The following is a 144,179-nucleotide window of genomic DNA, read 5'->3' as shown; positions in this document are numbered from 1 at the left end:
TAGACATTTTCTCGACTGTCTATGATATATCATGATATTATATTTCATGTTATGGTATTAATTGATATAATATTTCTGCTGTGTTTAATTCATAATTGAGAATTAAGATTTATGAGAATGCAGTTGAGGCGAATCATTTAAGTTCAGGTTTCACAAAGCTTGAAATCTAAGATTCAAAAACATCAACTTTTCGAACTTTGTCCGTCATCTTGTAAATGAAGTAAAGTACAACATATTCATGAGGATAAATGATACTTCAGTCGCATAACATATTACATTATGTAAGATTAATAAGGGATGGACCATTAGACCTTGGGAGGGGGGAGTGGTCACAATGAAATTGTGAAATTTTTTTTTTTACTATTGTAAATTTCTGAATTTTTTTTCCAATTGAGATTAGCTGTGCAAATTTTTTTTTTCAGAGTAAATTTTCAGATTTATAATTTTTTTTAGTTCGTCGCTGTCTGAAGATAAAGAGGGCAAAGATGTGGTGCCAAGCACCACAAGCGGCCACGCAAGCGGTCACGGGGGGGGGGGAGGTCAGGAGAGGGGTGTCCCCCTGCTGCTGTTGGAGCTTTTGAAAAATAGAGATTAAAATGGTGTTATTTGGTGGCACTTGGGGAGTATTTTTTGCGGGGGGAGGTCTGGAGGGGGTGTCCCCCTCCTGCCGTTGGAGCTTTTGAAAAATAGAGATTAAAATGGTGTTATTTGGTGGCACTTGGGGAGTATTTTTGCGGGGGGTGGTCAGGAGGGGGTTTCCCCTCCTGCCGTTGGAGCTTTTGAAAAATAGAGATAAAAATGGTGTTATTTGGTGGCACTTGGGAGTATTTTTGCGGGGGGTGGTCAGGAGGGGGTTTCCCCCTCCTGCCGTGGAGCTTTTGAAAAATAGAGATTAAAATGGTGTTATTTGGTGGCACTTGGAGAGTATTTTTGCGGGGGCAGGTCAGGAGGGGGGTGTCCCCCCTCCTGCTGTTGGAGCTTTTGAAAAATAGAGATAAAAATGGTGTTATTTGGTGGCACTTTGGGAGCATTTTTTTCGGATAACACATCTTCCTCTGAAACATGGTCTTCTTGCTCCTCAGTAGCTTCCTATAAGTTTTGAAAATTGACTATTTTGGTTTCCTGGCTTCCCTTTCTACTGCGTGGTGAAATGCCTACATTCACCCCACCAAACATCATGCATATCTCATGATTTACAATTGATTTTGACAAGCTGAGAAGCTAAAATAAGCTAAATAATATAGTTAAATTTGCATATTTGTGTTTTTAGAGCAATTGATGCACTTTTTTGATCAAAACATCTATTTCGCTGTAGCAGCATGTCTAAATTGATTGGATGTGTATAGATGTGTTGAAATTTCAATATTTGTCTTTTTAGGGCAACTTATGCCATTCATGGTAAAAAAATCTGTATTCTCTGAAAGGGCTTGTCCAATTTCTTTGAAATTTGCTACACAAAAACGATTATTCATGCAGATTTATTCAGTATTTGCTATCGAGAAACTTTCAAAGTTCAACCCTTTTGTGTGTTTTTGTGTTGGGATTTGTTGGATAGATGGCATTCTACGTAGTGTATTGTTGAATGTTAAAACATGTGTTGCTGTTGTTTTTTGAGGCTGTTTTTTGAGAAAAAAGAATTGAAATGCCTTTTTAAAAGCAAAATAATACATAATGACTTGATATGTTGTTTTTACTATTGACGTGTTTCTACTTGTTCACCCATTCTTGCACACATCATTGCAATAAAATGCTGTGAAAAAAATGAAACTGATGTAGCCTGCATCTGTTTACCTTGATCTTAAAAGGCAAATACAACTTTCTGTCTTGACAACCATACCATAGTTTCAATGTTTTACCTAGTGTACCTGCTTGGTTTGTACGCAGGAAACAAGTAGAAAACAGGCTCTATAATTTCATAATTTTCAAGTGATCAGAATACAAAAGTCCTGAAAAGCTAAGATAATCACAACTTCCAGTATAAGGGATACAGTCACTCTAAATGTATAATTAAATTAAAATTAAAAATGTGCCTGGAGGATGTACTAAAAAATACAGAAAGTTGCTTTCTGTCGGTAAAATCTAAAAAAAATTCAAAATTTTAAAGACTTTTGCAGATTTTTTTTTTACGCCTTTGTCTTCTGATTTATTTTTTTTTATTTGCAAACTAGTTTGAAGATTTTTTTCCCTAACTTTTTGCTCTGAAATTTTTTTTTTTCTGTTTTTGACCACCCCCCCAAAGATCTAATGGTCCGTCCCTAAGTGTTGCGAGTGGCTTGCACTACACATTTTCCATGAGCATATATCCATAAATGCTGGTCATAGAGGATATAATGTTGCTTAATTTCTGTATTTCCGTATTTTTCGTGTAATGTTTGCCTTTGTTAATAAATTAGACTTGGTTCAAGTCTGTGATTTGTGAATGTTTGAGTGGAGTGAACGCAATGATTTGTGTTTCATTTCCATGTGAAACGTATGAGTGGGTTGAACGAGATGAGTAAGTTGTACGCGATATAGGAGAGTTTCACCGGAATCCAGCAGAAACTACCTCACGACTGCGCAGACTCAAAGGTAACGCGTTCGATCGCTAGGAAAATCTGACATGGGCTGCCAAATTTCAAATAGTCTTGTTTGAAATCGGAGAGACACAAGGAAAACTTTAGCAAATGATTTTGTCTTTTTGAAACTTCAGCGACTTGAACCAAGTTTATTACTAAATTGGTGAATCCAGAAACATATCGCATTATATCGTGATCCGACTGCTGCGGATCGTTGGTGTTGTCTCTGTGTCTGATTTTAGCTTTGGCCGGGACGTTCGTATATTTTCATTCCGTCCGATATGCTATGCCATTGATTTGGAAACACAGGTGTTGACGTTGTTCGCTTTCTATTATTCTATTTCTATTCTATGTATTTTCTATATTTTATTATTTATAATGGCACACACAGACAAGCCGTTTTAATAGATTTACGAAAGGCATTTTGACATGATGTAAGTGAGTAGAACAAGAGACTGTATTGGAGCAGAACAAAAACACTTGAAAATGTATCAACGCTTGCAGTTAATGAAATACATAATTGGTTGTCTTTTTGACAATTGTTTTATGACATTCCTAGAAATTCCGGTACTGTATATGCCAGTTTGGTAAATATTTCTGCGGTTAAACTCCAGTGAACTCCTCAGTGAACTGATAACGTTTTGCCAGCCTAGGGCACAGTTTAACTTTATGTTAGCTTGCAAGCTCCTTGATGTTGTCGTAGACTTGAGAAAACGTTTCAAAGTCTCTCAATCTCAGTCTGTCAAGTGATGGTATTTAATGATAACACCGAGGGCGCCAGTTCGTACACTTTGCCTTTCACATACTACGTCATGTTACACTATACCATCTTACTGCCCGTAAATTACACCAGTAGTACATATCTATAAACTGTATCAGCAGTGACGACACGTCCACCAAACACAGATATATTGTGATGTAGAAAACAATATTTAAATTTATTAAATTTATTTTTCCAACATTAATAATATGGAACATCAAATCTAAAAATCTGTAAATATGTGAAGCAAATATAAATTCAAATCCATTTGACATTTGAACAGCGCCCTCATCACTGCACTCAATAAATATCAGCCTGTCATTACAGAATAGCTTCCCGAAAGTCACTGCGATGCATTATTGCATTATTGATAAATAAATACCGAAGGGCCAGGTTATCACATCAACTTTGTATTATTGTCACTAGGCATTTTCAAATTTTCATAAGGCCACATTTAATAACACCCCAGGGAGGGAGGATAGGGGAAAATCCAAGAAAATTCTCTGCTTTTTTCAAATGCCTCCCCAATGTCAACAAGTCCAAAACTGGCTAATAATGCTGACTGTGGATATTTTTATTCTGTGTATCAACATCATTTTGTTGAACTTAGAATTTAAAATGCTTTAAGCTTGTAACACAGCCAGAGTGTGGATATTATAGCTTATGCAGCGCCAGCAATATGAGGCTGTGTTGATACGCTGAATACTGAATACTTTAATGTATTAGGGTGTAAAACAGGAGATTGGCATTGATACAAAGAGCAAAGATGGTTTCATTTTTTATTTCTTATGCATAAAGTATACTAAACTGCATTTCAAGACTGTGTGTCCTTGGATCCATAGATTATAAGTACTTTCAGAGATGGAAATTTATTTTCGTGGACTTCTTGAGTGGATTCAGACTTTGGACTAAACATCTAATAAGCTTAAAGTATTCACAGCCAATCACATCGAGTTTGTGATGTTTGGTTTCCCACCAAAAATTGGATACTTTCTTCATAGATCAAGGTGTTATTGTTCGGTAGTTTAGTGTTGTAAAGTTCTTGTTAATAAAGTGGTTGAACTCTGATTTCGATTGGCAATCCCATTACTTACATCGACTCAGAACCTGCAATAAATCCCCACCCAGTACAAGTACCATGTTGGTACAACAGATAGTTGCAGCGGTGGACTCTGGAGATACACCAGTACTATTCATGCGAAAACACAGATGTTGTCTAACTACTAAATAACAGAATTCTGCACAAAACCTTGTCCTGGAGCAACACACACAACAAAATCACATTTTTCAAATTTTTCATTTTTTTAATTTTTTTATTATTGCTTTTTGCAGACTGGAAAATCAAATACATGGAAATAGAAGTATTTTCAATCAACAAGCAGAGCTTAACTCAGTGGAGAGTGTGCAATGGTTTATGAACTGAAAACACTTCATGGAACAGAAATGGTAGGATGCTGCCATTGTATGAAATGTGAATACATCTTGGGAATAGTATCCTTGACATGTTACATGGCCACAATCAAAAACATTCTACTTATTGTCACAAAAGAATACAAAAACATTCATAGTTGTGAAAGTTGCTTATCAAATACCAGAAATAGCAAAAAATGAAAACAAAATTGCTAGTTTGAATGGTTGTATTTGTTTTCTCAGCATTGCTTTGGTTTTTATTGCTCTCGTTTGAGCCATTGTCTATCTCTATAATGGACATCATAAAAGATTGATTCTCTCAATTTAGTGTCCTGCCATCCCTTTAGTAAATGGACACATAATGATGACGGACCAGTCTTTGTAAAGACGGTCAAATTCTCAGAGTTTCTTGAAACACTCTGTAAAATACATTTCTAAATAGACTTACACATGTAATTTGAAGAGCAAAGGTTTAGCTTTGTGTCTGCCAGTATATCTACATTTACCTATATATATATTTTATATTTACATGCATAGTGGAGAGTGTCCATCATCAATCAGAAATTCAAATCAATTTGACACATTTTATTCTTGGGAATTCCTTCTCCATTCAAAATTTACCTACCACATCACCCAAACCATGCAGCAGTTATCTCCTTACACTGCAGTATTATGAAGTAATTCAGTCACCACTTGAGCTATTTCTTTAAACTGCATTATTTTGAAGAATTTCAGTCACCTTTCTAAAAGAAAACTATTCAGAAGTCTCCAGCTCCAAAGCCATTGTACACTTTCGACCTTCCAATGCTACCAACTAAATCACACAGTTGAAGAAATCCATGCAAGTATCTGAATAAGAAAAGTTATTGAAGACCGGAAGTTATCCTTCAATGTTCCAGTCATTCAACCAAAAAACAATCTCTTCTGATAGGATATACAGTATTTTTGTTTGAAATGGCACCACTTGATATGATTAACATCAAAGAAAAGATGAGTCAAAAGGTTACATCAACAAATCGTACCTGGCTGCATGCATTACAGGACATGTTTTGATCAGGGTTGCATTTATTTTACAAGCATGACTTGCAATGGCGACGAGTTCATCTATGTGTGTGAGTATTGGCACTCATAGTCTACATCAATAGATTGAACATTTCATACTTTCTCTCCTTTGTAGAGTCAAATGAGCAAAATACATGTAGTTATGACACTTGTTGATCCTAATCACTCATTATATCCGGTTCTACTATCTTTGATGACAAAACCCCACATTCAAAGTCAGATGTACTGTACAATGCATTCAAAGTCAGATGTACTGTACAATGCATTCAAAGTCAGATGTACTGTCATCTATGACAACACCATGCATTCAAAGTCAATTGAAATTACCCTAAAACATACATTGAACTTGGCCATTCCTCTATTGTTTAACAAAATTCTATTATTTTACCATTTGTTTTTAAATCAAAGAATTTGTTGTTCTCTGTAATAACCTGCATCAAGTCTGTTGATAAGTTAGACATATCCACATCTTTATATAGACAATTAAGTTTTGGTGGAGTGGTATGTGCCTTCAAAACAATCTTACAGATTCTTGCAAACTACACAATCATATGAAAAAGCTATTTGTTAGCGACAAAGTTTCCACTGGTTATGTTCTTTTCATCCATGACAGATTATGATATTGAAACCATGGTTTCCATTCTTTATAATGAACTTGATCAGAACGCCAGAAGATGAATATGTTAGGTACACATAGAGGTGCATTTGCATAAGTATGTCATTCTGGTCTGTCCACAGGAAGTTTGAAAAGTGATTTAGCCAATAGTCTGGGGTATGCAGTAGTGAGCTTGCAAAAACTTCAAATCATATCATTCTCAGTAATAGCCAAGGTTAGAATAAAGACAGGAGAAATGTGGTAGCTGCTATGCATCATCACATAAAACACAAAATAAACTCACATTTCTGTTTAAGAATTGTCTCCTTGTGTAAATTTTTAGATTAGTTTTTAGATTAGTTCGATTAGTTTGAAGTCTAAACAGTACAATGTTGAGTGTAGCTTACATGTATGAATGCAACTGACAGAAATACAAAAACAAACCAAAACTATCTCATTTTTTGACAATTCTTCGTACTCCATACATACATGTTGCTAACAAAGTAACAACAGCTATGATACCTAGTGCATAAACCATGGACTGGGAGGAGAATATTCCAGAAGATTCTGCCTCTATGCTTTCTTCTGTTTTTTCACTATCTTGGACTTCAGATAATTCAGGTTTTGTTTCACTATCTGCGATGGTCTCTTCATTTCCTGGACCTTCAGCTTGCAAGCTTTGCTCTGAAGATACTTCCTCAACTGTGCCTTCATTTGTGACCTCACCCAGTGTCTCTGGACCCTCGCTTTCAATCGGGTCTATGTTGTCCTCCTTTTCTTCATCCTCTACAGTCACATTCAATTCTGGCTCTGGGTTTTGTTCACCTATGATATCAGAACGCATGTTTTCTGCATTTGAGACTTCACCTGCCAAATCATTAAGAGAAACTTCCGTCTTCTCATCTTCTTCATCATTTTCCACTCTCTTTCCATCTCCTTTCTCATCAGTCTCAGCTTCTGATGGATTCACTTCCTCATCTTCCTTGGGGAGAGCACTTTCTGGTTCACTCTGTTTATTTCCCCTGGTCAGCATCTGCTGGTCATCTTGTTGGTTTCTTTCATCGATGTACACTTCAGCCACAATCTTCTCTGGAGGAAGGATGACTATATCTTGGTCTTCATCCACCACATCACTGGGATTTTCCATCACTTCAGAGGATGTCTGGGTCTCATCTCTGTTTGCTTCCTCAATCGGCGGAATATCAAATTCCTGGTTCATGTTTGATAGTTCCTCCTCATTTGTGATGCTTTCCTCCACAGGGAGCGTCAGAGAGTCCTCTGGCTGATCTGGCTCTGCTTGACTTTGTGATTCCTCCAACTGCTTTGCTGTCTCCTCTGCGGGGTGAACTTCAGATTCAAGTTCAACTTCTTCCTTCCCATTGCTCGCTGACTTCAGACTTTCTATAGGCTGTGTGTCTGATTCACTAACAGAGTGAGATATTGACTCAATACCGTCTTGGTTTTCTTCCTTGTCATCTCCGCTTTTGGTTACGTCAAATTCTGATCTTATGTAAGGCTGTGAGGGGATTTCTGCTTCACTGATTCCAATTGCCGCTGATGACTCTTCATCTCCATTTTTGGTGGATTCAGCATCCAGTCGTACATATTCCTGTGGAGGGACTTCAGTTGCACTGATTCCAAAGGCTGCTGACGACTCTTGATGGTTGTCAACTTCTTGGTTAACGCCTTGCTCCTGGCTTTCATCAGGGAAAGTGGGGACTGGCAAATCCTATAAACATTGAAAAATAATATTATGTAATATTATGTCACATTTAAGGGAGATGGATAATCTTTCAGTGTGACTTGGCGTAATTTAAATCACAAAATCTGATTGTCAGAAGTTTGAGGCTGAAATAGACTTTTATCAAATATTTTGAGGAATATATGAAAAACCTACATATATTACAGGAAAGGCCTGTAAATTCATTTTAGTGGTCACTACAACTTTACATTGCAAAAACAATAGGAGGATATTAAAATTCTGCTTCAGGTAAACTAGTGAGTTGTCAAGAAAACTGAAAACATTAGTTCTATATTGTGGCAACAATCTGTAGTATGATCATTGAAGTCTAACATTTGGGAAGTTGAGGTTGGTGATTGGTTAGACTGTCTTTATGCCAAATGCAAATATTTCACAACTCTCAAAAACACCCTAACAGTTTCTTCTCCAACGAGCTGTCTGAACCCCTCCCCAAGTTAATCCCTACACAACAAATACCCGTCATCATCATGTTATGTTATGTTTTTTCACTCAAGCATGCACTGGACAAAATCTACCAGCAACGTTTCTCATGCCAAAGTAATTGATATTACCAACATAGTTGATTAGTTGAAGTCTGCATGTGACTACTGTCTATAAAGCTGATTGGTCTACATGTATGTCATGATACAGTAAATGCAAATACCACACAATGTAGGCAGTAACTTATGGCCATTCAAAACAGAACACAACATATGTTGATCTTTACCTCTTCATTGATAGCATTATTGCTGTCACCCTGGGCACCACTGTCTCCACTGCCTGTCACAGGTTTTGGGACAACGTACCCTGTTACCCGTTCAACATTATTTAGCACATCTTGTCTATCCAAGTTTTGTAACTGGTCAACCAAGTCTCCAAGAGTACATCCCTTTGACATGAGATCACGATACAGATTTTCAAGAGGATTACTGGTCAACTCAAGCTGGGCTACGTCTTCTACTGAGTAGTCTGAAATACATGAGTCAAATGAAAGGAAGCGATAAGAAAAAGCTTCAAGGCAAAGAAACAGCTTGATAAAATGTCTAGTGTACCGGTACTTATGTTGTAGAGTATCCATGGGTTGTACCTATTCAACTAAATCTCCATTAGCTGTCACTTCTGCTGCATTTTCTATTGCATTTTGTTTTGTTTGTGATTGCAGTTTCTTGTTCTACCCCTAAGGCCTGTCAATAATGTCTGGTGTTCAGCTAGATTGTAAGCACTGCCAGTATGTGTTAATGTCTTATGTTGTTATTGACGACTGAATTTCAGTCAGGACAAGAATTAATTTGTCAACAACATGCTTTATAGAGAATAGGAAGAAGAATTAATTTGTCCACAAAAACAAAAATTCTGAATCTATTATTAAAGGGACAAAGTTGCCCATATTTCATGAATTTTGTTTGATATGAGATACTATTCATATTGTTTGACATGTTGAAAGATACTGAACGAATGGGTGACCATGCATATATTCGACCCAGGTTGTAGACAAATTAAATGAAACCACCACGAGAATGAATTAATGGTTGTTGACTGGGAAGTTGTAAATGCTGTCTGCACGTGCATTCTAGAACATGTACAGAAGTATCATCTGTGACTGACTTGAGTGACGATAGATGAGGAACTTCTCAATATTTTGCCGAGAAAATTAGATCAGATATGTAACAAAATACATAATATTGACTGGCCATATTCGGGTGACACCTTACGTTTGTTTTCCCTCAGGCTTGAGAGTCGTCCAGAAACAGCCTGTGTACCTCATGAAACAAAATGTTTTTGGGCTAATTTTGGACCATTCACGGTTGATTAATATGTGTATACTATAGCCCACAGTGGCCGGGTGATTATTGTTTTGTGTATACCTATATATCACTGTAAGATGACAAAATGTGAAGATCTACTCACAAACATACATGAAACAAGGGACTTTGGATAATCAATGTGCATGTATGCGTATGTTGTATAGAAATTCTTACCAAATTTACCAGCAAGCTTCTTCCAATCTCCACCTACTGGGCTAGGTACATTTAGTGGTTTTAGTGCCTCTATGATATCATTTCCAATGTGTCCTAGCAAGGTTGACTTGTTGTAGGGCCTAGCGGCACCTCCATTGATCACTGCACCATTTTGGGTGTCTGTAGCCATGGCCTGTCTTGGTGAAGCTGGTGGTGATGGCGTGGGTAGCTGAGCTGGTTCTAGTGGCGCTTGCGCAGAAACAGCTGGATGTCTTGTCGGTCTACTGAATGGATGATCAGTTGGCACTGGGGGAGTTTGTGCTGCTCCTGCAGCCTGATGTTGAAGCTGAGGCTGAGGTGATGTTTGATAGATTGTTTGAGGGGGTGATGTTCTTGGATCTGTTGACACCAGAGGCTGATGCTGAATCTGTTGCTGTTGTGATGACGCAGGAGCTGGTATGAGAGGATAGTGCGGCTGTTGATGATCAGCTGCCTCCCGATACGGAGGTTGGTTTCCAAATGCTGATTGTGGACTTTGGAGGTGCTGAGGGAAAGACTGCGGCTGATAAGGAGGAGGACTTTGACCTGGCACAGGCTGGTAATATTGCTGCTGCTGCTGCTGCTGCTGCTGATAGGCTGGATTATGACCAGGTGCACCTCGGTAATATTCACTGTGGTTCAGATTTTGATGTGATACTACTGGAGGTTGAGGAGGTTGTGCTATAGGTTGTTGAGGACCTAATCGCGTTGATTGTGAACCTGAAAGAGAATAATTGATAGTGAAGAGTGTTTATTACATACAGTGTACATGAACTTGATCATTCCAAACTCCTTAAGGAAGTGTACTATAAATCATCTCCTGACTTGAATTGTGAGTGAAATTATTGTAATATGTGCACAATGAAGTGTTGTAGTTCCAATCCCTGAACAGTGAGAAAATAACTGTATCACCTAAATGAAAATATATAAATCCCAAAGCAAAAAGGCACACATATTTTTACTTGAGAATGCCAAAAAATTCATGACCTCTTCTGTCATTTTTTAAATCAAATAAGATCAAATTTGTCGGCAACTCTCTCGCTAGCCCTGCGTACGTACGCAGTGTACGCTGTGCATTCCCTATGTGCGTTCCTAACACACAGCGTACACTGCGTACGTACGCAGGGCTAGCGAGAGAGTTGCCGACATCGACGGTTATTTACGAAAAAGAATAAAAGACTGGCATTTTTGGAAGCGATCGAGTAGCTGAGGTAGGCAGGGATACGACTTGGGTCCAAGAACGCTGAATTTCGGCTGTAATTTGGCTTTTTACGTCAAGTCCAAAAATGGATTTGAAGTCACCAACTCTACGTACGGGTCTTTGCAGGGCTGTGGTGAGCGGGGCTATTAGCTGTAGCGGAACACACAGCATCGTACGCAGGGCTATGGAAACGTAAGCAGTGACATTGTATTATCTTCAAATGAAACAATACATGTTTGCAACATACAGAGTTGTACAGTAAGCTATCACGAAAATACATTTCATCTGTTAATCAATAACCTTGGAGAGGTAGTTTCATATTAAAGAAGTATTATGTGTCGTTGTTGTGTGAGGGAAGGTTATGCAAATATATTCCCTGGTCCTGTTTAGAAATCACTTCTGAAGCCAGTACTTTGTATGTACAAAGTACTGAGAGCAATGTGACATTAAATAGTGACAGTGTTTGCCTTGCAAATATACTGATTACCTTGGAATACTTCACTGAAAGAAATCTATTTTTGACAGGGCACTAGCACAGCTGAAATTGATCAGTCTGCCAGTCTGTCTACGCTATCAGGTCAGTGACCCAACACAGACTGTCCTTGATGTTGTTGATTCAATACACACAGGGCCTATACATGCAAATGTAGAATGTCACAGGAGAGCTACAACACGTGAAACCTTGTTCAGTGTTTATCCAGAGGGAAAGAAGGTGTGCATACAGTGAAAGTGAGAGTGGTTGAGGGACACAGTGTGCATATATAATTATAAGTCTGAGAGCATAGAGAAATCTCTTTTTTATGAGTTTTCTTTACAACAAGACAACAAAAAACATCTATTACATAACCTAACAGATCACAATAGCTCAGTTTTACCTGTGTGGTTCAGTGAGTTATAGTAACCAGATTCCAACCCTATTTAAATTATGACCTATTGTTGTAACAAATGTGGCTATTTTGATACATGTTATTTTCACTGGGCTATTGATTTAACCATACAAAACATTTCTACCTGCCTGGTTAAGAGCATTGCATGATATATTGTATATGTGGCTTTAAATGGTTCCTCTGGGTATCATTTTACACAGAAAAAAACACACAAAAACATATTTTGCAGGGGGTTATTTATAGTAAATATTTTCCTTTTTGTACTCAAACTGTTGTTTGTTCGCATTTTTATCAATTTTATGCTATAGTGTCTGTTGAAATTCCGTGGAAGGTCACTCTCAATCACAGGTCATCAATTTCAATTCTAAATCCAACAGAGATTCACAGTAAATTTCCACTTAATTTCTTCACAAAAACTTCAAATTGTAAATTTTCTATGAGCAGTGGATGGGTTTAGGGAGGAGAACTGTAAAAATGAACCTGGATGTTTGAGAGAAATAGTTTCAAACAAACAATAATACTTCTCAAGGTTTTTCCTTTCAAAACCTGTTTCACACTACTGTGTTTGCAAATTATGTAACATAGTACAGGGTTTGCATATACACTCTTCATGAAGAATGACTGCAGTGTTGCAACACAAAATTTTGAACCCTACCTACTAGGAAGGGCTTGTATACCAGGATTTTTTTAACAAACATGGGCAAATGGTAAATCAACAGCAGGTATAGCTTAATTGCTGGTACCACGGTCAAAGGATAAGACTTGTACTGTAGTCAGCTACACCATAAAAAGGTTTCCTCATATAACAACTTTGTAGAAGTAAACAATTTCTTCATACAGACTGTGAAAACTGCTGAATTGACTGCGTGGAGCTTAAAATTGTTCCCGGGTAGTACAGTGAAATTATAACAAATTTATGAAAATTGAAAAGAAAAAATATACGCATCACACAACAATGGAAGCAGAAATTTCAATGCCAACTTAAACATAGTTCTTTTTTTCCTTGGCCAGCTAAGCAGAACTAGATTTTATCAGTATTATTACAGCAAAGCAGACTAGGATAAGAACTGTGTGATGATCATGGCAATGGAAGATGTCTATTTAGGGAAACATTCCTGGGTTACTCTTAAACTTTTGAAAAATTTCAAAATTGCAAATTTCTGATCCATGTGCACTGAGTGCATAACACTGAAGATATCACCAAAAAATCCCCAAGACACTAAAATTACACAAAGAATGGCAATAACAGCATGCAAGTAAATAAGAAGTGAAGAAGTGGGTCTTACCAGGGTACAGGCCCTGAGATTTCGTCCCGTCAAAAAACTGGCTATATACCCAAGTCTAGAATGAGCTGGGGACACTTTCTGAGTCAGCCATGATATGACTCATGCCTGGCATGTCTGCATGCTAATTGAGTGTTTCAACTTTGACCTCTACCAATCAAAAACCTTACATTCCCCTTTGGCTGACAAACAAACATCATTACTTGTGACCCAAGTATAAAGAGTCAGAATTGAAAATCATTTATGTCTGTATTCTTTTAAAAACTCGTTTGCAATGCAGGAATTTGCCTTTCTGTGCATGTTAATTGGAAGAATGCCAAAGACTGTCAGGGTTTAACATCTGCTATATTTATCGACCTTTCACCTTTCCCATCTACATGATGTCATGGAGACAAGTATGCCTATTTATTTATGAGCTTTTGTCTACAAGGAACCAAGGACTTAACTGATGCCAAAACACATATATAAATTGCATGCACCAAACTTAGTCCCTTAACTTTTTATATTATTGTCAATTTTCGGAAATTTTTACAACCGAAAATTATGCCACATAAACTGACGACTATTTTTTATTTTCTGCATCCAGACAGCATCTTTACTGAAGCAACATGTATAATGAATGCCTGACCGATACTTGTACATTACCTAATTCTGAAACTATATGCTACGCAGATAGATAGCAACAATTCACATCCATTTGGTAACATATGTTTTGGTAATCAATCAATCAATCAATCAGCAAGAGTTTATATAGCACCAAAATCCAAAACAGAAGTTTTGCTCTGTGACGTTCAATGGTTAAGCCACACTGTATGCTCTGGTGAACATGTGAGTTTTCAGCTTTCTTTTGAAAGTTTCTAGGTTTGTAGATTCTCTGATGTCAAGTGGTAGTGCATTCCATAGTTTAGGGCCAGCGTGAGAGAAGGCACGGCCACCATAGGTTATGTTTTTGTAAGTTGTGCAAGTTAAAAGTTTCTTGGCAGAGGAGCGCAGTGTGCGTGTGGGAATATAAGGCTGGAGTAGATCACTGATGTATGCAGGCGTTTGGTTGTGGATAGCTTTGAACGTTAACAACAAAATCTTGTAGTCAATCCTGAGACGAACTGGTAACCAATGGAGACGGGCCAGAACTGGAGTGATTGGTGTGAATTTCCTGGTGCGTGTGATTATCCTGGCTGCAGTATTTTGCGCTCGTTGTAGTAAAGAAATAGTGTTGGTTGGTAATTATTATTATTAATGATAAAAGAATACATAGAATTATGAAAAATAGAATATGAGATCTGATTACACTGAAAATTTATGTCCTTCCATCACTCAATGTTTGTACAAAGCTACTGTTTATTGTTGCAAGGTTAGCCCTGCATTGAGGGATACGCGGAACCTGGAAGTGTAAAACAAAAGCAAAACTGCACTCGTGAATGTTCCACTAAAAGTTTTTCAGATTAAACATTAACCTAAGTCAACTAAAATGTAACTTCTGAAGCAAACATACATCATACTAAAGTCATAAACCGATGATTTATTGAGATTTAATGGTTGTAGATGTAATAAAGCCAACAAGATATATTTTTGCCGACTATGATTTTCCATGAAGATAGTGAAGCTTCTGAATTAGCAGAAGATGGACTTCCCCTTTCAAACAAGTGTGTATTGATAGGAAATTACATGGAAAAACAATCATGAAATATGTTAATTTAGATGTTCATGAATTTTCAGTAAAAATAACAAATTCAAAATTAATATCACACTAAATACACAGACAGGAAAAATTTTAAATATGTGACTCTTGCAAAATACTCCCAATAAAACTGCATATATTGGTCGATCTGTACTTTACGATGTTATACCATATTACCAGATCAGTAGACTGCTAATTCATGGATAAAAATGTTGTACTTTGGTGCAGCAACAATGGCAATGTGGCAGATTGCTATTCATGATAGAATGAATGATATCAGATATCTCTGTGCAGGCAGTGACCTCATGTCTGATATCACCTGGTACACCAATGCATGACCTTTGAACTAGGAACTCATATCAGTGACCTAACCGTTGCTTCTACTGACCTTATACAGCAAACTCAAGTTGATATAGCTTCAAAGAATGTAAGATGAATTTTGAAATAAATATTGCATCTACAACTACAAGGCAATCAACAAAGTTAGCAATTATGAAACACCCAACACCCCAGGCCCTACACCAATCAGTCTATTCCAATATAGTAACCAAGCAAGCTCTGCTTCAGGAAAGTGAAATTATTAATGCATATGTACTTAAATTTCTGTTCCATTGCTTCAGACATAAATATATTGGAATCATGAAATAAATCATTGTCCTTAGAAGAATAATTTTGGAGATTAATTTATGAATAAATAGTAATGGCCATTTATAAACATTGAAGCGTGATTAAGTATGTGTATGCATGACTGGGCACGTCCTTTGTATACTGTATCTATCTTGATACACAATTGGTGCAGGTATCTGCCAACATTTTTAAGCTTGAACTAACTTTACTGAGAATAAGAGACAAGAGTAGCCCCATCTTTTTTATTTTCAATTTCCTTCTAATCCTTAATTTATCCAATTCCAAGCTAGCTACATGTACAATTACATGATTGAACATGGTACCAGGTACATTATGATATACAAAACTCTGGCATGAAACTGTGCACATACCAATCTAAAGCAGCCCACTCAGATAGTGGACAAAATTGGCCTGCCTGCCTTCAAAGAAATTTACTTGAACACATTTGTTGGTTGCTCCTGTCTTTGATACATCAAACTTGTACATCTTACACATACTGGCGGTGGGCCTAGGCAAAAGAAATTTCAAGAAATTCCTAAATTTACTCAGAGAGTTCAGAAAGGCAATTAGGCACACCCAGGTTTCCATATTAGATTGTTGACATCAGATAGATTGTGCCAATTTTGTGTTGTCAATGCATTTATCAACACAAATTATGGTAACTTCATATCGCTGATACTGCACTTGTGGTCACTGCATGGGTCAGCCAGTGTATTGGGTTGATGGTTTGCATATCCACATGATTTTTGGCTTAATTCTCATCAATGTTTCATGTGTGCTAGCTACATACATGTAACTCTTTCAACCAACATGTGATAAATAATTATTCAAAGAGACAAAAGAACATGTTACCTGTATAATATATATTGCATGATTGAATAACAAAACAATCTTTTGTGTTTTAAATTTAAGCATTACTTTTACAAAGGAGAATATGTGAGATTTTGGACTTGCCACTGTTACAGAATGTTGAGTACGACTATACATAGTCCTAAATCTAAGAGCATTTGATGGCATTTGACAGCTTGACCTCACCTGTCATAAATTTGCACAAAGCATTACTTGGTATTAAGGTAGAACCTTGAACATAAAAATGTTAAACTTTTGTGCACAAATGGCTCAAGAGAATTTAAATCACAGCTTCGGAATCAATTTGTTATTTAGCTATCTGTGATATATTGTGAACTAGACAAGCAAATCACCTCAACTTTACTGGTATTTGACAATTAAATAACTGTTGCCATTCTCTGTGAGTTAACTCTATGCAGTAAAATTAAATCTTTCTTTGCCATAAAACAAGGCACTGAAAACATGATTTACTGCAAAGTTTTCAATTGAGTCCAGACAATCACTGGACCTGAAAAGAATTGTCAAAAAATCAATCTTTCTCCTTAGTGAAACACTATAATATTACGCATACCGTAGAAGTATCCAGTTAGATTTAATTTGTCTGTCATTGCAACCAAATCATTTACCAATTTTACTGGTATTGAAAAGAATGCTAACATTATACTGTTTAAGTTAGATCTGAAACAATTTAAATAAAAAAATTCCGGTTTGGTAGTTATTAGCGGCATGATAACAGGAAGATATTACTTATAGCGTCCACACTTATGACATCATGCAAGGAGAGGTCAAAGTTCAAGAGTTAGTCACCCTCTAAAAAGGCTAATGGTTTCAGGACTAGTATTGACATGGAGCTATCTTATTGTCAAGTCAACCAATCCCATGAAAGTCATGAAAGTAAAGCCGAGTTCATATGAAGTACACCAGCATCTGTATAAGTTGCATCCTCTGATGACAGATTCATCTATTGTAGATTATAATCTGAACCATCAATGTATACAGAGTGGCTGAATCTGAACCATCAATGTATACAGAGTGGCTGAATTAAGTGTTAAACACTTTGAATCAAAGGATGTCAATTTCCAAACACTGATGAAGTCATGACAACTCTCACAAGTTAAAAAGTGTAAAACACCAATATTAACGACCAATTAGCTGTATCATTTTGCATTTTGCTTACCAACAAAATACAATACAATCTTGGGAGGGTGTTTTTGATCCCCAGTTATTAAGCCATATTGTCTTTAAAAATATCACTATTCCAATTCTTGGAGATTAATTTGGTTCATTAACTTCAGGCAGTAACATGAACATTTTAGGCCATATGTGAGTTGCCACTCGAAAATTATTTAGTTGTTAAAATCTTGATTGTTGGTTTGTCACCAATGTTTGAAAAACATTCTATGGTCACACTTCGGTAAGCATTTTTATGTAAGATTCGTTTGATTTCAAAAAATGTTATCAAAAATGCAAAAAGATACAGCTAATGGAACTTTAATGCATCTACCTCTGTGTATTTTTCTAATTCTGCTGATTCAAGGAGGTTGTGTAGTAAATCAACTCCCAATTTTACAATTTGATTGTCTATGATGAAAGCCTCTGAATCATACACTATATAAAAGGAATGATCAACAAAAATATTTCTTTTGTATAACATATGGCATCATCAGATCAAAAAGGTTCTTGGCTTTGTGTAGACCAAAAAGGTAAATTCTTGGTTTTGTGTATGCATGCATAGGTTTTCAGAGTTCTTTAGGAAATAAAAAAACTCTCTTGCAGAACTTCCATTGTTGAAGATTTTCTAATCCACGACACTTTTACATTGTAAAGTAATACTTCCTCACAGCAGTCATATTACAACCATTGGACCATGTCATGAAGTAACATTTTATGCTCTAAAAGCATTTAGTTACAGCAATGAGCACACTGCATGAAAACGTTTTCAAATCGTGGCATATTGATTTTGTGTTAAATTTTTGTGGTTTTTTTTTAACTGCTTATTCACCTTTCTTTGGGAATTTCTAGAGGACACCAAAATATAGGATTTAATTACCCTGGCCTTATAGTACAGGCATGTCTCTTTCTGATGGGCATCTAATACAGGCATGTCTCTTTCTGATGGGCACCTAATATGGGACGACTTGGTGTCCTTTTTCAAAATTTGCTTTGAATCAAAATTTGCTTTGACTATGACATTTGGAGGATGTCTTGAATATGACTGACAAGTATATTTATTTGTAGATTAAACACGGGTAAAAACCCAGTTCTTTACAATTTCTAACTTCTTTATGTGGGAACCTGCTTAATTATTATCACTTTATGTTTTTTTTCAATATATTAAAATGTTATTGTAACTTTGATATATGCTACAATTCTTTATTCAAAGCATTCTACACATTCAAGCATTTATACTCTACAGTGACAGACAGTCAATGCCATCAAGAATCAGAACATTGATTCAATATACTTACTAGGAAAGAATCACTTTCCCTTCATTGGTGGATAATGCCAAGTGTAGGACTTTTGTTGATGCTGTGTGTTTTGTGACTAGAAGTACCCTCACAGTATATAAGGGTGCTGCAGGGACAGATAATTCTATATTGCAGAGATAATATCTGTGTGCTATGAGCTTTTATCAAAGAACAAGATCAGCTGTGCATTTCCTTTTCATGTTACTGATATACCAATACATGTGGATGAAAGTTACTGGTAAACCACTCAATAAAATATATTGGAAGTAATCACTAAAAATGAGTTCAGACCTGGGTTATGTTACCTGTGTTCTGTTCACAGTCTAAACTAGGTCTCTGTTCAGGAGAGATGCTGTCCCTAATTCAGAGTGCTGTAGCACTGTCCTAACTACGGCTAAACTGATTATGGCAGACATGGTTTTGGACATACTCCATGCCCACTCTGTGCTGGATATTCTTATTGAACCCTTTCACCCCTATTTCCCTGTCTAGAGGTCCAACTTTACCATTAAAAACAATAGGATTGGTTCAAACCACAGTGGTGAAAGGGTTAAACAGTACCAATATGTATTAATATGCTATGAAGACTTAACACATCATATCATATCATATCATACAAGAATTGTAACTATTCAGCGATATCTACTCACTGTGCTGTAATCTAGCAACTTCTCCTTCAAGTTCACTAGCCAGATGATCAATTTCTTCATGTCTTAACGCTTCAAGAAGACATGGGTACCATCTTGGACCTTTCTTTTTCAATCTATCTAAGAGAGCATCAGCACCCCTCCTTGGACCGCCATTGTTTGTTTCACACTTAATTTCTTCCTGTGAATTGGGAAATCAGACGACATTTCATTATAAAATTATAACATCAAAAACTCCCCAGATTTAAAAATCAACACAATGTTGATATAACTTCATTTTGTATTTCCCAAGACACAGAAAATGCATTATTATACACCTACTGCCGTAACCTATGGGAGTTTGACCGTCCAATAACTTTCCGTATTTTGTATAGTACGCGGAGTCCCGAATACGGGAGACGCGCGATGCGCCTGTTTGACCTTTGACCTAGCGATTATCGGATGTAAACAAACTATTTTACGGTGAGTTATAGACATAATAACAACTTCCACCGAAATGTATTCGTAGTATAAGGTTTAAAACACGCTAAACACAAAACTGAGTCTAAATGCAATTGATTTTTATTTTAAAAACTAATTAAATTGAAAACATTCAGCGAAGTTTGCTTGTACTGCACTGAAAATTAATTGGCTTCGTGCAAAATTAATTGGCTTCGTGCAATGCAAGGGACTTGTACCGCGGAGCAGTAGATCGCGCGCGTTCCACTCATATCGCGCTTGCCGCATCCCTCAAAATTTACCATAGAATTAGTTTATACGGACGATTAATGGAGGGAGGTGTATAATAATAGGGTTATACACAAAATACGGCCCTGTATGGACTCGGGCTCAGTGAGTGACGTATTGGACTCGCCTTCGGCTCGTCCAATACGTCACTCACTGAGCCCTCGTCCATACAGGGCCGTATTTTGTGAATAACCCTATAGTATAGTCTGGAAACAATCTGTTCAAGGTTCTTCTACAATAACTATACAACTTTCATGATATTGGTGTTAAAGCAACAATTTTCAATCCCAGGTCCTCGCATTAGTGCAGTTCTCCTCCCAGTCAAACACTTGGCCAGTACAATGTTTGATTTCTGTAACATTAATAACACAAACTGATCTCAACCTTTGTCACCTTTTGCTAATCCTGCAAACAGAGTTTACACAAGCATTTGATTGGCGGTCGGTTCAAATTGCCAACTGTCACTGATTCCCGTCCACCAACGCTCAAATTTCCTACAAATCGTCTTCCAGTCGCCTTAGAATTTGAATATAACCACAGAATTTGATCGGCAGTAACTTCGCGCTGACCACTTGGCAGTCTGTCTGCATTTTTGTGGCCGGAAGAAAAACTTAAAAATGGCATTTTCTGGAGCATGTGCCCACATGTTGCCTGTTTGGTGTCCACTTACACAATGAACGCCGCCATAGCTTCGCGCCCTTTTAAAGGGAGGCTCTGCCTTTAAAAGGACAGTAGATGTAACTTTTAATGTTTTTTTTCAACGTCTTAATTTTGTGTCAACTACTTTTCTTCTTTCACTCCCAAAGGCATGTTGAAACACGGGCATTCTGTTGTTCTTAAATGATGGTGTACAGCGCGTATTTACCGCAATTATGAAGCGCGTATTCGAAGTGCGGCGGAGAATGACGATGTACGTTGCTATGACTGCCGTGTACATGAGCGCGGTGGCTGGAATGGAACGTGCACGCGACGACAGCTATGCACGCGAGCGCCTCTGAACTGTCGTCTGCTGCGCTGTCCCGCCCACAGAAATGTATATATATATACAAGGGTATGCTCATATGAACATGGAACCTGACGATGTGCGTTACAAAAAAGGGGGGACAGGGGGGACAGATACTATTACCCTCTAAAACGTCCGCAAAAGGTAAACAATTTTTTTATTTTTAAAATGTAACTCACTGACGATAGAAAGTAAAATATAGAATGAAAACAAAGAAAAAAATGTGAAATGTAACCCTTGACCTGCCAGGCTTGTTCACGCTCCGTACGACCACAACAGACTGAGTAAAAAGAAATGCACATTTGAAATAATCTTTCGGGTTCTATTGAAAGGCATTCACTAAAACTGAAGAAAAAATAAATGTTCTTCTTTGGAATATTATATTGGAAGGTTTTTACTACGAAGAGAAATAAAAAATATGTCCTTTCTTCTGCGCATGACGAAACCACAGAACGGCATTTGCTATATTAGCGTATTTTGCGACGTTCGAACATCCAAAGTCGCTACCGGATAACGGCAATTTGTAACGCACATAGTCAGGATTAGCGATGCATTTATTCTCTGTCATATTTCGAATATCTACTACATGTCTGTCATTTTCATAACTTGATGTGTGCTACGACGCCATTTCAAATTTCATACGTCGTTTTCGCGACGGAATTCGACTCACTTCATCGGTAAAAAATATCATCCAGAAATGATTTGCATACCCTTGTGTATATATATCATTATGTGAAACGACACAGCGCAGGTCGCGCGAGCGTACCTATAGGACGCGTATATATGCGTGCGTCGTTCCGCCGCGGCGTTTAGCATCGAAAGAATGCGGTCGATGTGGTCGCTTGTGACGTTCACGTAGACACGTCCGACCTTGATCTGGTTTTGTAGCTAAGTCGGCATTTCAATCTGAACGGCATTGTGTCATAAATTTCTTACACAGTTATCATCAAAGTTATCATCAAAGTTCGTATTTACATATAAGCTGCTTAGTTTATTCAGACTATCAATTCAGAACAACAGAGTGCCCGTGGTTGAAATGCCTAATATCCAGCTTGTCTATACAGTATGTATATGTGTAAAACACATAGTTATGTTGACAATTGAATTCTACTCCAAACTGTGGGATTCACTTGTCAACATTAACAATGCAGTCAACAAACGTAGACTGAGACTCAATTGACACGTTGAATGCCACAATGTATCTCACTATGCTTTGGGGAGTAGATTAAGAAGCTGTGGTTGCCATGAAAAACAAGAATTACTAAACAAATTAAATCATAAAAAGTTACTGCTAATGTCACTTTAAATGCCTGTTGAATGTATATCCTTTGTTCATTTTTCAGTTTTCCACCATTTTCATTCTGTATATCAGCTGCATCCTTAAAACGGATAACGTTCAAATATTCAGAATCAGACCTTAGACTATTTATCTCCTACCAGTACAGTGGTCATGTTGAAGAGGATATGGTAACAATTGTTGCAGCAAATTACAAAGATACATGACTGAAATACTGAAGTTACAATCACTTGGACAAAAACTTTGTATTACTGATACGACTAAAAAGCTGTAAGTCTTCACTCACCTGTCCCACTCTGTTAATAATTATGTAAATGTGGCAAAATTTGCCGTGGCTGGATGGCTGCAACCAGGTGTGACCTAAGGTTACGCTCCGCTCTTGATCTGATTTGATCTTCTCCCATTCCTCTCTGCCTCAGTAGCACCAGCCTTTCCTAAAAATATATATAATTTCATGAGATTTGAGGCTGAAAAGAGTTATGAATTGTTCAAATAAAGCTTTAACATGTTTTTTTTTTTTTGGGGGGGGGGTTTAACTGCATATATGTAGAAATAATGCAAAAAGCTCAGACACTGATGTGGATATATAACACTGATTAGAATCATGGTGCTTCATAAAGCCTATATAGTAACATTAATTTCTGCATAGTGTTATAATTACATGACCTGGTACCAATATATTCATGTCTGGCACAGGTTACATTTGAAATTCAAGTCTTGATCTTTTAACCTATATCTCCCTCAGCATGAATTCTGCCATTGTGCTACGACAGGGTCAAAGGGTAAAACTACATTGGCATTGTCTAATTAGACGTATACCATTTAGGACATAAGTTTGTTTCCTAAACCCCAGCGTCGCTCACGTTGATTGGTAGGTCTTATGTCCCTATGTCCCATCTGCGTTCATTCATTGGCTGCCTATATGTCCTCAAGTCTCATTAATATTTACTGTTCCGAATCCAGTTCATTCATTGGCTGCCTTATGTTCTTGTCCCTGCCTCACTTTCGAGTGTTACTTGTCTCGTTCTACCATGTGCTCGCCACTCTAATGAACAACTGTATCTGCGCGCTTAGCAAAGCAGTCCCAGACTCCATTCATCACTTTCAGAACAATGACTGACAGTAACCTTTGTGAAGCCGCCAATTATGATGGATTCAAACACAACGTATCGCCATGACACTCTTAGGTCAAATACGCACCTCTTTACGATTTCTAAATGGTCATATAATCCACCACCCCCCCCACCCCCCTGTCTATGTTTGTCTCTGTGGTTACCGCAGCTCCTCCACCAAAAGCATAGCCAACATAACGAAAAAAAAGAAAATCGTATTACTGCATAACCTCTATAATACCATTTTTGTGTGTGCTAAGCGCGCAGATACATTTGTACATTACAGTGGTGAGCACATGGCAGAGCGAGACAAGTGACACTCGAAAGTGAGGCAGGGACAAGAACATAAGGCAGCCAATGAATGAACTGGATTCAGAACAGTAAATATTAATGAGACTTGAGGACATATAGGCAGCCATGAATGAACGCAGATGGACATAGGGACATAAGACCTACCAATCAACATGAACGACGCTGGGTTTAGGACACAAACTTATGTCCTAAATGGTATACGTCTAAATGAGACAGTATTTTTAATGTGCTTGTAAGAGAAAATATTGAATATAAGTTCCAGCAAAAAGACAATTACTGGATTATGGGCAAATTTTCCATCACATGCTATAAAATCAGCAAACTTACTGTTAACAGGATGAATGCAATGACTAAATAATACACAAATTTCAATCTTATAGGATTCTTGGATGATCATAATAAAACATAAATTTAAAAGTTAGATTCATATTAAGTAAAACATATTACCGATAAGAGTTATTTTCTATACGGCAGAAATTATTTTCAACATCAGTTTTTTTTCTATAATAGGCCACTCGGTTCTAAAATTATAGAGTTAATAGGCTTCAGAGAATGATACCTTCTCTGTCTTATATCATACCTTTTACTTTCAAATGAGATTTATGAGTGTCTGTATGTGTGTATGCATGCATGTATGTATACTTCATCCAGCCAGCCACAACAGTAAACCGTGGAACTTTATATATGCTGACAGTACACAAATAAATGTGAAGCATAAATGTCATCAGGGATGATGTAAAAGTAATGGGTACGACCAATCACAAGAGAAAGTGTATACACTTTCACTAGATCGGCCCCATCGGTGAAGTCCCATGAAAGAATCACTCTTACTATTTTTAGCAAGAAACTTTGGGTGCTTATATACATGTACATACATCTAAACAACCAACGTACGTATTAGCAGTGCATGTATTTCATAAAAAGGGTGAAAACGGTTTCTTCTTTTTTTAATACGACTGTTTTTGAAAATGTTCATTGAATTTGAAGTCATGGAGATAAACTGATTCGTGCCACTAGCGAGTCGCGCCCCTGTCTCACATTTGAGGGTTGCGTAGTAATCCGGAACCTTTACTTCCGGTGTGTACAGCGATGGTGTTCTGTTCAAAGAGTGGAAGAATGCTGTAGGATACTTGCTTGCCATCCTTTGTACTAGTGCATATATACAATTTGTATCGTCCTTGTCACAATATCGGCGCAACACCTGAAGTCCGTCTACTTGTACTTCCCAAAGTTTCCGAAGGTCGTTGATCACTGAACCGATCTGAAATGGACTGTGATGTACGCAAATAATGCATCTCTAACGAGGAGATGTTTTGAATCACATCATCACCTGTGTCGGCAAATATCTTAATTTTCTAAAATCGGACGATACCTGCGAGAAATGAACTTTGAAGTGACAAACCTTGTATGTAATCGGCAGTTCGTCGACAGCTGTTTTTTGATTCAGCGTTCTGCAAAACGTACATGTACTCTTCGATTGTAGTGTTGTAGTGAGTTGAACTCTAGATTCTCCGGGCCAGCCGGAACTAGTCCTTCCTAGATTCCTTGTTAATAAAAAACTCCTATCGGAAAGCGTTCGTTAATTTTTACTAGTGGTTGAATGGGGAATTCAACCCATCCAGTCCACTCAGTGGGTTTGTCCGATGTCTAAATATGTCTGCGGGGTCAGCGTAATTCTTCAGGTCACAACTCAGTCACTGATGACGTAAAGAGGATTCCCCCTCCACAAGTGCTGACGTGTAAGGACTCTGGCTGCTAGGTCTTTGCTGGTTCCTTTATTCTCCTCTTATTACGTATATCTTCTGTCATGACAACTAAACTCGTACCAAAAGCTGAAGAAGAGAATGGTGAGAGCATAGACGTAGAAGCGAGTGAACCACACATGCACACGGTGTATCCGTTTAACATTATTTATCATTACCTGAGGGCGCTACACTGAGGATGCGGATTTATGTCCCGATTTTTGTCCTACTCCCAACAGTCCACGATGTTAAGAAAATTGGGTGAGGTCCAAAGTCATCTCGCCAGTAACTCCAAATTTAGAAAAGTGCGATGGCAGGCCTACTTCGAGAAGTTACCTAAATAACATAAGCTTAACTTTTTTGTCTTTTCCATCTACTATCACAAGGGTTCGTGAAGTTCACATCACTTGTAGGGATGCAATATGTTAGTTTAGGCCTATAGTCTATCAAAATATCCTCTTCATTGTCAGTTTGACCCTACCAACAGTTTTTGTCCTGATTGTGACAACATACCTGACTGAGTAATATTAGGCCAAAAAATAAATAAATTGTGCTGTTCCGATAACATGGTTTTCAAAAATAGGGTAGGCCTAGGTAGGTCGGCAGGGATTTTTTTCCAAATATTTTTATTTTTAAATATGCATTTTCAGGGTTCACTGGTCACAACATTTCCAGAAAACTGTATCATACATATAAGAGGGAAAAAACATAAAGACATCCTCGGTCAAGCAAAATCAAATGCCAAGTAAGGAATGCGGGATTTTACGGGATTTTTCTTTCTTTTACGTAGCTCTAAACTTTAGGGTCGCAGGAAAAAATAGGTAGTCGGGTTATCGGAGCAGCAAAATTTTTTGTGCGGCCTTATTATACAAAGATTCTGTTCCATAATGCGTGTTTCTCGTTCAAGGTTTTACTTCAGTAACGATGGCAATTTCCTACAAACGGTGATGCAATATCGCATATGTATTTGGAAAAGCGCGCTACAAACCTTTCCAATCAACAAGCTAACGCATCACTTATTTTGGAAAAGTTTTCCCTGGGAAGACTAATTTATGTTCTCAATTTATACAAATGAAAAATAAACAAGAAAAATCTCAACGTAATTTGACAAACTCTCGTTTGTTTGGAAAGGGAACTCGAGTCGAGGAAACTCGAAAGTTTCTCAACGGTCCTACTAACCACAACAACATCGACACAGAAAATGATAGTGGTAGGCCTGTTACAACCGATAACGTAGTAACTAACCGATAACGTAGTAAACCGGATAACGTAGTAAAAATTTACCGATAACGTAGTAAATCAACCGATAACGTAGTAACGAACCGATAATGTAGTAATTTTTTCTAACCGATAACGTAGTGAAAATTTACCGATAACGTAGTAATTTTTCCTAACAATAACGTATCAACAAATTAACCGATAACGTATCAAAGAACCAATAACTTGTCAAATCAACTGATAACGTATTGATCAAGTGATTCATTTGGTCGATAGATCAATCAATCAATCAATCCATCGATCGATCGATCGACAGATTGACTGATTGATCGATCGATCGATCGATGCATTGATCTATCTTTCTTTGTTTCTCTCTTTGCCTGCCCGTCTGTCTGTATGTCTGTCTGATAGTCCGTTTGCCTGTCTCTATCTCCGTCTAAATGTGTCTCTATTTCCCTTCGTTTGTCTATCAGGCTGTGTTTGTCTGTCTGTCCCTCTGTCTGTCTCTCTGTCTCTCTTTATGTATGCCCTTGTCTATCTCTGCCTTTAAAGTAAAATAAAAAAATATTGGCGAGAAATAATTAAAATGTACCGTTTTTATTCAATAGCAACACAAACTGGACAGGTTTTAAAGACAAACTTAAAAAAAAATTAAAAGTCCAAACTAATTATCTAATGTCAAACAGATTTCTACTCCTTGATGTTTCGTAATAACTGCGACTGTAAGTGATCGATCGAAACCAAAGGTGGCTTGATGTGTCAAAAGCATCGATTAAGAACTAAAGATCAGAGAACTTTTAAGAGAACAACGTCGATTTTAACTAATATGGTTATATTATATGATATGGAATATAAAACATACTTGCCATTTATTTGATAATTGGTTCTAAACGATCCCATAGCATGGATTTAAACTCGAAAGCTAGTAAAGTAATTAAAACAAATGCCATGGCCAGTAAACTCGCTATGACCTAACATTGAAATACCTGTCTACAACAACACGATATAAACAAGGTAAATGTCGTCAGAGCGTTGTTATAAATAAACTAATCATCATAACCAATAACAACTCAAATAGACCAGATATTAAATGTCTATCTCCAATATATATCGTTGATAATGTATCGGGAATAAGCAGAAGCAGTCAATATCAACCAGGCATTTATCCAACCTGGATGATTTGCGAAAAGTTGTCGAATACGTATTCCAATAGTTTGACAACATTTGGATCAACTTAGATGTTCGTACTTCCATGAAATCAGTCGAAAACATGATTAATTTGCAGTAGAAATTTGAAATTTGTAAAAAACAAAACAAAACAAAAACATATTGATCTATCGATCGATTTATAAATCTATCGATATTTATCAAATCGATCGATCTATCGATCTATCGATCGCTTGATCGTCCTGTTGATTGGTCTATCTTTTATCGAATTGATAGCGCCATCGTTCTATCAACTAATCTACCCATCAGTTTATCTATCGATCGATTGGTCGATCTAGCTATTTATCCATCAATTTACCTATTGATCGATCTATCGAGATATAAACATAGGTCTATCAACCGATCCATAAATCGGTAAATCGATCGATTCATTCAATAATTCAGTCATTCGATCATTCAAGCATTCAATCGATCACTTGGTCATTGGTCATTGGTCATTGGTCATTCGATCTATAAATCGATCGATTCATTCAATAATTCAATCGAGAGTTCATTCGAGCATTCAATCGATCACTTAGTCATTCAATCGATAGATTGGTCGATTGATTGATTGATAAAATGCATCGATCGATTGATGAATCAGTCCATCTATCAATCGAGCAATAGATTGCTCGATAGATCTATCCCCATGAATCTATCCCCATAACTTGATCCAGTACATTGTCGGTTGAGTTGATACGTTATCGGTAAATTTGTTGATACGTTATCGGTTAGGAAAAATTACTACGTTATCGGTAAATTTTTACTACGTTATCAGTTAGAAAAAAATACTACGTTATCGGTTCGTTACTACGTTATCGGTTGATCTACTTCGTTATCGGTAATTTTTTACTACGTTATCCGGTTTACTACGTTATCGGTTAGTTACTACGTTATCGGTTGTAACATGGCCTAGCCTGTTAAAGCGTGACGCGTAGCAACGGTGTCTTTGCCAGTGCGCCCTACATAGCAATATACGGATACAGCTCCTCCGGGACTGTGGTACGGACAAACACTGTTTTTTTTTAAAATGAGATTTTTTAATTCTCATTGATCAACTGTTGTTGTTCCTGTCACAGGTTTTCAAATGGAAGGTAAAATGATAGTTAACAAAAAAAACAAACAGTTTTTGTCATTATTAGCTGTGCTTTAACGGTTTCAGACACAGTGCACATCAGATTTGGCTACAACTTAAGAAAATAGCTCTCTAGGGCTTCCCATGAGATTTAATTGGAACCAAGCAAAAAGTCCGTTTTTCATTGCTCCTGTGCATTGTTTTGGTATATGCGTGACTGTACTTTGTTAATACTACTGGTAGTGACAGTTTCCTTCGTAAAGTTTCTGAACTTGTCATTAAAGAGGTAACAGGAAAAACCCAAATTCATAGTCAACACCTTGAAAGTGAGTGCAAGGACAACTATTAAAAGGATAATTTCAGAGAACTGAAATAAAGTCTTGTCAGAGAAAGTAAACTTCTATGTGTCCCTTAAAGGAGCAGTTCAACTCTGTGTTTTCTTGATAATGTAGGTACCTACATTATAATGTATACCTACATTATATGTAGACCTACATTATAATGTAGACCTACATTATAATGTAGACCTACATTATAATGTAGACCTACATTATCAAGAAAACACAGAGTTGAACTTCTCCTTTAAGGGACAGGAGCTATAATTTATGACAATACAACTTTTTGTTATTTTTTGTTCTGTAACATGTCCAGTGTTAAGTACTCTCTGAACCTTTTCACTCCTATTTTCCTCAGCTCTGTAGACGTCTACTATGATGGTGAGTAGTAAAGAAAACGTGGTCAACTGGGATTAATAAGAATTTTACACCCCATTTTATTCATTTATCTACATGAAGCGAAGGAAAAATTAACCATCCATGTAACTAAAGTGTGACCCTGACCTATATACGAACTCACGCGCAGCAGTGCATTGTCCTGAACTAAGCGGGGAAATTCCCTGCTGAGTCACACACAACATGTTTATACATGTACGGGAAATTCTGTGTGAGTCATCACCATCAAACTAGCCTATATAAAGGAGCTTTTTTTTTACCCGTGTTGTCAGTCAGTCGCGGAGTCCAGCTGATGTGAATTTTTTCTACTGCATGACTGAGGTCTGAATTTCCGGTAGGTTTTTTTTTCTGAACTCGGAGTTCCTATCGGTGCGAACTTGTTCACCTGATAGATAAAATTTTAGTAATTTCCTCTGAACTTAAAATGTGACGGAAGACCATTACTTCAAATAATATGAGACGTTTCAGATGAATGGTACTGATATCTAAAGTGTTCACTCTTTTATCTCTACGTACAAATGTAGTTCCTAAGTCGTTCTCTATTCTATTCCCACCAACAAAACATTCAATACTCATTTCCCCTCCCCGATCTTTATCGATACTTATGATAATATCACAAGTTGTTCTGTTATCTGTTTTCATAGCATAATATCCAACCAAATCGTCAAATTCATCTCCAGTAGCTAACTTTACACATCTAATGAGAACTGTACCATGTTGAAGTATTTTCATATTATCAGTCATCTGTTGATTTACAGTCTGTAAAGTTAATTCAGCTGCCTCATCACCGACACTTTTAAGACCCAGTTTCTTTAAAGTTGTGTCCCAAAATAATCTAACTGGAACTCCGCTAGCTGTATACGAGCAATAATTCTCCCCCTCGTTTATCCACCCTTCTTAGTGTATTATCTGCCTTCATTATTGTATTAAGAGGACTAATTTTAAGATGAATTGGTATACCAAGAAGTGCAATGTATGGATTGTAGGAGTAAAGCCAACTACGAAAATCTAACAATTTATATTTGTTTACATTGCTATCAAAATAAATCACATTTGGAATTCCTGGTGGTTCAGCAACACCTCCTGCAATTTCACTATCCAATATATCTAAGATGTTACGCGGCACATTATAAGGCATGAATTTCTGACTAGCCGAATCCCATGTCAGAGCAAAAGGAGTAGGATCATTCGAAGCCTTTGTGGCGTCAATTACAGTTTCATCAATGTCTTTAAGTTCGGAAAATTCTACAGCATGTTCGTGGGGTGGCGCCACGGCATTGGCTAAAACGAAATATTTTTCGCGGTCTTTATAACGAAGGACGTAATCCTTATTATGATTAGCAGCCATTTTAGTATTATTGTTAACTTTAACATCACTCAGATCTTCAAGCTCAAGATTTTGCATACGAATTGTACCTAGACCGAAGCCACTTGGATCAGACATAATTATGTTATATACAGTGAAAATTAAAATAATACCTTGTAATATACACAACCATGGCTTCAGCAATAGGAATGACAGTTCTCGGTGCTGTATTAAATGCAACGGCATTCACAGGAGGAAATATTATCGGACAAAAGCTTTCTGGGAATGGTGACGCTCTTATTGAAGAGAAGGTCCGACATGATAAAGCATTAGAAAAATTTGAACATGATCGCAACGTCTGGTCAGAAAAAAGATTACTACAGGCTGATTGGGAAAGAGAAAATCAAGCAAAGGACGCACATGCTGCAGCTGAGTTAAGAGATACAGATGCAGAAATCCTTGAAGAAGCAGCGGCGCAAGCCAACTATGCATCAGGTCGTTCCGAAGGCGAAGCAGTTCAATTCTCAGATTATTATCACCCAGTCCTGAGCAAAAGAAATATGAAATGATATACATTGCTGGAGGATTGGTCGTGGGATGGTTTATCTTCCGATAGGGTTACACCGGCCCCGCTTCGGGACTACAATAATTCAATACAAAAGCTAATTGGCCAGTTATTGAAATCGATCATGTTCCCATCCTGATCTGTTATCCAGATACGCATTGAATTCATGTAATCTCCCCCTTTTCTCAATGGCATAGAAATTGCTCCGTTTTTAAATCGTAAGTAACCTTTTCACTTATTTCTCTCGTATCCCGGATGGGAAGTATTTGTAAACAGTTCGATACTTTCCCCTGTATGTATCCTCCGGAGGCACCCGAACCAAATGAAACATAATTTCCAGTAACATCGACTACATCTGAATGAACTATATATTTAGTGACTGTTAAGAAATCCACTTTCTTCGGACTCATAGTACTTTTTATAACTGGGTTGTTCTCAGGTTTATCTGAAAAGCCGACGACGTTGGCAAAGCTACCTGTGGCATTGAAATAAACTTTAACATCTTTAGCCAAAGTTAGAAGAACGTGGTTTGTCGGCAGATTTTTTTCAAAATTAATTTTTTGCTTCAACCCGATTGCTTTGTTTAACGTATCGATATTGTAGTTACCTGGACGTATTGATTTAGTCTTCTTCGGTTGGTCACCTTCTTGATATTTTATTACATTATTCGTCGATGTTATGTTATGCCATGAATTATATAGTCCACACTCTAGCAGTCTTATCTTCGTAAACTGTGTCGTGTCAATACAAGGGTAAAAATTAACAGTAACAGGTTCACCTGTTTTGCTTTCAATCCAAATGATCATCGTTGTACGTTGTATGTATATATTACTAAGTATAAATGTTCGATGAATATTATTATTATTCCGAAGGTGCCCATTACGAAGTATAAGGTTCTGCAGGAATAATATTTTTCTGTTCAAGGAGATCTTTGGTCGCAACCGCGGCAGCAGTCGCACCGCCTAATTTTGCCAAGCGAGTTAAATTTGGTCGACTTGGATCGCCAACCTCTATTTTCAGAAATTTGCTGGAGATCATAAGATATCCCATCGCAAGTCCTGCGATTACAATACCATCGTACATTGTGTTTACAACTGTTTTAATATCCATGATTGCTGACTAGTATATAAAATAAAAATAAAAATAAAAAATATGGGGAGTTAATCCATCTCATACAATGTAGAGGAGCTGGGTCCTCCCTCTCCCTCCCCCTCCCCCTCCCCTGTCGGAACTGTTCCGGAGGGAGCTGCTACGTGCTCTGTTTTTTTCGCTTTCTGTGGAGGCCGAACGGAACAATAATGTCGAGCACGCCCCAACCCTAATATAGCCCTAATGCAGTCAATGAAACTCCCACAATTCCTAAAACAAGATAACATTTATTATACCAGCGTGAATTATTATCACACTGTTCTTTCATTGTAGGCGGTAGGTCTGCTACCGCATCGCTCCCCCCATTCCCCTCCATTGCTTTTAGTTTCTTCTCCCTGTTTTGCCTGTTCCATTCCGCTAGTCGCTTCCCTGAAGCAACTCTCCCTGGATGCTTCGGCGGTAACGTCACTTTCTCTATGTTGCGCTGTGTCGGAGTCGTTTCCGTTTGCGGTGTGGGGGTCGTCGGCGGGGCTTCTGACGGAGTCGTTTGCTGAGTCGGCGAAGTTGAATCCATTTATTTCAGGTACTATATTAAACCCGATTTTTTTAAAATTTAAATGTTTACCCGTAATTAAACCGGTGGAAATTAGAGCAATCAGGGGCCCCCATGTGTACGCTATCCGTCCTGATAATCGTTTTATTTCACTGTTTAGAATAAAATCCTTTTTAAGATCAGTGGCATAGTTATCTCGATCATCGATTGGAACTACCTGACTGATTGCGCGGGCTCCTAGATCTATGAAACTTTGAGTGATGGTATCACTTATAAGAGAACTGTATTTCGCTTCATAGACTTTAAAGGCTCGTGTTATGAATTCATCTTTCCACGTTTCCACTTCTCTAACTGTAAACTCCTTACCAAAAAATAACTTACTTTGACCACTTGCGATGACACAGAGTATTTTTTCACGTTTTGTCTCTATTATGGATTGATTATTGTCCGAAGGCACCGAAGGCGCCGAAGCCCCTTCGGAATGCGCTGCCATATTTGCCGCTGCTGATGACTTTATTAAATTCTCCATTGTTTGCAGTATGTTATCTATTCTTACTAAAAATAAAAAATTCGTTTAAACCTGAATCCGAAATAAAGTATTAACATAGTCTGGAATGTTAGTACCCCTAACAGAACCGTACCGACAGGGATTCCGACAGGGATTCCGGGAAAATTCTCCTCCATTTAAATCTATATGTATATAGAAACATGAATAATGAGTACAGACTTATTCCCAGTTGCTTTTCAATTGAATAAGACGAGCGTACCGACAGTACAGCATGCTGATACCCCCCCTTCCAAACCGAACGGGGGAGTAAAACCTATTCTCATGGACTTAGAAATATATGTAACGCCGACAGAAAAATTTACTTTTCATCCTCGGGATGTGTTCAAAGATAACGTAATCACTCATCGATCAGCTAAAGAAAGTAATGTCTGGCTGGGCGGACCAAACATGAAATACTGGGACCAGCAACTGAATTTCGCTGTATGGTGCAGCACTACTGGTTGTGGTATATCATTCGCCCATCTCTTTGATAAGAAATTTCCGCCCCAAATACGATCATTCTGCCGTTTCCATGTATATTTTACAATACGTAGGATCCTTCACGAAATGGGCGTTGCACTTCCAGACGATACCCCCACCTTCAAAGCGGGGGACAATCCGTACAATCTCGTCCAATATGAACTTCTATGTACAGAATTTGGAAATATAAGTCCAACGAAGTCCGACTTTCGTTATCGAAAAGGTCAAATAAAGGTCTTGGTTATGGTTATGAATATTACACTAATCGTGGTCCCGTTCGACAGCCAAAAGCGATATACAACGGTCATGACTTTTTCCTCTCCGCCGACGGAGGCGTTTTCTATACACATACCATTTTTGGAAAGAAAAAACATGTACTGTCCGACAAAGACAGACCACACTATTATTTCTTCCGAAATGATGGATCGGAGGGACAATACAATAGTTTCATTCCTCTGACAGGAGACTCGGGACTAACAAAGGCCGGTCTCGCTCGCCTCAACGAAAGTCTTGAAGCCTACGTATATTGCATACTCGGTGCACAAGCTAATATTCGCAGTACCATAGTGGGCAATACTGGCAGCGCAGAGCAAGTCCGAAAAGAATTCGGTGTTCTCCTCGAAGATGAAATTCGTAATACCGACAAAGTAATTAGTTATAGACGATACCAAGACACAATAATGAATACTGGTGTCAAACTTGATATGGCAGTCTCACCAAATTTACTTCTCTTACCGTCTGAGATGGTCATCCTTTCGGGCCCGGCAATCTCAGGTTATAATAATGAATTGCAATACGCACAGAATCTATGGTCTTCGGGGTGAACGGTGATATAAACACGGAAGTTCGAGAAAGTGCTGTACACGAGATGGAAGGAGGGGAGGAGGGAGGGATCCTGTGAAGTGGCAGGACGAGCCCGGAGAGTCACCTCACAATGACACGACTCGGATTCGGTCCCCTCCCCTCCCCTCCCGGAACGGGCAGCATCTGCAGACCCTATTCACGAATATGGTAAAATTGGTTTGTTATCTTTAGCAATATTCATTACTATTGTAGGTACTGGAATAAAGTCACTAACTATATAGTTCATTCAGATGCTGTTGATGTGACTACCCGTACGAAAGCTACCAGGTTGTGACAAGATAATGGTGCAAGTTTGCAACATTATTTGTCTTACAACTATGTTACAAGGAGGTTACTAGAATGGTATTCAAGGTTGGTATTCATTGTTGACATGGGAATGGCTAGAACTGGTGCCAACTTTGTCAGAAGCTTGTAGACTTTACCCTGTCTGAACCTTGGAGACTCCCCATATCGCTTACGGCAATCTTTGTACACAGATTGGATAATGTTACATAACAGCTTTACATATCCTACCCCCCCCCGCACCCTTTCCATTAATTTGGGGATAATACCAATATTCCAGCAGGCATTCTAGCAATATATTGAACCATCACAAGTGCATCCTCATCTTCTTTCCTTTACCAAACTGTAGTGATGGTTATACCGGGGTACTTGCACATTAATACTGCACAGGTGTATGCATAACTATGTTTGAAAAGTCTTACCACTTAGGGTCAGTGTCACTCATACATTCCACAACAGTCAAGCACAAGTTCTTTATCATGAACCAGATAAGACCTAATGTAGGATGAAAGAACTTATTTATTGCTAAAATGAAAAGGAATAGCAGTGTACGTGAATAACACTACAAAAATGAGAGACAAAGCTTATATTGAGAGTTGAAATAACTTTTGTAAATTGTCCAGCCTTACAATACACTCAAAAATAAAGGATATTCCGGTCCAACTTGTCAATACATTAAAAAAACCTGACATACTTTCCTTTTACACATGATAAATATATAATGTATGAATGCAGTACATTATAAAGTGAAGGATAGGTTTATATTGATTACATCATGGAAATGTAAAAATTATTGTTAATAGGAAAGGTTACTTATAATCATACTTGTCTCGTTTTTGAAACACGAGTTTGGTAACAGCAATTACATTTTGTGAATGTAAAACGCCCAATGTATAAAAATTATGAAGCCTTCTTCATCATAAAAATTACTATCATTTAGGTATTTGTTGCATGCACTTGTTTCTATGTTCCTGGTAAAATTTGAGATGCCTCTATTTCATAATTATATAAATTTTAGAAATTAAACTCAGAATTCTAACTATCAATGTCATACAGTTCTCAACATTAGGCTGAAGTAATTATATCAGGTTGGTATTTGAATCAGATTCTTTGAAGTTAACATCTTACTATCATATCATTGTCAGCTATAAAAATATTTCTTCATGTTAACTATGCAACTGCAATATCAAAAATTTGGCAGTATGACTTGTAATGTCCTTTGCAAATAAAAAAATGAATACAAAGCATAAAACAGTGCTTTTCTCGTTAGTTAAAAAAACCTATCATTACAAAGCAACTCATTTAAGTCTAAGTAAGCTAGAAGTTATAATGACAGCACAAAATTGTAGACAAAAACAGTGAATTACGCAAAGCACATATTTGTGCCAGTGATGTAGCTTGTCATGATTGAAGTCAAATTGACTGAAATAAAACACACGGTACAGTAGAGTCAAAAGTCCCATACATCTACAAATTACTGAAGTTTTTCCTCAGTGGAATTATGGCTCACCAATTTATCTGTTTTTCTCTTTCTGCATTGTCTTGCTGGAGCACATTAATTGTTGATGACATCGTTGAAATTTGGTACACTGAGTCTGTCAGTTTGATATTTTTTGTGGATGAAAGCTGAAATGACAGAAATTTGGAACGTAAATGATGAGTAATAAAACCTTTGTCCAGTGCAGGAGTACGAGGAACAACCTCTGCTTTTTCATCTTGACTACAGCCAACGTTTGTTTAAATTTGAAAAAAGTTGAACTTACTATGCCTATTAATATTCATACATTGCATTAGAACCCCACGAAATTGGTCCCCCGTCTAGATCTACATGTACAATGACACTGATTGATACAAAATTTTGTTTGATCAATAAAGCAGCTGTTATTGACAGCATAAATTAAAAGTTGCATATTAATATACATACCCTTTATCGATCCTGTTATTTCAACTTCTACCAGTATTAAACCATGATATCCAGAATTCTGCCACTGCCTATCCTTAGTGGTGGCTGCAGTTTTTCTTTCAAAGGTGTTTGCGATGTGGTGATTTGCACTGCTTGATTTTACTTTGGCCTTTTGCACTCCATTTCTTACCAGTTCACAGGCAGTGTGATTCCTTGATTGGTGTATTACTGGTTTGGTTTTGGTGACCTTCGACCTCTGCCCATGTGTGACATTTATTCATTGCTGTTTGAGGTACCTCATTCAGAGTTTTCCTGTCTCCTGAAAAAAATTGAAATCATGCATGAAACATAAAACCTTGATAATTTAAAAAAATTAGTCTTCAAGTGTCAGAGTCCTAAAATTTTATGCAGTGGAAAGAATTTACAATACAATTAGCAGTCCCCATGGTAATTAAATGAGCACAATTTTTTTGGTCAGGTTAATTTTCACAAACAACCACGCATATTTGAACCAACCTTCCCTCTAGGTCTTCATAGTGTTGCAATAATATACACAGTCTGAAAGATTCTTAATTACTACCAAGATTATTTATTTTCAAAATTCATCATGGCTCAATTGGTTTTTTATTAAAAAATAAAGACAGAGCATTTTTCACAAGTTAACAAAAATGATAAATAGAAATCTTTTTTCTTTGAAGTTTACAATAGTAAGCTGACAGTCATTTCACTTCAGAACTGTACACGAGCAGTCAGAACCAAATGCAAGGTTAGTTTGTAGGTGAATGTTACATAATACCGGGTGGATATGCGTTCTTAGATTTGGAAGGAGATAATATTCCTCAGCTCACAAAGTACAATGGTATAAATTACGTTGAGAAATACATAATTCACTCATGACATGCAGAAAGTTTTCTGCATAATGAACTTTTGGAAGACACACAGTATGAATTCTCAACCATACTACTTAATGCAACATTCAGAAAATATGAATGAAATGATCATGCTTGAAATGTGGAGAATTGTAAGCTGACTTTCTCAATGATCTGATGTTTGAAGCCCTACAACCACTGTCAATAGGTGAAAATGTACATGGGATTTTATTCCAGTTCATTATCGAGTGTAATGTATTTTACACAAGACTGCACTGCTCTTGCACTGCCAACCTGACGTTTTCGGAAATACTGGGCACAGAATATGATTATAGAGACACTCAGATCACTGATGGGGTCAATTGTTGTTTCATTTGATTAAATGTGTAAACAGTTCTCCAAAACCCAGCCGATACTGCAACCTTAAAGCTGTCTCTATAAAGGGAAATTGCAGAAGACAACACTTACCTAATTTCTTTGCTATGGCGCGAAAATAACGCTGTTTAAATTACCACCAAACTTCCATGGGATGCTGTATCAGTATTTTTCCCCGACCTTTATACATTTGTCCTCAATGACAACGATGAAAGAAACAGTCTGACCATGTTTCTTCAATTCACCAATACACGAGAGCAAACTTGTTCGAAGCCAAATAAATATCAGTCAACGAGAAATAATATCAAATTATAACAATGAAGTAGTATTTAACGCAGCAGAACCTAGAAGCAGATATAGTATATTTCAACGGTAACTTTGTTCAGTTATTTGATTTGCCACCAAAGATAACAGAGCACATCACGTGTTTCATTTGGACCAATCAGTACTTAACATTCATATGATTGCTGATGTCATCCAGATTGATCAGGTTGATTGTAGTTGTTTTGTTCAGGTAGTTGATTTGGCACCAGAGATAACAGGCATATCACATGTTTCATTCGGGCCAATCAGTAAGAAACATTCACATGATGTATGACATCATCAGACCACTGGACTTATAGTCTTAGATTTGATGTAAACAATAATGGCAGTCTGCAGGTCTCATGTGGTAGAAGTTGCTTTGGTCAGGTGTGGTGTTTTTCTTCCAGTATCTTCAAATTACTGTGACAAGTGTAACATTGATGAAAGTAGCTGTAAAATGTAAACTTTGCTGTGGTTGAAACACATTTGTTATTCCCGTCAGTGGTATAGGATAAAAGTGTATGTTTATGTAAACAGGTGCAGATGAGCCCCTGGCTTAGAAGTAAATTTCCAAATACATGTGAAAGAGACTAGGACAGCCAAGTTTTGTAAAACTTATGAATCTGTATTGTAGGTGGCAATGCACCTACCATTCACATTTATAATCTGAATGGAGTTTAAATGCCTTAAAATATGGTTCAGTATTAGAATACCCCTGTTCAAAATATAACAAAAAGATCTCAAAATATTTCTGTAGCATGACAGTCAATTTTATGTTTCTGAAAAAAATACATTTCTTTATAAAAATAATTTGCTGCAACTATAGGTCCATGAATATCACTGGATGAAAGTGAACTGTTACTTCGTAATAAGTATTTTTTTTTTGCTTAAAATGTAATTGTGTTTGTTACAAAAGACAGAATATTTCAAGAAATTAGAAAAAACTACAAACAATTGTTTTCCAACTGAAATATCTCAGTATCAATGTTGTCATGATTAACATTTTGCCAGCTCACTGGTAATCTTATACATTGGACTAATACTACAAGGCTCACACATCCTTATGTAATCTTTATACGCCCTGCCTGAATATCATACAAGCAAGATGGACTTGGTACAAGGATTGCACAAGGTAGCCAGATTCTTGTAGATATCATGTGAGGGTTGTTACAAAGATGGGCAACTTCTAAGTCAGTATCAGGCAGGTTTATCAAGGATGTCACAAAGTCTACACTATGTTGCAGTTTGTTGGGCAACCTTGTAACTTTCGTACGGGCGGGTTTCATCTAACTCGAACCAGTAACTTAAAAGAACTAGAAGAGATTCATTAATTTACAGTATATAGATCCAGAGGAAATGTCAATATACGTAACCCCACCATTCAACATGATTATAATGGACCGACATATTCTGGCAAGACAGAATTTATGTTGGACCTCCTCACCGGTCCGTACTTAAGGAAATTCGAATATGTGATATTCATTTGCCCAACATTCATGAATAATAAAGCGTATAATAGAAGATTCATTTTCACCGATGATAATGTGTTTATATTTCCAGTCGGACTCGATGCAGTGGATGATACATTAACCTACGTGCATAAAGAATGGGCCGGCACGAACACTTTAATAATCCTCGACGACTGCGCCTCGTCCAAAGATATGAAGAAGCGCAGTAACGTTTTAGTCCAACTTGGTTCAGCGCAAGGCACGACGGATTATCTGTCTGGGTTCTGACTCAACAATATACTAGTATTAGTAAACCATTTAGGGAAAACATACAGATGTTAGTACTATTTTACACACCGAACAAGATAGACACAAAACTATTATAAAAGAATATGGAATGGAGGTGTCAGAACGGAAGCCGTGGGCCTAATCAAGCAATTGAAAAGTAGACCATTCAGTAAACTAGTATTTCGTTTACGGCAACCGTACGACATAAAATTATTCGTATAATATAACAATTATGGAAGCTGAAGCCGAAGGCTCCACCGAAGGTACTCTTAGAGAATTATATTACAACCCGAAAACTGGTTTTGGAGGTGTACAAAAATTGTATGACGCAGCACGGGCCAGCGGACTCCACGTCACTAAGAAAGAGGTGAAGGACTGGTTAAAAACTCAGCTAACTTATAATCTACATAAACCGGTACCTCGTTCTCATGCTACGGGCGGCCGACGCGTTTTTGTAACATCGATAGACTCTCAATGGCAAGCGGATCTCGTGGAATTCCCTCCCCCATTCGCAAAAGAGAACCGTAACATTCGATACATGCTAACAGTAATCGATGTGCTCAGTAAATACGCATGGGCCAGGCCGATACAGTCAAAAACGGCTGATGATACGTTAGAGGCGCTACAAGACGTGATTAAGAAATCCGGGAGAAGGCCCGACAAACTTCAGACAGATGAGGGGCGGGAATTTACAAACCGAAAAATGCAGGGGTGGTTGGAGGAGGTGGGAATTCACTGGTTTCACACCTACAGTGACAAAAAAGCTAGCGTCGTTGAACGTTTTAATCGGACTCTTAAGACGATGATGTGGAAATACTTCACATATAAACAGACACGTGAATGGCTTTCTATTCTACCCCACCTTCTTGAGAATTACAATAACACCGTTCACGGAAGTATCAAAATGAAACCCAGGGACGTAACAGAGGAGAACGATTGGCAGGCATTTTATACACTATTCGGTCCTGAGTTGGCAGCTGGGGGAGCCAACCCTGAATTCAAGCCGGGAGAACGTGTCCGAATTACAAAATACAAGACCACTTTTAAGAAAGGATATTTGCCAAATTGGACAGAGGAGATTTTCGTAGTTTCAAAAGTTGTGTACGCAGCTGGCTTGGGAACACCACCAGTTTACAAAATAAAAGATCTGAATGGAGAGGAATACTCGGCACTTTCTATTCTGATGAACTTCAGAGCGCACCTTCAGAACGCGACGAGCTGTACAGAGTAGAACGAATTTTGAAGACGAAAAAAATTAGAGGAAAGAAATATTATCTGATAAAATGGAAAGGTTATCCAGAAAGTTTCAATAGTTGGGAGCCGGAGGAAAATGTTATTAGAACTTCGTAAGTTCCTGTGCTGGTACTACGTAAGTACTTCGTAAGTTCCTGTCCATGGTACTTGTCAAGTACTAACGTAAGTATTTACGAAAGTTATTCAATAAGTACCATGGAAAAGTCTTAATTTCTTGAAAGCCGAAAGTGTCAGTTTACCACCCACTTCCACCCCCCACCTGGCCAAGTATTTATCATGTACTGTCGTAAGTAATGTTCACTTACTGCATCTTTTTCGGCCGTATGTGGATGAGGTGGTACCCCCTCGGTTCCTGAACATATTAAGTTTGCAAGATCTTCAAAACGACTTCTCATGTTGCCATAGTCCGTTCTTTCGAGTCCCCCTTTTTCAGCTTTATATATAAGTTCTGGTTGAAGTATAATGTACACAACTGACATGAGCCATAGACAAGTAACTTCAAAGTCCGGTGTTACAGAACCGTAGGGTTTCATAATGTCAAGTGCTCGTAGGTCAAACGAAGCATTATAAGCACACACAGATTCACAAGCATTAAGAAGTTTGTGTAGGTTCTTTAGTGAGACTCGAGGTTGTTCTAGTTGTTCTTGACCAGGTGGGAAGTACGCTTTTTCAAGTTCCTCCTCCTTGAAACCGTCTATTAAAAATCCCTGGCTGCCGCCGCTCCATGCAATTCCAAAGTCAAAAGCTCGTGGATATTCTACTGGTCCGACTGTCTCGGTATCAATTGTTGGATTAAGTATATTCTTGAGAACGAGGGGGGTAAGAGCGTTCCGAATTACCAAACATGGAAGCCTATAGTCGTGGCAAATTTCTAAGAAAGTCTGTTTGAACTTGTTGTGAATCTCTTCTAGTTCTTCTAAGGCGGCTATTTCGTACGACCTGGCTCGAGTCAACACATTCCGCCTGCAATAATCCCAAGGCATATCTTTGAATATGATAATGAAACTGGGTAAATGGTCAAATGCTCTAGAAACAATCTTTTTTTCTTCCGACTCCGTGGAAACGCCCCGGATTCGAGAAAAAGTCAGATGTTGAATTATGGAAGAGTCACAAATAATGTATTGTTCTGAAGGGAGGGGGGTTTCCTCCCTCCTCCTCCCAGCCTGACATTGTAAACTAAGCGTATGTTCTATAAACTGTTTCTGAAAATCGGCAATCGAAACGGGGGAGCGCCCATTATAAAAGTCGGCAATGTTGCTGGAAAAACTAGTGTCAAATTCTGGTACGTGATACGGATCCAAATTTACTGCATCGTAACTCTTACCACTTCCAGTTGGTCCATTTATGAATATGTATGACATTTTGGGATACTATATCATAGAAATTTTTTTAAATTTTTTTTTATTAAGATATATACGATAAGACAATGACAATCCTTTCTATTTCAGATGCAATAAAAATACTTGAAACCGGAGAAACATCAAAATTGATGATGGAGGCAAATTAGTATTTGGTGAATATGTAGATCCTTTCATATACGTAGACAGTGAGCTAGAAGTAGTTTTCAACATCGGACCTAAATATGGTTCTAAAGATCCAGCTACATGTGATGGGGTGTGTGTCCGTTGGCAACCGAGTCTTCAAAAGTTTACTGATTTAATAATATTCCGTACCCTAGGTGAAAGTTTCGATGCAAGCACTGCTAAAAGTTATGCTGCAAGCCTGGCCGCTCACTCCAAGAATAATTCCTGCGGATTTTACAATCCATCTAAAGTGTATCAGAAGCGAGGGAGCGAGGGGCCTCAGCCAGTGGCGTATTTTAAATTTCAGTTTAAAAGAGGGAGAGGGAGAGGGGCTCACGATTTCGCTACATGTATTGATATGGTTCAAGAAATTGACTGCGGTTTTAAAACAGTGAGCCCGTTACTACCAGTCCGAGAAAATCCTGCTATTGTACCTCGTAATATCAGGAAAGGTAGTAAGATAGAATTCTTAGCATTTAAACCGCGCTTAAATAAACGTGCTCTTTCTTTCACTGTTGAGAGGTTATTTTGTGCTGCGCCTAATAAACCAGAAATTCAAGATGCGGAAGAACTAGTCGACTTAGAAAGATTAGGTGAGATATATAAACGAATAAATGCTGACAAAAATATTATAGTGGATTTTGATGACCTATCATAGAATAATTATTTTTTCATTTTAAAAATTTTTAGGATAGTATATATCATAAAGATGGCCAGTTTACATACAGCATTCAAGGGAGCAGTTTTACAAAAAAAATTTCCTGAAGTCAAGCGAGTCAAGGATATCGGGGAGCTGGTGGATATTGAAGGTATGGTTAAAGGGGCCCGAAAGATGTACTCTGTTTATACCGAAATGGAAGTCAAATTATCGGATCCGAAAACTGGTAATACACAACCGCGTTCATTGTATGTTAAATTAAATGATACATACACAAAAGATGTAAGAGGGGCGGATGTGGGGCAACAATTAATAGATCGCTACGATCGTATGCTTGATACAATTGAAAATGTTGAGGGTTCTGGTCTCGTTCTCGAGGAGATACTTAATTTTGAAGTAATTCTAGTAGAAGTTTTACTCGGGGCTGGGGCTGGCGCAGTCCAACTTCCCGGATGGTTAAAAAATAAGCATTGTGTGAGCGATCTGGTGCTACCTTCGGGCAGCGAGAACTGTTTTCAATACGCCATCGTAGCAAGTTTAAAGTTGGCGACCCCGAGTTTCGTGAAAAGAAATGTGGTCAGGTAAGGAGAAAATGGAATACGTACGCCCCATTTATGCTGACTACTGTTGGGAGGGAATACCCACGCCCACGCCCGCCGATATGACTGTATTCAGGCGCTTCGAGCAGCAAAATCCAAGCGTCAAACTTCAAGTATTTCAGATCTACGAGAATGATCCCGATCCGTCCGGCATAAATGTGTTATATAGTAGCTGTAGCGGAGCCCCTGACGGAACGGAAGGCGGAGCCCGTTCCGAAGGTGATAGGAATCAAATAGCAAATATCTTACTGATAGTTGGCGAAGCCTGAAGGTGCCACTTCATACCAATTACTGCGTTAAATCGCCTTCGTAATTCTCGTACTAATCGAAAGAATGAGCGCAGAAGGAAGTGTATTTGCCTGGTTTGTAAAAGAGGTTTTAAGTCAACAGAAGAATTAGAAATACATCAGGTGTACTGTGGAACAGACGACGCCCAGCCAGTTTTTCCTAAGGAAGTATGTCAATTCGAAGGACATCGAAGAAGGTTCCTTCTCCCTACGTCGTCTATGCAGATACTGAGGCAATTATTGAGAAGGGGACCGGCCGGCACATTCCAATTTGTCTTTCGTATGTTATGGTGGAACGGGGGTGGGGAAGTTCCTCTTCGGAACGAGGCCGACCCACTGTTTATGGTAAAAGAACATTCACAGGTCTCTCCTGTGTTACAGACTTTCTAAAGGATATGAAAGAACGGGCCGAGTATTATTCTAAATCGTATTATTGGAAAATAATACCGATGAGGGATCCTTCTAATTACCGGCGCGACGGATGTGATCCAGTCTGTATTGCATGTGGAGAGCCGGCAGGATATCGAGTAGTGAAGGAGGAGGCGACTTTTTATTGCGAGGGATGTCGACCGTCGAGAACCATTCCTATCTACTTTCACAACCTCAAGGGATACGATGGTTCTTTTATTTTGAAAAAGTTACATGAAATAGATGATGGTCCCGGACAAGAGCCAAATTTAATAGCTAAGACGAGCAATGGTGGAATTATGGGTCTCTCGAAAACATTTATTTTTAGTGGCTCAATTGTGTTGCCGGAGGGAAGAGGGAGATAAAGAGACGTTTATTTTCTATAAAGTTTATGGACAGTGCTCAGTTGATGATGGGGTCATTGGCGAAGTTGGCAAAAACTGTGCCGGAGACCCACGGGTGGACGGCGGCCCCACTTTCGTACCCGGACATTCAAAGGGCGAAAGGTTTCTTCCCCTACGAATATTTAGACTCGGTTGACAGATTAGAAGAGGGTGAGCTCCCGGAGAGGGAGGAATTTTATAGCGAATTGACGGAAGAGGGGATTTCGGAGTCTGATTACGAACATGCATTAAGAGTATGGGACGAAGTTGGATGTAAGACGATTCGTGATTATATGGAATTCTATTGTGAGACTGACGTTCTACTTCTTGCAAATATATTTGAAAATTTTCGTGACACATGTTTAGAAGCGTACAAGTTAGATCCAGCCCACTATATGTCAGCGCCTGGCTTGACATGGGATGCTATGTTACTTTACACGGGTAATAAGTTTAAACTCATTCAAGATGCTGAGCAGATGACTTTCGTACAACGGGGAATTCGAGGCGGCATCAGCCAGTGTAATATTCATTATTTACAGACAAATCATCCTGCTTACGCTGGCCCCGCCGGCGGGAATTACGATCCAGAGAAGCCGGTGACCGAAATAAAATATCTCGATGCAAACAATCTCTACGGCTGGGCAATGAGTCAGGCAATGCCCACGGGCGGACTTCATTGGATGACGATGGAAGAGTGGGAGGAATGGGCCGCCGAGGGGGGAGCGGGGGGCGGAGCCGGAGCGTGGGGACCTGGCGCCACCTTTCCACCAAGTTTTCTAGAAGTAGACTTAGAATACCCAGCCGAATTACATGAAGAACACAGCGATTTGCCATTAGCACCGCATCACTATGAATTTCCGAGGCAGGGCGGTCGACTGATTACAAGTGTGATGGATAGAGAGTCCTATGTCTTACACTACAAGTTGCTGGAATTCTATCTTCGGATGGGAATGAGATTGAAAAAGATTTATCGGGTGCTTGCTTTCGATGAAGCTCCATGTCTCGCGAAATATATTGACTTTAACACTAAAATGAGGGCAAAGGGGAGGACAGAGTTTGAAAAGAATTTCTATAAGCTGATGAATAATGCAATGTTCGGTAAGACAATAGAAGATGTTCGAAAGTACAGAGACTTTAAATTTGTTTCGGACTGGAACGGCACGGATAGTGGACGTAAAAAGATTCAGAAGTATAATCCAAAGATGAAACATATAACTTTCATAACTTCCGAAGAGGATGGCGATTCCTGCGACAGTGCCCTACTGGAACTGAAAACGGATGAGCATAGATATGTAAAACCAGTTTTCATTGGCGCCGCAGTACTGGAACTTTCTAAGCTGCTTATGTATGAGACGCATTACAATTACTTTCGGGCCCAGTTCCCTGGAATACGATTAGCCTACATGGATACTGACAGTTTTGTTTACAGTGTACCGATACCGGACCCGGACGTAACTTTCAATGATATAGTCCGAGAAGATGTTGAAAAGAATGGTGAGAAGTCTATATATGATACTAGTGGGATGAGTGGACCCATGGTGGCCCCCAACTTTCCGAAGATTAATAAAAAAGTGATAGGTAAATTTAAAGATGAGTTGAATGGTGAACCTATTCTTGATTTTGTCGGCATACGCTCGAAAGTGTATGCTTTTCGAACTCCCGTTTCGGAGACGAAAAAAAATAAATGGGTTAAAGATGTTTGTGTTGAAAACATTTGAACTTTGAAGATTATAAAGATCTATTTGAAACTGGGAAGGAGCCGGAGCCGGCACAATTTGTACAGTTTGTACGGAAAAAGGCTGGAGAAATCCGTAGTGAAAAGCGCAGTAAAATCATGATGGCGCCAAATGATATCAAACGTGTGCAGTTATACAATCCAGACACGGGCGAATGGCTGGCAGAAACATGGCCGATAGGACGGACGACGGGTCATGGTTACGGTTTAAAATTGTAAAGACATTAATCTACTATTTTCAACAGTGACCTGGGCATCACTGATAACATAAATGTGGGCAAATATATTATCATTGTGAGCGTCATCGCCAACCCACGCGGTATCTTTCTTCAGGATCTCAAGTTGAATTCCGTCCTTTGTGTTCATTACTTTTAAACCATTTCCATGAAACTCAATATCTTTAAAACTACGCAGATCGATAAACAGACAGAATTTATTCTTCAAATAATCGGCCTCATCTATATCAATTTCACACCAATCTTTATCTTCGCAAAATACCGTCGCACCTCTCGCCAAAATTGTCTTGGTATCATCTTCTGAGCGTACACTTTATTTGCAATGCCTTCAATCATTACAGACACAGATTCAATGGATGGGTTAAAGAAAAGTTCACTGTTCAGTTCTGACTGATTCTGATTTTTAGTGAAGAGTATTGCGATACCTCTAATGCTACGTCGTGGTACATTTATATTTTCATTGATAACTGTGTCCGATTCTTTGAATGGTATTGTTCTAAAATAATGTATATGCTCGTAAAGGTAACTTTTTCCACCGTTGTAATAACCAGCAGTTGACCTCGCGAGATCGAGGTCAGAAATTGTCTCGTATTCCATTTGAATGTTTTTTAATTTATAATTGGTTGTAAAAACTGATTACTGACAAGTAATTGGGGGGCGGGTGCCAACGTAATTTCCCATTCAATATGACTCCCTAACGCTTTTGGATATGCAACTCCATGGCCTGTCACGAGGGGATGAGTGAGACGAATAGCATATTTTGTTTTATATGTGTCAAAAAGTAAATTATCGCCCACGACGGCGGCATCTGCATCGGTCAAACCGCTTCTTAATTTTCTTAGATTTCGTTCTGAATTCCATACAGTGTCATGTTCGTTCTCTCCTTTTTATGTTTGAAGAGATCGCGATAACATTCAATAAGGTTATATTTATTCAAATCGAAAGTGTCTGACCCTCAAATGTGAGTTTCATACGCTCAACCAAATTTTTTGCAACATTTTGTACTACTCGGGTAGTTCCACCTCCCATTACTTCGAGATCAAAAACCAGGTCGAAAGTATCTGGAACTAAGAGTACTCCGCTTTCTAACTTCGGACATCGTATGATAAAGTGTCTGGCCTGGATCTGCCTCACTTGGATTATGAGCAATCACATGATGAGTTCTTTCTGACTTCGTTCCATTCGGTATTCGGTTGGTGAAAGTCGGTGATAATGTTCTATCGTACCCCATTTTCGTGTAATGTATATAGTAGAAGAAAAAAAGAAAATAAATCACATCTTTACATAAATATTTCCGTCTGCCTGAAAGATAAATCGATTGCCTGTGTCGCGAATCAATCGAAGAACCCAATATTCTTGGAGATGATGAGCTCTTGGTCATCCTCAGTATCCTGGAATACAGCTATGAATTCTAGTCGCTTAAAGAAGTTAGTCTTCTGACATTCCTTCACGAAAGCTAAAATGTTATGATATAGATTATCATCTTTGAGTCGGACACCTGGATTTGCTCGAAGTATATGTCAATTTACTCGTCGGAGTTTGCACCATTCCAATTCGACAGAGAAACCAAACAGGTCTTTATTTTGGAAAGAAACTTTGCAATATTCTTTTCACCAAACATGTTGATGTCGTATTAATACATAATTTTATTTATAATGACTAATGTTAATCCAGTTAAAATATCCATAGCTGTTCTCCGACAAATCCGACCACCGATCCTGCTGTTTTTAATAGAAAACTGACAAGGGAGCCGATTAAACCTGGTATTGCGGCAGCACTTTTTGCAGCCAATGTTTTTAACCATTCGCCAAATTGCTTTACAATTTCTTTCGCTTTTGTATATACTTTGGGTGGACCTGAACCTCCTGCGTTTGCTCCTCCTCCCCCTGCTCCCGCTCCTCCTCCTCCTTTAGTCACAGCTAGGGTAATTGTTGATATTGTCATTCCAAGGGCAGTCAGTATTGCAGCGATTGTAATACCATTTCGTTTAAATAATTCTGTCAGCTTCAGTCTCAGTGATAATTCTGGATCAGAAATTACATCACGAAGAGACCTAGTCGTAGCCAGACTTTCACGTGCCTCACTGATCTTACCATGTTCGTATTCAATTCGATTGTCAACTTTAGCTTCTCTTGTTATGAGTTCAGCTAGTAGTTTTTCAGCTTTTACTTTTGCTTGGGTGTGTTCTACAGGAATTTCCTTTAATTGTTTTTCAACTTCTCTTTTCTCTAGTCCTTATTTTAACTTTTTCATTGTTAAGCTCGCCAAGACGCATATTCGCAATCCTTAATTCATCATTAATAGCTTTATATTCAGGGTTTAGATTGTTCCATTGTTCGATTTTATTTTCAAAAGCTTGTATTTTATCTGCATTACCAGAAGCATCTTGCCGTAACTCTGTCAGTTCATCTCTGTATACACCCATGTCTTCTGGCGTCATCTTCTCAGCTGGTATTTTATCATTTTTCACATCTTCAGAATACAATGTACGACTCACATATTCGGGCTCTGCGCTGTCCCCCGTCTTACTGTATACTTTAGTTACAAATTCATATCCTCCTGCTTCTTTTTTTACTGTCTTGAGCGATTTAAAAATCCACCTCCTCTATCTTTAGACAGCTTGAGGTTTTTTATAATACAGCTTTCCACCCTTAATCTCAGATTCCATAACCAATACATTTAGTGCATCCGGATCAGTAATTTTATTCTCCTTTAAGAATTTATTAACCATTCTTAATTTTTCATCTGCTCTAAGTTCAGTCAAACGACCCACCTGCGGGCCAGCCTGAAAAGGATCGGCTTCCGCAAGAGCATTATCATCTTCTATAAAGAATGTTCCAGCAGTAGCGTCATCATCATCATTTAAATTTGCATCATCGAAATCCTGGAGTGGTATATCTTCTCCTCCTTCTGCCATATTGTATTTCTATATTACTACAATTATTTTTTATCATCCCTTACATATACAGTAAAAAAAATGCACATCTCAGTTGTTGAAAGCGTTGAACAATTGGCCGACTATATTGAAAGAACAAGTGCTGCATATCGACGAAGTTATAAATTAATGGGTCGAATTGATATGGCTCTTAATATTACTAAGGGAATTCTTGTAAGCTCTGCTGTAATAGCAGCAATTCCAACAGTTCCGGTACTGTTAGCCTTAACTCCTATACCAGGTGTTATTATTGATGTGGTACAAGGAAAAACGGGTGTAGCAAAGAGACGAGAGAAGTATAAACATTATTATGTTCAATATAAACAGCTGCTTACACAAATACAAGAAAAAGGCGCAACCCTTCGGAACGAGGAGGCTCCGGAGTCAGAACTTATTCAGGATATATTTCATCAGGCGCTAGAAATACAAAAACAAGAAGGATTTAGTCCGCCGCTGGAGCGATATCTACGATATTATGGATTGAATGGATATGAAAGTTAGTTAACTTCAGCTAGACTCCGCGACCGGCCGGCCGGACTGACAACGGGGCTCCTTTATATAGGCTAGTTTGATGGTGATGACTCACACGGAATTTCCCGTACACCTTCGGAACGTGTATAAACATGCTCAGCAGGGAATTTCCCCGCTTAGTTCAGGACAATGCACTGCTGCGCGTGAGTTCATATATAGGTCAGGGTCACACTTTAGTTACATGGATGGTTAATTTTTCCTTCGCTTCATGTAGATAAATGAATAAAATGGGGTGTAAAATTCTTATTAATCCCAGTTGACCACGTTTTCTTTACTACTATGGTGAAAGGGTTAAAGGTACATTGCAAAGCCTGTTGTATACTTGTTGAAAAGCCTGCGAAAGGGGACTTTCCAGTCTAAACCAGAATTTGTGTGTTTGTAATTCATTTACCTTGAATGAGACTGATTATTTGACCTGTATGTCTATGCTAGTATGTCTATGCTATGTTGACAAACTGAAGTCTGGGCAAGTCTGTTGTTAATATACAGAATAAAAATAATTAATTGTCAAAAGATACAGCTAACTGTCCCTTAAATATGTTAAGCTTTACCCACAAATGAGGAAAAACAGACTTTCAGGGAGCCAAGCACGGTACGGGTTCATAAACACTTAACATGATTGCCGGCAACCATCTTATTACCCACTGGAGTTTTTGACTAATTTTTCACTACCCTGTTTCAATGTATCAACTACAGAATTTTACTATAATCCGATCATCATGACCAATGCCCGGTGTCCTGCTTGCCAACACAGCCTGTGTATGTGAAATGACCATTGTTATTGTTGATAAATGTATTCTAGTCCGGACCTGAATACAAAATTTAAACAATCAAAAAATGCAGATTATACTCATATACGGTATATTTATGAGCTAAATATTAGGAATTTCTCCATGGTTCAGGGATTCAAACCAGAAACTGCAGATGATACACAGAACAAACAAAATTTTAAAAATGACGAAAGTTACAGCTAATGGATCTTTAATTGCTGTTCTCTCTTTGATATTGGTGATTGACATCGATCTATGTACAACAGTTCTGGATATCTGGTTATGCATAGAAAGTGTGAAATACTCACAGTTTAATATTGAAAATTTGAAAATATATATATATATATATATATATATATATATATATATATATATATATATATATATATATATATATATATATATACATATATATATATATATATATATATACGTTGCCAATCAGCCTAAAATTTACTTTGGGATTGGAGGTGAGATCGACTTGGAACAAAACACCAGTTCAGCAAGTCACTAGAGTTATATATATATATATATATATATATTATATATATATATATATATATATATATATATATATATATATATATATATATATATATATATATATATATATATATATATAATAATATATATATATATATATATATATATACTGAGAATCCAGGAACTTGTAGTTGTCACTCTACAGGCTGTTTTCATGCGCTAAGCAATCATCACTCCTTGCTTAGCGCATGAAACAGCCTGTAGACTGACAACTACAAGTTCCTGGATTCTCAGTATTACCGCCCTGCAGAAATGCATTGAGCACTATACTTTGCCTGCATTGACAAGCAAACCGTTTTCGTATATGCCCTGTCTTTGAAAGTTGGAATTGGGGTGTCACCCCGTATCCGAAAGTCAGAACGGTGGGTCAGCAACTTTTTGATGTCTACAAAAATTATCCACCAACCATCCTCCCATCCCGCCGGCAGAAAAAATCTGACCAGTCCGTAAGGAAAGGACGACATTTCATTAAGTAAAGTTTCGGATTCCATTCCTACGGTTACGTATCATGGCCGGAGATAAAAATTAATTGTTATGTAGAGCACTGTAGCTTTGAGATACACCCTTTTCAAGCAGTAGTGAGCTTTGCCTCGACTGCACGTAGACACATATGGATTACCGGTATTAGAATCCGGGATTGGAATACTCTTAGTATGTCAATCTACCTTTGAAGTGGGGCTGCTCTGAAGTGTCAGACAGATGTCTCGCTATTTCGCCGTTGGTGGCGCCTTCCTAGGAAATACAGTTAGTTTTCGATCGAGGTTCGAATCCAGAAAGCGCGTCACTCAGTTAGCGGAGACGTCACAGTCAAAACCGCTCGGCCATAGGGTCACATTTTACATTTGTTAATTTTACTGTGAACACAAATTCGCATCATGTTGATTACATAAACAGTTTTCCACAATCCTATAAGAAATGTCAATAGCATGGAGACTGAGGTTTGTTTTCATTGAGATTTTCACTGTCAAATCTTTTTCACATTATGTTGCTACAAAGTTCAAGGAGAGCTATCATTTGAAAAGTGGATACAACAATCGAGATCAATTATTGAAGTTAAAATAATGGACGTCCTGAGTCGTTACATTCCATCAGTGTAGAAAACAAACGTGTCCATTACGACAAAGCAATCGGCAAACCAATTTTTTTATTTCATTTATTTATTTATGAACCAACAAGTTGGCCCAATTACAGGTTCATTTCATAAAGGAAAGAGAAAGATAAAAAATGACAATGCTACTTGTATACATACAATTATACATCGCTCTTGTACACGTATATCATATAGGCCTACTCTGAGCGTCAGCTTCCAACATTTCAAAGTACCACGTCTACTATATTGCACGTTACTCTACTCATAACTCATTTTATAACATTGACTTTGTACAGCACTGTCAGATTGCTCATCAAATAGAGATGATAGTATGGTTATGTTGTGGTAGACATCCTCGTTCAAGCACAAATCAAGTACGAGGATAAAAATGAACACAAACGGTCTGACCAACAAACCACTGAAAGTTCCGACCATAAGATAACCATATAATATGTCTAACCATATAATATAATCTCTAAAATATTTGTCATAAAAATTTGCCTGTGTTTGTCTTCTCCACAACTGACTTTGAAAATGATATTAATTTCACTCTAACCATATCACATTATATTTACGTTACATTATGGCTGAAAACCTGAAAACTTGTGTACCGCTAGGCTCAGCCACGGAAACACCCAAACAATTGTAACATATGAAAGCCGCCAACAAGATTAAGACTATTACATTAAGTTGGCAGGTTAAGCTAGCTCCAACTTGCACAACTTGGAAATCACATCATCAGTGGTAAGCAAAGTAAGTTTGATGTGTGTGGTTTCATATGTTTCATAAACACATTATATATATCAAATGAATGCTTGTCTCGTAATATTTGTACTGGTGTGTATCAAATCAGCATATTCATCGAAATTAAGTACGTATTTCAAACTTTCCAATTTAGGGTAAGGGCCGTATTTTAGCGTTGAAAAAGGGGGCGGTGACATTTTAGACAGGGGAATTTGTGATGGTCACGTGTTACGTATTGTACAGCCTCAATTCTCTCCTGTCTAAGCCTTGCTAACAACTTCTGTAATCTTCCTTACATTGGTCGTGAACTTGATTCATCTAATTCAATATTGTAAATTACCAAGAATGGTTTCTTACCAATTATAGCGGTTAATTACAAATTATACCATACCAGTATATTGATGGCGCAAATACTGCAATCTGATTGGTCTTACCGTGAACATAGCCGTGTTATATTCGTCATATATCACGGTTGAAGATACATTCTACCACGTACAAAAAAACACTTATCCATGATTGAGTAAGCTCCAAATGCAGGTTTAGAGATTCCAGTCCAGACTTACGTCCGAAGTCTTTGGGCATATATATCAAAATAGAGAAAATTAAAGGTATAAAATTCAACAGACTGTCGCGTTAGTGGTGACGTGATTGCGAAATTGAAGCGATGTGCAGGCCGCTGAAATATCATGGGGTGAACACAATGGCCAGCCAGTAACAGCTGCCGAAAAGTCCAGCGACTGGGGCCAGTCGTACCCCAGTCCAAAACTTATAAAATTCATAGAATGGCGTTCGCGGTTCTTTCTTGAAAGGCAATCCGAAGAAACTGTATGGCCCTAGATGTATGATCTGTAATAAAAGTGGTAATACTACCAATGTAACCATCTTTTTCTTTTACCAAATATCTGGTCGGCTGAGTAGAGAGTCATACATAACCTTCCAAGGCCAACATTAAAGGGAACAGTAGTCGGAACTGCGCTCAAAGGTCGTATGGGACCCATACGACCAATGTAAACACTATATCCAAGATACGGTGGTGATTGATGAAAGTTAAAACATGTCTGTCATAATTTACATCGTATGATTGAAACGTTGCAGCTATATGACGATGAGGTGCATCTAGTTATCGTGAACGTTACTTCTATGTAGTAAAATCTTTTCGACTTGCACGATTGTGATCTTGTTTCTTATTTTGCCCCGTCCTCGCTATAGGTCGAAGAACGGCGTGATTTTGGGGCTCCAGGTTCTCTACGATTTCAGGAATATGGTGGTATACAAATAATGTGATAAAAATCCCGAAATTTGACTAAAATAATGCGATTCTTTAAACTCTCGTTTGTAAACAAGAAACTCACACAGGCGCAGTTCCGACTACTATTTCTCTTCAACATTCTTAGATCACGGTCCCTGTCCTCAGGTACTTTGCTTAGATTAAACTGAAAGACGCATTAAGAATTTTGATTGACAACTTTGACACACAAAAGGCTAATGTTGAAATTGTTCCTTCTATGTATTATTCTGTTGTTGTAAATTCAGTATTAGTGTGTCCGTACTTCGTGGTACAACCATGACGAGGCCACATTCTTTTGAGTAATATTAAAACGATTTTATCACTCGTACATGTATTTACCATAGTGATGTCATAGCTACGATATGAACCATTTTAATACACAAAAACAACCGATCGAGGTACGGTTAAGAGGTCGTCGCTTCGGTTCGTACAGTTGGAATGATTTTTCACTTCACCGGCATCGAAACTTCATTAATCGTTGTTCATTAACAACTGTTTTAAAAACGTTTCATGACTCGTGTGGCCGTAAACAATCGCAACGACACGGTTTGCACGTACGCCGATACGACTGAAAGAAGTTGCTGTGCAATTCAAAGGTGCAGAACTGCTTTGGTAAACAGTAGCAATAGCGTATTCGATCGATCTCCCTGCTTTCAACCAAGTCGCCGTACGCGTGTTTCTTCACTTTAGCGCAAGAAATAGAACATCATTATGACTCCCCATCTGCTCATGAATTGAAGAAACTTGGATTGACATATAGATAGAAGTATAGAACTTTAGTTTTGACTGTTTTAGTTCGATCTAGTATGTGACAATATGTACGTGTAGACATGCGTAGTGAGTCTATCAGTAATAGTACTATGACAGTGCGGTACAGTGATATAGGTATGGCATTGTGTTTGTTTGGTATGGTAGGGTAGGGTACGGTAGGGTACGGTAGGTACGGTAGGGTAACTTGTATGGATGGATGTGTGTGTCTGTGTGTGAGAGTATGTTTGTGTTTGTGCGTGCGAGCGCATGGAGGTATTTTTTTACCTCCATGGTGTATGTAAGTTACATAAATTAAATCATGTTCTGTGCTTGACTCGCAACGATTCATACTCTTTACTGCAATATTATTTATTGATCAGGTTGGGTTCCATTCTTCTCTCGGTACATTGATACGTACCTGGACTTACCCCTCAAATACAAAGTAAATTGGACGAATAAACTACAGCAGAATGTCGCGTTGATTGTGAGGTGATCATGACATTGAAGCAATATGTACTTTGGCAGACAGTCGCATAGATCCAGAGGTGAACGCGGTGGTCCACACCACACGAGACCAGTGTACAGCGACAGGTACAAGGGTGTCCAATGTGGTACACGCGTACCACACAGGACACCCCATGCCATCCAGTAACTATACTGCGTACGCCCGAGAAAAGCCAAGCAGCTGGTGGGCCAATCTAAGTGACACCTACGTATACATGAGAGATGGATCATCGGTAAGAACCGAAAGAAATTGCGGGTTTCAAATGTACCACTGTGCATGCGCCAAGGCCCCTTGCTATACTCGACGTGGTATTGCACATCGTATGGTGTTAGTGCCGTACGGAAGAATGAATATTCTAAATACTAACATACACTGTCAAAATAAGCATATCACTGTTCATACAGTTACAGTGTCTGATGCTGGCTGACACCGATGATATCAGAAAGCTAAAGGTCTATCGTGAACGCAACCTTTTTTACGGGAGGGAATTCAGACCCTTTAAACTGACGCAAAGATATTGTGCCTTACTCAAAGATCTTATTTTATCAGTTAATTGTTATATTCATATACCACATCTGATAAACATATTTATCCTGTACTCCCGTACAAGTTATACTTCACGTTTCGAGTGGGTGTGGTGCCTTTTATAAGTAATAAATTAAAACAGAGAATAAACGTTGTCACATTAATAGTTATGGTTATTTTTCACATATCAAATTTCACACATCATGGCAGCCTTGTCAAATATGACGAACGGTCCGACAACAAAGAAAATGCGCTGACTTTTTGATAGTTATATTTTTCATCAGTGTGCACTGTTAACGAAAGACGCCTTTATTTGCAACCATTGAGATGGTCGAGGTTAAATTATAACAAATTAACTGTTATCATACGAGCTATGTTGACCTGGCCCGACAAGAGCCATGACTCGTCATTGGCATACATGAATCGCTTGAAACCACCGTCTTTCATTCGCACGTTGTACGAGGCCACTGTTATATCGTATGTATCTGCGGTTTCCCTATACAAGACGTCACCCTTTCCGTTGTGCACGGCTCATCTGATATCTTCACACCATGGGTTCTTTCGAAGGCCATATACATCCTGGCTTGGCGTTCATTAGTATAGCAATCTTCTGGGGCAGCAAGTATTCCTATCTACACCAATATCGGGAGTACGGAAAGGGGGCCAAAACATCGAGCAATGGTCGCTTTATACGATTCGTGAAAAGGGTACCATGGGAGGCTTTCATTAAAATATTTTATGGACTTGCTGCTGCTTTTGCTGAGTTTCTGCATCCTCCGGTGATATACAATCTACGGATGTTCAAAGACGGCGAACTCCAGAATCCTAACAACTGGCAACATCTCACTATGTACTCTTTCTTCGCAATAGCCGGCCTGGTTGACATCATCAGCCAGAAATGTCTTGAGAAACGTGCGGAGAAGCTGGAGAGATTTTTCCTTGCACTGGCATTCTGCGTGGAGGCCCATCTTCTCCTGAATCATCGCCATGGAAAGGGCGGCTTCGAGAACACCTGCCACTTGATGAACATAATCGCGACGTTGGGATGTGTCGTCGCGGCAACTGCCGAGGTCTGGAACCCGTCTGAAATCCTCCTTCCGTTCCTTCGCGTTGGGTTCACCATGCTACAAGGCACGTGGCTTTTCAATATTGCTTTCCTCATTTACAAGCCGGTGTCAGGCGAACACTGGGACGCCGACGGTAGCGGAGGCGGCGTCATGTTCGTAACGATGTTGTTTTGTTGGCACATATTCGTGGACATGGTACTCGTGACTATCAACTACTGTGTAGTCTACGCCATCTTCGGCCGAAAGTGGAAGCGTCAGTGCAACATTCAGAAAAAGAATGGAGAGTTTATAGATCTGTCAGAAAAGACAAACAATGAAATCGGCGTTCATGGTGAGTCTGAAGAGGCCAAGATTCCGCTGTTCGACGAAGATGACGAATTCTGACCCGACGCACTTTGTCCCGAACATCACTTCCAAGTTTTGGTGACGTGGTCACCTCTTAAGTTATGATGCTCAAATTTTTGTCGTTTTTTAACCGCAATAAGTACGTATCTTCGCAACCGTACATGTTATTACGACATTGCTTTATACAATGCATAGCTGAGTATTCTTCACAAGAAAATAATTGCTTTTATTTATTGAACTCACGGTTTTGTCAAGTTTATACGTTTAGATTGCGAATTTCATAAGAGTAATGTAAATATCGTTACGTCAGATTACACGTACACTTGAGGTGAACTGTTGTATTCGTTTTGACTTTGTATCACTGTTTGGTCATCTAAAGATAAACACTTGCTTCTCTCGTTGCAACATATGTAAACCAAGGAACTGAACGAATTCACTGAAACGAGACTTATTTTCGCGCCAGGTTATAATTACAAAATTTCACATAGTTATTTTACCAGAAAAAAAATGACCGTGACAACACCTCAGGGTACGCGAACTTTTTCATCACGACATTTCAAACGACTCAAAGTGCCATAGAAGAACCAGTTTCAGTGTCGTTTTTATTTTTGGTCAAAATGATAATGAATAATTTCAACATCTTGTCAGAAGCGTACATTTACCATTCATCAGTATTTTTTTCCCAGTCGCCTACAGTGTAGTTTTACTCATGCAGTAGCTTTACATAACTCCATTTTATTAACTTACTAACTTCCTTGTTTCGAAAATTCTTCAACATTTTTTTAATTTTCCTGTCCAGTACAATTTGATAGTTTGTGCCACAAATTTTCAGAAAGATTAATAAAGTCAGATAAAAGTACTCCATTTAAGAAGCAGAGAAACCTTGTTCTTTCAGATATGTATGACGGACGACACCCTCCAATAAGTTTATTTATGAAGGAAATCTGATTGCAGTATATTTATGAATCACTTTTATGTGACATGACCGGGGGGGACAAAATGTACACGTCTGAAGCGTAATTTGTTAATTTTATTGCAGCAATAAAGCTTTCTTCGAAACGAGAACACTGGCATTGATTTTAGTTAGTCTACTAGAAACCGATGGGTTGTGCCAGCTTGAACATAGCAGTATCGATGTGCACTTTTTGGACCAAGACACTGTCTGATTTGACCCGTATACGGATATGCTTATTTTAGATCTGATTAGTCTTTCTCGGCCGTTTTATCACAGCAATTGCTTTTAATCAAATCGTTCGCATACCGTAACCGTCATTGGCAAGCCCTTGTCTCACGCAAGGGAGCCCTCTTGTTTCTGAAACATGATAATCTGTTGCTCTAGCCCGCAAGAAGGGCGTGTTTCCTTTGCTATTACTACTTTGCATTTCACCAGCATGACTGAGCATCTTTCCTATAGCTACGCAAGTTGTAAGTTTTTGTCTGGTTGTATGTTTAATGTTAAACTTTGCTTATAGCCATTGATCATCAGGTTTCGAACATGTTTTGCAATTTAACTTTGCAGTTTACTTTTTGTTACAACTTGAAGAATATATACGCGTCATCTCCATCAAATAGCGGTCTTTCGGAAGAAAATAAGGCTTTTGACTTGTTATTTCGAAGTTGAGCGTTGAGAAAATTTCCCAATCGAATCTAAGACACTGATGGTACATAATAAGGTAACAATCCTGAAGTTAGTATATTCAATATTACCTGGGAACCAGTTGCAGAATTCAATTCTTTCCACGCATGTCAAAACAAACTCGTTTCTATGGTTTCTTCTCGTCTCGTCTCGTCTCATGGACACTAAGCTCGGCTTCACGTAGAGGTAACTGCAATTTTACGTGTTCGTTGAGATTGATTAAGACTCAAATTCATTGTTATTATATATCCTTTATTTCTACCCAGGCACGATTACAGACGCCATCACCAAAGATCCGCTTCCCTCATGTCTCGGTGGGTCTTGGTGTTAACGTTAGTCCCGGTTCAATTGGCTTCGTGTCGCGCTTCGTCTGTCCACATTACTGTCTAAGTATGGTTTTTCAAACTATTCATTTAATATGGCTTTAACCACACAATAAACTAATTCATGCAATCATAAGTGTCAATGCAGTTATTTATGGTTTTTCTATATGACATATGATGGTGATTGACAGCCCGGTGTTTTAATTTTTCAACGTCGCTTTTGGTGTTAACATAGAATCAACGACCGCCAAAGTGTTATAACTTTTATGTAAGATATTGAGAAAAGTCTTGGAGGAATGTAAGTGTTTACTCCGTAATACTGGTTCAAAATGGACAAGTCAAACAGAAGTTTAATCCGTATTTAGGTCCGTTAAAGCGTCCGTTCTACCACAATCCCGTGGTGCAGGAACTGCGGTTCTTATGTCTGATCACGACTGGATGGTTTACATTGTAGAAAGATCGATCCACTGCTTGTTGCTCTGCTTAAGGGGATTATATTGAATGTCCCGCTGGCGGGCATGAGAATTCCGAACTTTTCAATTTAGTATTTGTAGTAGTTTATCTTTCATACTGGAACATGCACGCACTCGTGTTTTGTTTGTCGTTGTCGAAGTTCTGGTCCATGCATAGAGAACGACGATACGAGGTAAATAAAATGTCGTAAGACTGTGAATTCGGTCTGACTTCATTTATGGACATGGATTGTAATGATATTTTATACAGAGAGACTTGGTCAAAAATCACGATGACATTGCCGACCTTTCGAGGTCATAATTATTTCCCTGATTTCAATTTTATCTTTTGTTCTCCAGCAGAAACAGTGTTTTGTCAAACTGGGACACTTCTCGCCAAGTTGCTTGACAATACCAAAATCAATAGGAAAGTTAAGAAAACTGTTATTTTATGAAACTAGTTGTAATAACCTCCTTGATCGTTCTTAGTCACGCGCTTCTCAACTGGCTCTGTAAAGGGCCTACACGGTACAATGTATATGCGATCAATACTGTGTGCATATGAAAATAAGTCATCATCAAAAATAAAAATTAAACATTTAAAAACAGAAGAACTAGAATTTTGTGATTTCACTACTTAATTTTGAATTCATGTATTGGTGTGAATGAGTGTTTGCAATCAAAGAGGCGATGAAATTGAGATCTCTCATGAAGTATGAGTAACAATTGAGTCAGCAGCGTTACTTCGAAATGTGTCTACTTTGATAAAAAGTCCTGAACAGTTATCTCACACAGCATTTCTCGTTCAGTTATAACGTTTTGAAGTTCACACTAGACGCTGCAAAGCGTACATTCTCTCTGTTTGTACTGGTACACTAAGATATTCCATCGTTTCCAACCTACTACAGAGGTGTCCGTTACGAACATGCACCTGTTGTATGTCTTTACACCAGCAGTATTTGAACTGACTTTGCGCTTGAACAAGACTTCGCCTTTGTAGACTGCTGTGGACAAACACATCAATAACTGATGAGTTATCTTTCTGCACCTCGGAACTAGTGGAGTAAACAGTGTAAGCACCACTGTGTAAGCACCAAACTACATCATCAATGGATTCCTAGTACGACAGAACAATATTTATAGTGTATTTTGATTTCCTTAGTACAATTCTGCACTAAAGACTACTTAGAACAAAGCCGTAAAAATTACAAGGATTTCATTTGCACTTTCTTGAATTTAGTTACTTTCAGCAATAAACGTTATGATTAGAAGATGGTTATCGTCGCAATTGAGGCTATGACTAGAACGAGGGTCGACATCACCTGATGTATCACTATCACCTGAATAAAGTCATAATTGCAGTTGTCCAGTTCTTGGAGTAAGTCAGAACTTTCTCCTAAAGACATAGCATTTTACAAGACTGTTGACGAACACTTTTAGCAAAGTCAAAGAGTCTTCAGCAACAAAATGTGGTTTACTTCAAAAATTGTGCTATCGATCACCGCGTTCAAGAACGAAGGCAAAGTGCGGCGCTAGAAAGTCGTACATTTAATGCCGTCTTACTGAAATATAGTGCATCGTGCCATTGAGCACGCTATGGACAGCAAGTATAGAGCTAACCATGTGCATTATGGTCTAAATTGCCCAGCCAGTAAGCAGTCAGTCTTCCTTATCATGTAAGATATATCATGAGGCATCGTCTAGATTTAAAATCGCCTGATTAATTTTTGCCACCGAATGGTTTTCTACAGTACAGGCCGGCCCGGGTAAAGTCTTCATAGTTCAAGAAATGTACACACAGTCATGTAGAAGTCCACAAGGTCATGTGGATCTATGGATAATCAACCACCTGTTTCAACTTGAACATTACCGCCTAGCGACGGACTCGGAGTACGTGTCACCCCATCAGTCTCTATCAAATCAGATATGTCTCAACTTCATCGACACATGTTGAGAAAAATCGTGCATTAACAGAAAAGCACCAACGTAGGCTATATTGCCAAGGTAGAATATCGATAAATGCTTAACACACTCTGAGACATAAGTTTGCATATCTTCTACAGCAAGTTAGTGAATAACACAGCTGTCCGGCTAGATATCGGGTCATTTTTCGAATTGAGTGCGTTCAAATATTTTTCTTCCAATAGGTATATACGACCTTGACTTCTGTTATGATCATCGGTTTTTAGATTTCTTTCGAACAAGAGAGGGTCATTCCAATTATAGACATGTGTGAGAAGGTTTTTGTATGATAGCTAAAAAGTACACCCGTTCTATAAATTTAGAGATGTATATGTTAACGAGGTGCCTTTTCGCTAACCTGCATGGATAAACATCATGCCAATTCTATGAATCACAATTTACAGCTTCGAGTGAAAAACGATGAAATAACTGGTGATCAAGTTGAAGGAACTATCATCTGATTATTGAATCTCTTTACTGTACAAAGTACAATTCATAAGATCACGAACGCAGTCCTTCACCTTGCGGACGTCGGACCTGTATATGCATCTGCTGAAACTAATACGAAAGCCATCGCATTTTTTAAATTTCTGCAGCAGGTACGAGTGAAAATGTACCTTTGAGCCGGAACTTGTAAATCCAACCTTTGAGTAATGATAAAATAAATCTGTGGATTGACATAAGTTACGGTAGTGTGAAATGTTTTGTACTTTTTTTCATTTACAGAACCTGTAATTTATGCAGGAAATGTTGATTGTAGACTACATGTCATTTTGTATGCTACTGACTGACAAAACACCAAACGATTCATTGTTCTACCCGTAGATGTCTCTTTTTTACCTGCATGTTTCACGTATACTTTAAAACCACCATGCAGCTAAACCTCCGTATAACTACATAGTGTAATCCCGGATATCAAATCGTTTTGACTAATCACAAGCCCGGGCCGGTCAAAACACAACAAACGCCCACTTCAACAACTCTAAATTCATTGTTCTGCTGGGAGCTCTTCAAACTGCAATGAAGGCAACTACAAGTAGATAGTCAGTCGAATGATGTACTCCGATAGGTCAAAGCAAAATATTCAGTGAATTTACTTAAACAGCTCATACCAATATGTTTCTTTTTTTGAGTCTCTGAGCTTTCAACAGCAATGCATGTCGGTCCTGACAAGGTGACACAATTTGCTATTAATATCAACGATCTAGGATGAGTCGAGTATCACCTTTCGAATTTTATCTCCGAAAGACACTTCAAGGTCTCTACGGATTGGGAGTGAAGTTTGAGGTTTAATATGGGTTTGCGTTCCTCAAAAAGTCCAATACCCCCCCCCCCCCCTTTAAAAATGATTGACACCACACTTCGGTAATTGATTGTTCTTCTCTCACTACGGATAAATGCACACGTATCATTAGCCTCGTTTTCACCAAGTCAATAAACGTAATATCACAATCTCAGTCAGTGCTATTTCTGCTTATAGACGCACGTACAGGAAGTAATATCGCCTGGTATTTATTCAGCACAACGCGTGAAGCTTCAAAGAATCAAAGTCTGAAAATGTGGTGATCGGTTTACCTGTCAGCACAAAGATAAACTCATTAAAGGGCGGGCAAAGTGAGGCTGCATTCATTGCTGAAGAGGGTGGTGGACAAACGAGGGAAGAACTTGAACGATGTAGAAATACGTCGGGAGCAAAAGAGTGACCTGACAACGTTCTCCATGTTAATTGAACGTTTTCAATAACGTCTGCGACAAATATAAATAGGAAACTTATCACCAATGAAAGTTTGAAGGGATGGACTGCCGGAGCTCCCTACTATTAAAACAATCTTCACCGACCTAGTAACCGCATACTATTCAGACATTTCAACAGTTTTGCCCACAAACGCTCATATTAAATTGCTACCATGGTAATTCTGTAAGGATGTTTTATGGGCTCCGACCGTTCATAATCTCATCAACTCTATAAAAAGTGGTGTTTATTTAACGAGTGTGTTTGTGATCATGACATTAAAATTCGATTACTACTTGTAATGCTGCAATTGTCGTTTTCGTAAAAATAGAAAGAATCGGCATGATAAACCCAGAGGACAATAATTCTTCCGACGTAATTCAGTCTTGTAGAGGTAAAGAGGGAGGCTATTACGAGTACTCTGCAAAAGAGGTGGTCTGCAGTACCTCTTCCCTAGGAGGTGTTATTATGAACGCGGCCTTATACCCCTTACGTGATCGGTTTTAATATCCTGCAGATGTTACTCCCTGGTACAAGCAGGGTCCCTTTATCTAGGGCCGGTCGTGGTACAAGCTTCACTTGAAATGTTTAAAAATGTAAAGCTCGTTAATTTTACAATAACGCAAACTTCGGGTTGACATTTAAGTAGTATAGAATAAAATAAAATGCTAGTCGACCTTTCCGTGTTAAGGTAGTATGCACCTCAAAAGTGAAAGACAAACTTTTGCTCAAACTTTCCTAAACGAAACTTTCAACCATTCTCTTACCAAGTAAATAAAGAATAAAATTCAGTGGTTACGGTGCAAAGTTTGGCACTATAATAACAAATATACACTCGCCGATATTTTATATTTTAAATGGCTGCCATCCCTGCGTTAACTCAAAAGGGGAAAATAAAATTTTCGATTTCGAAAAACTAAGATTATAGCAATAGGTTTTCTTACTCAAAGAGTTTTAAAATGAACCCCACGAGAGGTAGATCAGAAGAGAACAGGAGAAATTTGAGAGTCTGGAAATCTGTCCCAGAGGCACGCTCTACTTTAAAACTGAAGGAGATGAATAACATATTTGACATGGCACAGTAATGGTTTGCTATTTCAGAATGACTGTATCATAATTATTATCAACCATGAAGGGCCACAAAGCAATTTGAAATCGTTTATAAGTGATCAGAAAAATATGATGGGATGGTGCCTCATTCCTTTTGCTTGAATGACTGGATCAAAATGATTGAATTCAAGATTTTACATCATACTGCACAACAGGCTTCATTGGACACATTTTAGTAAATCCACGAGTACTAACATACCTATTGTGGAATATTGATGGGCACTGATGTCATTGTCTGCAGATAAATTTGTTTTAATGAGTTCCTTTGGTTTTTAATGGCACTGTAAATCATGCTACTGACTTTAAAACCTCTGAGTTTCCAATTCATTTGTTTTTAGGTATTCAAAGAAGTCTGAAAGCTGTGAACGACTTGGAGTCAGCGACTGTACTTGCATCATGTACAGGACCCATTGAGGCAAACCTGCACATTATTCACAAGTTGTGTAGGTCACCTTATTAGTGGAAGATATGCCTTGAACTTTGTAACAGCTGTTATCTTTAAGTGTTATCTGCAGTTTTGTGGCCAAATGTTGAGTGTAATATGCTCTACATACTAATATTCAAATCAGGTAGCTGTGTAAGAAGCTAGTGAGCAACTGAAGTCATATCCAATGAAAGGGCTAAGATTCCTCCTGAGGGCCCCTAAATTCAAAATATACCAATTTTGCCTGACTGGCAAAATCTCCCATGATTTCGTTTTCTAGAATGTTTACTTTAAAATAATCTGGTAACCTTTAAAAAATTGTGGTCAAAAGGTTACAATGACCTTTCTCCAATTGTCAATGAGCAGCATGAGAGCAAACTGGGTAGTTAAGGTACTAGTATGCGCCTCCAAAGTGGAACACTTATACTTTCGCTCAAACTTTCCTCAAGGAATCTTTCAATCATACTCTTTCCAAATCAAGAATAAAAATCGGGGGTCACTGTGCAAATTTTGGTACTACAGAAACAAAGAACTCAAGATTTATCGATATTTAAAATTCAAAATGGCAGCTATCCCTGTGTTAGCTCTATGGAGGATAATAAAACTTTCAAATTTCAAAAATCTAAGCTGGTGAGAAGTTTTCTTACAACAAGAGCATTAAAGGGACAAAGTTGCCCATTTTTCATTAATTTTATTTGATACGAGATACTATTTATATTTTTTGACATGTTGAAAGATACTGAATGAATGAGTGACTAAACATATATTCGACCTCAGTTTTGACAAATTAAATGAAACCAGCGCGAAAATGAATTAATGGTCATGACCATTAATTCAGTTTTGCAATGGTTTCATGTATCGTGTCTGAAACCGGGGTTGAACATATTGATAGTCAATCATTCATTCAGAATCTTTCAACATGTCAAACAATATAAGTAGTATATCATATCAAACAAAATTAATGAAAAATGGGTGACTTTGTCCCTTTAAAATGAACCCCCACAAGTGGTATATCAGAAAAGAATTGTGAAAGTTTTAGAGTCCGAATATCTGTCCCCGAGGTGCGTTCTACCTTAACTTAGTAGATGTATCAATGAATATAAACATTTGTATATGTATATAATCTATACATGTACTGTAGATATTCCACCTCAACTCATGACCTGTATTGGCTGCTAATAAAATCCTATCTTGTACTGTGATGCAAGGGCATGTTACAAAGATCACTAGGAGTCATGGTACTTTTTCACTGATAAATGACCAAACGATTACAGTAAACAGTTTTATCAGACATTCTTGAAATACTCTGATTCAAGAGGTCTCTACAAACTTAGTACCACTTGGGTAGGATGAACTGAATGTAATTTGACTCACAAATCTTACTTCAGTTCAAAACACTTCTGTCTTTTTAATATTTTCAGAGTAAAATCTGCTTTACCATGAAAGGAAAGTTATAATAGATAAAAAAGCTTTAAAGTGAGATGTGTGTAGAGAAGGTACCATTCGTGAAACTGTTGAAAGATATCAGAAGAATGCAATCACATTACAGTTTCTAGAGATGGCAAGTCTACACTCACCAAAGAGATCTCTTCAAAATTAATCCTAAAATTTGTAACAGTGGCAAAAAATGAGACTTCACAAATCATTGTTCCTGTCTTACCTCTTAAAGATGAGTTGCATTTAAGTTGTAGCACACATCACACTTTTTAAATGAGAACTCTTGTCATTTCTATTTTCTTAATCCACTTCACCAGATGCATTATTTTTGCTAATTTTTGTACTGCATATCACTTGTTTCTGAAATAAATAAACCTCACACCTCCTATATTTACAAATATGGTATACGTAAAAGTAGGGATGGAATTTTTTGGTGTTTTGAAAGCTAACTTCACTTTCGAGATTAAAAAAACTGGCTTGAACCAATATCACCAAACTTTATTACCATTTTGAATTTATGTTCAATTTCAACCAATTGTTAGTGGCTATCTCAGATTGGTGCATGAGTTGAAATCACAATATTCACTTTGAGGGATGGCAGTTCTTAGATAAATTAATAATTCTGCCTGCTAACTACAGGATTCTGAATTACAAAGAAAACTGAAAACTAGGAAAAACATCCATCACTCCTTTTTATACTGACTGTGTCACTCAAAAAAAAATTATAGAACAGAATATTGTTACTTATACATAATCCTGTCACTGTAAGCAGATCAATTCAATGGTCAATGAAACAAATCCCTAGCATGCTCTTTGCTTGATGTGAACACTTTATACTTTTGAACTCATTTTGTGCAGCACTTGGTGATTTGGATCTAAACTGTGACAAGCCGCATATCGTTTGTCAAACACATGTGACAGTCAAAGATGTTTGTTGAACCACAGACCATACGTGACAGATAGAGATGTCCCTTGCAGGTAGTTGTACGTTGACATTGTTCAGCTACCTACAATGTACCTATGACATGATCAGAGTAACCAGTCGTGACAACATCAGATTCTATGTAAATATAGTATGCAGGGATTTTTGAACCTGATACAACATACAATGAAATCCCATCAGGGACCAGCACACACCCAGCATTGCTCTTATCTGGTCAGTGAACGGTCAAAGACTGCATTAGGACAAGCAAACTAGATTAAGGGACACGGTGAACTGATACTGAGGTAGACACACACAAATCGTGAATGGATTTCACCCACATTTGACAAATGAATGGATTTCTCTACAAATTTCATGAAAACATGTTCACAGCAGACATATTCAGATTTAATTTTTTTTATTGATATAAGAAAAATGAAGATTTCAATAAACATTCCACATGATTTACAATTGTACCTTATGATTCATTCTATTTCTTCTTTTTACTTTTCACAGACTTGAACCTCCTTTTATTTCTATGACATTTCTGTTTTCTCCACCTGTGTTTACATGATTCTATCTTGTCATCATCAACGGCTCTAGGCTGCGGTCTCTTTGTCTTCTTAATGTTGTTACTAGACCTCTCTGACTGTGGATCAAGCAAGTGTCCTTGGGATGGGTTGTGGTGTTTTCTACAAGCGGGAAAGAAAAACACAGAATTATAGAACGTGGTTAAAATTTGTATTTTTACCAAAGGGTGACTCTAGATGAGGAATGGGCTGAAAAAATAAACTTGTTAACATGATTGTGTGTTCACATATTGTATCAATAAATCAAAATTCAAATACTGTTCTTTCTGAAGCGTTCCATGGGCTCAGTGTTTTCTTACCAATCACAAGATACTGGTCAGTTTCATTCATAGGTTGCACCAATTTATATCACTGGACAGTGTCTCATAAACTGAATATTACCAGCTTTTCTCAAATTACTGGTTTAAAATATTAAGTTTTGATGAAATTGTACAAAAAAAACCCTTGGCAAAATAATGGAATATTTCTATGTCCTGGAACAAAAGAGGTTCCAAAATATTTGACAGATAGGGGTTTGAACGGATCCAGACCGGAAACCGAAAAATCCCATAGGTAAATATCTAACTCCAATTGCCTGTATTGCTAAAACCCTACAAGAATTAATGTTAGTGGCATAATCTACAGGGACTCTGTACCAAACTAATTTTGCATAGTTTGTCTCCATGTTTCTGCCACCACTCATTGAACAAGACCAAGATGTAATCGATCCCCTAATCTGTAATCTAGTGAGAATGCTGGGTAGAGCAAAATATCATCTGGCAAAGGAAATCATAATTCAGAAGGCCGCCATGACACTAACAATGAAAGTCCATCTTGGATAAAACAAACCAACACTATACTATAATCAAACTGATTTGCAAGGCCATCTACAGCAACTATTGTTAAAATAACACATGAAACCGGCGAAAGGTTAAAAAAAAGAAAAAACATTTTTTTCAAAACAGCCTTTCACAGTATGTTTTTCAACATCAGAAAGCAGGCACTAGTATTGACCCGAAAGCTATTTCAAAATGCAGCATAATTAAGCGTTCAGAACTCTGGTCAGGGATGGGTCAATTAGGACACCACACATTGGATCACGGACTCATGGAGTCAGTCAACAAGAATTGTCCCTATCACTTAAGAATCTGGCCTCTCCTTGTAGAGGGAAGATGACTCGTCATAAAACCAAAAGTTCGGGTGATTGATCTACACACCAAAAAACAACTGTTAACGCAACACATGAACCAGCGAAAGGTTAAACAACAGAATATTTCTTGAAACAGCCTTTGACAACAAACTTCTCTAACTTTGATAAAACCAGCAATTTAAGCTTGAAATATGCTCCAATATGAAAACACAAAGCGTCCAGAGCTCCGGTCGAAGATGAGTCAATTATGACACCACACACGGGATGGCACACATATAGAGTTAGTCAACAGTGATTGACTCCGTCAACTTGATAACAAATCTGGCTTCTCCTCTTAGAGGGAAGATGATTATCATCAAACTAAAAGGAGGGCAATACATAATAGTATAGGGCGACTGATGAAGGGACCCCATTTTGGTCCTGAAACACGGTTAGGAAATATCACAAACATAAAACTGATTTTTTGAGGACCCAGGTCACATGACTAAAGTTAAATCACTACTGATTGATTCACCAGTGTCTTGCCATGTATTCCATACAAAATAACTAGAGTGATCAACTCATTAACTGTATCATACCACTAGTAACAGTAGATCTAATGTGTGAAGTTGCCTTAATCTCCTTTCTTTCAATTTGAGTAAACTTGTTGTGCAGATGCATTAGGGCATGTGGACCTATGATAAACTCTTTGAGTGCCAAAGTCAATTTTTGTTACCTTTATAAAAATTACAAAAGTCAATTTTTTTTCAGAGTTTTGACAAAATTTTGATAAAAAACTTTAGCCAATAAAATGTGATATCCCTGAGGTCCTAAATTATCAAAAAACATTACAGAAAAATTTAAAAAATTGTAAAATGTTGCACTAAAATTTTGGTGGGAAAGCATTACAACACTCAAAGGGTTAAAGACTATATACATGTTTACCATTTATTATAATGGACATATCATAGACAGCGACACCAACGTTCAATACTGATTGCACTCTACTATCAAGGATTCACATTACGTAAAACAACAATTACATAATTAAAGTACTTGTTGATTTATGGAGTGTACTTATCGATTACACAAATCCCTCTACACCATACAAGTATGACACACTGCCAGAAAATGGTCTAAGTTCGGCGGCTCATCGCAGATGCAGCGGTATGTCAAGAAATAATTACAGTACTTGCTGATTAACTAAGTGTACTAGTACATTTTTATCACACGAACCCCTCAAAGACATGACTCTCTGCCAGAAATTATGTAAAAAGGTCTAAGTTGGTAGCAAATCGCAGACACAGTGGTATGTTGCTGAGTGATACATGTAAGGTGAGAGCTAATAATTGATAAAGTCTTGAGGACAGTGTGCACGGATGATATGCTGTCTGATGTTAATGATATCTGATATATGGAAATAAAACAATTTGAAATGTTCATATCAAAATGATATCTGAAGTGAAACATGGGGGACAAGTAGCTCTTCAGAACTACATCACATGTGACATTTTCAGTTTGGTACGATCACATTTACATGTGTCAGAAAGAACTCATGTTTAAGGTTGCACAAACTTCAAAATCACTTCAGTTCTGTACTGGTGCAGGTTTACATGTACTTGTGTAGCATGTGACCTCCAGGTTGAAGTTCAGAAGAAATGGTGTATCTCAGATACATGTCATGATATTGACATAAATAACCCTGTTTATAACAGACCTTAATATGGTACGGCATGACCTGATGTTACAGACAAGGAACTTAGATCTACCTGTCCATTTAGATAAAATAGGACCAAAGTACAGCCTGATGGTAGGCACCACACCCAGACTGATTCATCTTCCCGATCAGCTCTTATTAAAATGATAGATGAACCACTCCTGAATGGTAAACAACAAGGTCAAAGTCGATAAAATATTTACCACTGCTGCTATGGCAACTAAGCTTTGTACTGCTTTATCAAGCGGTTTGGTCAGATTAAAAATGTCACCAGTTTGATCAACCTCGGTTGCTCAAATGCAAGATAACCTATATATCTTTCATATTTGAATTAATGATGGTTAATTTTTAGCATGGAAATCTACTATGCTACTAGTAGAACGGATGCCTATTATATCTAAACTTTATACAGACATGATAGATCTCTGTCCTCCAATGATGACGTCTTTTGACATCATCAAGATTCATTCATCAATATCATATGATGTCACTGTCAGAAAATATTTTGTGAATCTCTGAGAAATTTCAAGAGATGCATCCTAAAATATGACGTTGATGTGGGTTGACCATGCACAATAATATTCATTGGTTTATTTAAAATGGCTGGTATGGAAAATTTCAAAATATCAGGGGTGTGAAAACCACTCTCAAAGGAACCTCTTTGCAAAATCTACTCCATACAAAATTGACTGAAAGGTGTGAATTTCATCACCTGAGAGAGAAGTTGGGAAGAGAACCTCTGCAGTAGTTATACACACATGGCTGGTTTGGTTTAAATTTTACCTCCAAAGAGGGAAGCTGGTGAGCGCGGGCTCCTCTTTGGCGGTAAAATTCACTCATCGTGTTTGGTTGAAATTTGACAGACATAACTTGGTCACTAAAGCATGCATGTTTGATGCATCGGACAGTTATCTGTTGATATGAGACCCTATCAAAAAGTCAACATGTTCCCAATGTCAGACTTGATCTTCTCCATGTCATGGTAAAGCCATCAAAGATTTTGACAATTCATCAAAAGACAAAAAATGTCTTGCTTGGTAAAAATTCAATGTCCACCATACTTCACAGTGATTTCTATATTGTGACACTTAGATTTCAATGTTTTCTGATTCGGGGATATCATTCGGTGATCAACATTTGTCAAACATTTGAAATGTTCCATGATAAAGACCTTTTCATTGCTCTTTACCAGTTATCCAGATATTTCAGTTCGTCTAGATTGGAAATGTTGTTCTAAATGAACTGTTTTACTGATGATCATCTGGTTTCTATACATGTAATCAACGGTAACATATGGCTTAAAACTACGAGAACAAAAAGTTGGAAAACAAAATTATAGCATCGGATTAAAAACTGTTGGAAAAGATCAAATATGAAATAAAATGGTTGACTTGAGAAGTATACAATGTTTGAAATTTTTTTAATGCTTTCAGAAACATATGTTCAGTCTGCAGTGTGTTGACATGGCTATAACAAAAGCACAAAACCATACACATTTTTTATTTAGATACAACTTCCTTGCAAATATACTGTATGCCTGTGAACAATACAAAACATTCAAAGACATAAGACTATCTGCAATGTTTCAATATAAACTACATACTCAGATTGGCTGCTTCATTTCAACAATATACTCAGAAACAACGACATAATGATTACAGATATTCCCCCTCTATCGCTTTCACGGTAAAAAGTTTAGAATCTATTTGACCTTTGTTGAGGGGATTGATAATGAAAATTGTTATCCAGAAAGAAAAGTGACAAAGAGTTATTTGATACGTAGAATGTTGCATACATGTGTATATTGTGCTTGTATGTAACAATTGGCATGATTTACACATTTTTTACATGTTTGGCGTGTGGTATTGTCCAAAGTGGTTTTATTTTGACCAATTTTGAAGTATTGCCAAGAATTATGGAATTATTGAAGAAATCAGCCTAAAAGTCAAAGCATCTGATTTTGATGATATAAATCAGTGTTTTTGAATGACTGCAACAACTTGCTACTCTCCTACATTACACGCTTCAAAACTGTGAATTCATGATTTCAAAACATTATTTCTCTTTGACAGCTCATTAGAACTTCACATTATCACCATAGCAAGATATTCCTTGTTCCGATTTGTAGAATTCTAGTATTTTGAGTTCATTTGTAGTAGCTACCGCAAGTCTTTTTACAAAAGTTGCTACATGAATATTAGAAGCAACATCACACATCTGGAAAGGTACCTCACTACAATTGTACCTGACTGTCCACTGTCCACACAACCTCAGTTATTTGAAGCTAACATCAATTTCCATAAGCAACTCATGCCTTTAAATTTCAATTTTCCAATATCTCTCTCATGAATAGAACAATGCTGTATACCTTTTCTTCTGAAGTCTATCACTTCTGACAGTCTGAGGGCACTGTCTTCTCTTGTGCGTTGGATCACCACAGATATGGCAGCCAATCAGAGCTTTGTTGGTGACGCAGACATGATCTGGTAATTCACACTGGTTGCAGCTACTACAATGGACACGACCTGCAAACCATGATGACATAATAGAGTTTAGAATTACAATCACTGGACAGTGGGGCAAATAGATCACACAGGCAAAATGTTTATTTCAGAAACACTTTCAGAATCATCAATTTTTTTTGAGCAAATTTTGTCATGAAGCCTAAAAAATTTAGTTGGTCTTTTACATTGATAATTTTCATGAAGATTGGAATATCTTTTGAAAGTTAAAGCGAATGAAAAATTCCTGACAGAAAAACCCCTTCATTGTCAAAATATTGATCAGTTTCACTATTTTGTGAATATAATTTTCTGTTCCATTGGTTATATACATGTAGCTTTCTTTTACATACTTATTATGACATAAAGTTGCAAGGAATATGAAATTCATAGCCAAACCGAAATGCCTTGCATAGATGCTTCTGATTGACATGACATTTACTGTAACAAATGTGTGTAGTTATCTTCAGGTATGGATTTAAAAGATACGGTAAATTATTTCTGACTGGTTTGAAAAAGTACCAAGCAGCTTGATAACTATCAACAATATGGAGCAAATGTAAAGCCTCATTTGTGTTTTTTTCAGTATTCAGTTGACAACAAATCTTGAAATAATTGAACAAAATATTAACACAAAATTGACAAGATAGCAGTACCATTTTGAAGGTTTTCATTTTTAGAAAGAAAATGTTATTGACAGGTTATTATTGACAAGATGATGCTGTGAGCTCATAATTTGTTCACACCATGATCTCTCTAATGACTCAATCCCATAGATCATATCGTTTCTCAATAATCTCCAATGAAGTCTACTATAAACCCTTTGAGAATCAAAGTCAATATTTGTCACCCTTATACATGTAAAATATACCTCGTCAATTTTTGTTAGATTTTTGCCAAAATTTTGATAAAAAACTGTGGCTGATGAGATGTTGTGTTCATTTGGTCCAAAATTATCAGAAAAATTACATAAAAGTTCATAAAATTTGGTAAAATGTTGCACTAAAATTTTGATGGGAAAAAATACAGCACTCATTTGGTTAAAGAAGGAGCTCTAAATTATCAGTCATGAGATGTGTGTATATAGCAATATCCTTTTAAATTTATGATCATTTTAGTTTGCTGACAAGCAACCCAAAATATTTACATGTTGCCATGGGCAGAGTAGATTTTAATTGGTAATTCTATACAGCAGATTTCTTATTTGTTGTGACTTCACAAAACAATATTATGAAAAGCTTACTGGTATTTGGCAAGATTAAATTTTAACTCGCTGAGAAACTTTGTCACACCAACTAGAAGATAAATACATGTACAGTACTTTACATAACACCTCTGAAAGCAAACAGAAACTTCTGGAACAATCTATTCACATTTTCAGATCTATGTATCAACTTTTCCTTCGAACAGAAAAAACTGAATTTGTATCTTCTGCTGCACTCACAAAGATTGTGTACAAAAACAGAAAAATGTACATTCAGAACTTTTCTGCTGTAAATTAGTCCTTCAAATCTTTATTGAGAGAAGTGTAATTGCTGACTCCACGACTAGCACATTTTTCACCAATGGCAGTATAAAGTCCATCTGTGAGACCAGGAACAGTTTAACAATTATATTCAAATGTTGGCATGCAATAAAGGGCATGAATGTGTATATGCAAATCAAGACTGATAGAATTCTTTTAAATGTCAACAAAATGTAATTTGTCAAACTTCAACAGCAAATGAGTAAGATATTTCAGCTGACTGATAACATGCTGATGATGAAATACAAAATGATCTGTATAGATCAAAGAGGTATCATCTATTCACAATCTAAATAAATCATTGACATTGTTAAAAATAAACATCACTGAGGAGGGAACTCTCACTACTATAAAATTTGTAACAACCATTTATGCATGGTGTATTAGACATTACATAAATCATATTCATAGGTAGACTGAAGGTTGGAATGGACTGTTGTAGAACCCATTCATTTACACAAAAATAAAACAGATTTACCAGAGTACCCCTTGTACATTTAACCACATTCATTGATTTATCCTTACATTCATTGCAGTACAATTTACCTCGCGTCTCATACAAACTTTGGTAAAGTGTCGAAAACTGATCAATTCTCACCTGGTTTAACACATCTACTGCACTGATCACAATGTGTGTAAGTTCTCCCATCTTTTGAAGTGCACTGGTCACATTTTAGACAGTGGACATTGACCGATGAAACATACCTCTGACATTTTACACAAAACCTGACAAAAATAACCGACAAAAATTACAGAAAATTATGATCACTCTGAATCTGTGGATTTTAGAAATATTGTCAACTAGAAACACTGCCCTGTGAACACTGCACTCTTTGTGTAAAATTTATCAGTTGATTCTATCCATTTCGAAGAAAATGACACAGTCGGGAAAATGTCATGAATTGCTGTTTGTTTCACTATAAAAACAAATTCTTTGAATAGGACTCAGTGGATGATTGACGGGAAATTTCTGACAGCCTTGCATTGGGACATACTCGAAACATAGATTAACCTTTGAAACATTATTTCAGAAAATACACACGTACATGCATACTCGTGTCGTGTAATAATAAGCTATATTTACCTTTTCATATCAAAGTTAGGATTTGAAAGATAGCTCAGAGAAAGAACGCAAATAACCAATAAGTATAAAAATTCTTGGTTATTTGCATTCTTTCTGAGGTCCAATGGGAAATTTTTATAGAGAAAATAAAAAACAAACAAACAAGGATATAGGAAAACTGAGACGGTGTCAACCTGACAACTGTACCTGTAGCCTTCTTCTTCAGGTAAGACAAACTCTATTGGTGAAATATTGGTGAAGTGTCGGACTGGTGACCCTTTGTTTGTTTTGTCACATTGAAATAATGTATGATTGTCATAAGCAACCTGTCAACATAAAAAAGTAGAATGACCGGTCATTCTCTAAAATGTGAATGACAACAATAACACACAAACATGTTATTCAGCATTTTGGCATTTAGTTTAAATTTAATAAGATTTCACAGTTGTTCTTATGTAAAACAATTCACTAAATTTCGAAATCTGTGCATAACATGTAATTACAGAAGCACCATGGTAAATTGTAGCAGATCTTCTACAATGGTAGTGACAGCAGACTGAATGTCTTGTCAAGTTCAATATGATGGTAAGACCAGTATGGCTGGAAATGTCCTATTGGATAATTAAACTTGCAGTTACCTTGTAATCTGACATATGAAATGATGGAAGACATTGCAAAATTCTGAACTCCAGGAAATACGGAAAAGTCCAAATAACAGGAAGCTCTTTGCTTGAACAGGAATCTGAAAGTATAAACATTCATAAAAAAGAATAATATCAACAATATTTTGTTATAATTGGAGAAAAAAGCATTTTTTTTTTAAAGTTTAAAATTATAACATTCCTTGCTCCTTGAACCCTTTCACCACCATGGTTTTGCCCAAACCCATTGTTATCAATGGTGATTGTGGACCTGTTTACAGGGAATTGGGGGTGAACAGGTTAAAGGGATACAGTCGTCGGAACTACACTCAAAGGTCGTATGGGACCCATACGACCAATGGAAACACAGTATCCAGATACGATGGTGATTCATGAAAGTTAAAACATGTCTGTCATAATTACATCTGTAATTTAAATGTTGCCGCTATGATGATATGGTGCATCTAGATATTGTCCACGAAATACATTATTTGTAACCAAGAAATTCGCACAGGCGCAGTTCCGACAACTATTTCCCTTCAAACAACGGCTTATTTTATGGCATATGCCAAATGAGGCCTTTTTCATTTCACAATTCGTTCAGACCAAGTCATTGTAATCGTCAATACCTATACAGTAGACTGAATGATGGGGAGCGTTGGCCACGATCCTGAAATGACATTCAGGTACTAGGTATGTGTTTTGTTGACACATTGGTGTATCAGAATCATATTTAATCTGAAAACTAAATCAATTTTGACAAGGCATCAGGTCCTTTGATGTGTATCAAAAGTCCCTGCAAATTAAACCACATTGCGGTAAGGTTAACAATGGGTCTCTAAATGCGCATAAGACCACCTAGTATTAGAATTTACCCTATTACCTGATGTCCCTTCTTTCCACCATCCCATGATCCTTTTCACAGTAAATGCTAGAACCTCAACCAGACCTCCAAATGGTGGGTCTGTAACCATGACGACACCTTCCCCACCATCCCTGTTCAGAAATTCTTGACAATTTTTCTGACATCCTTCTCCGTCAAAGAAGTAATGATTAAACATGTTGTACCTGCTGAAATGTTCTGGGGAATAAAATTGATACTGAAACAAAAAACAGACCATTATTTGAAGAGTTTGTATCCTTATTATTTTAATAACTATCATGATCAGCTATGTTAGGAAGTAAAGGACATTTCTGTGCAAAGTTAATGAAAATGACTCCTTGTCTAATCACTTACTGAGGTTATGTACTTTATTTCTATATGTATTGAACTTGCTTCAAATATTGCCTCACAGCAATATATTCTTAAGGTAAAGGGCGACGAATTCGGATGCGCACACGCTTTAGAACGTTTCTGCGCAGATTTAACTCCAGCCTGTCGCAAATGGGTTACTTTGTAGCGCATGTATTTAACATCACCTGTCATTGTTGAAATTGCGCTTTTACCAAATTTTTTGACCCAGTCTCTTAGAAATACATGTGCCCTATAATTTTGTCATATTTTGACCCCCTAGGAAGCTGATTTTTATTCAAAACGAGCGAAAAATTAACATTCTCTCCCATTTACATGGCGCATATTACCCATTCACCTGGAGATATTGTAAAAAGTAGCGTGGTGACACCCTTTTATTAAAAGTTTAAACTAAATGGTATTATGTCAGGATTTTATTCGCCAAGTTTGCTCAAAATGACACCATTCAAAGCGACAGGAAGAAAGTTCGAAAATTATGTAGTGATATAATTTCGATATCGTCATTTTGTAATCGATACTTATGTAAAAATTTCTTTACAAACATCATGAAAACTATACATTCGATAGATATGGATCTTAAGTCTTGGTATTTATTAAAATTAACTCATTTGCTAAGCTTTTTATAATTGCTTTCTTTAGTTTAAGTGAATTATATCATTTTTATTTATTTCTAACGACGCCATTTTAACGTCCGTTTCCATGGAAACGAGCGTGGTGACCCCCATTTTTTATTTTATTTTTGCACTTGCACAACTTCAAAGAATATTTGTGCAAAGTTTCAAAAAAATGACACCACAACTTAATTTTGACGTAATTCGTAGTACTTCACCTTAAACACATCTAAAAGGTGAAATGAAAGAAAAAAAAATCCAAAAAATTATCCTGGTCTATGCATTAAGTGTGTACAAGAAGAAAAAAGTTCAAAGAAAACGTCTAAAAAACAGCCTTTCGTTTTGCCAAAAACTCGATCTCCAAGACTGACCCAGAATCAGTTTGCATTACGGGAAGGCTCCATTAACTTAGGAATACCCTACTTCCCTATGAGGATCAATTTCACAGACCTGCCTTTCCTACAATGGCACTACAATGGCACAAGCTGGATAAGATAAACACAGCAATGGAACATTCACACCTTGAGGGATTAAAAGTCTTCTGTTTGTCACCAGAGTTGGTCAGGCAAGGACTCGGGTTTCAGGTACCATGCAAGTTAATGCAGTCTTCCCCTAATGGTCAATCGATTTCTAAATTCGCTACCAGAGGGCGTTTAGTGACGTCATGTTAGTCAAACATAATGTCGCTCAGTGACAGCGAGAACAGTTCAGACTATTCAGACCTCGAAAACTTAGCCAGAGAACAACGGTATTCTGGCCAAATACTCTCAATATTTCATTCTTTTCTATTAATTCAATAACATGAAAGACCAGGTTTGAAAATAAAAAGCGCATAACTCTGTAAATGACTCTGTACATTTGCGCACAAGAGAAGAATCTATTGAGAGGTAAATAACATGAAATTGAACCCAGACAAAACAAAAGACATGCTAATCTGTTTTAGGAAAGACAAACCAGACATTCCAAAAATTGTCATATGTAAATGGATCGGTCATAGAAAGGGTAAAGGTCCAAAAACTCCTTGGAGTTATAATAAATGATACACTCTCTTGGTCTGATCACATTAATTACATTTACAACAAGGCTTCAAAACGTCTGTATTTTCTCAACCTCCTTGAAAGATCAGGGTTGAGAACAAAGCATTTACAAACATATTACATGTCAATCATAAGACCCGTGGTCGAGTATGCATGTCCCTTATGGCATAATGGCCTCACATCAGAAAAAACCAGCCTTCTTGAATCAGTTCAAAAGAGAGCATTTCGAATTATATATCCAGGGAAGTCTTACCAAGAATCTATTACAACTAAATGCAACACATTGCATCAGAGAAGAGAGAAGTTATGTCATTCTTTCTTTCATAAAATTTGTATTGATACTGACAAGTTGAACTACTTAATCAACCCAGTCTCCACCAGAAAGACTCGTCACTCCAAACAATATGCTACTCCTAGGTGTCGTACACAAAGGTTTAAGAATAGTTTATCCCCTACTCTCTTTACAATTATCAAAGATAGCTTTCCTTTTTTATATGTATGTGCTTTTAGAACCACTTTTTATAATGTTTATGACTTTTAACAAAGCAATTTTAATATGCACCATTTAATCTGTGTAATTTTTTATTTATAAGAATTCAACCTGTCTGCACTTCTATGATCTGGTTGCAAAAACGTTTAATAATAATAAATAATAATAATAAAGAAATTACAGATACCATTCGCTATTGTGTCAAGGCTACAACACCCCGTACTAGCGCGTTGAAGCAATCGAGGTACTCCAGGTAATGCTGAAAAGTCTTTACAACCAGTGACGCCGGCTAATGATCGACATGGCCGAAGTATTCCAATCCCGTTCCCGGTCACGAAGGCTAAGGAGACTGCATTCGCGGACGCAGGAACTTCTTGACTCCCTGAACTTGGACATCGATATCATCCACGGGATGTCGGAGATACTTTGCCGGTGCGCCGGCCATGGCCTGATACTGAAGCAGTATACTGATCATTACATGATCAAAAATCAAACGGCCCCAAAAAGAGATCATCCGTTCAATAATATTAAGATTATCACTGGCACTCACAGAAAACTATACTTGTTCATTTGTTTTACACACAGTGCAAGCAAGCATTCTCAAAAATTGGCGCATTCATGTCACACATTTTGCTACTTTTTGCAGTCAGTGTTCTAAACCGCAGCATGCTATGCTGCGACATTGAAGTGGCGGCGATGCCAAACGAGCCGAATTTTGCAGGATTGTGGGGCTCTTAACTTATTAAAATTTTCATCACTTTGTGTTTGAAAACATAATGGTCTAAACCACTGAAAATATGAAAAATACAATTATTATTTCTGTCATAGGAAGGACTGTCTACTTGACACTAAACAAGTAACTTGCAGTTCTAAATGCTAAACACGACTGAGGTCGGATTTTTTTCGCCTACATTTCAATTTTTCTTTAAAATTACGACTGAATTGTACACGCAATCATCAATGACTCCGATACAAAATGTAATGCCAGTGTCACAGTTAAAAGTAATAGTCTAAGATAAAGAAAGGGAAAACATGGGACCGGCCTGCTGATAATTTCCTCTCGCCGACGTTTCTGCATGAACCTTTATGCGTGGACGATCGATATTGTACACATACACCTCTCCGATCTAGCTGGAGTACTTGCCTGACGAGGAGCCTTCAAATGGTTTTCATCAGTATTGTGGTAATAAAAAAGTGTTGGAATAGCATCCGGCTTCTGGCGGAATGACTTTTTTGTAATCCAATTAATGCTATGATGCTCGGAGTGCACCGAACACATGCACAGCTGTGAGTATTGACTCGGCTGCCAATATTTTCTCCGGACTGCTTCTTTCTGCGTCGCGGCTCTGTAGGGAAGCTAAAAAAGCTTGCTCCTGACCCTGTACAGTTATTGCCCTGCAACTCCCTGGCTGGTTGTGTTGGGGGAGTGGGGATATGGGGGCCCCCACTCCCCCAACACGACCAGCCGAAGAGTGGCAGGGCTATGGAACCGCAGCAATGAATAGCAAGCATGCCACTTGTGTTTGACTCACATGACGTCACTGACCACAGAACCGGAAGTAAGGACGTTTGCGGGCATTTCAAATTGCGTTTTGTGGGCGGGGCTGACACCCAACTACATTTTCGAGAAATGCGATTATTTTTCGCATCGCCGACAATTTTTTTATCATAATGAGCATATGTGAGATAGGATAAACAAAATGCTATAGTTTTTGCAAATTTGAAAATTATTCTTTCATTTCACCTTAAAATTGATATGGTGTGTACATTGTACCTGTCTCTCACTATGACAACTATGAGCCTTGATACCATCTCAGTAATTAAATAATGCAGCTGACGCAAATCTCTGTAAGCATTTAGAAAGGTATATGGTTATTAAATTATTAATATTATTGTCATTCTTGTCTCTGAGGATCTGTAGCTAGCACCCAGGACAAGAAGGGAGGCCCAGTGATAGGTACATCCTGCCAAATGGGACTAATGTAAGTTTCTGTATTCATCACCAGATGCTATACAGTAAACTGTGGATCGTCATGAACACCTAGGGGATTGGCTTTTTCGTATACAATTCTGATTACACCATTTCCCCTCAGTGGAATCTCCTTCTTAGGGATGAATGTGGCAGTCTCAAATAATTAAAATAATAAAGTGCAAACACTTTTGGCTTGCTTTTTGCTTTCTTTCTGTTGTTCCGTTTACCCAACAGTTGTGTAAAGTCTCATGTACTCAAGCAATCAAGCAATCCTAAAACTCAACAAAACATTACGTTCATTTCGGTGACACCAATCACAAGTCAACACACGGTGCTCAGTGCTCGTACAGCTTTTACCTATCATAAAACTAACTTAACAATTTTACATGCTTTTCACACAGGATCAAGTACACCAGTGTTAGTTGAATTTCAGAGTGCTCTTGAAGCCTGATCAACTTGACACTTTTTGATGACTGAGTGTGACATGAATCAGAATAAAGCACACATTAGCCAGAACACCTACACAGCGACTATGTTAAGAGCTTCTTTATAACAGCGGAATAGCTGTGACACAATACTTGAAGCCAGTTCAATACATCTTGAGACTAAGAACACATCTGAAACCTAGGTTAGTGATTTTATTAAGATATTGATCATCTCATTATCAATTTAACATTGAACAGTTGATCAATAAATACATGTACATTGTTGACAAATGTCAACCAATGAGGAAGAGGGTCATTACAGGATTAAGGTTAGAATTATTAATTATAGGGGCAATCTTTAAGTGCAGACCCTGAGTTGATGGAATTTGACAGAAACTATACCATCAGCTGAGCAGATGGATGGAAGAGATATCCATCATGGAAGGAGGTGGCGAGAGTATTTGTTGGCCAAAGTGTATGAAGGCACTACTATAGGCAGAGGGGTGAGAGGTATCCAATGCAGGGGAAGGGGGTCAGGAATGATTCTACACTTGTGTATTTAGTAGGGAAGAATCTGCTGTGAACAGTAATAAACTTACATATCGATGATCAATATCAAGCAAAAGACTTTCCAATCCGGTATCATCCTTGCTGCCTTTCAGACTCAAAATCATTTCATGAAGTCTGTTAATAAAACACAGAAATTGTCAAAGAATAGAAATATACCACACAAATAACATACCGCCCATTCTGGTTGAATCACACGTCATGAGCTATATGCTATAATTTCATCTGAAATGATGTTAAAGTAAGCACAGACTGACTTTATATATCTGATTTTGTCAGGGAAAGGGCAACATTGAAAATTCTATGATGATAATTTAACAAATATATTCTGGATTATCATACAGTAAATATCATACCTAATCAGCGTCTTGTGTGTTTTTTGTTTTTCATTAAGTTTATTAACAATGCAAACATTTTGTTGAAGTGCAAAATCAAATTTCTAAGACATAATTGTCTCAGCATACAATGAAACTTTGTTTAATACATCATATTAAAAGATTAGCTTGGATATTTTTGAAAAACTTTGGATTGAGACAATGAAATTTTACTTCTACCTTGGTGTTCCAATACACAGAACCCTGTTGAAACCCAGCCTCTGTATGGTTGACACCAGAAAAGTGACTGCATTCTGATTAAACAGGTATTGCTGCAATGAAAATTTGTGATTGTTTCAGATAATGTGTGAAATCACAAGTGGTTACAATCTAAACACTCAATTTATAGGCAATAAAAAGTTATTTGTGAACAGACAATACAGTAAATACCTTGTACACAGTTTTCTGTACATAACACTCAGCACATTTTGTTAATAAAATTGACATTCATTCTCTCTACTTTATTTCTCAATTGTAACTGTTTATGAGAGATTCATGATAACATTTGACAAACAACAAAGAAAACCAGCATGAAAATACAGCATATAAAGTGAAGTAGGTAAGTATAATGTATGTACAAATAGACCACTCACAGCATTTGTTTTCTTATCTACAAGAGGATCCAAGAGATAGCTTGGTTTCTTAAGGTCTTCCTCAGACAACCCTGTGATGACTCTGTGGTTTTTGTGTCCTTGCTGAGCCTCTTCTTCAACTAGCAACAGACTGCACTCATGACAGTAACACCGCTTGCAAGGAGGCAAATTCAGTAAGTCCTTGTATCTACAAAAACCAACAAAAAGGACAAATGTGAAAAAATTTGTCTTCAATAAACTCCAAATTTATGTTACATTTGTGATTTGCAGAGACAAAACTGCACATGTATTATTGTATGTACACTGTATATTCTGATTCAAAATATTCCTGTATAGCACATTGAATTTGTGAAAATCATATTAACAGCATTAACACTCACAGTGATGTACCAGTACTTCTATCAAACCCATACTCAGTTCAATCTTGGATTTACTGTATGTTCATGAATGGCAATGAAACATTCAGTCTAATATAAATACATGGAAAGGACTATTTATGGAAGAGACTGTTATCCATGTTCTGATAAATATAAGTTTGAAATATGGTTCCTTCGTAAGGACAATACACTGCACACTCAAAGTACACTGGGTCTATTTTCCTTATGAAGACAACCATGTTTTCTCTGAGGATGCTTCTTCAGTTTATAAATTTGGGACTTCCTATGATTATTTCAATTTGTAAAATTGTTCAGTGAGAGGCCATCACTCTTCCGTCTTACCAAGAACACATTCTCATTGGACAGGTAAGTACAAGTATTCTGTGAATGAGGAACATGTTGGAGATATTGTAAAACACTTTGAAACAGCTCCATGATTTTTTTAGCAAAATGACAATTTGTATTGAATTGGTGGGATCTTAATTTAGCTAACAATACACTTGGGCTATTGTTATTATGTAGGGAAATGTTTGAATAAGCTCAATCTCAAATTAACCAATCCTTGACTCCAGATAAATTAGCTAAATGGCATGCTAGCTTAACAAGACATGTTTTACACTACTACATGATATCCATTGGTACATGTAGCTCACCTTTTGTAGTAATCTAAATGTTTGAATGGTGGTTGTTTAGATTGGTTATGTTGGTATCTGACTTCCTGTCGAACAGCTGATACCTTGTCATCTTCATACTGGAAAAAATTGCAGTCCTTTCGATCTCTGCATGCTGAGCAGGCAAAAAATTTACGACCCGATTTCCCGCCTTGAAAATATCTCTCAAACAAGAGAGTTGGCCCTGGAATGAAAGTGACACAGGCTGATATCAATCCTTGAAGCCCTGGTGACATTTGACATCATGTGAAAATTTACTAAAATACGGGGTTCAAAGAGTGAAAAAAAATTCAGGAAATGTAACTTCTCTTAGACTTGACCTCATTGATTTGGTGTTGTGCAGGTAATTGTTAATCTCTGGGTTACATTTGGTAGAGCAAGGTGAAAGCATAGCATTGATTGCCATTGTACATGTGCTACCAAAGTACAGCATCAGATGCGACTGTTTTTAACAGAAATATGGACAGATTACTTTATTTTGTTATTGTTGTGACCGTGTTTTAATACTGATGATTGTAACAACAGCCCTGACATTAAGGAGGAAACAACAGCCCTGACATAAGGAGACAAACTAGTATTGTCACCTTGTAAGCACATTGCCAATTTTGTTCAATGCTCGCAGTGCTTTGCTTTCCAGTGGAAGAGAGTAACCCAATGCATAGCTGCAAAATGTAGCTCTACGGTGAGGCGGTCGGTGAGTTTTGGTTTTTGCGACCTCGCTCACCAGTAGAGCTACAATGCTGAAGGCCCTGAAGCATACAAAATAAGCACGCTGCACATGGCACGGCATTTTGATGTAAAATCCCATATATTTACTGCATTTGGTCATACTGATTTATCACTACTGAAGATTAAACACTATACTACACTAACCTTTTCGTGTATAGGGTTTGCTATTTGTTCAAATACGTCGACCGCGTTCCTAAAACATTTCTTGGAGCCGCAATTACCAACTTCGGTAATGGCGGCTCCAGAAACACGCTGAATGTTTATGGAACGCGATCGATGTGTCTGTGCTAATACCAAACCCCATAAACGACAAGGTTAGTGTAGTATAGTGTTTAGTCTTCAGTAGTGATAAATCGGTACGACCAAATGCAGTAAATATGTGGGATTTTACATGAAAATGCCGCGTCATGTGTGGCGCGCTTATTTTGTATGCTACAGGGCCTTCGGCATTGTAGCTCTACTGGTGAGCGAGGTCGCAAAACCAAAACTCACCGGTACCGACCGCCTCACCATAGAGCTACAATTTTGCAGCTACCCAAGCACTACACCACACTGTTCAGGATAGTCGTGGGGCCATGAGCACTGGGAAGACACCAGCATGTTCAATCACTACACAGTTCTTTGGTCACACAAAGGCACATTTTGTGTATCAAAACGGCTGGATGGCTTTTGAAGCAAGTTGCATGATTTTGAACATGTTGCCATATAACAAGAAAAGTGTGACGAGGTCAAAGTGACCAGGGTAACGGGGATAATGAAATCTACCACTAAAGCAAAGTCACACATAGACAGTACTTACTGTCTATGATACACAAAGAGGCTTATTTAAACCGGAAGTCGGTAATGGCGGCTCCCAGAAATGTTTATGGCCGCGAAGGCCGCTGTACGCACGAGAAATGCATAATCTCTTATAGAGCGGCCTTAGCCGTGTATCGAACCACTGAAGACTACATGCATTGGAGTGTCTCCAAATTCACTGTCGCTTGTGAACCGATACATGATGGCCGAAGTGTGGTATGCAAATATTGCATACCACACAGCGGCCGTCGTGTATCGACGGTTCACAAGCGACTGTGCATAAATAGGCATCTACGTAACGTCGCATTTGCACTGCTTGATCTTGGATGTTCAGTCGGTTTAACTTGGCTTGATCGCGTGATCATGGGTAGAAAACCTCCCTGGAGTGACCAAAGAGACAGTTCAGAGAGATCACGATGGAGCCTCAAAGCTCAAGAACAGATCAGTAACTTACCGTGTGGACAATGGGGAGCATTTTTCATAATATCTTCGTCTAAAACAACATCGACACCTAAAGATGTGTCGCCGAAGCGATTATTATTCGATGACATCGCCTTGCAGGGTGTGATATTGTCCTGACTGCCACGGAAGACAATTTAACGACAGAATAACAGGGCATGAGAGCGGACGACAACTAACACATGTGCAGTTACCTTTGACCTGCACATTGCGCATTTCTGATGACGTAGAACACATGAACAAGTTTCCCAGTAAAGGAAGCCGTAAAAAATACTTGTGTCCTGTGCTGTGTACAATACCGTTGAAATGCTATTGCATAATTCTGACAGTATTAAACACAACTGAACTTATAAATTATGTGACAGTAAATAAAAATAATTATGTTTTGTAGATTCAATGCTTTCAGGGAAGAACTTTGTGAAAAACGGGAGAAATGACACTGACAGGCCAATTGGCCTAACTAGTTCTTTTTGGCCTCAGTACACAGCTCGTATGTCGGCATGATAGTTTTCTAAACAACGAATTCGAAGGACGATGTGTCAACTAAAATATTCTTTTAATTTTTGTTTTGAAATATGACGTATGATAAATAACAATAAGTACTTACATGTGTAGCCATACATCTGCTGTGGGCGGAACTTAAAAAAAATTAACCTGTGGAATGGCTTTGAAAAGTGACCCTTCCAATTGAACGTATACGAATGAAATCCGTGTAAGAGCATGGTGTGAGATGGGAAAGCGCGTGTTCTAACCCTCCTGAGAAAATATTTTGCAGTTCCAACTTTGAATAGGCCTACTCATAGGCCTAATAAGCTTAGCAGCCAAGGGCATGGTTAATAGGGGTGAACCATTTGATATCGCGAGGGGGTCTGGAAGATTTATGTGAAAAAAAAAATTTAAAAATCCAGCCAAGGATGCAGAAAAAAAGATTGCTAGCAGATATGAAGTAAAAAATTACGCACCGACAATTATTTTCAGTCATTACTTTCCATTTTCGGCGCTCCATTTTCATAACATCTAATTTCATTCTATTAGGCCTAAAGCCCTGTTGTGTTATTTTACACGTGCCAAGTTTTCAGTTTTTACACATTAAGTAGTAGTATTTATTTGTTGTGCTTCTGTCACAGTTTCTCTTCCTTGAACTCCAGAAAACATCTGGAATACTCAATTCATTGTCTGCACTAGACACCTGATGTCTATTGTTGTTCTTCACAGTCGTGTACCAGTCTTGTTATGAATTGTCAACAAAAGTATTTGTTGTACATAAAGGGGTTTCCACACCTACCCACCCTTACCCTAAATATTGAATGTTTTCGGAACTCCTTTTTTTCAATTTCTAACAACTTTAAGCACAATATTCGCAATGCAATTTGACTAGAGGCTAGGCAAAGGAGCAGTTACGCGCCCTCACAGAGACCATGGATAGGCCTAGACCTACTTAACAATTTACATATGCAGAATACTTGGACAATTTGTAGGGACATGCACGCTGTCTGTTTTTGCAGATTCTTACCATAGACTGCTCTCCCGAACACAACAATGCAGGGTTGCCCATCACAGAATGGGGTGCGTCTCTAGGCAACTGCTAGTCGTCAGCCTTGGTTGTCACAAACGGCTAACAGATTTGCCTGCATCTCGTAAAAACATGCTGTGGGTGTCACATACACTCAGTGGCACAGTTCCGGACAGGGTAGTGAATTTCGCCTAAAGCTGTTTCACATGATGACGAGCAGTCCGAAATCTTATTATCATACCTTTCGAAACTTTATTGTGTTTATCCTAAAACTGTTAACACGACGGAAGTGGCATTTAGGGGTCGAAGTTGCCAAATTTTTGACCCCATGTTGAGTGCGAAGAAATCGGACTGCTATGGCAGTAATCTGACGTCGTGTTATATTTGGAATATAGGGGCTAAATACTGATATTTTTAAACTTCAAACCCCCGCTTTTCATTTTCGATGTGTTTAGAAAACTATATGGAAATATTTCGTGATAAATTAGTTACGTTTAATTCATGGACAACGCAACTATTTCGACGTGTATGGCGCTTACATATCGGACATGGGCTGTCTCTGTGTGTTGCTTTCGACACCTTGTATCGTACGGTGTGGCTTAACTTCGCCAAGTTTGTAGCGCCCGAAATAGCTTCTACCGAAAAAAAAATATCCAAAACGGGACAGCAGCGTCACCTGACTTAATATGCGGTAACATGACTTGTAAAATGCTATCAATACAGAGCGAAGTGAGTACAACGAACAGCATGTCATTAAATGTCCGAAAACTGAGGTCGTCCGAAAACTGTCACACTGAGTGTGGTTTGTTTTAATTTATGAGCAGAATTATGATGTATGCAGAGACAACAACGACAACACACCCGTGTGTGTTGACATGTGCAATTAGACCTGTTGCCACCAGCCCACTTGAAATATGATTTATTTTGTAGCTTTTTCATCAATAATTTTATCTAAAGATCTGCAACTTTGTTCGCTCGGGTTCAGGTGAATAAGTCCTACTTATAGTAATTATTATAGGGCAACCACCTGTGGATCTCATACCGCTCCTGGCAACTCGCCGACAGCAGTCGTTAGCTTTTCGGGGAAAAGGTTATAAACACTCAATATGCGTGACTCAACATGACGACTTCGGTCTTGAAGCCAAAATTCACGTCTAATTTAGTTGTACACTGAATTTCCCGCCATATATGTCAGGGTACCTGTAAGTAGTTGTCGACTGATGTGTGTAGAGACCGGATTTATTCAATATATGACTTTGTATGATTTAATAGCACGTCGTATACAATATTTAGTTTTGACACGGGGGAAAGTTTAAGTTTACATTACGTCCCCAGGGGTGGGGTTAGGGGTGTCTTGGTTCAGCACAGGTTTTCTTGTTGCTATTGTTTATTTTATTTTAATGCGTTTGACTTGGATTCAAACTATTCGTAGTGAATGACTTATTATAAGGGGGGAGATGATAAAACCAAATACAGAATTAACAAAAAGTCTTGGTAAAAAGTCAAAAGTTGCAGCTACTTATCCTGTTGAATCAAACACATTATCAGCAACTGTGTTCTTGTTTCATTAAACAGTGAAGAAACTCTTTATGTCTTTATTCATCATTTAGTGTTATAAAAACGATTCTGTTGTTTCTTCAGGAAAACCAAAGGAATGACATTTCTGTCTGGCCTAACCATTGTCAATTTGTCTTTAATAACATTGCATGTGATTACATATTTGCAGAATCTTTGCATGGCGGGTACTCAGCACTATTTCAAAACACTTTTAGGAAAATATATAATAATATGTAATTATTTCATCGGATAAAATACTTTAAAGTAGTGAGAGGCGACAGCAAGAGAAAACCGTGCAAGTACAGAGACGTCGCCGTACTCTACATCTGATTTTAATCAGATTGGCGTCGGCTTGTGTCCTTCATCCAATTAAAATACTAGTAGTCAACCTTTTGCATAAATATTGATAACATTGTAGAAAATGGTGTTCCCGTTCCGCGTTCCAGGCCGGGTTGCCCGTTCCGTCAAACTGAAGTGAATTCAGTGAGAAATATGTTCATGATCCAGGAAGTTGTTGGTGGACCCCGAAACTTCTCTCTATATATCTAGCATTAATTGGCTCATGGTTGTTCAGAATTCAAAACATGTAATTTACGATTTACAACAGGATGAAATCCATAGCCAGCACATCTAACACTTCATGCATGGAGGTAGTAGTATAGATCCCCATGCTTCATGTTCACTCGATCATACCACTGTCCGTAAGTCATTTCTCTAACAGAGTTTTATTTTTCATACTAATGTCTAAATTTTATGTGAATGAATGAGTACATACGGGTATAAAAGGGAAGTCAGGTCACTGGTGTAAAGCAGTACGTATCACTGGCTAATAGTTTTATAATTTTGTTAAAACCCTCACGATATGATCAAGCTATAAAAAATTCAACTAATATTTTGAAAGTTCCCAATTAAGTATTGGTAGGTTAATGTTAAAATGACATAATTCTAAAATCGCCTTTTTTGCCCTATTTCATTTTGTAAGCCTACAGTGAAAATTTTGAACTTGTTCTTAAATTCCCCTGCTTTTCCAGAAGGTCTTCATTAACTTGCCCCAAGTTCTGTCTTGTCATCGTCACTTTCGATGACACATTATGTGCATAAGTGTATTTTCAGTGCACGTGGAATTGCCCTGGTCTACAATCCAGTGTCTTGTTTTATGATGTTTGATATTGTCTTCGGGTATAATTCCGTGACACTCTGCTCATATGCTTGGAGTGAGCACGTGATAACCAGGAAATGCGTTTCTGTATTTTGAATATGCATAAGATGATCTGATTGAAGTGTATAAAGAAAACACAACGTGAGCTCGTCGCAAACGAACTGTATCTGGGTAAAACTTGTGTTCTTTCTGAAAAGTTTTAAATTGCTCTCTCTCTAAATACGCTTGTATGTTACAGCTTTGATTACGATGTCTTGATGTAATGAATATTTTAAATAAATATGTAACTTGGGTCGTTACCTGACTACGTGATATGTAACTTGGGTCGTTACCTGACTACGTGACACAAGGCATGGTGTGCTTGGCAGAATCATAATTTATCCAGAAACGTGCCAGTCGGCGTAAGTTTGCAGAGGGAACCGGCGACGAATAAAGCGAGTTTAACAGGGTTAATAAACTTCTGAAGCACTTCAAGGTGAAAACCGTAGATGCTGACCGTAGCACTAAAATCATTTTTCACAAAACACACTAATACATGAAAGAGCAGCAAAGCAAACGCGACAAACTAAGTCAGAACAAACTTTCGTTTCTGTTTTATTTTCTTTTATTCTCTCTCTCTCTCTCTCTCTCTCTCTCTCTCTCTCTCTCTCTCTCTCTCTCTCTCTCTCTCTCTCAGTGTACGTAAATATGTGGCATGGCATGTGTATGTAATTTTTGAACGAATATGAGTACGATTCCAGATATTTTATCCTTTATTTCAGTCATTAATAACTCGGCACAATTAAAACATGCAGGAAATAAGACAACCACGTTAACAAAACATGCCATACTTACCAAGCATTTTTTTCTTTAATTGTAAGAATAGTAAATTATCCTACATTTAATTTTAACATCTAGGTGGGGTTTCTTTTATTCGTCACGTCGACAGCTTATATGTGAAACAGTTACAGAGTACAAATCACTGGATGGTTGGTTAAACGAAAGTTCAAATTTTTGTGTGTGTGAACGTTTCCTTTACAATGGTGAAACATACACATATGCTTGCATTACACAGCAACGCCGTCCATGTTAGCTGTACTGTTTATTCGGAGAAAGAGCTTGCGTGGAGCAAACCCCGTGGAGTGCCCTGATTGCTACGGTGCAGCTAAGGAAGTTTTTATCGCAAATAGTTGTTCGTGTGCGATTTGTGGACGTGGAAACGAAAATGTTAATAGGCAAGGGGTATCATCTATTGGGTTCAGAGACGAATCACTTGGTAGGTTGTGGATGATGACCTCAACGGTCTCTTCGCTTAACTAGTTTTCCGAGCATTTGCCTCTGGGAAGAAATAACTTTCTGAGAAAGTTCGACGGGCAAGAAGAGATTCGGCATTGACAAAATGCTAGGTTGCCGCCGGACACATTGTGAACTTGTCAGAAACCTGTCAACCAGGAATGTTTCTGATGTTTTATTGTAACAAGCTCATCGTTTCCCAAACATTTCATCTTCCAATGTTTTAGAGTATCTCCCACGAAACAAATTCATACATTTTTAGATACTTTAGATACGAAACAAAACCAGTGTGGAGTAGAATTCAGTTATTAATCATAACTTCAGACATAACATACATAGATTCAGTGCTGACAAGTCTAAATCTGAGCACTTCGACACGAATTTAGGAGTATTCTGAAAAAGAAATTGCATTTTACATACTGAACAAAAACAATGGAAAACACACCGTAGGTTACAGCTGGCGGAGTCTAAAACTCTTCGGTAGGAGTGACGCCTTCGAATTTAACTCATTCCCTTTCCATGCATGAGTTGTCATTTGTGCGCAGTATAGTAGCACGAAAGCGTTGTATTTCAGATATTGGCGCCATTCCCAGCTCAGTGATTTAGATGTAAGTCTTCGGAATTGCTATGATTAGATATTCATCTTATAAATAGTTTATATAGATGACGCAAAGGCAAGATTTGTCCCTAAAACTAGGCCATGAATGGTGTAGAAAGAAAAAGCGGTATCAAAGTAATAATGCGTGGTGTCTATTAATTTTAACGTTTGTAAACTACACGTTGATCGAAATGGTTGCATCCACTTGTGTGACGAGTCTTGGTTACGTATACTTGAGCCTCTACCAGGCGTTCTTCAAATAAGACAACCTTGTGTATATGTTTACCTCGCAATCTATTGCAAGATTGGATCGCTTCAATAAATAACAAACGTTCGAAAAATAGCATTCGTAACAGACATATTATAGAGATTTCCGTGACCAGCCGGATATAAAACACGGCATCATATGAAATCATAAAAAGGACAGAAAACAGTGAGTTTCAAAGCCGCGGCTGATGACCTCATAGTCCGCCCTCAACATAGAGGACTCACATCATCTAAGAACTCAATTACTTTTAGAGTATATTACTCTTATTAAATGCCATTTCTATCAGACGTTATATGACATAATTTATTTCCAATTTTTGTCTCTTGGCACCTGCAGTTTTGGCAAGGCAAATACTTTGGCATACTAGAAAATATGGCTGTTTCTATGACCAATGATGAATTGAATATATTGTCAAATAATGTAACAGTTATTATGCCTTCGAGACTAAATGCATTTGCATACCAATAATATATTTACTGTTGATTGACTGTTTCGGGGATAAGATGACAGATCTTTTCATTTGACAAGAAATCGATCGACATCAAAGAAACGGAACAGCGAGGAGAAAATGGGGAAAAATACCGAAACCGTGGAGTAGGCCTAATGTCCTGATGAATTAGAAGAGTGAGTTTCTTGCAAACCAAAACACAAAATATGAACCAAATTAGCTCCATATGACATAGTCTTACGACATCATCGTCATCAAAAACAGGACTGTGTTTTTGAAATCAAGAATAGGCAAGCCGTGAGTAATCGGCGTGTAGACGATTCTTCGCTATACTGTATATAGATCTGACCACAGTTGGACCGTGGTCTTGCTGAACCTAAGGCTGCGTTCACAAAAACGATGAGGGGGCTTGAGGGATTCAGGGGGGATAGAAAATGTTTGGAGTAGACGGGGATTTGAAAGTTTTACTCTGCTTATGGGGGGACCTGAAAAGTTTTTGGTTCCCTTTTACTTTTTAAATTCTTCGATTCCAAGGTTTGCTGGTTAATTCGACGAAAATTGAGTAACATGTTAATGTCATCCAGTTGTTCTAATGTTAGTAATGATTAAACAAGATCTAGAACCATTTGATCGCATTTCATTACTTTTATCTCGAAAGTATCTAAAAACGTGTGAATTTGTTTAAAAAAAAAACAAGTAGGCCCAGTATTAATGGGGTTGAAGCTGCAACTGTTGATGATTTCTTCAATATTTCTATGAAATATATCAAACACAGTTTCCTGCTCTCTCCCTACAGCACACTGAAACACACAACATTCGGTTTGTCAACAAAAGCCTGCATATTTGACCACTGTGAGATAATTGAATTAGAGTGCAGACTGAAAGTTATTTGTCAATGATACAAATGCGGGATACACATGCACATGCTGTGTTAGCTAGCTGAATACTGGACAGCTCAACATGCTGTAGGGAGTTGTCAAAATTATCAAAGTAAATACAGCTACTGCCCTGCTACTGCCTACGGGCAGTGTCACTGTCACTGCATACCGACAGTGACAGTGACAGAGATAGCTCCGACTATGGAGTAACCAGTTCGGGTCATGTGACTCTCATGACAGTGAAACATACTTGTACACAAGATCAGGCAAGAGAGAAACACATAGAAGACCAGTAGACTTTAAAAGTTATCAGGGATCTCTGAATTCTGGCACATGAGAATAATCGAAAATTAAAGAAAAGAGATGGGGTCACCATGCTTGATTTTCTATATTTAAACATTCTCATGATACATGTAAAATAACACAATAGAAAATTTTGAACAGAAAAGACTCTCATTTAAATGAAAAAAATGTGACTAAATGAAATTATTTTAATTTTACCTAATTTGCCATCATAACACCCTAAATTTCAGAGATTAAAACGTTTATTTGATGGAATATTTTAACCTTCCAGTGTTGTCAATTTTGTAAAACATTTCTAAGCCACATCTAAGTCATATATGTCTTCTACTTTTGAAAAAAAAAACTATTTTTGGTAGGACGCTGTGCTCAGTTTTCACAATTTTGCAAAATGTAGCCAGGAATTTACAATTTGCATACTCTTCACTACGGTGGCCCCTACACGCCACGGAACTCTATTACTTTTGAATATAAACTCTAATTTTTCTTGACAATATCTTTAATATTTCTAAGAGATTTTATTTCTCCACCGCAAACTTTTAATTTTGTACGGACAACTTTATCTTAACATTATCTTAACTTTAACTTCTCGAAAGTAGTTTTAGTTTTAACAATAAAGAAAATATGTTTCTCAAAAGTATTTTTTATTTTGTAAAACAAAAGTAAAAATTTTTCAAGATAACAAACGTTAACTCCCCTACACGTCATGGAAATTTATTACTTTTGAACATTAACTCATATTTCTTGGCAATATATTTAATATTTGTAAGAAATTTTATTTCTCCACAGCAAACTTTTATTTCTGAACGGGGAAACTTTATTTTTGGGGTAAACTGTTTTTAAAAACTTTTAACAAAAACACTTTAACTTTTAAAAAATAACTTTAACTTTCAACAAAATATTTGTTTCTCAAAAACGTTTTTTATTTCGAAAAGAAGTAAAAATTGTTCACAGCAAGAGTTGAAGATTTTTGCTGAGCGCGAACTGAGTTACTTAAATGACATAACCTTATGTTTTTAGAGCAGAAAACTTAAATTCTTAAAGAAAAGTTTTATTTTTCCAAGAGTAAAATTAATTTCTTTATGGAAAAAAGATTTTCTCAGAGCAGCAAATTGAAATACAGAGAATAAAACTTTCTTCTCAATGGCGAGAAATTATTTTCTGAAGACAACAAAACTAATTCCTTCAAGATATATTTTCTACATATGAGTGTGGTTTAAGAATTTGGTAAAACTGAACTGAGAAAGAATGAAGAAGGGATGAAAAAGTCAAACTTACTTTTCTTCAGAGCGAAATTTATTTCTGAGAGGAGAAATATTTCATGTGAGGGCGCAATTACCTATAATGCATAGCAAACTCTTTCTAGCGAGAGTAAACATATTTTGGGGAAGAGTAAAACATTTTTTCGACGAGCAAAACTATTTTAACGGCGGCGGAAGTTAAAGTATCCCACCATGCAACACCCAAGTTTGATGACCCAGAGTCTCCGAGTTGGTAGCTGGTATCGTGTCGGCTACATGGACGATCTGCTCTCCGAGACAACCATGACTGACTTCATCGGCGACACGGGCACGCCAGCCCGGCCCTACCCTGCCTGCATACGATGCTGTGTGTTGGGGCCCGTATAACACCGGGAACTCACAACATCGTACACAGGGCTACGGGCACGCGGGTCAGTTGCCACTTGTCTGAGTCCCCGAAGAACAGTTTTATTTTTGAGTGATTCATCCTGACGGCAGACGGTGTGCGACGGGACCGCATTGGGGTTCTTCATTAGCTCTGCATGGCATAGCCCTGCGTACAGGTCTGTGTGTTCGTCCCGGCGTTTAATACGCCGGGAACACACAGACCTGTAGTACCCAGGGCTATGCATGGCAGGGCTGTGTTACCGGCGTTATACAGTCTCCCACCACGTAACATCGGTAACACACAGCCAATGTGAGTGATATTCATCTTTTCCAAGCCCCCGAGGAGAAGCCAGATTCGTAATTTATAGAAACTGAAACTGAACCGAGCCCGCCAGATTTGACCACAGTCGCGGACTGGTTTTGACCACAGGTGCCTGGGTTGCCGGTGTACATGCATAGAGCCCATCTCTCTCTATGCATGTACACCGGCAACCCAGGCACCTGTGGTTTTGACTTTCACGTGTGGTTTGCGGGGTCAAAAACGTGAAAGTCAACCAGCCCGTAAAAGGCATATCCCGTCCGAAAACACCACAGCTGTGGACCCACAACTGCTGTATTGAACCACACTCGACTGTGGTCAAATCTGGCGGGCCAGGTTCAGTTTCAGTCGAAGACTCTATCAATTACGAATCTGGCTGATAGAAAAGATGACTATCACACAACATAACATTAACAACACAGCAACTGATGAAGGAATAGCTCTGCATGGCAGGGCTGTGTGTTACCGGCGTTATGTGGTGGGAGGCCGTATAACGCTTGTAACACACAGCCCATGCAGAGCTAATGAAGGAACCCAATGCGGTCCATCCCGTCGCACAACGTCTGCAGTCAGGACGAATCACTCAAACACAAAACCGTTCTTCGGGGACTCAGACAAGTGGCAACTGTTAAACTGACTCGTTTGCGTGCCCGTGCCCATAGTCCTGCGTACGATGCTGTGTGTTCTCGGCGTTATACGGCCCCAACACACAGCATCGTACGCAGGCAGGGTAGGGCCGGGCTAGCTGCAGTACAGTACGGCAAACCGTCCGACCCAAATACCCAGGTAAAACCTCGAGGTACTGTACTGCAGCTAGGGCCGGGCTAGTGTGCCTGTATCGCCGATGAAGTCAGTCATGGTTGTCTCGGAGACTCTGGGTCATCAAACTTGGGTGTTGCATGGTGGGATACTTTAACTTCCGCCGCCGTTAAAATAAAGTTTTGCTCGTCGGAAAAATGTTTTACTCTTCCCCAAAATATGTTTACTCTCGCTAGAAAGAGTTTGCTATGCATTATAGGTAATTGCGCCCTCACATGAAATATTTCTCCTCTCAGAAACAAATTTCGCTCTGAAGAAAAGTAAGTTTGACTTTTTCATCCTTCCTTTTTCATTCTTTCTCAGTTCAGTTTTACCAAATTCTTAAACCACACTCATATGTAGAAAATATATCTTGAAAGAATTAGTTTTGTTGTCTTCAGAAAATAATTTCTCGCCATTGAGAAAAAAGTTTTATTCTCTGTATTTCAATTTGCTGCTCTGAGAAAATCTTTTTTCCATAAAGAAATTAATTTTACTCTTGGAAAAATAAAACTTTTCTTTAAGAATTTAAGTTTTCTGCTCTAAAAACATAAGGTTATGTCATTTAAGTAACTCAGTTCGCGCTTAGCAAAAATCTTCAACTCTTGCTGTGAACAATTTTTATTTCTTTTCGAATAAAAAACGTTTTTGAGAAACAGATATTTTGTTGAAAGTTAGTCATTTTTTAAAAGTTAAAGTTTTTTTTGTTAAAAGTTTTAAAAAAACAGTTTACCCCAAAAATAAAGTTTCCCCGTTGAGAAATAAAAGTTTGCCGTGGAGAAATAAAATTTCTTATAAATATTAAATATATTGCCAAGAAATATGAGTTTATGTTCAAAAGTAATAAATTTCCATGACGTGTAGGGGAGTTTGTTATCTTGAAAAATTTTTACTTTTGTTTTACAAAATAAAAAATACTTTTGAGAAACATATTTTGTTTATGGTTAAAACTAAAACTACTTTCGAGAAGTTAAAGTTAAGATAATGTTAAGATAAAGTTGTCCGTACAAAATTAAAAGTTTGCGGTGGAGAAATAAAATCTCTTAGAAATATTAAAGGTATTGTCAAGAAAAATTAGAGTTTATATTCAAAAGTAATAGAGTTCCGTGGCGTGTAGGGGCCACCGTACGATCATGATCGTCAATTTATATGCTCTTCAGCAGGTGCCATTGACCCGGCCAGAGTTCAGTTAACTCAAGTTAACTTAGATTGATAATCCAAAAGTCCACTGATGCGTTTAAAATGAATCTTGCCTCAGGAATATGGCTCTACAAGCTGCTAATAACAGGCAGTGTCGAACGTCTGCAAGTAGAACTGCTCAATTCATGTTTATTTTTTCTTTGCGTGTATCCCTAATAAGTATGCAGCTATCTGATAATAGGGGCCGGGGCCTTAGAGACTTGAAAATGTTTGAGGGTACTGAGGGGGCCTGCAATCGCGATTCCTCCCGCCCCCCTCAACCCGTTATTTGTGAACGCATCCCAACACATATAACACTTACGTATTCCGCGCCAGCGGTAGAAACAATTGTGTGGAAAGACATACACCCTGCACAATAATCTACCCATTACAAGTAAGCATGGTTCGATGTAAATATTACACGTAATCACTGGCTCTTGAAAGTTAAGGCCTAAACTATGGAAATAGTTATGATACAATGCTGATCGTTTACTTTGGAGATATATGTGAAAAACATAGTTATAATAACGATACTGCAGATATGGTCAATATATCTGACATAAGCACGGACAAAAGCGTAATTGAAAGCAAAAGTAAACTTTCCGATGCTATAGGGAAGTGTGTTTTGTACTACAATAGCATGAAGCTCTACTGTTGTGGATCTCTGTATTGACATACCATAAGTGATAGGTCCGTGATCTCTCCAATATACCTCACGGAAAGATTATCAAATAAGTCCGTACCTGTGTCTGTCACGTTGTTGTACGTATTATCAATGATGTCATCGAGTGTCACATCTGGGACTCGCCGATAGGGGCAAAGTCGGCCATTTTTCATGAATTTGTTTGATATGAGTTACTACTTATTTGTTTGACATGCTGAAAGATACTGAATAAATGGGTGACCATGCATATATTCGACCCCAGTTTTAGACAAATTAAATGAAACCATCGCGAAAATTAGTTAATGGTCATGACCATTAATTCATTTTTGCAATGGTTTCGTCTATCGTCTCTAACACAGGGGTCGAATATATGCATGTTCACCATTCATTCAGTACCTTTCAACATGTCAAACAATATAAGTAGTGTTACGTGCAGAGAAAACGAACAAAAGGGTGAACTCAGCAGTTAACGTTTAAACAAAATTTATTACGAAAATAAAACTAATTGCTAAGTCAGGGGTAGAGTACAAGCTTTAAAAGTGTACAGACTACTTATCTCAGCTGGGACGGCAAAGCTCCAGTCTCAGAGTTGTAACAGTCAGTCGGATGAATGAACAGTCCTTTGTCTTGCAGGCTTGAAGCTGCACAAAGTCCACAGTATAAATCCAGCGTTGGCAGTGAAGGTCTTGAAAGGTCTTGAGAATGACTACTGCTGGAGTTTAGTAACACACAAGAGACACGATCCCAAAAGTCTGACTGGAAGCTGAGCACGTCCCTTTTATAAAGGCATATAAGAACAATCTAGAACTTTTATTGACATGCTAATTACTGTTCTAAAATTATCTCCCTTACACAACTAATCAACTTTCCAGAACATTCCAAACATGACTAATTGAATTCAAGGTTGTTAGGTCATCAAGGGCAGTGACCTTGAGAATGTTCTAGACTAATTGAACTCAGGTCATGATGAGTGTGGGGTAAATGACCTACATAACACACCCCCTCTTCAAAAAAAAGAAAATTTTTCAAAGAAAAATCTTTCTTTTACAAATGTAATCTTGAAAAGGATTTAAGTACTCAAATTTTGTTTTACTCTAAAGTAAAATTCTTGAAAGTGAACAACAATAAACTCTAAATACGAGAGAGACAGTCTGCAATTAAATTGTCTCTGCCTTTGATATGTCTAATATCAAGATTAACTCCTGTAACATTAAACTCCATCTTAGCAATCTCTGATTTTTGCCTTTAAATTTCTGCAGAAAACAAGAGGGTTGTGATCAATATAAACCACTATTGGCTGATTTGAAGAAGTAACATAAACTTCAAAATGCTGTAAAGCTAATATCAAAGATAAACACTCTTTTTCAATTGTAGAGTAGTTTCTCTGGGATTTGTTAAATTTGTGTGAAAAGTAGCAAACAGGATGTCCCATGACTATCTTCTTGCAATTTGTTGTTGGAAAACTTGAAATGGCACTGAATTTGGCATAAAGTATGCACGGCAAAGTCCGGTTATTTTTACTGAGTTCGATAAAGTCATTGTTCGGCAAATACTTGGCTTCCTCCTGGAGATATTCCGCTTTCGCAGGATTCAGTCCGTCTGGATGTTGTTCCACTGGATTACTGTCGCAGACATCTTCGTTGTGGTAGGTGACGTTCGTCCTCGTTGGAACATCTTGAAACAGGTGTTTATATTCGTGGAGCAGTTCTTTCACCTGTTGTTGTTGTTCTGGCTGGAGGTGTGCCAACTTTGTAGACTCCAGCTTCTCCAGGATTTCTGAGTTCTGAAGCTTGACCGAGCCCAGCTTTGAGTTTAGAGTATTTTCACTCAAGTCAGTTTCAGTATCACTATCTTCATAATGGCCAGAACTGACTGTACTGACAGGCTTTGTTTTAGTAGGATTATCCCTATCCAAATATGGCTTAAGCATATTTATGTGACATAGCTGTTTTTGTTTTCGCCTGTCAGGTGTTATTATGATGTAATTTAAATCACTCAATTTCTTATCGATTAGATATGGCCCAAAGTAACGAGCATGGAGTGGTTTGCCAGGAATTGGAAGTAGAACAAGAACTTTTTGACCTGGTTCAAACTTCCGTTTTGAGGTGTTTTTATCGTATTTGGTTTTCATTGACTGCTGAGATGACTCAAGATTTTCTCTGGCTAATTCACATGCTTTAGAGAGTTTTGTACGAAAATCTGACACATATTGCAAAATATTCAGACAATCATCATCGTCTGATAGGAATTTCTCTTTAACGAGCTTAAGTGGGCCACGGACTGTATGTCCAAATACAAGCTCAAATGGGCTAAAACGAAGAGACTCTTGAATTGACTCTCTAACAGCAAAGAGCAGAAAATGAATTCCTTCATCCCACTGCTTCTCTGTGTCAAAACAGTAGGTCCTAATCATGTTTTTCAAAGTTTGATGAAATCGCTCAAGAGCACCCTGACTTTCTGGATGATAGGCGGATGACCTATACTGTTTAATGCCTAGCTGATCCATTACTTGTTGAAAAATTCCAGACATAAAGTTGGAGCCTTGATCGGACTGGACACATTTAGGGAGGCCAAATAAAGTGAAAAATTTGACTAAAGCTTTCACTATAGTCTTTGTCTGTATATTTCTCAGTGGTATGGCTTCTGGGAACCGAGTTGATGTACACATAATTGTCAACATGTACTCATTTCCTGATCTTGTTTTTGGTAGGGGCCCAACACAGTCTATTAGTATCCTACTAAATGGTTCTTGAAATGCAGGAATTGGCTGTAAAGGGGCCTTTGGAATGGTCTGATTTGGCTTTCCTACCATTTGACATGTGTGACAAGTTTTACAGAAATGTGCTACATCCTGCCTGAGATTAGGCCAATAAAAGTGACTGAGAATTTTATGATAAGTTTTCCTGACTCCTAAGTGACCAGCCCAGGGCGTTTCATGGGCCAGGCGCAATATTTCAGCACGATAGGGCTTTGGAACCACAATTTGATGTTTTATAGCCCAATCGTCATCAACCAAAACATCTGGAGGTCTCCATTTACGCATGAGAATACCAGATTTTGTATAATAGGAAACAGAGCTATCTGAAGTTTTACCTTCATCATCTACCCTGTCAAACAAACACAAAATATCTGGGTCTTTGTGTTGTTCTGCAATGAGATTTGATCTAGAAAATGTCTGACTTTGGTCAGCAGAAGTTTTACTGGAAGTTTCAAATCCACGAGGGATAACGGAATGATCCGTGTCAAACACCTGACTGAGAAAGGTGTCATTTAAGTCAACATCTGTGACATTATTTTTGAGAGTATTTTGATTTTCGGAAGTTTTCTTTGACATGGCTCGAGTAATGGCACATGATGGGAAAAGGCCGGGAATGTCTTCCTCTATTGGCTCTGGATTTTGATCTAAACTAGGATTATCAGTCACAAGTGGATTAGTAATGACCTTGTCCCCAGCAAGGTCGTTTCCAAGAAGAAGGTGAATCCCTTCGAAAGGCAAAAAAGGCCTAATACCTAAAGTCACAGGTCCAGAAACAAAGTCCGAAGACAAATAGACATTATGGAGAGGAACAGGAATGTAGTCATTGCAATCTACCCCCTTAATAAGAACTTTAGAACCTGAAAATGACTTTTCAGAAAACGGCAGGGTATCTGCCAACAAAAGAGACTGGGAAGCCCCGGTATCTCTTAAATTTTGACAGGGGTAGCGGAAGAGAAATCACTAGAAAGTGATATAAAACCATTATGAATAAATGGCTCGAAAATACCCATAATGTTATCTTGAGAAGAATTGACCTTGACCTCATTAATTGGGGATGAGAGGGGTTTAACCTCAGAAAATGTGTTACACACATTATTAGACTCTAATTGAGTTGATGAAGAAATAAAGCCGGTGGGCTTAGATCCACTTTGACCACTTTGACCTTCACGTTTTCTTTTCAATTTGAAACAATCTGACATTAAATGGCCGTCTTTCTACAATAATTACAAGAAAGTGTACCAAACTGTTTGTCAGAAGGAGATTGAGACTTGGGATCTGATGATGTGGGAGTGTTACTTGAATTTTGTGAATTGTTGTCATTTGATTTTCTACTCTCCTTTGAGAAATTCTTGGATGAAAAGCTGGAGTTAAATTTACCTGCATTGTTTCTGTAGAAAAAGGACTGGGATGGTTTGCTGAGAAATGAAGATTTGTGGGTCAATGAATAATCATCGGCCAAACGTGCAGCAACCTCCAATGTATCTGCCTTTTGTTCATTGATAAACGTCTGATGTCACTCCGGATGCACCTTTTAAATTCCTCAATCAAAACAAGTTGTCGTAATTTGTCATAATTCTGACTGACCTTTTCAGAAGAACACCAGCGATCAAACAGTTGTTCTTTTGTTCGAGCAAATTCAACATAAGTTTGATCCTTCACCTTCTCACAATCCCTAAATTTCTGACGGTAAGCTTCAGGCACCAACTCATAGCCCTTGAGAATTAATTCCTTCACAGAATCATAATTTGAAGCCTGCTCTACTGACAACTGAATGTAAATTTCTCTGGCTTTACCCACCAAAGCACTCTGCAAAAGCATAGACCAGGACTCCTTAGGCCAATTCAGACTCTGAGCAATTTTCTCAAAATGAAGGAAATATTTATCAACATCCTTTCTTGGAAAGGGGGGAACTAACCTGAAATGCTTAGTGATGTCAAACTTGTCTGAAGGGAAGAATTTTCCTGATTGTCCAAGCTCTAAACGTCTCATTTCTAACTGTAGTCGATGTTCTTCCAATTCTCTCTCCTTTTCTCTCTGTCTTTCTTCCATTTGTAATTCTTTGTCTTTCATTTGTAATTCTTTGTCTTTCATTTGTAATTTTTCCTGCCTTTCCCTTTCTTCCATTTGCAATTTTTCCTTTTCTAATTCCAATTTCTTAAGCTCCAAATCTGCCTGTATTTCTAATTCTAATTTTTGAGTTCGAAGGAAGACTCAGGCTCATAATCTTTTAAGGCAGACTCCTCAAAATGGCCAGAATTAACTAAATGTTTTGCAATCTTGAACTGAATTTCTCGCTTGCGCATAGATCTTTTGACATCTACTTTAAGGAAATTTGCCAGTGCTATGAGGTTGTCTTTTCTGAGGGAATTAAATGTGTCCTGATCAAGGTCATCCATAAATTCGTCTGGCTTGAATTCCGCCATGATTGAATTTCGCTGAGTTCACAGTATACAGTAGTTTTGAAAAGGCTGTCAAAATGTTTCAAACGGCTCAAATATTCGTATCCCGGACAAGCCCCCAATTGTTACGTGCAGAGAAAACGAACAAAAGGGTGAACTCAGCAGTTAACGTTTAAACAAAATTTATTACGAAAAAAAAAAAATATTGCTAAGTCAGGGATAGAGTACAAGCTTTAAAAGTGTACAGACTACTTATCTCAGCTGGGACGGCAAAGCTCCAGTCTCAGAGTTGTAACAGTCAGTCGGATGAATGAACAGTCCTTTGTCTTGCAGGCTTGAAACTGCACAAAGTCCACAGTATAAATCCAGCGTTGGCAGTGAAGGTCTTGAAAGGTCTTGAGAATGACTACTGCTGGAGTTTAGTAACACACAAGAGACACGATCCCAAAAGTCTGACTGGAAGCTGAGCACGTCCCTTTTATAAAGGCATATAAGAACAATCTAGAACTTTTATTGACATGCTAATTACTGTTCTAAAATTATCTCCCTTACACAACTAATCAACTTTCCAGAACATTCCAAACATGACTAATTGAATTCAAGGTTGTTAGGTCATCAAGGGCAGTGACCTTGAGAATGTTCTAGACTAATTGAACTCAGGTCATGATGAGTGTGGGGTAAATGACCTACATAACAGTAGTATCTCGTATCAAACAAAATTCATGAAAAATGGCCGACTTTGTCCCTTTAACTTCCGTGCAGGCAGAATTGGCAGCAACCATCATGACCATATGGCCAAAATTGATAACAACCGTAGAGAGAAAGGCAGGTAGGGTTATTACCACAGTGTGGAGCCATTAATTCTGAACTACAGTGGAATTCGATCGAGTGTCCGGTTTGCCTTGCAGAGCTCGACGAGTTTACATGTTGCTTATCATTAGAAAAGTAAACATTTGCAACAAATTAAGTCTTTGGTGTTAGATTACAGCGCGTTTCCCCATACACTGACTAGTCTACAATCACGACAGTCGTTTCAGCATGCCACTCACAACAAGCTTGACACTGCACTACTCATCATCAAGATTTCTTTCAGGTATTTACATGTACTTTGATTCGGGAAATACAACTCTGACGAAACTCACTGACATATTTTTCGAGTGTCGGATCTATATCTCGAAGAAAGTCCTCAACATCAACCAGACTGACTCTGGGCGCGTTCAGTTGAACACTGCTTCAGCAAGGTGAAGGAAATTTTGAAGGCAGAGAGATATTGCCGTCTCCTCCATGCTAACTTAACCGTTGCCGTGTATGATGACGTCCGCGATTACGTGCCAAAATACCGCGAACTATTTTTGAAACACTGGGTGTGTTATTTATGGCACAAAATGTACAGTGTTGGTTGAGAATTGCACTTGCATGTGTAAAATCGACACTTTTCTTCTCGTCTATTTTGTAGCTGTGTCATGTATTTGGGAGAAGTGTCCAGTAAGAAAGTTTCATTTAACTGAGACAAAAGAGAAAGCAGAAAAAAGTTTCATGCAGGAGGTGTTAAGAATTTTCTGGTTGATAATATTGTTGTATTGTGTCATACTTATCGATAGAGTAGACTGCGCTGGACCTGCTCAGTACAGACTATGCTAAAGGGACCGTTGTCGTGATTACTGACATCGAGAGGAGACAAGTTTATTTTGAAAAGAATTTACGTGTTTCTTCATAAAGTTCCCAAATTAAAATAAACACCTAAAAGAAAACTTCGGTGATGTGTATGTGGTGCAGTGTGAAGTTTATTGTGAGTGGCATGCAGAAACGACCGTGTTGGTCGTAGACAAGACAATGTATGGGAAACGTTCACTGCGCGCTGTAATCTAACACCAAAGACTCAATTTGTTGCAAATGTTTACTTTTCTATTGATAAAGCAACATATAGACTTGTCGAGCTCGACAAGGCAAACCGGACACTCGATCAAATTCCACTGTAAACGTGTTTGAGATTTGAAAATGAAAATGATATTGTGAACTAGCCTTTCTTCAATTTTCGAATGCGTTGCCTGAAATAATTTGTTAAATGCCTCAAATAAAGATTGGTACATTATGTAAAACGACTGAGTTAGGGTTTAATGTTTTTTTTTTCGCTTCTCGCTGTAAAATGTCCAATATAAATCTTGCTTTCTTAGTCAAAAATCGCCGAAGTGAACGTGCTACATGTACAGATAAATAACAGATCAAGATTTGCACGAAGCAATGACAAACATTTTAGGCATAGTAAAGTGCAGAAGACAGGTACCAGTTTTTATTTTGTGATCTTTAATCAACCTCTGTGATACGTTTTACAACATAAAAGCTAAGATACAACCATACAAAGTATTGCTGTAACTTCTCCTTGACACTAAATAAATGGAATTATAGCATCACTTTATCGTTGACTGACTTCGCCACGCCGAGGGACCCAGGCCGCTACGAACAGGCCGATGGATTTCTGTTAAAGTCACAAATCATGTACTTAATGAAGGTGTACACAAAATTTATCGATGACTTTATCGTGCTCACATGATCTAAAGGTTTCTTGCAAGACGATTTTGAGTCATGGGCTTGTACAAAAGTTAGCCAGTGTATAAGTTAAGGAAAGGTAAACGTAAAGAAAGGACACATTCAATATCAAAAGTTTAATTCAAATGTACCAACTTTGAAAGCAGAGTGGGTGCTCCAATAGAATTGCGCCAGGTTAGTACTGCGAAATAAATTGTTTGACCTTTGACTACAGAGTAAACCTGCACGTTATCTACGCATAGCCGCGATGTTTTTCTCATCTCTCATCTACTGAATGCTGTGGACCACAAATGTCATCGAAGTTCGCACTTTGACGACTTGTGGAGCAATCTCGTCGATACCTCATGATTTATCTGGTCAAAAATGTACCGTAGTGAAGAAGATGTCTATATTGTACACCATTGTGAAGTTTCCAGAGTATGCAATATGGGAAATGTATTGACAACAGTACTATAGAATCAAGTTGGGAGTGAAATATACATGTATTTACTTTAGTGATATTGCGCTTAAATTTTAACCCCTAAGTGCTTTAAAATTTACGATCATAGGAAGAAATGGCGGCCAATAGACAGTTTGCGCATTTTCTCAAATATCTGGAGTTTCGCTAAACACTTTCTCAGTTTCGAGTTCTCGATAGAGGCCGTTGTTATTTTTATGGCTGTTTAGTTGTAGAGGGCTGGATGTTGCGGTATGGTGTTGTTTCCTCCACCTCCTTCCAAAGCAGATGTACACAAGTCCGTAGATGCTAGCTAGGGTCACAATGGCTAGAACGATATGCCAGCAGTAAGCCATGGTGACAAACATGACACTACCGTGGCTGTCAGCGTCCCATTCTTCCCGATAGATCAGAAAGGCCGCGTTGAAAAACCACGTACCCTGAAGCAACGCGAAGCCTGCCAGAAGGAACGGAATGAGCTTATCTTTGACGTGCCATACTCGAAGGAGGTTCCCGACGAAACTGCCAAATGACGCAATAACCAAAAGTATGTGAATGGTGTTTTCAAACATTCCCTTTCCATGGCGATGGTTGTACAGGAGATGCGTCTCTACGCCAAAAGCAAGAGCAAGGAAGAAATTTTCCAGCGGCTCTGCACGGTGCTTCAGAACTCTCTGGCTGATGACGTCCACAATGCCACTCATTGCGAAGTATGAATACATGGTAAAATGTTGCCATTCATTCGGGTGCTGCAATTCTCCGCCTTTGAACATCTCCAACTTGTTCACACCCAGTGGGAAAAAAAATTCAGCGAGCGCGGCCAACGTCCCGTAGAAGATCTTCATCACAGCCTCCCATGGAACTGATGTTAATATCTTCATGCAACGCCCTCGCCCATCTGCTTGCAGCCGATTGTTGTATTTTTCCCGCTGCAGTCCAAACGAAGCCTGAAAAGCCCACAACAAGCCAAACGTGATGAAAGCTAGGCCTGGGGAGATATGGCCAATGAACGTACCCATATTTTCCCCGTTATATCAATATCTTGCTCTGAGTAGTGACGTCAAGGGACTGTCCCGAACAAATATATCTCAAAGCGCGATGTCCACTTCTACATGGGGTACATTTCCAGCTCCTATGATTCCTAAGGCTGAGTCAAAAAATGCCGGTCAAAAACTTGTGTTCTTTTGCCGATCAGAGGTGGTCTGTTATGGAGACTTGAGAAAATGAGCAAAAAATCAATATTTCAGCAGCCAAACAACAGCTTTTACACATGGACCAAATTTGTAATAGGTCCACGAGCTGATAGTAGCTGACACTCTGCACGTCCCGGAAAGTTCACCGCGAAAACGCAATCCGGTATCTGATGAGAACGTCCCAGAAGTGATTTTAAAATGACTGACCACGCCCGCTATTGGAGGAAAATTATCTCCCGGGGCAGGGTAATCATTAAACTCCCCCTTATTTGTCAGTTTTAACCAATCAATAATTGATAATGATGGTGTCTATCTGAGTGTAGTCGTGCCATGGGCGCGTCTTCTTTGCCCGGCCAGGGCACGTTACATATTATTAACTTTAAATATAGACACATAAGTAGTAATTTCCTCTTTCCCCTCTTCTAAATCAGTACATATTTGATCCTTTACAATCATCAATTCTTGGTAGGTTTCGGAGCCGACTGGTGTGTATGCAACAAGTCATGAATCAAGTGCCATGCTATTATACTCCAGGCCTCAAGCGCTTGCGTCCGTCGACGTAGAGCCAGCATCGAGCAGTAGGTTTTTTCTCACAAAAGATACAGCTGGTCCTTTGCTGTGGATTCGAGCACTTGCTCTCGAAATTTCTTCAACCATATCAAAAAGAGGCGAGGATTTCTGATAGATAGCAAATAAGCTGATATCCTCACAACGCTTGGTACCGATAGGTACCGAACGACGTTGACGTCATCCATCTGTTCAAAGGTCGTACATCACTGAGATTCTGAGGTTAAATTCAGGACAATGTTGGGAGACACTGGTGCACGTCTACTTGATGTGTACATGAGTTTTCATCGTTAAAGTGCTGCCTATCAACGGACGTATGCGAAGAACTGACACAAAAATGAACAAATCAAAGTATGCAACAAGAGCTAGGGAAGCTGAAATCGGTCAACTGATCTGACTCACCTAGGCCAGGTTGTACAGAATTGGAGGACAAAGTTATAGGTCAACATCATTCGAACAGATAATTATTAACTACGATGGGAATATCTTAATACTGGTTAATAGTAAAGAGGGTAGCGCTACAGATCATATCTAGGTTCAACTTGTTCTCATTAGATCTTTCGATAAGATACACCATGTTTTGATCACTACAACTTGAAGAAATAAGTTTAATACAATTCAATATCGCCGACACCGGATTTCGGCTTTTGTAAATACAACTTGAACTTTCCGTGTTCATAATGAGTCATTGGATGTTTTCAGTGAATTACTCAAGCTCATTCGTGTGCTGGTAATCTGGACATGCAAGTGTCTTGGCATCGTCTTTTCTTCTTTGTTATGATATACGGGTTAAAGATAATAATACAGATTAATTTTCAAAAAGCATGAACCAATAAGAATGAGAGATATGTGCAATGTTGTCAGCGAAAGAGAATGATTCTTGATCTCTCTCTGCGTCCGCCTCGTCTCTCTCTCTCTCTCTCTCTCTCTCTCTCTCTCTCTCTCTCTCTCATATATGTTCATGACCATTATGCAATCAATTACGAATATGAGAAACCAGTTCATTAAACAATCCCCCTCGCCTCTTGTAAAACTGCATCTTTAAACGTCATTACAAAATATGATAGTCCTCAGCTTAGCAAGTGAACACTTTCTTTGTATACAGTTTTGACACTCAACTCTCCTCGCACATAAAAAGTAAATAAAAACTGAATTTTACTTACTACATTACCACCTACCGCGTGAAAAGTTGCATCAACATAGCTGTATATAACTCGTTTAAGAAGTAGGTCGTCTATTTAATAAGATTCGAAGTTATTAATCGTTCTTGAAATAAAACATTTCCACAAAACTGTGAGGAATTATATAAGACAAGCCGGTAAATTCCCTCCTCATGCGTGCCCTTATCCGTGCGCCCTCTAGAGTTCTTAAAAGGAAATACTATGCTCTACAATGCAAATTATCGCCGCTTAAATTCCACAGGAGCTAAATCGACATAGACATCAGGATATGTCCATTTCAAGGAGACATTTTAAACGTGTATGTTTATCTAATTTCAAATTATATGGCAAATTTGTTTACGTCTGGAACAGAACTGGACATTTTCCTCGTCTCCTTGTAAAATTTCCGTCCATATAAAGTGGCTCATATTGCGAACGCAGAACTTTTTATAGTGTAGAGAATTGCAGATTTCACGTTTATGCAACCCAAGCTTGCTGTAAGGCTGCGTTCACAAAAAATGGCGGGGGGGGGGGTCGAAAATTTTGGGGGTAGTAGAGGGGGGAGACTTGAAAATTTTGCTCTGCCTGTAAGGGGGGACTTGAAAATATTTTGGTTCCCTTTCCAGTTTCACATTTTCCAACTCCAAGTTTTTGTAGGTAATTCGATGAAAATGGATACCGTTTCCATGCCATCCCATAATGTTAGTAATCATTTAACAAAATCTAGAACCATTTTGTCACATTTCATGAATTTTATCTCGAAAAAATCTAAACGTGTGATTTGTCATAAAAAACCAAACGAGCCCAGTAAGCTTAACAGGGTAGAAGCTGTAACTGTGATGATTTTTGCAATATTCTGTGCAATATATCAACTACAGTTTCTTGCTGTCTCCCTACAGCATAATCAAACATAGAACATTTAATAGTTTGTCGACAAAGCCTGTATATAGGTGTGATAATTTAATCAGTGACAGTCAGTTGTCAGTGATACAAATGCATGGTACACATACACAGGCTTTGTTAGTAAGCTGAATACTGGACAGTTCAACATGCTGTAGGGAGTAGAATAAGAACATAGTTGTATATACTGAACAAAAATATTATCAAAATTGTCAAAGTTAATACAGCTACTGCCTAAGGGCAGTGTCACTATCAGATACTACCTGCTACTGCAGTGTCAGTCACTGCATACCTGAACAGTGATACAGATAGCTCTGAATCTGATGTACATGGTAGTTGAAGAAGAGTTTGTGTCAAATGACGCTCATGACAGTGAAACATACTTGTACACAAGATTAGGCCAGAGAGCAACACATGGAAGACCAGGAGACTTTCTGGCATATGAGAATAATATTAAAGAAAAAAGATGGGGTTACCATGTTCAATTTTCTAAATTTTCATATTCACGTCATAAAATAATACAAAAATAAAACTTTGAACAGTAAAGACTAAATGAAAAAATATGTGACTAAATGGAATTATTTATTTTTTAACCAAATTTGCCATTATTACACCCAAAATTTCAGAGATTAAAACATTTATTTGATGGAATATTTTAACCTTCCAATATTGTCAAGTTTGAGTATGTCTTATACTTTTGAACAAATTTTGGTAGGTCACTGTACTCAGTTTTTTACAATATGACAATTAGCCAGAATCCACAATTTGCATACTTTCTCATGATCGTCATTTGTGTGCTCTTCAGCAGGAGCAATTGAGCTGGCCAGATTTAGATGAACTCAAGTTGGCTTAGACTGATACTGTAAATTCAAAAAGTTCACTGATGCACTTAAAAATGAATCAATTTAAAAACTTGCCTTGGAAAATTGACTTTACAAAGTACTAAAAACAGGTATTAAATTAGAACATCTGCAAGCGGAATGGAGCAATACGTGTTTATGTTGTCTGCGTGCTCATCTTTTACAAATATGCATGCTTGTGATAGTTGGGGGGGGGGACTTGAAAAATTTTGATCACAAAGAGGGGGGCCTTTGAAAATTTTTTTAGGGTATCGAGGGTGGGTCTCAAAAAAATAAGATTTAAATCGCGATTCCTCCAGCCCCCCTAATTGTTATTTGTGAACGCAGCCTTAATTTGAAAGTTAGCTTGGATTTCAGTACCTCATTGCAATAACTGACCTTGAACTTTGACTAAACCGCGCTCGATTTATCTAGGTGTACCAAAAAGTTCAAAGGGCAGGGGTGTAAGCCATTTTAAGTCAGCTTACAGCAGGCATTTAATTTTTTAATTGGGTGACCTTGTTCTCTGTCAGACACATTTTGTCTTCGACAGCATGAGACAACTGCAGACAATAGCAGCACACATAAAGAGGAAAATTTTATTAGATTATTATTTATTCTGAGTTGATCATTTACAGTAAGATTTTTCAATATCTGAATAGATAAAATAGAATGTCAGTACCCGGGGACCTCTGTGTCTAAGCTTTGCATTAAATTTGCTACTGGAATATTTTTAAATCATTATATTAGAAATTTCATCCATATTTATAAGTTCTACTTTCCAGTCTAGTGTGTACCAATATGTGAATACTTTAATTATCTCTTTGAATGCATACATGTTGCCATGGTTCAATATGTATGTCATATGGACAATTATGGCTTCAGATTAAGTCTTCACCACAAGCTATCTTGGCAACCAAGTAAAAAATACATTGTGTCCTTGATCAGTGTAAAACAGTGTTCATGCCTTAGTTGCAATGGTTTCTCCACGGCTGTAATGGTGCTTGTTTCCATCTGAGAAAATAGAATTTACAATTACAATATTTTGCCAGCTTAGTTAGATCCACATAAACTTGCTTGCCTGAAAATTGTAGATGGTGTAACAAGGGAGTTTCCTATCTGTAAGGCAAGATCATCCATTGGCACAACTCTGAACAAAATATGAAGACAGATTGAATAGTACAATACACTGAATTATCTAAATCAAGTGTTCACAACCAAAGTCTGTTAAGGTATTTTGTGACTCAAAACTGAAAACCTTGCTCAAACTTTAAAACCATTCCCTTTAAAAATATCAATCTGTGATAGAGCTGTATACTTAGGAACAAGGTCAACAAATTGCCTATATTTACCAACATTTGAAATTACAAAATAGCCACCATCCTACTTTGGAAAAATTAAATTTTCAATTCTGACAAAACAGGCAATAAAAACTTTATTTACTCCATGAGCTTAAAAAATGAACCCACACGAACTGTAGACTAGAAAAAGTATTGTGAGAATTTGCAGTGTCCAAATATCTGTCAGAATATGTCTTTTGGGCAGTTTTTTGACAATAAAATGTTGATTATAATTATTTGATCTGCTGTTAGTGTGGACTCATTTTGAGGGTGGGAGAAAATGAAGTACAACATCTTGTTTCCATGAAGATGGAAAATGCTATTTTTTTTTCTAATGGAGTTAACACAGGGTACAGCAGATATTTCAAATTAAAAATATTGGTAAATATTTGGTAATCTGTTTCTCTGGTCTGAAAATTCACACAGTGACCCTAGGTTATTAGTCTTGATTAAAAGACAGCTAAGAGTTTCTTCCAGGAAAGTTTGAGCAAAATATCAAAACTTTCTGTTTTAAGGTGTGTTTTACTCATAGGCTTTGCTAACTGAATGTTTAAGCAGTCATATTTTACACATATCCTGATATAAACCTATGATTCATGAACTGTACTGGTTTCACTTTCACTGCTATGCAACATGTAAATTAGATAGTCATCACATGACACAAGATGTAAATTAGATAGTCATCACATGACACAAGATGTAAATTAGATAGTCATCACATGACACAACATCACATTTAATTTTGATACATCTTAAATATTCAATATCATAAATGATCCTTAGAGGAATGCTCTAATACATTATTGATGTTTAAAAAGTCTTTAAAACTCAGTAGACATGTGTCATAATTTGTGTCACATTCAATCAACAATATACATACAATATCAATTTCAGAATACACTTGGCATTCTCATTACTGAAATTGCTAATTTACATGTATTGAGAGTGGATACAATATCACACATTACAACGCTGGAAAACTGTAAATGCACACTTATTATGTAAATGAAGAAGAGAATAACACCATCACCCACACTATATGTACTTGAACCCATTTCAATCTCAAATTCTGTTCTAGTACACCATTGATGATATACCGAGAGAAAAGACAAACAAACAAACAAACAAACAGGACGTATTATTATTCCTCATGATTGTCTGCTCAACAGAACATGATAAATAGATCATTGTATGCAACAATCTTCAAAATGATAAAATTTCAAATTCTTCTTTGATATACTAGTAATTATCAGTACAAACTATTCTCAAATATGTAGTATATGCCTGTCCTATCTGTTTGTTCATTTGAAGAAGAGTTACTTAAAGGCCTTGGTCAGGCATCAGATTGCCTTGCCAGGAAATTTATTTACTTACTAGATTACAATTTCAATGGAAAACAAAAGGCTATGACACCCCTATAATCCTCTTACGGATCTGGAAAAAACTTGATCCCCTGATCGCGTTCCCTACCTTTAAAATTTCCTCTAAACCTATTGACCCTAGTTCTCTGTGTACAGTCCACCTTCACCACTGAAATCAAGGGAGTTAGGCCAAACCACTGGAGGAAAGAGGTAAACCTGGTATTTCTATAAAATGGATGATAAACCAATAACAGCAATTAGGAAACAGATGCTAAAAATTCAATATTCAAGCTTTGAAACAGAGTCAGTGCAAGAAATGGATAGTCTATCGAATTAAGGGAAAATCTTATCTTCTTTATTGGCAAGCTGAAATTTCAACACTTAGCTTGCCATCTTTACCTTCACATGTTCAAATTCATGAACCAATTTGGCAATACTGTATAAATCACACAATGTCTACATGAATGGTAAAAAGCATGTTTTTGCTGTCTCTCACAATCCTTTGTATCTTATTCAAGAATTGGATATGTCTCTTGGCATCTTACTATTCTGTTTCTTTTATAGAAACAGTTGGAAGGTTGAGTTGTTGTGTCAAATACTCAGTAAAATCAAGCCCCTCCACTTCAAAAGGGACATCCTTCCATTTCTTTGGTGTCAAGATGACGCCATTTTTAAATTTCAGACCAAAATGCTTGATGCTCAGGCAAGGAAGTCGAGCTCCCTTGTACAAGATCATTATACCCCAATCTCTTTTACACTTCTTACACACAATTTTACCAATATTGATTATATAACCATGCTCCACTGGTTTAATCTCCCTGACATCATACATCTCTGTGAAAGATTCACTTGGATTTACATGGTGCATGTTTTCAATCTTGCAGATTTCACTGGCATTGCAAGCAACTGTGCTGCATTTGCGACAGATGAGATCCGCTTGATCAGCTGTGGTGACTTGTTTCTTTGCTTTGGCCGATGCCTCTTGCATCTTGCGCTCATTCAGTGCTTGTATCTGAAACTCTTTGACCTGCAATCAAAACACACCATCATGAAGTCAGAATAAAGATGTGTACAACCCTTCAGCAGAGTAGTAGCTGTAGTAATACTGCCTGCTTGCATTTCTAATTGCATGTGATCTTTTTATAGGATGCAGAGTGTGAAAACACTACCTATGGGTGAGGACAAGGGCTGTGGTCTGAGGGGTCTTCTTAGGGAAAAACCTAGAGAACTAAGGAGTCCTCTTAGGCAAAGAAACTGTGAGTTACTTGGCAGTTCTCTGATAAAAGTTCACAAAAGGATGCATTTGGGTTTCCTATCAGAGAACACAAACTACAGAAAGCTAGGAGAGAGATTCATGATTAGTACAAGGAATCATCTCAGTAGAGGGCAGTGTTTGGAAGTTTTCTTGTTACCAAGAGTGTGTATATTTGATCTTTTCCGACAGGTGGAACTTGAATGACATCACTTGTCTGAAGAAAAACCTACAAATTTCCTATTCTTCTCACGTCTCACATTTTGAGAAACCAATAAATTCCAGATACCAACCTGTTTTTTGAAATCTTCTTTGCTCATTTTCTGAACTAAAGCCACCGCATCTTTTTCCAATTTCTCTTTGTACATGTTGGTGAGTTCACGTTCAGCAGCTCCGGATTTATGGCCTGCCACAAGCAAATATGAGCTATCTTCAGCACGAGCTCTGCCACGTGCTTGTACCATAGCAATCTCATTGGTCACAAGATTGTAGCGAATTACAATGTTGCATTCTGGGATATCAAGACCTTCTTCAGCAACAGTTGTTGCTACGATGCAGTTCAGTTCACCTTGTTGAAATTTACGGATGACTTCCAGCTGCTCTTTCTATTCAAAAAGAAAAATCCACAACCATCAGTAAACATAGGGCCAAAGTCCCTGAAGCTACTATAGACATGGATACAAAATTAAGTATTACCAGACTGTATGAAATTATCTCACTAAGGTCATCCTAGGGACATGTAAACCAATATTAAAGCTGTCTGACCAGCAGTTTTGAAAAAACAAGCGACTCAACAGTTGACAGAGCTCTGCTGTGTTATGTAGAGAATAACCTTTTGTGACACATGTATTGATGAAGAAGGTGGATATCTTTGATAGCTCATTTCAGGATGGCCTGACCAAAAATGGAGAAAAATTCCGTAAAAATACAGATTTGCATATTTCATCAGACTATATTAGTCTATATAAACAAGAGTTAATTACATTCTAATTAAAGTAAACAAGACTTGCTTAAATCAAGATTTACGTCATAAAAAAACAGCATATCTGTCAGGTTATAAAGAATATTGAGCTGGTCATCTTTCAATATCAGTATTTTCATCCTATTAATCAAGCACATTTTAACTTTCAAATTAACATTGTAAGTAAGTTCTGTTGAATAAGTTGAGACTGTACGTACTCAGAGAAAGCACACTGAAGAGACAAATGTTTGAAACTTAAGAAGTTCAAGGTCATCAAAAGCATCATAAGGAATCATGTTACACTTTCATTGCACTGTTTACACAGATTGCATAATTGCTATAAATAGCACATGAGGCATCTTACAGCCTAGCTTTACCATAAAAACCCTACCACTTTGACCACTCTTTTAACTGACCACTCTATTTTTTCCCTCAAAAAGTAATCTTATTATATCCTTACCAAGTCAACCATAAATGGAAATTAGAACTTTCTCCATCTCAATTTATTTGACCACCCTATCATGACAAACAGTTATGAGCAATTTCTTTTAGATAACATACATGGTGGTTCAGAATATATCAAAGTTGGGATTCAGGAAAGTTGCCTTTACATGTTTTCATCCTCCAAGATGGTAAGCATTTCACTATGAACTGTCAAAAAAAGTTGAACTTTCTGATAATTCCACACTAAAATTATTTTGGCTTTGATGATTTCCTTATTAATTCAATTATTTAAAATCATATTAATTATTTTTTTCTGGGTGAATTGATAGGGTTTATACAGTACAAGAATTACATACAATGTAAATCAAATTTTGACCAAAAATGACAAAAAAATTCCTTAAAAATACACATTTGCATATTTCATCACAATTTGAACAAATCTAAGTAGGGTTATCCCTAGGGACCTGTATACCGAATATCAAAGCTGTCTGATCAGCGGTTATGAAGAAGAAGATTTTTTACCAAAAACACCTTTTTTGGCATTAATTTGCCCATTTTCAACAATATCAAAAATTAAAAAAAATAGTTTCTCAAAATCATATTTTTGATCTACACAACAAATATCAAATCAGTAAGTACTGCAGTTCTCAAGATATTTGAGTGGACGGACGCCTCACAAACGGACATACATACATACATACATACATACATACATACATACATACATACAGACTGACGACGGACGCCGGACGGATACCCATCCCAATGAACTGTCAAAAAAGTTGAACTTTATGATAATTCCACACTAAAATTATTTTGGCTTTGATGATTTCCTAATTAATTCAATTATTTAAAATCATATTAATTATTTTTTCTGGGTGAATTGATAGGGTTTATACAGTACAAGAATTACATACAACGTAAGTCAAATTTTGACCAAAAATGACAAAAAAATTCCTTAAAAATACACATTTGCATATTTCATCACAATTTGAACAAATCTAAGTTGGGTTATCCCTAGGGACCTGTATACCAAATAACGAAGCTGTCTGACCAGCGGTTATGAAGAAGAAGATTTTTTTACCAAAAACACCTTTTTTGGCATTAATTTGCCTATTTTCAACAATATCAAAAAATTAAAAAAAATAGTTTCTCAAAATCATATTTTTCATCTACACAACAAATATCAAATCAGTAAGTACTGCGGTTCTCAAGATATTTGAGTGGACGGACGCCTCACAAACGGACATACATACATACATACATACATACATACATACATACATACAGACTGACGACGGACGCCGGACGGATACCCATCCCAATAGCTTCTATAGACTATAGTCTATAGTAGCTAAAAATAAACAAGGGATAAGTTTTCAGAAGCTAGAACAGTTTGCTGAAACAACTGAAAACAATCAAATGATGATACCCAACAATAATAAGATGATCTGTGAGGAAACTCTAACTAATTAGTGTGTATGGGATTTTGTGACAAACATTTTCAGATAAACATGAGACAAATTTTCTGCATGTGCATCAGCGAAAGCTTGTGTAATTGAGGGTGCTTGAAATATTTATTTCTTAATGAAAACAATGGCATTGGACCAGGAAAAAACAAACAAGATGAATTAGTTATATCTATAGGTAGAGAGACAGAAGTGATTGAAATTTACCTGTGTCATGATGACATTCTTGCTGTAACTGGTTGAACCAGAGCCAGTTAGGCGGTCAACTTTCAATATGCTGTTCAGTTCAGGTGTGTCTTTTATCCAGGCAACCAAGGCTTTGGTAGATTCTCTGGTCTTGGTGAAGATGATTCCACGAGAGTGATCTTTGTTTTTGAACTCTTCAAGAATCTGATCCTTCAAGGTCTGTAACTTGGGATTTTCAGACTCTTTCTTCTTGCTGGTCATGATGGTGCTCAGTGTACGGAACAGTTCTGGGAAATGAATTATGATCATGAACATATTCACATTTTAAAAAATCTGTCTTGATAAAATTAAGGTTCAATTGGTGCTTTCATTTATTTCTCTTTGTGATCAATCTATGAAAAGATTAAGTTGCAATTTTACACTCTAGCACAATTGTAACTAATTTGGGATAATTGGATGGTGAAGTAATGTCAGTTTAATCTGCAAATATAAGCTCATCTGCATTTTCAAGTTAAACACCTGTTTTTATGAGTTATTTGTAATATTGCGACATTCAGCTATAAGGCACCTATCACTTTTGAGAAATTTGAAAAATATGAAGATCCAATTCTCCCAAATTAGTTCAATTGCGTTCTCTTTTGAATACCTAAGCAAGTCTTTGTCTTCGATATTTTAATGTCTATACTGCCATCATGTCAGTCATATCAAAGCAACAACTACACTTACAAAGAATATTTTGAATAAAAGTTCTCTAACAAACATTTGCATTCTGGGCATGGCCATGTGTAAAATAGTAAAATTCAAAGAGTTTGAAACTTTTACTTATTATTTTGCTCAGAGAAACTTTTAACCATTTTCTGTCATAACCAGGGGTAAAATATAAGTGGATCGTCACTATTCTCTATCTTAATTCCATCAGCAATCATTAAATTTTTATATTCACAGAAAAAAGACTGAAAAATTAATGTTCTCTTTTAGTTTCAAAATAGGTCCAAGCACAAGAGCTGTAGATCAACAAACATTTGTTAGACTTGGACCGTCCAACTATTTATTCCCAACCTTCTTTCTGCTTTGAAACATATGAAGTATACTCACTGTCAAAAATGGCAACCAACTCTCTATCTGTTTCATCAAAGCCTTCCGATCTCCGTTCCTCCATTTCATAGAATTCTGTCAAGTAATTGACTGCATCAATCATGCGAGCACTGTCATTGACCATCAAGGCATCATTGTACTTTCGCAGGTGTTCAGCGCAAGTCTGCATTTTGCGATCTTGTCTGACAACAGCTGAAAGATGAAAGGGATGTGTATGAAGTTTATGCAACACAAGACATGTATTGTATGTAGTATACACTACAGATGTCAATAACATTTGTAATTTGTTTTACCGTCTTGCCTCATGAGTCAGTTTTAGGGGCAAAAAACATATTATTTCAATGAAAAGCAAGGTTTTTACAAGGTATTCTGTGGTAAGGCCCCCTCTGATCCTTGGCTTTGTTGGTAGAATATTATGATTGTAATTGATGCCAGCCTGAATATAAATCTTAAGGGTAATTAAACCATTTTTAGGTCAGGTTAGATGTGCTTAATGAGAGGAATATCCCCTAATGTCTTGCCAGTTTTTATTTTCATTTTTGGGGTTGTATCAAAACTATTTTAGGAACACACTGAGAAATTTACTGCCAGTATTTGTCAAACAGCATTGTTGATAAGCTAGGGATCTGCTGTGTTGGGACAAAGAGAAACATCCAAGTTCATTTACAATAGTTCACTGACAAAAATAACTGTTTGATGCTGGTCGATAATGGTAAAATTGTTTGAAAATGCCCTGCATGTAACTAAATGTCAAATAGCATTAACTGTGAAGAGGTACAGTATGTAATAAAAATATTATTGCCTGAATACATGGGTTTATGTGCCCTCACAGCAGGAGACAATTTGCCCTCCTGGCGTTGGGCAAATTTTCACCTGGTCTCGGCACATAAACCCATGTATTCAGGCAATAATATATAATATTCACTCAACACAGCTATGCAAATATGGACTTTGATTCACACCTGGTGCAGTTTCATAAGAGTACAAGAGAGATTATTTCATTAGGGGGGTTTCTCATACATGTAGCTGATTGCGTTTTATATTTTGATGTTCATGTGATGAGCCATGAACATATACATGAGAGGGGAGAGACTGGTATATAGCTTACAGCTTTGGAGTTTCAGACAAATGGTAACTCATGATAGATGTCATCAAGTTCACTGGACTCTAAAAACAGATAATTACAGGTTTCAGGTGTGCACACAGCTCCTTCCAGAATACCTGTTTACATGTGACTACCTGCATACCGTTGATTCCGTGACACAGCTTAGAGATGACACGCCACATACACAAAGTATGACTCACACGTCACTTTGTTTATGTCACCAAGCAACACATGGGCGGACCCAATTGAACACCTAGCAACACATGTATGGTGGCAGTCTGTTGACGAGATTAGTGTTCACAGATTCATTTGAACAAGTTTCTACAATTCCTACCGGATGCTAACCATCTTACAGTCTATCTCTTTTGCTTAGAACGACAACCACAACAGACCAGAATGACAAAGCATTGAACAATGTGTGTATGTGAAGTATGGTTGTTCTACGTGCATTCAAATCACACCAATGTAAACAACTTCAGAAGAGTTATGTTTTCCACAATTTTTAGAGAAGTGTTTGTCAAAATAAACAAAACATCCACAATGTGTGATGTACTAGTAGTTAATCTTTTATGAAAAACTGTTCAAATCTGTCAAACTTTGGATAGATGAGCGAATTTTCAAATTTCATACTGAAATTTATGAGTATCTGAATGTTTATGGGTACAGAGTTGAAGTATAGTTACAGAAAGTCTGTGACTTGGGCATTTTCCAGATCGCTTGTAAAGAAGTATGTTATGTGGTAAAGGTCACAATCTACTATGACTCAGTCCTAATACCACAAAAAAATTTACCAGTCTGTTGTCTGAGGTTTTTGCTAGCTCACAAATATTTCTGCATGTCCTTTGCTTATTATTACTCCTTTCATTAAACGTACCACAACATACATTTCATGTAAGTGTTCTGAAACACCAAGTGGGAAATTGGGTTAAAACAAATGAAGAGAACAGATGAAGCCCAGGATTACTTTCCAAATATTCATTTTGACAAAAATGACAAGCCAATTGGAACTTTCAACAAATGGTGTAGGCTAAGAAGATTTAACTTTACATATACTGGTATGGCGACATAAAACACTGGCAGAGTGGCTAAACAGGAGTACTATTTTGTTTTCAGATTTTAATCTTTAATGTAAATAATTCCATAGACAGTCAAGAGTACTGACTGACCATGAATAAAACAAACACCAAGTAATGTTGGGAGTAGAGAGGTACCCACCTTTAGTGTTGACCTCAGTGATGAACTGTTCATAGACTTGCGTACCAAAATCAGTTCGATTTTGGAATTCAGTCGGCAACATTTCCTGAATTTTTTTCATGATCTTTTTGAGCTCGTCACCACATGGATCCTCGTCTCTGTCTCCTACGACCTCAACACATTTCTTGGGCTTGCTATTGTGTTTTTTCAATTCTTTCTTTTGTTCTTGGACAGTCTTCAGGACAGTGGCGTCCATGTTGGCACACAGCTGCATATGTGAGAAACGAGAAAAATTTCACTCTCTAGCCAATATTCTCTGCCAATGAAATGTATCTTTGAATGGATCATCAGGATTGTGTCAAATCTTGTATTGAAAGATTGGCCTTGTTTCTAATTTTTGAGGACATTGCAACAAATTAATTGCTTTGTAAAGTTCATTTGATACACCCTATGGTAGAAACTTAACATCTAAAACACAAAAAGTTATGGTTTGAGTAACAGAATTTAACATATTTAACTCTACAAAGGAATTAATTTTTAGTCTATGAATTAAATCTTTTGTAACTTTTTATTAATTCTTTTGTTTATGTAAATCCTATTGTCCGTTTGTATGAACTAGTTCATAAGCAAATATTTAAATAAACAAATCAATAAATGATACAAATTCACATTTTTAAAAATGCTTGTTGTGCTATAAACTCAAAATGCTACAAAAATGACAGCAAAATGAACATTGTTGCCAACAGTTTCAATGGCAACCACAGAATTTGAACTTCTGCATGTAGACAAACTGCCAGTATCATGCAAGCAGATGTATTTACAACTGAAGTGCTCTGAGGGTTAAAATCATTGATACATTTTCTTTCTCTCTTTTTCTACATGTACAGAGTTGTAGTGCTTGGTTCTCAAATGCCAGCAGAGCAGTGAATATTTAAAGTCCACTGACTGATGTAGGAAATAGCCAGTAACCAATCAAACATATTTCTGAATTCAGTATGTGACCAACAATGATATTTGTACACCACATTAAAATTGACAGGTGTTTACGTGCACAGATTGCATACAGCCTACTGTACCCATATTTGTGTTGCTTGCCTGACACAAACTATTTCTACACGTTTTATCACTGCAGTAGTGCCTCACAACAGATTTTAGGCTGATGGATGTTCAAAATCTCAAATTCTGAGAAACACAAAAACTAAATGGACATGTTCAAACCCAATATCAACAAACATTGCATTGGGGATATCTAGAACATGTAGACATGTTTTCACAATAGATAATAAACAGCGACCTTAATAAAGACCTAACATTCACAAGGAATTACAAGACTTCACTAAAACTGCCCAAACACACATCAACCAAAATATAAATACCTACCCACAAATAGAATCATGAAAAGAACATGATAATTGGAACAAAATATATTTATCTTAAAGTTGATTTTAAAGTACTTGACAATCTGACAGGATTCTCCTAGTAATTTGTAAATTCATATATGCCACCTATTCAATCGGGTATAACCTGGCCAGTGTTATCACTGGGCATACAGTATATCTTACCATGAGGAGATGCTTGACTGCTTTGTCTTTGTCTTTAGCACCGCCAACACCCAGAGATGCCGTCAAGCCAAGAATCTGTGGAAGCCTGCCTGATTGTTTCTCATGCTTCTCAGTCAGATATTGACTCATGATGCTGTTATACACTTCTCCTTTCTGTGTGTGGTGACACTCATCAAAGATAAGTAGACTGAAATCTGTGAAATAAATACATGTAATTACATTTACTAGGTGGTTGGATGGAATTAGTGAAGACCAATGAACTAAAATCTACCCTGCCTGTGACTGACATCTCGGCCACACAAGGAGGACAAAGCCTAATTAAACTTTCATTTTATGACTAAAACACTATTGAGCATGAATCCTCATCAAGATTTCTGCTTTAATTTTCAAGACTTCACTCCTGTTCATTTTGTCAAATTAAGATTACCAGTAAATTCTGCATATCTATAATGATTCAACACGTTGCCATTAAAAGTCTCTGATATTCACTATAACAATCATTTTGACACATACAAAAGTTAAATCACCCACGGTTTCAGTTTAACCCTTTCACTGCCATGGTTTGGCCCAAACCCCTTGCTTTCAATGGTGAATGTGGACCTCTTTACAGGGAATTGGGGTTGAACAGGTTAAAGTTTCATGATCTTTGTAGTTGGTTGAGCTCAAAAATTTTCAGCATTATAGGAATCTGATGATCTGAAAATCACCTTATTGATCCACATGCATTTACTGATCAGAAAATTCTTGCTGAAAGAATTTTAAAAGTTCCCCATTTTCACTGCTCGGCATAAAATCTTAAAACAAAGAATGAGTTTTGTATATTTCAGAAACAGTTGTGACAGCAATATTGATATTAGATAACTGCAAAGATAAAGCCATGTATAATACATTACATGACAGGTAGCGTGTTTATTTCAAACAATATATTTTGACCTTTATTCTCCACACACTTGCAATTTTTGACAGAAAAGTCTGATCTTTAGGCAGTTCAGGTGATAGTAAATAATAAACACAGCTACTTTTAATTTGTATGTATTCTCATCACCTCTGCCATAAATCAATCTAAAAATACACACGTTTGTCACAAATCCAATAAATAGTGCAGCACGCTTTGCTTAGGGTCACACAGAGGTCACCCTGAGGCAGTTACATAGCACAGAGTAAAACAGGATCAATCGACCCACAGTTAACTGAGACAGGGCAAACAGTATTGCAGCTCGTAAAATCTGTGTACATGTATGTACATGTATGTGACCAAAATACTCCTACCCCTTACTAATACCACAACAACCATGAAATGGTCAATTCACATTTCCAATTCATAACATAGTTATTTCACACCTATATTTTGAGTAAGCGGCCACTTCGAAAACATTGGACTGTGTATGGGGCATTGTAAATTTCACATCGTAAGCTTATTAGAAATGTTTTGTCAATAAATTTTACGCAATGACGGCGATTTTAAAGGTATGAAAATTTCAAGAGTTATAAATCATTTTGATTAATAATTGGATTATTGCAAATACATGGTACTATGTTGGATCGAAATGTATGTATTATACACTAATATCACTTCCTTTTACATCAGCAAATATGTCAATACAGATGGAATTATTCAATTTATCATTAAGCATCAAATTTATCATTTCAGGAAACTGTTTTGGTATGTTAACTCACATGTATGCAGTGTGTGTGTGTGTGTGTGTGTGTGTGTGTGTGTGTGTGTGTGTATATATATATATATATATATATATATATGCGCATAGTGTGTATACCCACAGATTATTAATTTTATATGGAATATTCATATTCATATTTTCTTTGTAGATTGGATGAATTATCTTGAGTTTTCTAGAATTTTATGAAATTAAAATAAAAAGAATTATTAAAAAATCTGAAAATAAATCTGGTATTTCTATTAATCTATACATCACTTGGTAAGTTGGTTGTGTTTGTGTAATTTTTGCTTTTAATATATTTTCCACAGTGCATCTTCATGTTTTTGCTGTGTTTGTGGAAAGCCAATTATGTTTTGTTTTTTTACTGCATACTATGAACACAGTAATCTCCTCCTACTGGGGGGGGGGGGGGGGGGGGGGGCATATCTTAATTTATTCCCAATAGTATTTCCTTTTGAGAGATAAAGATTAGTATGAGTAATTTTTTAACTACACTGAGTAGAGAAACAAAATCATAGTTTGTTTCATGGTAAAAGAAGCCTTAGTGTACGGCAAAACCATAGTAAGACCAAACTACACATTGTCAAATGTTTTGAGATATTCAAATGTTCTGCGGTGGTTCTCAGGGAATTGTCATTTTAACCAATTTATTACGTTACATATACATCCTGATATTTGTTTTGTTATGAATCAACCAGCTTAAGTGCATATTCTGTGATACAATAGCATATTTAATGAATTCAGTGCTGAATTGCTTTTTTCATTTTGAAGTAATGGTTTGCACTTCGTTCAAAGAAAAATGTGGAATTTTGAATGCTTTATGCCTCAAAAATGCCATGATGTAAGAGCATATATGTGTAAAGAAATTGGCTTATTCATGTCAGATTGCATTTAAGCGCCAAAGTCAATTTTTGTCATATTTATAAATTATACCGCAATCATTTTTTTTGAGATTTTTGACATAATTTTGATAAAAAACGTTAGCCAATGAAATGTGATATCCATTTGATCCAAAATTATCAAAAGAATTTAATACAGAAAAATTTTAAAAATTGGTAAAATGTTGCACTAAATCTTGGCAGAAAAAATTACAGCAATTAAAGGGTTAAGCACATACCTGTGAGACTTAATTTCTCACCACCATCACCGTTTCTCAGAGCATTGCCCAGAATCTGTGCCGTCAGGATCACAATATCATTGTTCTTTACAAGCTCCATGAAAGAAACCTTGACTGCTGTCTCACCACAAATCTTGCTGACTTTATACTTGCTAGTCAAAATACTGAACTCCTTGTTGAAGTGTTGTTCCACCAGGGGTACCTTGTTGACCAAGAGGAGCACTTTACCCTCCCCCTTTGGTCTCCCTTTGAGATGCTGATATGTCACGTAGGCGGCTATTCTTGTTTTGCCACTGCCAGTTGGGGCACAAATGATAACATTGCTGCCATTCAAACATGGGGTTGCTAATTCAGCCTGGTAGTCTCTCAGTTGGATATCTGGTTCCTCTCCCACAGTACCTGGTTTCTCACAGCCTGAAATACAAGAAGACAAAAACATACATGATCTACATACATGAGATAGACTGCCAGATAAAAACAGTAAATACACAGATAGTATCTACTAACTCACACATACACCCAGATACTAATCCATACTCCTATCAATCTGTACATATGTGCAATACAGATTTACACACACATGCATGCATGCACACATGCATTTCTGTACATGCATGTATACCATGCAGGCATTTATCCCCATTTAGTGCTGAGGATAGGGATCTTGTAATGGGGAGGGGTTTACCAAGACCACACTGGCTGATTCTGTTTACCCAATTGAGAGAAATGTCCAGTTTCTATCAAAAAGCCTCTAATCATACTGTATTATGAGCAATCAATATTCTGTATAAAATCATGTCATCAATAGTAGAATGGTTCTGATCTACTGTTTCACCTCATTTGGCATTAAAAAAATAACTGATTTCTTCAAAATGATGTGACCAGTCTGATTCTGATTAGTTTGTGTGAGTGCAAGGCCAGTTAATCAGGTCATGTGTGGATAGTGTGATTCTCTTTCATACCTTTGGGTGTGTCAGAGTGCAGAGCACCAAGTAAGCAATCGATCTATCAAGCACACTTCTGACGCAGCTCAAGGGTGACTGTGGTGAACACATACCTTTAACAAAATGCATAATGCACAAAGTTCTGCCAAGCTTGAATACATATATAATCATTAATTTTTTCCCTTTTGATTTATGATGTGAGACTTCACAAAATCCAACTCATATTGTGAAATTTTTGTATGTTTTGGTATTTGACAGCTTGTCTGGATCTGTATTTTTCAATTGCAGTACTATAATAATAATAATGAGGCAAAGTCTGTTTATAACACACAGTTTTGGTAAGAGATTTATAAGTACTTGCAATCCCAGTATGATTTGACATCATTTGAAATGTAGACAATTATTTATTTCAAGAAAATAACAACAAGTGATCAATTTAATTTTGATGAATTTGGAAAATTTGCATACATTTGTAGATGTGGGTTTGTTTGTACTGCCATCATGTGATCTCTTGGGCGTACTGAGTCTGTAGAACACCATGTGTCCTCTTTATTCCCTGGTAGAACTATGTGCTGTACCATCAATGCTACTAGAAAAGTGCTTGTCAACTACAGTGCTGCAGTAAATGCATAGCATTAATATCTAACTTTTGAGCTTTGCTGTAACAGGACCAATGTAAAAAGACAGCAAAAACCCTTGCAGCCCAGTTATTAAAATTCAAACTCTCTCTCAGGCCAGCTGAGTGCAGACTTTTAGACACATGTATTTTATAATCTCCATAAACCCCTAAGTCCATTGAAATTAAATCCTAGGACAAGTCTTACATAAGTACCAGTACATCAATTGGTTACTGTTCTTCATGCAACAGATGTGGTTTTCCATTCAAAAAATTGCATGAAGACAATATGAAACTGGATAACAAATCAGTAGGTTTATTTCCTGTGAATGCATATTGGATGCTATCATAAAACAGCTTATGCAAAGCACAGCTTTTGACATTTTGAGTATGAAATAGTTTCAGAGTGTATTATACGTGTAGCTATGGTGTTCTGTATAGAAATGTGTACAAATGTCAATTTTGAGATTTTTATATTGGACATTTTGTTTGGCTGGATTTTGTCATTCTGTCATTCTGTTGGTTAGTGAACACGGACAATGCGCCATTAAACTGGCCTTCTTTTCAACCATCACAAGCAGATTGTGAAGTATCTTGCAAAAAGATTAAAAAGATTGTTGCAGACTTCCTATTTAGACATACAAGTTGAATAAAAACCTGGAAAAGGTTAATAATTGTCAGTGTTGACTTTGAAGTTGTTATATTTTATTTGGTGAGTGGTCATTACTTTGTAACAGCAAATGATAGTATCTGGTTGTCTAGCTACATGGCCATGAACTATGATTTTTCAGATATGGCAGCAAGTTGTTTTTCACACTTAGGCTTTTCACTAATTCAGAATATCAAGTTAAGGTGGAAATCCCTCAACAACACTCTTCAGACATTCCAAGGTTTCACTTTCCTGGTCTGCTACTTGTGTGGGTTCATGTTGAAGCCTGTGAACCTAATGATGCTTTCCACCATCTTGTCTTTGTGAATATAGAAAATTCAACTTTTCCCCAAATAGTTATGATAGGATTGAGCCAGTGGCCATTTTGAATTTCAAGTGTTGGTAAATATATGGTAATTTGTTTCTCTTGTTCCAAACTTTTAACACACCATAGCCCCAATCAGTATTCATACTCAGTTATGAAAGACATTTGTTTACATTTTATAGGTCCATGTATGTGCAAAAGTGAGTAAAATTTTCGTTTTTGTGGTCATGATTACGGTAATCTGATTAAAAGCTGACGCATAGATGGCAACACTTCCCAGTTCATTGCTTCTCTCATTTTAGCAGTTGTCACCTCCCAGGGAGGCGTCTGCCATCTCTCCACCTGATCTTAATTAGACTCAATTCAGATCAATTGAATTGTGTATTTCTATCAATTCTGATGATACAGCCAAAAGATACCAGCCCAAGGCTTTCTCACCTTCATCATTGGATTTTTCACCATTGGTTTGTTCCTCATCGATCGACGAGCTCTGACTGTTTTCTTCACATGCAGAGTTCACTATGGTGTCATCACTCTCTTGGTCTGGTTTGCTCAGATTTACCTCAAGTACCGTTTTAGTTTCAATTTCATCTTTTGTTAGATCCTTGGCTCCATCACTGTCACAACTTTGTTCAGAGTCATCTCCATTTTCATCAACAACAACAGAAGACAATTTATTTTCTTCTGTAAAAGCACAAAATAAGATCCATTAATTTAACATACATGTATTTCAGATGAAAACTAAGGTATGCAGTTGAAAAAATATGAGTAATGAGAGCGGACATTTTCTTGATAAAGAAGTCAGGCATGTGGTTTTTATCAAAGTGTACACTGACCAGAATTTTCACTAGAAATACCCAGTAGCAATAATGTAAACTGTCAATCAAAATAAGCCAAGACTATGGTAGGATGCAGGCTTATTTATTGTATGTTGTGAACACATGTATTATAAGACCATGTTCCTGTGATAGTGATTGAAGCTGATGTTTGAGATAAAGTATACATTCTCATAGTAACCATCAAAATGACTGACTGGAATGTAATTGCACTTTTTTCGGTGATAGATGAAATCGGCTAAAATTAAATCTCAGTGAAAATGTTGAATAACAATAGATCCTATTGTTTTACTGGCATAGTCGGTGAAATTTAAATTTAAAATGAAAAGGTCTCATCACATCACAATGGTGTGTATTGGGAAAACTGACGATTTAATTGCATTACATGATAATGGGAATTCATTATTGATTTCATCACTTATGGTATGACTAGAGTGTGTATTTCAGTCAACAGCTGTACACTACTAATCTACTACCGGTAATACACATTTTGCTTATCTGTCAACATTTTTGTTGTGGGTTTTAAGTGTAGTTCTGTAATTTGACACTTTGTTATTTCATTGTTATTATGTATATAGTATTTAAACATGATGATCAATGGTAAAGCTGCATGACTTGCAATATGCAGCAACTACGAAGGTTACAGTATATCTGATTGGTAGATTGTCATTATTTATAGAAACTTAAGGAGTCTGAAACTAGGGCTATTCTGTATCTGATAAGTGTTTTGAATAATTTAATGAGAACAATAAGTTACAGTCAATCAATTGCTTAAAAGCATCCTAGACACTACATGACATTGTTAATTGCGAGTGACCTGGTCAAGAAACAAACAGTACTTGTGGGACAAAACGAATTCAAAACAAAGCATCAATTGTTTGGATTTGGAAAGATACATCTTTGCATATTACAATAGCAGTGAGTGAAGTTCATGAGATCCAAAAATTTATATACAGTATTACAAAGGCTTCCCTGGGGAGTTTTAGCTTTGTACTTGATCACTAACCGTAACCTTTATTACTCCCTAAGTTGCTGGTGATTCATAGAAAGCGCTGTGTGTCAAGTAATCTTCACTGTTGCCAAACATTATAAACTGCATGCATGATTCAATTCTGTGTTTGGCTTGTTGATCATGAAAGAGTTTTATAAAATCAACAAAAATAAACTTTAAATTCATTATCATGGAAATTTAATAAACAGGGAATAATGTTTTATGGTCAGAAATACTTTGGGGCCAACATACTCGCCTCCAGCAAATTGCACGAAAAACAACAAAGTGTACATTCATTGGGTGGCAGAAAGCATTTTACTCTGAAATACTTTTTTTTCCTGCATGCAGAAAAGCTGAAAAGACTACTTTGAATTAAAAAAATTGACAAATGTAGGATCAAATAGAAAATGTCTTTCTTCTGTGTACTGGTACATTTTACAAGCGGTTAGATTTACATAGTGTATACATCTCCCTTACCTGTTGTATTGTTTTCTGCAGTCATCACATCTCTGTTATTAGTGGCCTCTAGACCAGCATGCAGTTCTTTCGCTTTAGAACCAAAGAAAATAATACCATAATTATTTCACATCACTGAAGTTTAACATGAAAATATAGTTTTGAATCTTCTGTACAAGCTAAGATTTCATATAACAAAATTTATAAAATTATGCAAATTATTGCCAAATGACAACTGTAGTACCCGATTGCAGACTAGAATTTTTGCCCAGGTATAGCCATCACACAATGCGCTTTCAACATGTCAAGAGCTCTATAGTGACATTGTATCATCTTACCTGACAGTATTGCAGGCTTATGGAAAATCACATACCATGACAGGAAAAGTTTATATTTCAAAGGTCAAAGGTTATGGAGGTACACATTCCACATACACACTGGGTGTTGGTGTATGTGCTGCACTTGTATTAAAGTTGTATAGAATGTGTGATGAAAAACTCATGAATAGGTACCATTTGGTGATTTATTATCTAAGATTTGCACACTTTGCATGAACTGAATGAGAACAGGACTGTAGGCTCACAATGGATGCATACTTCACACTTCCTATATACATAGTGTGACTCCTTGTTTGAGTAGGGTTAGGGCACAGTCCCTCCCCACTGTGACCATTGTCTATGTCTAGGGTTAGAGATGATATTTATTCAACAACAAAAGTTGCCAGCTTCAAGTTGAGAAAGCTTTTCTAAGACTGAAAATACATTTTCTATCTTTGATTTTAACATAGATGTAAGTATGGAGGTAGAAGCGATCAAGAATTCCATGATGTAGCCAGCACATGTTCATACATGTAGGTGCATGTACCAGTATGGTTTTGTGTATGCACAGATTAGAAACGCTGCAATTAAATTTAGTGGACAACACTTTCCCATTTCTGCCAGTTTCCACTTAAAGCGTTACACGTACAAAGAGCTGACACACACTGAAGATGTAATATTGGCAAATTATGATTGACAGATGCAAAATAAATTCAATCATGAATGGTAAACCATAACATATGGCTTATCATCAATAGCCAGTGAGTGGCTTTGTTAATTGCAGCTGTTAACAGGATTTACATTGATCAAATATTAGTGTGATGGTCTTTGGAAGGAACACAATACGATGCTGGCACCATAAAATCACAACTTTGTAAATTTGAAGAAAGCTAACATTTACACCATTTGATTGCCATCCATGAAGTAAGAAACTGAATTTTTTTTCAGGATGCACAAATCCACACTTTCAAAAGTATTTAAATCTGACAAGGACATTACATACGTATGATATGCTATTGATCCTAACTGGGACATTGCTTTTGTACACTGTACCCTTTATTCTAGGCCTGGATATTACGACAGCAATCACAGCATCTATTGATTGTGATTTACATTTACATAAACAATGTCAAGATCGGAGCATCAGTTAAAAAAAGAAATATATTTTGTTTGATGTAATTGGGAAATATGATATCATTTCGATTTTTTCTGTACATAACCATATACACATTTCACCCACAGGAAACAACTCATGTATACACATACTGGCTTTTGTACTACCCTCTGATTCTAGGGGATTGGGTTTTAGTGATTGGTGCATGGATGTACGAGTATATTCACACAAACAGCCCTCATTGATTCATTGTATAATGTTTCCAATACAACACACTAGAAGAGTGTAAAGCACAGGAAAATCTTGGGTGGGTAAAAAAGTTTAATAGCATGTAGGAGCACATATTCTTATACTAACTGTAGTGCAAGTCTTCCAAAGTCTGCAAAATTTTTAGCACGTGTTGTAGAAAGCATTGGTAGCACAAAGGTACAGTAGTATCATCCATGTGAAGTGTTATTTTGATATCATGATAGTGTCCCTGTACCAACAGACTGTGCAATAATATAGGGAAAACGGGTGACGCGCTGACCATTAACGTTTATTTATGGGCAAAGGCGAGAGGAAAGCCAAAAATTAACGGGTGAGGCTTGCCGAGCCTGTTAATTTTGGCTTTCCTCGAGCTCACGCCATAAGTAAAAGTTAATGGTCAGGGCGGAGTCTGTTATGTCCATTATATTATCAACAAACCCATGAAAACCGTCGAAATTTGCGAAAATTTCCAAAGCGAGCAACAACTGGGCCCTGGAACTGAGCAATACACAACACACTGTCACGCACGCTGTAAAAATCAGAAAAATTCAGCAAATACAGAGATGTTTTCAGAAGAAATCTCAACTTGGTCCACAAGTGCTCCATTTTATTTTGTGATTGATTATGATTTACAGTTCAGCTGTAAAGTTACGATACTTTGAGTTGTTAGTCTTATTATTCATATTCACGGGCACGTAAACAAACCATTACTGTGTATTTGTGGTCAGTCACGTGGTTCAGCTCAACCGATCAAAATGCAACAGGCAGGGCATGGTAATACGGTATGTCTGCTTGTCATGTTGACTGTAGATGTAAATAAAATGGATGCTGCCTTGATATTGTAAACACTGAAATGCAAAGAATTTGAAAGAACAGGGACATTTTGTAATCATCACATGTTATACGACAGTTGATGATGGTTACTCTTCCTAAGCTCCTAAGCAAGTGCTTTTTCATGAATAACAAGTCATCGTTGATGACACAGTCCCCACTTGTTAATGGGTACTTTGATCACAGGTCCTCAGAGAGGATAGAGTCCTCTTCATTAGGTCTGTGATAAAAATACTTTTGAATAAATTCGCTTGATACATGTCTGAGTTATGGTTCAGGACATGAAAAACTCGTAATAAAATGGCCACACGGCGGCCATATTGGATTGTATCACAAAACAAATTACCGTGCATATGTATGACATTGGTAAATCTACCAACTTTGAATAAATTCGCTTGATACATGTCTGAGTTATGGTTCCGGACATGAAAAAACGTAACAAAATGGCCACATGGCAGCCATATTGGATCGTATCACAAAACAAATCAATGTGCATGTGTATGACATAGGTCAATGTCCTTGTACCAACTTTGAATGAAATCGGTTGAGATATGCCTGAGTTATGGCTCTGTACATGAAAAAATCATAACAAAATGGCCGCATGGCGGCCATATTGGATTGTATCATAAAACAAATTGATGTGCATAGCTATGACATAGGTCAATGTCCTTGTACCAACTTTGAATAAAATCGGTTGAAAGATGCCTGAGTAATGGCTCTATACATGAAAAAATCATAATAAAATGGCCGCCTGGCAGCCATATTGGATTGTATCACAAAACAAATTGACGTGCATATGTATGACATAGGCCAATGTCCTTGCACCAAGTTTGAATAAAATCGGTTGAGATATGCCTGAGTTATGGCTCTGTACATGAAAAACTCGTAACAAAATGGCCGCACGGCAGCCATATTGGATCGTATTGCAAAACAAATTGACATGCATATCTATGACATTGGTCAATGTTCTTGTACCAACTTTGAATAAAATCGGTTGAAACATGCCTGAGTTATGGCTCTGTACATGAAAAAATCATAATAAAATGGCCGCCTGGCAGCCATATTGGATTGTATTACAAAACAAATTGACGTGCATCTGTATGACATATGAAGTAATCCTTGTACCAAGTTTGAATGAAATCGCTCCAGGCATCTCTGAGATATCTGCGTGAACGGACGGACGCACAGACGCACGCACGCACGCACGCACGGACACACGCACGGACATGACCAAACCTATAAGTCCCCCCGGACGGTGTCCGTGGGGACTAACTAAAACTGTGCATGATAAACAAGACTCAATGCATTTCAGGGGGAGGGAGTTTACCTCCATTGCAACTATACCGGAATATGAGTTACACGATTGAAACCATGTTTATGTATGATGCTCAATACCCATTCAGATATGGTTTTGAAATATTTCAGAGTTGTTAAAAAACCTGTCAGCAGTTTTTTAAAACTTCAAATGACCTATTTCAGCAATTTATCTTGTTTTGGGCAAGTTCATATCATAATTTTGTCATCAGATTCTCCGGCTTCCAAACATTCGTTCAAGAAAGGGGACAGATGGTCTTAAGTCAAATAAAATGAGCTTTATTTGCTATGTCGATAGTTTGGTATATATAGTCAATGAAGAGTGAGCACAAGTATGACATGACATTGACTGTCTTGGTGGCATTACACTTTCCTATCAATAATATATATTATTGCCTGAATACATGGGTTTATGTGTCCGAGACCAGGTGACAATTTGCCCGACACCAGGAGGGCAAATTGTCTCCTGCTGCGAGGGCACATAAACCCATGTATTCAGGCAATAATATTTTTATTACATGCGTATTCACAGTTAATGCTATATGACATTTAGTTACATGCAGGGCATTTTCAAACGATTTTACCATTATTGACCTGTATCAAACAGATAGCAGTGCGCGTATGGATATGTTACATCTAGACGCCTACTTTGACATCGAAATGCTGAAGTGCTTCACTGGACCGGATAACCATGGAAACCAGTCAGTACATCGTTCACCGGCCTGCTAACTCCGCGGATGTTCCTATTCAAATCAATGCATTGATTTGCATTCACATCGAGGCAAGTCAAGTAATAAAGGCTGTTAGTATTAACAATATAACCAATGAGCCCTCTAACTTGCAATAATTAAATCTATTGAGTTAAAGTTCCATTAGCTGTATCTTCTGGCGATTTTTCCGTTAGTTTTGATTGAAAATGATCACTGGCTCATGTTGAAGAGTCTGTCAAATAACAGAGAATCGCATATTATTCGGAAACATTACGTGCCCGACAACTAAATAACATGTGATTTTACAACGAAAATTTCAATTTTTGTCCGGACAGAAATACAAACTCTGTTGACACGCGGATTCCAACGTAGGCATTCTTCTGCACCTGCGCGAGCCATTTACGCAATTTAAAAATTATATTCATTACTTATGCCCGGTACTTACGTCGTAGTCCATTGTCCAAACACGTTGCTTAGCCAGATGTCTGGCAATCCACGACGCAATGTTGTTTTGATCCCCAATAAAGGTGAACTTGTACATGTGACCGTGATCGCGGCGTCACCATATCTGCGTTCTCCCCAGCACGCTGAGCATGCCAGACGTCAACAAACGAGCTCGGAAGGGCAACACGTTTGGACAAAAATTAGCAGTTTTATGTGGCTATAACATCACTAATCATGTTGTTTCTTCGTAAGACAACATTTTGCAACAATTATGAGCCTCCAACATGGAATTTTCGGGGTAAAAAATGGTCAAAAGTTACAAATAATGGCCCTTTAAGTTAGGAATCTCAGGGAATTTCTTTGTGACAACCCTGTATATGCACTGTCCAAAATTGTCTGTAGTCCAAGAAAACTTTCTTGCATAAATTGTTCCCACTGTATCATGGACAGCCCATTGATTGCAATCATTACATTGAATGCATATGGAAAAATAAATAATGTCCCTGCCATTGACTGTTTTGTAAAATCCTGGGCATGGGCAAACTGAAGAAAACAATTCTTTATTACTGGTACTTGATACCATGAATTCCAGTTTTCATTATCAGTATTTGTGTCATTTGAGCTGCATTAGACTTTTCAATATGCCTCTCATGTCTGATACAGCATACATGACATTCATACTGATGTAAAGAAACAGAATCATATGATATTGGCCTATACCCAATCATTCCGCTTTACCTTTCAAACAAGCTGAATCATATACAGTGTACAATCAAACTACAATCTAGCCATTACTTGAAAGGTCACTGCATAAAAACAAATGTTTCTGAAAGAAATGAATGTATGATATAATGTATTCAGCTGTTTTCTTATGAATGCGAAGATTAAAGTTCCACTGTACCTGCTATATTTTCATCTTCCTTGTCTTCTACATTGCCATCTGCATCTGTTTTAATCCCAAGAATTTGATGATACAGATGAAGGGAATGTTTCTTCAATGCTTCCAGGAATTCCTTGAACCATGTTGGCCCGCGCTTTGGCAGTCTGTTCAGCAAGGTGATAGCAGCTGCACGGGGACCTGCCTGCTGGAAATCAGAACGGATATGTTGTCTGTCTTCTTCAGACAAACATGTTATCTCCACACAGAGATGAATAGCATTCATGTCTTCAACAAGTGGCGGAGCAAGGGCGACAAGCAGTCGTTTTTGAGGCTCAAGGTCTTTGACAATGTCTCCGGACAGCAAATCTGCCAAGTGTCTGTATCCTGCAGTGTGACATAATAATCAGGAATAATAAATTAAACATAACTGCAAAAAAACAATTAACAGAAGCTGTTGAGCCACTGGATCTTCATTTGACACTTGTAGTGTATAATGACTATATAAGTGTCAAATGAATACATAAATACCGTCTATCAATATCAGTGCTTTGTTAAGGGTGGTAAGTAGCTATATGCAGTTGGGGTTTCCCCTTGATTTATCAATCCAATCCAATTAACAGAATTGTCCAAAATCATTTACCAATATTCCCAACCTTTGAAAACACACTGTATACTGTTAAATATTCACTCTTGTTCTTTGAGATACACAGCATGAAAATGCCTTTCTGCAAAAAAAACCTGAAATTTTTCACAAATCTATGGGATGGAGGCCATTTTGAATATTGAATATCGGTAAATCTTGGGTTATTTGTTTCTCTGGTACCCCCAATTTTTATTCTTGATTTAGCAAGAGTAAGTAAGAGAAGTTTTATAAAGTTTGAGCAAAAGTTTAAGTCTTTCACTTTCGAGGTGCATACTACCTTAATAAAGTTGTCCATGTAAACACTGCGAAGGATCAAATGAGAAAATACCATGGGACAATAACAGGTTAAGTATCATTTCAGAACTCATTGTGGGAGGGGTAATGACCAAATTTTTACGAGGTCATGTTTCTATTCATTGAGAGTATTTGAAAGTGAAAATCCTTCCTCAGAGGGTGTGCCACTTAATTTTATTCCAGCAATGGGAATTTCCAAAAGGTAGCTACAGGTAACTTTAATACAAATTATTGTACAGTCATGGTGATAGCATGTTGATAACTTCAACCACAGTCTCTTCACCCTTGTTGGGTGGAGGGACTGTGCTTCAACTTTAGGCTGGCCAATATTACCACGGAGGTAAAAAAGTCTTCTCTTTTTTAACTCCATGATATAACACACAAATGAAATGCAAACAGGATCCGAAGAAATGTCAAGAAACCATCCCTGATTCAGCAAAGCAGAAATCTCCTGGGTGAAAGGGCAAACTCAACAGAAAAACTGCTCTTGACTTTCAAATCTGTGAAATCCGTCGGTATCACACTTTTACAGCTTTACTGTGTAGGCTCTAAATGCAATCATGGACGTGTTACCACGGACTCAACTTGAAGTTGGATGTAAAAAGTCTCTTTTTTGCATCCATGACTCAACTGAGTCCAATGGCTTGGCTGCCAACGAGACCATTTCAGAGAAGTTTCATTTCTACCTCCATGGTGTAACCTATTCTAGGTTAACTAGAACTTAATAAAAATTTGTATGGGAAAGTGAAAGCTGTGTATAACTTCCGTTTCCATTGCAAGACGTTTGCCGTTTTACCACCCTATGCGGCCTACGGAGCAGCTACCAATGACAATAGCTGTGGGTCCATAGCTGTGGTGTTTTCAGACGGGATTCCTGCCCTACGGGGATTTGCGGGGTGGGTTTTTGACTTTTACGATTTTAACCCAAATCGTAAAAGTCAAAACCAGCCAGTAAAAGGCATGAATCCCGTCTGAAAACACCACAGCTATGGACCCACAGCTAACAATAACAAAAGCAAGACGCCTGTCGCCGCACTTGATGACATGTACTATTAAACCGTTCTCCTTGGTCAAATACATGACAGCAAACTGTTATTTTCCGCTTGTTCTTCATGTGTCATAAACAATAACATTTGAAGAATGTATAATGCACCCATGACTACCTGCTGGAGAACATGAATTTACTGGACGGCGGCCCTCCTACGAACTGCTATTATAAATGCTAGTATTAGTAATTACTTGAAGCATGGAGGTAGTAGAGAAGTCTTACCGTTTGCATGGGTTAACACCTTCACAAATTCTGCAAACGCCACAAGAGGCTCTTCACTCTCAATGATTTTGCGAAGCAGCAACTCAGTTGCCTTTCTAGACCCTTCGTGTTTATCCACAAGTTTGATGTATTCCAAGTCGTCCTTAGTTAGACCAACGGTGATATGGTGTAGAATTTCGGATGGGATGAGATCGTCCACCAACCGAGCAGTAAACACTTCTAGTAAACATTTGTGGTGATAGGCCTCCATTCCGGACTGTGTTTTCTATCAGTTGATATATTCGACCTGGCCACTGAAGAATCTGGTAGGTATAAAGTGAACTGGCGAACTTGGACATCTTCTTTTTATACCGTATGGCTACGGAAATACCTTGCAGGGACTTAACTCACTGACTCTGGGTAATCCCAATATGGCGTAGCTGCACGAATGTAACGAAGCGTTTTATTGGCCAAAAGTGTACCGCTCCTGTCTTTAGCCAATCAGAAACGGTGGTCTGTATCAGTCTAAAGGGTTCCCCCATTACAAAAATAACCGATACATAATACACAAAGGACGTTTGGAGCACAGTTTATATTGTGATAGTGATAGCACATTAAGTGTCATTCCCCGTCAAACGGAGATAATCGATGCAGTTTGTACCGTAGGAATTTTGAATCTTCAAGATAATCACTGGATAAACCCTGAGTGTACAAACAAAAAGTAAAAGACTGAAAAGATATTTAGGTGGTATCATGCATACGACCAGCGTCATACCGAAAACGAAAGAATTCTGTTATCAATAGTAGGCCTATTGCTCTTGCACTCAAATTATTGTGCTTTTGATGGGTCCCTTTAATTCCTGGTCTATGCCGACCATTTTTTAAGATAAGAAGATGCCGAATTCGACGAAAAAGTTAGCAGCAACAGCAGCAACGACAATGTTACAACAAGCATAATCATAATTATCGTCATTGTCATCGTCATCATCAATGAAGATCATCGATTAGGCCTAATTGTTGTTTTTTGTCTCCCAATCTGATTGTCTGTAGACACGGTTACGAGTGTAGTGATACATAGCGGCCGCCGCGTAGTATGCATAGAATAATATTATTCTATGCATACTACGCGGCGGCCGCTATGTATCACTACACTTGTAACTGTGTCTGTAGACACAAAGGTCGTAATCGTCACGGTAGATACTCTGGAGAAAGGACAAATGTAAGCGACACTTGTTCAGTGCCTACGCATATTTTAGGCATAATTACTGTAGGTGCTGCGGTTCGAAGCACAAGGTAATGCAGACATTATTCGTCTAGAAGTTATTAAATACGATCAATAAATGTCACATATTAAACTTTTTTCATTATAGAAGCCTTCGCATGTGTACTTTACCCTAGCTATCTCAGTATAGTGTTTCAAAGAAAACAGTTTAATATATCTCTTAATTATTAGGCCTACCCTCCCTAATCCTCTACCGTCCGTCTTTTACCTTATTAGCTGCTAATGAGTTATTTGGTCAGGGTGCTAAGTCTCCTCGTTGTTGATCGGCAGAACAAACTAATAAAGGGGATTAGGGAGGGGTATTAACAGATGTGGACTATTTTCTTTGAAATACTCTACTGAGATAGCTAGGGTAAAGTAATAGCACCGTCCCTCACACGCGACACAGGTAAAGCTTGTATAATGAAAAAACATAACATATGACATTTATTGATCGTTTTCATAACTTCCAGACGAATAACGCCTGCTTTGTTCAAAGTGATCTGCTCAGTTGTGGATATTTCGCCGACTTCTGTCGGGGAGAGGGTGTCAATGCATAGGAAGGGTATAAACATACTAGTTGATGAACAAAATGGCTTTAGCAAGGCAAGAAGTTGTCAGGGTCACATAATATATGTGTTATCATCAATTGCTCAAATTAGGCGAGTGCATGACCTTCCTACTTTGCAACTATTATTGATTACGTAAAGTCTTGAAATTGTTGATTCTCTCAAGCGATAGTAATGGGAAAAGGTGAACGTCCGTTCGAGCCATGTATACAGATACCCTTGATTCTATTAAATTAAATTCATTTCATAATAACTGGTTTACCGACAAATGTGTTCGACTGGGTGATAACTTATCCCTGTTGTCTCTTTTTATCAATGATTTAGCTTTAGAAATTAAAATATGAACAGAGGTATTAATTTAGACGGCGATACTAGCGTCTCCATATTTTGTTGTTTGCTGATAATATTATTATTTTGTCAGATAACGAAGATGATATGCAAATAATACTGAATCATATTAATGACTAGTGCAAAACAAGAAATGGAAAGTGAGTGTAAATGATTCGAGTTCCAAAGTAATGCACTGTCGTAGAAAGGTGGAGTTTTATTAGGTTATGCGAAAAAGTATAGTTATTTAGGAATAGTCCTTGATGAATTTCTTGATTATTTATACC

At 37.6% G+C, this 144,179-nt stretch overlaps 5 protein-coding genes and 1 long non-coding RNA gene across 8 annotated transcripts; 1 reads left to right on the top strand and 5 right to left on the bottom strand.

Moving 5' to 3' along the window:
- Positions 1-4,607: 4,607 nt before the first annotated feature.
- Positions 4,608-25,896, bottom strand: LOC139120673 (uro-adherence factor A-like). Of its 2 annotated transcripts, XM_070685200.1 has the most exons (6): positions 25,613-25,896; positions 23,073-23,220; positions 19,764-19,941; positions 10,103-10,840; positions 8,851-9,092; positions 4,608-8,111 (listed from the first exon to the last, which is right to left on the bottom strand). In XM_070685200.1, exons 4-6 carry the CDS (start codon positions 10,269-10,271, stop codon positions 6,837-6,839), a joined length of 1,686 nt encoding a protein of 561 aa, XP_070541301.1. In that variant the 5' UTR covers positions 10,272-10,840; positions 19,764-19,941; positions 23,073-23,220; positions 25,613-25,896; the 3' UTR covers positions 4,608-6,836. The 2 variants fall into 2 exon arrangements, with proteins under 2 accessions (XP_070541301.1, XP_070541300.1); XM_070685199.1 differs by lacking the exons at positions 19,764-19,941; positions 23,073-23,220; positions 25,613-25,896 and adding an exon at positions 13,495-13,624.
- Positions 25,897-36,369: 10,473 nt separating this feature from the next.
- On the bottom strand, positions 36,370-40,565 carry LOC139120672 (uncharacterized). Its single transcript, XR_011549127.1, has 3 exons — positions 39,109-40,565; positions 37,793-38,090; positions 36,370-37,494 (listed from the first exon to the last, which is right to left on the bottom strand). It is a non-coding gene; the product is annotated as an uncharacterized lncRNA (long non-coding RNA).
- Positions 40,566-58,029: 17,464 nt separating this feature from the next.
- Positions 58,030-59,563, top strand: LOC139120670 (transmembrane protein 45B-like). Its single transcript, XM_070685197.1, has one exon. The coding sequence runs from the start codon at positions 58,370-58,372 to the stop codon at positions 59,267-59,269; it is 900 nt and encodes a 299-aa protein (XP_070541298.1). The 5' UTR covers positions 58,030-58,369; the 3' UTR covers positions 59,270-59,563.
- Positions 59,564-69,218: 9,655 nt separating this feature from the next.
- On the bottom strand, positions 69,219-88,923 carry LOC139120669 (rRNA N(6)-adenosine-methyltransferase ZCCHC4-like). 2 transcript variants are annotated; one of them, XM_070685195.1, is made up of 12 exons: positions 88,724-88,923; positions 86,725-86,926; positions 85,695-85,881; positions 85,282-85,373; positions 84,760-84,844; positions 79,257-79,473; positions 78,371-78,474; positions 77,940-78,058; positions 77,268-77,395; positions 75,012-75,168; positions 69,706-69,920; positions 69,219-69,324 (listed from the first exon to the last, which is right to left on the bottom strand). In XM_070685195.1, exons 1-11 carry the CDS (start codon positions 88,818-88,820, stop codon positions 69,719-69,721), a joined length of 1,590 nt encoding a protein of 529 aa, XP_070541296.1. In that variant the 5' UTR covers positions 88,821-88,923; the 3' UTR covers positions 69,219-69,324; positions 69,706-69,718. The 2 variants fall into 2 exon arrangements, with proteins under 2 accessions (XP_070541296.1, XP_070541295.1); XM_070685194.1 differs by lacking the exon at positions 69,219-69,324 and having other exon boundaries at positions 69,630-69,920.
- Positions 88,924-109,598: 20,675 nt separating this feature from the next.
- LOC139119567 (transmembrane protein 45B-like) lies at positions 109,599-110,468 on the bottom strand. Its single transcript, XM_070683411.1, has one exon. The coding sequence runs from the start codon at positions 110,466-110,468 to the stop codon at positions 109,599-109,601; it is 870 nt and encodes a 289-aa protein (XP_070539512.1).
- Positions 110,469-114,904: 4,436 nt separating this feature from the next.
- Positions 114,905-142,177, bottom strand: LOC139120668 (ATP-dependent RNA helicase DHX58-like). The gene is made up of 11 exons (XM_070685193.1): positions 141,757-142,177; positions 139,571-139,933; positions 133,712-133,783; positions 131,846-132,091; positions 128,874-129,287; positions 126,078-126,271; positions 124,537-124,783; positions 122,217-122,408; positions 121,143-121,408; positions 118,355-118,666; positions 114,905-117,836 (listed from the first exon to the last, which is right to left on the bottom strand). The coding sequence occupies exons 1-11, from the start codon at positions 142,004-142,006 to the stop codon at positions 117,354-117,356; spliced, it is 3,039 nt and encodes a 1,012-aa protein (XP_070541294.1). The 5' UTR covers positions 142,007-142,177; the 3' UTR covers positions 114,905-117,353.
- Between the last annotated feature and the right edge of the window lie 2,002 nt (positions 142,178-144,179).

The sequence above is a fragment of the Ptychodera flava genome, chromosome 20 (assembly GCF_041260155.1).
Source record: "Ptychodera flava strain L36383 chromosome 20, AS_Pfla_20210202, whole genome shotgun sequence".
In the NCBI taxonomy this organism is placed as follows: Eukaryota; Metazoa; Hemichordata; class Enteropneusta; family Ptychoderidae; genus Ptychodera; species Ptychodera flava.
This window is presented reverse-complemented; position numbering and strand designations above follow the sequence as displayed.

What these genes read in the sequence shown, in the direction of transcription:
- LOC139120669 (XM_070685195.1), bottom strand. Translation starts at nt 88,820, where the DNA reads ATGTCATCGAATAATAATCGCTTCGGCGACACATCTTTAGGTGTCGAT. An exon ending in TAGATAAGAAAACAAATGCT is followed by an intron (nt 85,374 to 85,694) that starts GTGAGTGGTCTA and finishes TTTTCATTGCAG; the next exon opens with CAATACCTGTTTAATCAGAA. An exon ending in CCTGAAGAAGAAGGCTACAG is followed by an intron (nt 77,396 to 77,939) that starts GTACAGTTGTCA and finishes TATTTTTGTCAG; the next exon opens with GTTTTGTGTAAAATGTCAGA.
- LOC139120673 (XM_070685200.1), bottom strand. Translation starts at nt 10,271, where the DNA reads ATGGCTACAGACACCCAAAATGGTGCAGTGATCAATGGAGGTGCCGCT. An exon ending in GAAGCTTGCTGGTAAATTTG is followed by an intron (nt 9,093 to 10,102) that starts GTAAGAATTTCT and finishes CATGTATTTCAG; the next exon opens with ACTACTCAGTAGAAGACGTA. An exon ending in ATAATGCTATCAATGAAGAG is followed by an intron (nt 8,112 to 8,850) that starts GTAAAGATCAAC and finishes CAATGTTTATAG; the next exon opens with GATTTGCCAGTCCCCACTTT.
- LOC139119567 (XM_070683411.1), bottom strand. Translation starts at nt 110,468, where the DNA reads ATGGGTACGTTCATTGGCCATATCTCCCCAGGCCTAGCTTTCATCACG.
- LOC139120670 (XM_070685197.1), top strand. Translation starts at nt 58,370, where the DNA reads ATGGGTTCTTTCGAAGGCCATATACATCCTGGCTTGGCGTTCATTAGT.
- LOC139120668 (XM_070685193.1), bottom strand. Translation starts at nt 142,006, where the DNA reads ATGGAGGCCTATCACCACAAATGTTTACTAGAAGTGTTTACTGCTCGG. An exon ending in TGAGAAATTAAGTCTCACAG is followed by an intron (nt 126,272 to 128,873) that starts GTATGTGCTTAA and finishes TTTATTTCACAG; the next exon opens with ATTTCAGTCTACTTATCTTT. An exon ending in CACTGAGGTCAACACTAAAG is followed by an intron (nt 122,409 to 124,536) that starts GTGGGTACCTCT and finishes TTCATCTTTCAG; the next exon opens with CTGTTGTCAGACAAGATCGC.